The sequence below is a fragment of the Macadamia integrifolia genome, chromosome 10 (genome assembly GCF_013358625.1).
Source record: "Macadamia integrifolia cultivar HAES 741 chromosome 10, SCU_Mint_v3, whole genome shotgun sequence".
Taxonomy (NCBI): domain Eukaryota; kingdom Viridiplantae; phylum Streptophyta; class Magnoliopsida; order Proteales; family Proteaceae; genus Macadamia; species Macadamia integrifolia.
Genome location: NC_056566.1, coordinates 27251692 through 27374479, shown reverse-complemented (window position 1 = coordinate 27374479; position 122788 = coordinate 27251692). Strand labels below are relative to the sequence as shown.

Genomic DNA, 122788 nt, shown 5'->3' with positions numbered 1-122788 from the left:
ACCCCCCCCCCCCAAAAAAAAAAAAATGCTTAAACAAGATTTAACCTTTTGTGAATATTAGTCCTTGGCTATAGTCTTCAACAAGTTACAAGAAGTGAACAATAACATTCTCACCTTCCATGAAACACAGCTAGGAAAGTTGAAATCTGGCTTTTGTTTTCTTTGACCATTAGAATGTTCTGAAAACCAAACTGCTTACCCTTCCATGAAGATGTTGAAACCTAGAAAGCATTTTCCTTTGTTAGTGAATCCTCTGCATTTTCTCTACCAAATTAGAGCCTATGTGGGAGAGAGGAGGAAAGGAAGAGAGGAGGAGAGAGGGGGGGAGGGAGATCTCATGCATAAGCTACATACTACACAACCACTGCAATAGTTTAAGTTGGAAGTTCGACCCTAGGCAACCTCGAAATTTTTGGAATTCCCATACCAATGAAACAGTTTTAAGGTGCATATATAATTTCCTCCTCCTAGATTTGGTGGAACTGTCAATGGAAGAAATAAGTAACCTCAAAAGTGGAGAGGTCCCCACTCCCCACTTCACAACTCACAAGAAGGAACCCTTTTTTGAAAACACTCACTATTTCCGTGTTACTGGTCAAGTAAGATCGACACAGAAAAAGAGACGGTGGGGACCTTAGTGGCGCAAAGAGAGATAGAAAAGTGAAGGACCCGAATGGATAAAGAGAGAAAAAGGGGGAAAAAAAAGTCCGACAGAGATGATAGCGCCTTAGAAACCGATACATCTGATTCATGTACACTACTTGGAGTTTACAAACCCGAAATCGCCTTTGATTTTGATCTGAATCAGATTGGATCGGCCTTGAAATCAGCATATTTCAGGTATATAGGATAGGCTCCGATCTGATCCACTTCTTAAAACCCTGATACTAGTGCTACCTATTTCTCTACTACTGTCCTTTATTTCTCTTTCAATTACCACAACCATTAGTGCATTAGAAAAAAAAAACATTGGGTGCTCAACCAGGCATCCGAGGGTTGGGAGGACCTAAAATCACGCATCCGTGTGTTAAGAGTGTGTGTTCGGATTGTCTCAGCCATTGAATGTCTGATTAGGTACCCAATGTATTGGGCAGGAGCCAAACCCAGAATGGAATCGATTCGTCTCACTGTTTGATAAGGTTATCTAACTCACACCTACAAAGACATTGGGTTTACAAGTGAAGAGAAAAGAAGATGAATAAAATTTTGGGAGAGTGTTTCATTTAGAGGAGATTGGTATGTCAATAGGGATAAAAGTGAAAGTGTAAGGGAGAAAGAACGAGTGTGCTTGGGATTTTAATTGTGTGAAAATTTTTAATCCAAAAATTTATTTAGTAAAATGAAAGGGTCAAAGCAAACATCCTAATAAGATGTTTTGTTTTCCTACACAAACAATGACGAAAGATTTCCTTAACAGGCACCTAGATTTGTCATGTGGCATATTAAATGAGATTAAAATTTTGTGAACAAATAAATCCCAAGATTTCATATTTACAATTTAAATTACATATGCTAGATTAATTCAAGTCTGCCAACTGTAAAATGATGTACTGAAAGATATGAGACTGTCAAGAGAATAACAAGAGATTGGGGTGACGGACGTACATGGAAATGCATGTGGTATCTAATGGGATGATAAATGATTGGATTTAATGCTCAATTCAATTTGATGTCTTTTCCTATTTCCTACATATCCAGTTGTCATATTTAACACATCAATCTTCTATCTTCTATGTGGCATAACTAGCTGTATTATTTAAGGAGATTCTTTTCTCAATCGTTCATAGAAAAACTTTTTGCAAGAAAAATAAGGTGAAAGGTTTTATACATGGCTATGCATGATGCATGACCATGAACACAGTGTCAGATAGGAGTGACGGCGGTGCACTATAGACTCTCATCCCCTATCCAACAGTTGTGCAAGATTACCATCATACACAGTTGTGTACAAAACCTTTTGTCAATATATATTGAATTTAGTTTACTACTTGTGCCCACTCCAACTCTAAACATATTAATGCTTATGCAATGTTTAGTTGGAGTTAAAATGTTTTAAGCCAAAACAAAGTTAAAATATATATATATATATATATATTTATATATATTTATGTATAATATTATAACCTACCAAAATATTGTAATAGAAAATGGGGCAAGAGATTGCTACATAGTTGCGTGATCCCTACACCAATGTAGGGGCTAATGAGAGCGCACACAAGGGCATCAACATAAATGGAATTTTTAATTTTATGGGGAGTAGGGGTAATTTTGTGTGTAATGTTTGGGCATAGGAGCCACAAGAAACTTTCAATTTGACGTCAAATATTTTTTTAGATAATAGGGTAACTGCTATCAATATTGCCATTACTATTCTAGGGAAAAGAAAGCTATCTGATCGAATGGGCCCTTTACCCAGACACAAGACAGTGCGAAATTATTGTCCTGCCCCTTGTAAAATCACAAAAAACTCATCCTTGTTGATGCCCATGCACTAGTGTAGGGATACAGGACCACGTAGCAATCTCTTACCGTACTATTATATTCGTGATATTTTCATCCCGTAATATTTATTAAAAATAAATAAATGCTCATAAGACCCTTGGACCCAGACACAAATGGCGGAAAAATGACACCCCACCCTGTGTAATCCAAAAATCCCACCTCTATTGATACCCAATTACGCTCACTCATTGATCCCCACGTTAATGTCGAGGATGCACAACCAGAGAGCATTCTTTTCCCCAGTTATTTTACAAACTAAGAGTACCAGTGAATTTGTGGATACTTTCAATCAAATTGGTGTTAATAGTGTGAATTTCATGAATACCATGATGTTCATAGATTATAGTTCTACTCGAATTTCTCCACTCCTTTCTTCAAGGTGGATGTTTGAGTTTGTGTATTCAAGTAAAGAGAATATTGTCTAACTTGTTTCACTTTTTTGTTTAATTAAAACCCTCCACAAATGCCTACATTGCTTTCTCTTCACTAGGAAATCTTCCCATTCAATCTTTATATTCCATGCCTACCTCTTACGCGCTCCCAGTGACCAAACCCCAAATCCATTCTTGGCAGGAAAAAAATCTCTCTCTCTCTCTCTCTCTCTCTCTCTCTCTTCAATTGCTTTTACGCATCAGTCTCCGTTTGTTCTCCTCCCCCTTCTGCTGCGTTCTTTACTCACAAATGGGCTCCTCCGCTTGTCATTGTTAATTCTCTCGTATTATTGAGATCTCTCATCTCTGATCCTATGGAAAAGATAGGATACGAAGTGGGTTCTCTCGCTTTGAACGTTTTAGTAGAAACCATCAGTTTCTTCGCCAAAGCATTCTCATTCCTATCGTCTCTAGCTTCTGATCCTTTGTTCTCCACCATCGTCGCTCTATACAGCCTAATCCTCCTCTACCTCCCTCGAATTTTCGTCGACCTCGTCTTCTCACCTGTCTTGATCTCAACTGCAGTTCTGTTATCGAGCCTACTACGATTAGGAGCTATTCAGAGTGTTGAAGAACAGATCAAAAAGAAGCCAACGGAAAAGGAAGAAATCGAAATCGAAATCGAATTGCTGCCAGTCGAGGTTCACAAAGTGGTCAAATACGAAACAGGAACAGAAACAGAGGAAGAAGCCATTACCGAAGCTTGTTTCAGTCCAAGTCTGAAACCCTTCTTCTCCGCCTTTAATTCATTCGTGGAATGGAACGTGGGGGCGCCATTAGAAGTCATCTACGAAGAGTATGAAGGAGAAGAAGAAGAGAAAGAGGAAAGCTGTCAAATGGGCATCGACAGAATCCCGTCCTTGTCGCTTTACTACCCAGAATCTGAGTCGGATAGCTCGTCGGACGGCGATTTTCCGGCAATCGGGAAGTGGGATTCGCGGGAAAGTATGTGTTTCAGATGGGACGAAGAGGACAGGGAGGGATTGATCGAGATACCGTTGGATGGTAAGAGAAACTCCTCCTCTGTTCTCCAAGTGGAAGAAGAGAACCTGATAGAAATTGACATTTCTCTTGCGCCATTCGGAGAGCTCCAGCGAGGAACTGACTTTTCCGGCGAGAATCAGAATTCAGATTCAGTTTAATAAGCTTTGTTGGAAACTGTGATGGAATCATGGAGAGAAGAAGAGTGGATTGTGGGATTTTTTGGGGTTTGGCTTACCATTGTAGTACATCGAAGTTGATGTACATTAATTAATTAAAAAACTTTGAATCTTTACTAGTTGTAGTAAATTCATCCCTTCTTCTCTTCTTCTTCTTCTTCTTCTTCTTCTTCCTGAAAAGACTCATTCACTGATTCGATCTTTTACTACCGTACTAGGGCCACAGGTCTGATATTCTCGCCCATAGTCAGGATCAGTGGATCAGCATTGGGAAGAGAGGTAGTTTGTGTGTGTAAGAGAGGGAAGAGGGGAAGACTCAGACTACATACGAAGTACCAGTATGGAAGAAGGAGAAAGCATCTTGGGGGTATGTTAGTAATAATGCAGACACTTGCCCCTACATACCAGATGGGGTGTGTGTGTGAGAGAGAGAGAGAGAGAGAGAGAGAAAGAGAGAGGGAGCTACAATGCTACCATTGAACTTTGCCTCAACAAAGTTGATGTTAACTAGGGAGGGAGGCGAGGGACGGCAGACCCAAGTGAACTCATGGACTTTGCTGTTCCAGCTTCGGATTGAGTGGTTGAGAGTTTGAGACAGAGAAATTTGTTCGGGGCTTGGCTTGGGGTTGGGGCTGGGCTTAATGATGGAGGCAATATTTCCACCAAATTTTCTATTCTACAGGATTACAAGCATATGTTTGGTTGCAAGGAAAATTTAAGGGGAAGGAAAACGAAATTTTCATACTTAAAAATGAAGTTTTATAATGATTATTCATGTGATCCCATGTGATTGTAGAAACATATTAGGTTCACGTATGACAATGTTCTCGTATGTCCTTGGTCCGTGGATATGAAATCTATTAAATGGAGAGAGAGAGAGAGAGAGAGAGAGAGAATAGATTCCATATTCACGGACCAGGGATGTACAAGAACATTCTTGTACGTGAACCTAATCCGCACTCTATGATTATATAAACTATTTTATTTTTTTAATCATATTTAGTAATGATACATTTTACATGTAATTTTTATTTTAAATATTATAGCAAATGGTTTTGGAAGGAAAGTAAAGTGAAATTTAATAATCAATTATGAAATGATTTGAAGTCAATGATATAGTTACATGGGGTGATTAATGATTACAAACATTTCTTTTGTAAGTGTGAAAATTTCCCTCCCCTTTCCTTTAATTCCCCTTGGAACCAAGCCTACAACTTTGTTTGGTTGCAAGAGAAAGGTAAATTTTTTATGTAAAATGAAATTTTTTTAAGGGAAAAATAATATTGGGTGTTTGGCTATTTCAGAAGTATATTTTACATGGAAAATAAATTTCACTTTTAGGAAAATATTTTCCTTTTTATTTCCCAACTAAAAAAAAAAAAAAACAAAACAAAAACAAAAACAAAAACAAAAAACAAAAACAAAAACAAAAACAAAAAACAAAAAACAAAAAACAAAAAACAAAAAACAAAAAACAAAAAAAGAAAACACAAAACGTTCTCCTCTCTGCTCGAAGCATAAGTGCAGCATTAGTTGTCTCTCTGCTCAAAAGCTCAAAGGCAGGATCCTATTTAGATTCTCTCTGCTAGAAAACTTTGATGATCGATCAATCGGCAACTAAGCTTAGAAAAACCCTAGATGATATCGTATCAGTCAAAATAAAACAACATTTGGGGTGGGGTGGGGGAATTTCACTTGTAGAGAAAAATCCATTCTACAATGTGAGAAAATAACAACAATGGTGGTGTGCCCAACTCCAAAAATCCCTACATGTTGGTCGATATACAACAACAGCTTGGGAAGGGAGGAATCACTTGCAGAGAAAAGTGACAAAACTGCTTACAAAGATTTCTAGTCAGGGGTTTCAAAAGATGTCCTCCTTCCACTAGAGCTATTGCAAAAGCTTTCTTGGTTGTTCACATAGGAGTGACAGATTTGAAATGTTCCTTCGATTGAGTGAAGAAGGAAATAAACTACATTTTTTTTTTTTTTCGGAAAGCAAGGAAACTAGTGCAAACCAAGCACCGATGCACTTGAGAAGAGTTGATCAACCCTCAATCTGGTACTCCATTGAGCACTAAAAAACCGCCAGGTCAAGGCCCAAGAGTGCAACTAGATTGGTCAACAATTCAATTTATTGAAACTCTACTTGTTCTTCGTGTAGGCTGGGAAGCTTTGCCACTATCCTTATTTAAACTCAATTTATTGTTAACTTATTTAATACAATGCCTTACGTAATTGACCATTTTTTTCTCTCCCGAACTCTGATCGACGTGATTCTTTCACTGATGTAAAGCATATCATGATATCACTTCAACTCAGGTTTAATGCATGTGCCCAGAAATTGATCTACAAAGTGATGCATCTTCAGAAAATGTGTCTAAAGTGATGATTCCCAACTCCAACTAAATATGTGATAATCTGGGAGTATGTTGGTTATGTTGACAACAATGAATAACATCATAGCCAAACCACATTACTCAATAGCACTTTGGACATAGTTTTTTGGTATGTTGTGAATTTAGAATTGATGTTGGATGATATGTCTTGGAACTTAAATTGGGTAATGGAAATATTAATGCATTAATGTTGGATAAAAATAGTTGTTTTTAGTATTAAATGCAAGTATTCATGCAATAATTGCCCAATTTATTTGAGTAATGTTGCCTTTTTTTCTTTCTTTCTTTTTTTCTTTTTTTCGGGTACTATTTTTCTGAAATATGAACGTTTAAAATTCGTACCCTCTGTTTTTTCGTTTTTTTCCATATCCATTTTTTTACTGCTTGTTTTACCGTATTGTTTGTGTTTTTTTTTTTCACCATTTAAAACATGTGTCGTCCAGCGGATGTCCGCTTCCTTTTTTTTTCATTCCTGTTTTTGCTAGATATGGTAGGATCCACACTGATACTCTCTCTCCTATTCTAACCATGTTCGCTACATTTGGACCACATATGAATGATACAATTTTTCAACCCCTCCTTAATGCCTGGATTAGGGTTGCAACAGGGTTGGGTTCGGCCAAAATTTCTTGAAAATCCCAACCCAACCCTGAGTTCCATTAGCTCGGCCATAACTTAGGGCTAGAAAAAAAAAAAAAACCCAACTCTGATCCAACCTTAGGGCCGAGACGAGCTACAATGATTAGCCCTGATTATGGGGAGGCAAATATATGTACTATAAACCTGCCTTTGGTTGAAAATAATCTTGCCTTCTGTTCCTGCAATAGAAATTGAGGATCATTATTCCTTTGGGTCCACTTGAATCTTATATTTTTTAGTATTTGGGTATGATAAGAGGTCTTAAAGAAATCATATCTCTTTGATTTGAAGAGAGCGAGTGATAAGCTAAAATCACTGTACTGCTTCGCATATGACATCTAAGTTGACCTCGATATCACAAAGCCATCATCTTTGCCCCATTCTTAAGTTCTCACAGCAAAACTCTTTTTCACTTTGTTATTGTCGAGAATCTGTATGAGGCTGAGCGCCAATCCTGCACAAGCACAGAAGGCAGTGGCCTGGAGGTAGCTCCAGGATTAGTTCTCTGAAGCCCAAGTTAGAGACTAGCAGAACAATGTTTTCACAGGAGTAATGGTGTGAGCATATTGACTTACCCGTTCTATCTTTTAGGGTTCCTTCTTATAGGATTACCTCTTTCGAGTCATACTTGAAAGAAAATAAATGTGTAACGATTCATGAAGATCGATAAGCATGCACGAAAAATACTACAAAACAAGTTTTAGGCATACCTGAATCCATGGTTGAAGAATAAGAACTCCTCAATGTCTTATTGTATGCTCCTCGTACAACACGATCAATGTTGGTCTAGTCTACTCTCTTTCCCTTTTTGCTTTTGGTCGTTAGCTTCACTTAATGGGTCAGTGATAACTATATATAGGGGTGAGGGTAGGGACCAACCCTGTAATAAAATTAGGGTTTCCTCCCCATTAAGGAAACAATACCTTAGGTCCACACATAGTAATAAATATTTCATACTATTAAGGTGTGCTAATAGAATCCAATATCTTCATAGAGATCACTTACCAATAATATTGGATTCTTTCTGCTTACTCCATCTTTAGTCAACACCACTAAATCGGTTTTGAAAACAAATCTTTGACTATGCTAGCCCACCTAATAGGAAATCTTATAATCTCCCACTTGGGCAGCATATGTCACAAGTTTTAGATTTAAAAATTTATTTAAAACGACTCTCTGGTTTAGATAAACTGAATGTGGCCACAAACAAAACACTGTCGAATACAGTGCACCTTAAACCAAATGCCTTGGTCCGAATGAAAATTATAAACACCCAACCGTATTGATCATCACATTTGAAGCGATATGAGACCACACATGTCAAAGTGCTCATAACATCACCGACTTGGGCTAAACAGTATGAAAATAACATGCAATAGTGACCATCATGTCTATTTTCAAATTGATCCTGGCTCAAAAACCAAATGAGCCCTATGAGACAGATACCGAAGGTCTCATTAATTATAAGCGTCTCCCAAACGCTCAAGCTTCAATCAAAAAAGCTCATTGGGACTGGGTCTGGATGTCCCACAACACTAGGACTAGACCTCAATCAAACGAGGTTTTGCTAGCGACTGGATGTGTGTATTGACTGGAACCTCATATACCGAATGAGGTAAATACACCACATATAACCTCAATTTTCTGTATGAGGCAAATAAATAAGTGTATACATATAAACAAATGCCTATGATAAAATACATGTATATTATCGAGAACAATAATGATGTTTCATAAATATAATAATGCTGAACTCAGATGCAACTGAATATATGAGCAAAGCTCCCACAAATAAAATACATCAAAAGAACTAACAAGTCCTATATTAGTGACATGCACTTGAAAGACTTTTGGAGTTAAGCCCTCAGTAAGATGATATGCAATCATATTTTCTGTAGTAATCTGTTCCATTGTAATCTGTGACTCTTGAACTTTCTCTCTGACAAAAAATTACTTAATGTCAATGTGTTTAGAGTTTGAAGTACTTTTACGGTTATGAGAGAAACAAACCGCAACAGAGTTATCACAGAACATCATCAATGGTTTAGATATAGAGTCAATAATTTGTAATAATATAGTTCTACAGAAATTTATGATTCATGAGCTTACTCCCACTGATCTTTAGATAAACCTATTCGATTCCTCCCATTTTCATAAAGAACCTTAGTTTGAACATAATTAACAACCACTGGCTTATGAGGCTCATCAATTCAAGATTAAAATTTATTATCATAATAGCCAGAGAAATATTAAAGGATTAGTTCCATTCCTTAAAATTAGAACCATTCAAATTTTTTTAACAGAAAATAGCTGAGAAGTCAAAGCTGACAAATATAATCATGCATATTTATCAAAATATATAATATACAAGAACAGAAGGCATATTAAACTTCCCAACAATATAATTAAATCTGACTAATTGGGTTGTTAATCAGATTTATCCCAGTATTATTTTCAATAACTGTAGGAAAACAGAAAGTAGAGAAAGATCCGACGTCATCAGGGTCACACCTGTGGTGGCAAGATCGCCCAACACGTAGTAGAATCTTTCACATGTAAGGTAAGACGCTCAAAACAACCACTTTGAAGATTCCGTCACCTGTGGTGGCAAGACAAGAACCTCTAAAGCTATGAACCCCAAAATGTCACCCTCACACTATCAAACGAAACCGACCAAATAAAGACTCACCTATGGTGGCAAGAGCACATCATTCGTCATATGGTCTCCTTGACTGCAACCCATCCTGAATAGTCACTAGTAATTTCACAATCTCAGTAACTAGTCCACTAAGTAGAAGCATAATCACTGAAATTATGAAAACATATAGACTTGGATTGCTACCAAATGCCCGTGGGTTTAGATTTTGGATGCAAAAAATAAGATGAGCTATTTCAGTATTTAATTGATAAAATATTCAACATAAACCCACAAAAGCAACCCATTAAAAACCCTAATAGTCAATATGGTAATACCATAATTTAACAGCTATCAAAGTGAGTACATTCTTAGTATGACAGTTTTGTACTTCCAGCCATTACCATAAATAAATAAAAATCTAAATATGGTATTTTCTATAATGACAACATGCTAAATATGAAAGTTCATAATATTTATTCATGATAACAAAAAACACATGAAATATGTTACTTTATCCATAATTCATTAGATATACAAAGTTGTAGACAAATATGAACTTTCAACCCAAATGACTTTAATATCCAACACAAATATTAGCTCATAAACTTTAATGTCAATCATAATAAAGCTCCATTATTTCTTTAAGTCAAAAGAAAATTATTTAGCTAATAGGGCACATGAACCGGATAACTTATAGGCTAAAAACAACAATAAGTCTTTAATAAATAAAGGTAATGTTGGCTTAGATCCATGATAAGTATAAACAAATTCATAGGCTTTATACCAATAAGCCGCTAAAAATTCAATGAGTTCATTTAAATCATTCAAATATAATATATCTGTTTTCTCTCGATGAATTTTCAATAAAATTGAACTTTATCATAAGTACAAATATGACATATAAATTCGAAGAAATATTACTTAAACAATGCACTTGTGATATTTTGAACCATAAATGGGTGTCAAAACTCATAATTATGTGTCTCGTGACGAAACCTGATGTCACGGCTGATAAATATAATATCGAAGAAAATATCAAAATACCCCAGATTGACTTAAAATTCATGAAACGACAAATGTAGTATAAATAATAAAACATGTATAATACATCTATCATCCTCAATAGGATAATAATTTATTCTCCCACTAATATAAGAGAGTGAAAACCAAATGACCCATTAAAAATATCAATTATATGAGTCAAAATCAGTTCATAGTATAACTGAACCTAACTGTTGGCTTAAACAAACATGGTCAAAATAGTCAACAACATAAATAGATTACAGAAATCATTTTAATAAACTAAAATAAAATGATTTTTGATTTCACTTGCATAAACTGTTTATGGTCTATCCAATTAGTAGACTTCAAAACTGGTTTTCATTGAAACTATGCTGAAAATAGTTAATAAATCATCAACATGTAGAAGCAACGTAGGATGATCTTGTGTCATAACATCTCAAATGTGAGTATAGGTATCATCATTAATATTAATCTTTAAGATGTCAATTCTAGCCACAAGAATCTTTAAAAAATTGATTTAAATAGACCACACTAATAACAAAGTTTAACTTGGTGAGATTCATGTGCATTCACTGTAATGACTATATCACTCAAGAGTAATAGATGAAACTGTATCCTTATCCTTTAAGACAGGAATACACTGGTCGTCTCATTTTTTTGTATTAATTGTGAAAAGAGCAATAACTTTTAAGATCCCCTTACCTTTGGGATCAGAGTCCGTAAGTTACTGTCATTTTCTTTAACTTTGGTGACATCATCTTTAGGGAAATGTCACCTACTATGCTGCCCTAGGGAAAACCATGAAAGAACAAGATATGTCACTTTGGTGGAATCCACATCACCCTTTCATGGTTCCCTAGAGATGCATTTTGCAGCTAAACATGTGTGAAAACTTACACCCAACTTAACTCCAATATATTTATTCATCATAGAGTATTCTAAATATGACATGCAAACATAAAAGGCCATTAATTTTCTGCTTATGTCATTCATAAATGACATTTTTTTTTTAATATCATAGTAATGATAAACCAGTGCAAAAACATGCATAAACAGAAACACGATTCTAAAGCCACTATAGAATAAATACAAATGTCGGATATCTGAATTTACCAACTTGATTGGTTTAGTGAAGGCACAATTTTGGTTGAACCGATTCATCTTGATTTTGGGTTGGTTTAAGATTTAATCACTTTAAGGGGTCTTGATCAAGACATTGGATTTTATTATTATTATTATTTTACCTATGACACAATACCAATGCCAAGTCTCAAACGATCAAGTGTAGGATCGGTCTCAACCAATGTTGATTCGGATCATTGGATCAAATCAAACAATGCTTGAACATACCTGTTCAATATTATAGTGCTCTACAATCTAATTTGGTTTACCAAACCGGATTTTATTTGGTTCAATTCAGCCTATTTCAAATTAGGCCCATAAGCTTCAACCCATTATACTTAAATAAACATGGACAACCCAAAACAAACTTTCAAAACACCCATAGGCTCAGCCCATTTAACCTTAAAAAATAAAAATTAAATAAAAATAAATATTATCCTCCATTGCCTTAAATGTTAACCCTTCTTATGCATCCCACCGGATAATAAGTCAAAAAAGAAAAAAATTCACATCAATTTTACAAACAAGATAATGCTTGCCCCATTATAACCATGTCTATGTGTCATCTCATACTAAATGCTATAGTTAAAAGGAGTCACAAAATACTTGATACTTGGAATTGGGATTGGGACGGATAGGTTAAAAGAGGATAATAACCAGCTACAAACAGTCATATGATACAAAACCATATTCAATTAGGGTCGATATTGATCCCACCTAATCCAATTCGGATAAGATAGAAATACCCTTAACTTTAATTATTATTATTATTATTTTAACCCTTTATCTGTACCAAGTCTACCGACCCATTGATATACCAATTCGATTCTTCAAACCGAAGAAACATGAAATTTAGATTTTTCATAATCATCCATGGAAAGAGAAAAAAAAAACTTTTTGTATTTTTTTTTATTGAAGAATCATAAACTTTGTACTATTTTTTCCTCAAAAAGAGTAACAATCAGTAAAAGGAAACTTTTTTTTTTTAACAACCATACCGTACTTAATTTTGACTTTTTGCATTTTTTTTTTGGTATGGTTCTCCAAAAGAGAAATCAAGGGATTTTTTTATTTTTATTTTTTTAAATAAAAAAAAAAAACAAAACCAATGCGTACGGATCATTGTAATGATCATACACTGCTTTTGTATGGTTTTTTTTTTTTTCAAATTTAACTTTATAAGTTTTCGTCCTTTAGTAATATATATAATATATTACTTTTCTCGTTTCTTCAAAACAAAACGACTCGAGGAGAAGAAATTGATTTTTTATTACTGGTGGTACAGCCAATCGATTTTTCATGAACGAGGCTCTGATACCATTGAAAGAAAATAATGTGTAACGATTCATGAAGATCGATAAGCATGCACGAAAAATACTACAAAACAAGTTTTAGGTATACCTGAATCCATGGTTGAAGAATAAGAATTCCTCAATGTTTTATTGTATGCTCCTCGTACAACACGATCAATGTTGGTTTGGTCTACCCTCTTTCCCTTTTTGCTTTTGGTCATTAACTTCACTTAATGGGTCAGTGATAACTATATATAGGGGTGAGGATAGGGACCAACCCTGCAATAAAATTAGGGTTTCCTCCCCATTAAGGAAACAATACCTTAGGTCAACACATAGTAATAAATCTTACAATACTGGGATACGTCGTCCTATCTTCATGGGGAATATTCCCTATTCAAATATCTCCTCCTCCTCACGTAGTTAGAGTCCTTGTGTGCCTCTTTCAGTTGAGGGGGACGCAAGTCTCCTCCTTCTGATCTCCAGAGTCATGGTCGTAGTGGATATCTCTCGGTTGGGCACCACGTGTTCCTCCCTTGGATGCCATGTGTTCTTGCTTCACTGGGTGACTAATTTGAGCATATCACACTTCTATCATACTAACTTGAAGGATAAATTTGTGTGACCTTCTTTTCCTTTTCTGGAGGCTCCTCTATACTTGAGAGTTGAATCTAAAACTTGTTGCACTGTCAGGGTTATGTCTTCAATTCTGAACTCAATGGGTTGTTTATATATCACCTCATTGTTCCTGTTAGAGTGTGTATGTCTCGTTCAATCTTCAAAGAGGCCACAATAAAATCTCCTAGATTTGGGAGTAAAACAGAGTACCACTATAAATTTTGGAGAAATTAATTATAGAATTAGAGGCTCAGTTCAACCTTAATTAGGGACCAAAGAAGCTTACTATAAGGGAAATCAAATCCATAAAATTCTAGGGGAATTTGCTGGACTAAACACAAGTAATTTCAAAAATAAGTTTTCTCAAACCTACCTATAAACATAGTCAAAATCAAGGTTTATATAAAATTAGGGTTGGGCTGGGCCAAGCTCAGGCCGAGGCATCAACCCCAAGCGGCCCGACCCTAACTAGGGCCAGAGATTTCCAACCCTAACCTGCCCTCAGGGCCAAAAATTTTAGCCCAGGCCCAGTTTAGGCTCATGGCGTGCCAGGGCCAACAAGGCTAAACTTGCACCCCTAAGCCTAGATGATCTCCGAAGTTCATAGATTGGCCAACAGGGCCAAGACTAAGTAGCTTAAGTTATAATGTCGTACGACCTGAACATACTTTTCATCCAATAAAAAAGGAGAATTTTTTTTTAACTAGTGGCTGAATGATGGGTCGGTCCAGATGTGACACCCATCACTCCCCCACCTCTCCCCCCTATCGTACATTGTCGATAGGCCACGGTGAATGGGCCTCAAGTAAACTCAGTCCTAAGAAAAAAGTGTCATTAACACATCTCATTACCTTCTAATGATGTATAGCCCAATCATTCAAACTCATAGGAAATAGAAAATGCCAAGGCTACGTTTGGTTTTAAGGGGAACTAAAGGGAAGGAAGTGAAATTTTCATATTTAAAAAAAGAAATGTATGCAATCATTACAATATGCAACTATATCATTAACTTCAAATCATTCTATTTTTTGTTCTAAAATTTTGTATTTCTTTGCATCTAAAACTTGTTGCTATAATATGTAAAATGTATCATTATTAATTAAACATGGTTAAAAATATTAAGTAGTTTATACAATCACATCAAATCCCATAGGATAATGATTACAAATATATATATATATTTTTTAAATATGAAAATTTCACTGCATTTCCCTTTAAATTCCCTTCCAACCAAATGGAGCCTAAGAGCAACACAAATGGCTAGGAACTTGCTCGAAATCTTGGTTGACCTTCCATACTATCATTGGTGCATTCCACAAGTACGAAAATGAAAACTTTTCTTCTTTAATCATATCCTTTTCTTTCATTGTTAAGTAACACATAATTGTAAGAGGTTCTTTCTTTCTTCTTTTGGGGGTGGGTGATTAAGCATTTGGCAACAGAGGAAGGTTCAGGAGCCTAAAAAGTTTTGGGTGTTCTCCTTGGTTGAAGCTCTCTTTCATTAGTCCTACATCTTCCTTCTATCCATTGTTGTCAGTCGTGAGGAGTTTGTATTAAGATTGTTGGTTTCTTCTCTTGGTCATCCTGTTGGATATTGTGTTCATCAAACGCAGTTCATTTGTAATTTGAACCGGTTCCGTTTAATAAAGTGTTATTGATTTATTACATGAATTATGAATTAGCAATATATCCATTAATAGTTTTATAAATGGAAGTCACAACTAGGGTTTGGGTTGGGCACCCTTATCATAAATAGTTGTCACATGTTGTACTAGTAGACATAGAGATGTCAGTGTACTTATGTGAGCACACATATGTGTGTGTGTTGGCAAATAATCTTTTTGTGTCATATTACCTCATGTGTTACCACCGAAAGTGTTTATGAGAATTGACACGTCACCTTACCTTTAACCTGAGATAGTTTATTTATTATGTACATTGACACTGTGGTGTTTGCACACACACTTTGATGTATCAATGACCAAAGTCCAAAATGGACCTAGGTCGGTATATTGGGTGTGAGCAAAAATATACATAAGTGAAAAACTAATCAACAGGGTTTTCACTACCTATTTAGGGGAATATCAAGAGAAAGAGCGTTTATGCACAATCGTATTGAATTAGAGCTCTGTATCATTTAAGAAATGATTTTATATTTTTAATGATGATTAAAAATGATTAAATACGATTTATGTGCACGCACGCTCCTATACAGACGTACTATGGAATGGGGTCATGGTGGTATTAATGTACATACCCTATATTCCATAATGATGATGTTAGTAGTTGTGGGGGTATAACCGTAATTTAGTTATGGTGGATATTTAATTAATATCAATTAATTAAATTAAAAATGGATAAATAATTATTATGCAGTTAATGAGTTATTTAATTATTTGCATTATCCCTCTTAGATTCTGCTTCTTCCCTTCCTTAGCAAGCAAGTATTTGAGTCATATTGGATAAACTAAGTTTATGGAAAGAAGAGAGATTTAAAAGATGAATTAAAGTTTTTTTAAGTTTCTTAATTGAATTTTTTTATTATAATAATAAAGAAATTAAAGTTTTAGGAAACTTAAACTAGTCGAAGTTTTAGGAAACTTAAATTATTTAAGTTTCTTAATTAAATTTCTTTATTATAATATAATGCCCCATATTATAGAAAAGGGAGGAGAGTAAAATGGGATTCCAACTTTTGGGATCCCATTCTCCTCCTCTTTTGGCTCTCTCTCTCCACTTTTTTTTTATCTTTCTTCTTCTCTTCTCTTCACTTCACACCAGTGTTGAACTCTAATTCTTGCACAAGGAAGAAAAGTAAATTTGAAGTTGCACTATTAAAGGAAAAAGGAAGGGCTATTAGATAGTCAATTGAAACTTATGAAGTTTTGAAAGCTCCATAAACTGCACCGACTGCACACATGGGATTCAAAACTTGGATTGCTGGTCTAAGGAAGAACTATTATCTGGAGGAGGAACTTCGCTTATGATTCTTTGTAAGTATTGTTCTCATTATTTCAAAATAATTATCATACTTGTTTGGTTTTAATGATATGGAGAACGACCCGAATCGATCTGAAATTCCGCTGTGCTATCAGGTTGGGTTGAAAAAATCTTGTTTTCAACAATTGGTAGCAGAACCCGTTCTCCTATTTGTTGAAATCATCGTTTCATCATGGTTGAATGGATATTACTTAGCATATTGGAATGGTGCGTGGATGCATCGATCGGAATGTGAAAACTTTATTCAAAATTGGGTTTTTGAAACCCTTATTGAAAATAGGGTTTAGAACTCATATTTTTCAATTTTGATTTTTAAGTTTTTTTTTTCATAATTTTTATTTTCTATTAAAAAAAATTAGTGGGGGTGTGCGCGCAGGCCCATGAGGATGCCAGCGCCCCTCACCAGGGTGCTTTTGCCCCTCATCTGTGTTCCGCGGCCCCTCCTTGCACGTGTCAATGCACAGGCCGCCCCTCCACCTAGTTGGGTTGGGTTTTGGATTGATTTTTAAGTATTGCATGGTGGTGGGTTCCATTTGTGGGACCGAGTTATTATTTTATTTTTATTTATTTATTTTATGAATATGAATCATATTGTCACCACCATATTGTCAATATATAATTGTTATATATTTTTTGGGCACTTAGATGATGGATTTGATCCATGGTTTGTTTTTTCAAAAGATATTTTGAAAAATAATATATTTTATGTCATTGGTTGACATAGATTGTGCTAATATGCAAGTATTAATAAAATATTATTGTTTGCATGTTTAATGTTTTTTGACATAGTTTATCCATATTCCATGTTCCAATTAAGTGTTTATGTATGTATTTATTCAATTATGTAAACTGGTGATTGTAGGATCGAAAAAATTATATATAGGTGGCATGGTTACATCTGACGTGTTTTTATGAATGTGTTGTGGAAATAGATGTGATGCTTCTTCTGCTCTCTCTCTTCTTCTTTATCTTTTTGAAACATGTACTCCACTCCCATGGGCAACCTAAGATGGTAGTTTGGTTTCTTATCGGAGGTTTCTGTTTGATGAAAGAAAGATGTATAGTTTTTTCCTAGGTTTATCAATATAATTTTAGAGGAGATTAGATTTCCTTGAACGTGTTGATGGTTATCAACGCATCATGATCAAAGAAGAAGATGGAGAAAAGAGATGCAAAAAGAAGATAGCGTGGGGCTAATGGCTACTTCCTTAGCATAGTTGATGTGCCCACAGGCACATTGGGGTTTATTGGGTTAATTAAAGAATTAACTAAGCCATCACATAATCACTTTAATATTTTTATGTTGCTATCCGTGGTTGTTTCCTTATATGTTTGTTTTACCCTCTATTGTAAAAGCATGTATGATATAGATTGATCCAGGTTAGTGGATATATCCATGACCTTCCATTGAGGTGCGTGTAAGATAATATGAGATGTGAGTATGTTAAGATGCCAACAAGACAATGGCATGATTGTATCACATAGTGTATTGCACTCATTTCCTCTTGGTTAGGTTAAGAAGATGGACAGTAGGGGTGTACCACGACAGTGGGTATGTGCATGACTTGAGTGTATCACATAGTGTATTGCACTCTCTAACTGATGCAATGGGTATGTGCATGACTTGAGTGTATGCCAGCCAACAGATGATAGGCATGACATTCAAGGGATCAAATAAATTGGAGGCATTGGAGGCGGATATATTAGTTTACTAGATCAAGTCATGAGTAATTAACATCGACAGAAAAAATTATTCATGAATTAATTTGATTTTTCAATTCACAATCTAAAGTCAAGGGGGAGGCTTGAATGTGAACATTACCATTATGTTGTTGCTCAAGTTGTCAGTGAAAATAATGGTAATTAATTCATATAATGCTATTTTTATGCATTGTAGATAATTAACAATGGCTGCAATTAACTCCAGACTACTTTCACTCATAAATGAGATCAAACTAACTAGTCCAAACTATGCGGATTGGTACTACAATATTAAGTTACTCTTTAGGGCAGAATCACTCTATTCAGTGCTTAATGAAGTTGCCCCTCCTAATCCTGATAATCATTCCACCGAGGATGAGGTGTATTATTATGATGATTTTCAGGTCAAGGATTCTAAGGCATCCATGTACATTATAAACTCAGTGGATAAGTCCATCAGGGATTCTATTAAGGAAGTTCGAACTGTTGCTACTAAGATAGACAAGCTTACTGAAATGTTCAATAAGCAGTTTATTCACTCGCACCATGACTTGGTGGATGTGATCGACAGCCTAAAGCATGCTGAAGGAAGTTCAGTAACGGATCATGTGATGAAACTATCAAATCTATTGGATAGGCTTGATGCTTTAGGAACACAGTTCAACCTCTTGTACCAGACTAGCATAGTACTACACTCTCTACTTCCCTACTATAATTAGTCAACAAGATTTGCCACTTACTGAATTGGAAAATGCCCTTGTGGAGGCAAAAAAGACATGTGTTGTCAAGAAAGATGTGAACACCAAGGCCTCTTCCAAGAAGAAATGGAAGAAAGGCAAAAATGGCAAGAAGAATTACAATTCCAAGCCCAAGGGAGGAGTTAAAAAGAAGGAAAACCAGGTCGATGATACTTGCCTTCGAGTGTCATAAAAAATACCACTGGAAGAGGAACTATCGTGTATACCTAGCTAAGCTGAAAAACAAGAAGCCAAATGAGAAGAAAGAGGACGCTCTTAAAGAAGGTACATTTGATGTTAAGGTTCTTTACGAATCAGTCCTTACTATTGAATCCACCAATTCATAGTTGGTGGATACTGGTTCTACTATTCATGTTTACAATGTGTTGCAGGGGTTTAAAGAAACAAGAAAATTAGAAAAAGAATGAGGTGAGATTGCAAATGGGCACTGGAGCTGAAACCGTGGCGAAAGCTATGGGGTATTTATATTTACAATTTGATTCTAGTATTTTAGTTTTAAAGGATTGTTACTATGTACCCTCTTTTAAGAGGAAGATTTTATTAGTATCTAAACTTGTTTTGGATGGATATAATTTCTCCTTTAGTACTAGTTTAACTATTCGTTTTAATAATAGTTTTGTGGCATCTGGTTATTTACAAAGAAGTTTGTATTTTTTAGTTACCCTAGTAAAATGAATGTTGTTGCAAATACTGATTTGAAATGGAAATCAGCTCCAATGAACCAAACATATCTGTGGCACTTAAGATTAGGTCACATCAATTTAGACCGAATCAATAAGCTAGTAAAGGATGGGCCGCTAGAAAGTTTAGAAGTTCAACCTTTACCTACCTATGAGTTATGCCTACATGGTAAGATGACCAAGACACCCTTTCCTAATAAAGGAAGAAGGGCCACAAATTTGTTAAAACTAATAGACACTGACGTGTGTGGGCCAATAAATATTCAGGCTAGGTATGGTTTTGAATATTTCATCACCTTCACTGATGATCATTCAAGATAAGGTTATATCTACCTAATGCAGAAGAAATCGAAAGCCTTTGAAAAGTTCAAAGAGTTCCAAGTAGAAGTCGAAAGATAGATAAGCGCATTAAGTCGCTACGATTAGATCGTGGTGGAGAATATCTATCAGATGAGTTTAAGAACTACCTAGTGATTGAGGGGATTATTAGCCAGTTAACAAGCCCAGGAACACCACAACAAAATGGTGTATTCGAGCGACGCAACCGGACCCTATTGGATATGGTTCGGACAATGCTCAGTTATAATGAGTTGCCTTTATCCTTTTGGGGATATGCTCTAGAAATGACAATCTACATCTTAAATAGGGTTCCTAGTAAGTCTGTAAGTAAGATACCATTTGAGATATAGAAAGGGCACAAGCCCAGTGTCCAACACTTTAAAGTGTGGGGTTACATCGCACACGTGCAAAAGCAGCTGACAGACAAACTAGAATCCAGAACTTTAAGATGCCATTTTCTAGGATATCCTAACGGCACGATAGGGTATTATTTCTTCGACCCAGTTGAGCAGAAGGTCATTGTTAGCAAGCATGCTACATTTCTTGAGGAGGAATTCATATATAAGAAGACTGAACCTGTAGTGATTTATGAGTTATCAGATAACTCTAAACCTTCACTCCCAGAAGTGAGACCAATAACCCCAAACACTGAAAATTATGTGTCGATAGGGCCTCGACGTAGTGGGAGAACTCCTAAACCTGCCACTAGATTCACTCTCGTTACAGAGAAGTCAAAAACTGCGAAAGTGTTCCACACGGTGGGGAGTTGAATCGGATGATGATCCGGTGACATACTCAGAGGCACTAAAGGATGTGGATGCACCCAAGTGGCTTGAAGCTATGCGCTTTAAAATAGACTCGATGGATTCCAACAAAGTTTGGACTCTTGTTGTTCCTCCTCCGGGCATTAAGCCCATTTGTTGTAAATGGATCTTCAAGAGGAAGAGAAGCACATATGGAAAAGTTGAGCATTTCAAAGACAAACTAGTTGCAAAAGGCTATACTCAACAAGAGGGTATAGACTATGATGAGACCTTTTCACTAGTAGCAATGATGAAATCCATATGGATTGTACTTAGCATTGCAGCTCACTTTGATTATGAGATCTAGCAGATGGATGTTCAGACTGCTTTTTTGAACGGATTTCTTGATGCAGAAATCTATATGAAACAGCCAGAGGGTTTCTCCTCTCAAGAAGAGGAAGGCAAAGTGTGCAAGTTGTAGAGGTCCATATATGGATTGAAGCAGGCTTCCAGAAGCTGGAACATCTGATTCGATCAGGAAATCAAATCGTTTGGTTTTGAACAGAATATGGATTAACCATGCTTATATAAAAGAATCAGTGGGAGTGCAATATGCTTTTTGGTACTGGACGTTGATGACATCCTACTCATTGGGAATGATGTGGGTTTTCTTTTATCAGTAAAACAGTGGTTGTCCTCCATGTTTTCTATGAAAGATTTGGGTGATGCCAGCTACATTCTAGGGATCAAGCTAAAGCGAGATCGCCAGAGATGAATGTTAGGACTATCACAATTCAACTACATAGACAAAGTCTTGGCAAGATTTAACATGGAGAATTCCAAGAAAGGAAATGTTCCTTTCCGGCATGGAGTTCATCTTTCCAAATCTCAATGGCCTTCAATACCAGAGGACATTGAAGAGATGAAGAGGATTCTCAATGCTTCAGCTATAAGGAGCCTAATGTATGCTATGTTGTGTACAAGGCTAGATATTTGCTGTGCAGCAGGGATGGTGAGTCATTACCAGTCAAACCGAAGAAAGCAGCCTTGGGATGCTATGAAAGGTTTCCTTAAGTATTTAAGAAGGACTAAGGATTACTTCCTGGTTTATGGGTGTGATCAGTTATTAGTCGTTGGATATACAGATTTTGATTTCCAAACTGATAAGGATAATAGAAAGTCTACATCTGGTATAGTGTTTATGCTAGGTGGAGGTACTATTGTTTGGAGGAGTGCAAAATAAAAATCTACAGCCAATTCCACCACTGAAGTCGAATACCTTGTAGCTTGTGAAGCAGCTAAGGAAGGGGTATGGCTAAAGAAATTACTGAGTGATATTGGAGTTGTACCTCAGCATGTCAGAGACCCTATTACACTGTTATGTGACAATAGAGGGGCAATCACAAAGGCAAAGGAGCCACGGGCTCACCAGAGGAACAAGTACGTACAGAGGAAGTATAATCTCATCAGAGAGATCATACAACAGTGTGACATGCTTATCTCCAAAGTTGACACATCTGACAATGTGCCGGATTCTATGACCAAAGGATTAACTCATAACGTGTTTGAGAAGCACGTGGAAAATATGGGCTTGAGACTCATGGGTGATTGGCTTTGATGTACAAGTGGGAGATTTTTGGATATTGTGTCCATCAAACCCAGTTCATTTGTAATTTGAATCGGTTCGGTTTAATAAAGTGTTAGTGGTTTATTAAATGAATTATAAATGAGGAATGTGTCCATTAATAGGTTTACAAATGGAAGTCACAACTAGGGTTTGGGTTGGGCACCCTTATCATAAATGATTGTCACATGTTGTACTACTAAATATAGAAATGTCAGTGTATTTATGTGAGAATATATATGTTTTTGTGTTGGTAAACAATCTTTTTGTGTCATATTACCTCATATATTACCATCGGAAGTGTTTATGGGAATTAACACGTCACCTTACCTTTAACCTGAAATAGTTTATTTACTATATACATTGACACTACGGTGTTTGCACACATACTTTAATGTATCAATGACCAAAGTCCAAATGGACATAGGTAGGTATATTGGATGTGAGAAAAAATATACATAAGTGAAAAACTAATCAACAGGGTTTCCACTACCCGTTTAGGGAAACATCAAGAGAAAGAGCGTTTATGCATAATCGTATTGAATCAGAGCTCTGTATCATTGAAGAAATGATTTTATATTTCTAATGGTGATTAGAAATGATTAAATATGATTTACGTGCACACACACTCCTATACGGACATCTACTATGGAATGGGGTCATGGTGGTATTGATATACATGCCCTATATTCTATAATGATGATATTAGTAGTTATAGGGTTATGACCGTAATTTAGTCATGGTGGATATTTAATTAATATCGATTAATTAAATTAGAAATGGATAAATAATTACTGTATAGTTAATGAGTTATTTAATTATTTACATTATCCCTCTTAGATTCTGCTTTTTCCCTTTCTTAGCAAGTAAGTATTTGAGTCATATTGGATAAACCAAGTTTATGGAAAAAAGAGAGATTTAAAAGGAGAATTAAAGTTTTAGGAAACTTAAAAGAGTTTAAGTTTCTTAATTTAATTTCTTTATTATAAGGAAAAATTTCCGTGCCACCCCCTAGAGAATGCCACTATTATAAGAACACCCCCTCTGTTTCACCAAATTATACTCAGACCCCCTACCGTTAGTCACTGTTAAGTGAAGAATTAAAATGACCGTTATACCCTATTCATTAAAACTCATGCCTTAACCCAATTCCTCTTCACCCCTACCTATACTCACCTTCACCGGAGATGACAATGAGATGCCTCCGATTAGGGGTGTCAATATCTAAATCGGACCGGTTAAATCGGACCGGACCGAACCGATTAAGCCCGATCCAAACCGAACCGGTGGCTTATTGGGCCGGTTTCAATTTGTATATTAAATTGAATCCAGTCTCGGTTCGGTTTAGGTTAGCCCGTTGGGCCACCGAAAACGTCAAAAATATGCACTGAAATCAGAACTGATCCAAACCGACCCGAGCCCACCGTTTAACCCTTAATACAAAAGTACAAATTCGACATTTTAACTTCAACCTTTCAAAACCCTAATTTTTCAAAAGAATGAAAATTTGAAAACCTAGGTTAGTGACGCTGTGACGGAGTGAGCAGCAGCGGCCAGCGGGCAGTGGACCAGCGGTTATGGCCATGGGCCCTAGCGCCAGAGTTGGTGAACGTAATAGCTCCGACGGTGACAAGCGATGTGTACAGTTATGGGGTGTTTGTGCTGGAGGTGGCGTGCGGGCGGAGACCCATTGAAACGTCGTCTGATGATGAGCCGCTACTGATCGATTGTCCGATTGGGTGAAAGTAAAACCGTGAAAGAGCTTTATGCGAAACAGCGAAAGGGAGGCTCATCGAAGCCCCTGACTCGAGGATTGCAGGGGAGTACAAGGTGGAAGACACGGAGGCGGTGCTTAAGATTGGGTTGGCTTGCTGCCATCCTGACCCTGACGGCCTGACCGCAGGCCTAAACTTGAAGACTTGAAGTTGCAGCAGTAAAGTTCGAAGCCTGCTGGTTGCCAATCGTCCCTCGACAGGTAAATTTCGAAGCCGTGAGATCTGAATTGGAATTCATCAAATTTGTACTTTCCAGTATCAAGTGACGAGGCGCAAAGATTATTACATGAAGAGTTATTGCAGTTTCAAGGAGTTTCATAATAAGCAAAAATCATTTTCTTAAAACTTGATCCAGAACCTAGGATGTTGGCAACTAGCAGATATCTCTTTTGAACCAGGTTGGATTTTCCATTTGTTTTTCTTTTACTATGGCCCGTTCTATTTCATTTCTTTGGGAACCTGTGTGGAGATGGTAGGTAAGGATTTTTACTGTTAAAGCTGCTATCCACTCGTGATTAGACTCTATCATGTTAATAGTTTTCTTCCATTCTTACTTGATTCAAGAAACATTATTCACTAGAGAGATTTCCTTCTTTTTTTGGTTGGTTTGCTATGTTTTCATGAATAGAATACTACTGAGTGCTGACCTGTAGTGGAACTTGGTTTATAAAAGAACCTTGAGGAGAAGTTCTTTGTAGATTGGAGACTGAATTTTAGGGTAGAAGTACAAATGGAAGTAGTGCTGTTAGATGTTTACTGAAAGCAAAGAAAAGTAATCTTCTGTATTACTGATTGATTGAAATGAGGGGATTGAAGGACTGAATTGATCAGTATTACTTTGTTTTCCCCCTTAATATCATAATATAGAACTTTCCAATTCAGTTTGGTGCATATAAACACTAAAGGTCTATGTCAAGATTTTGATATAACAACATGTAAGTTATATTTAAGCTTGCATTTAGATCCATTTTAGGAAAAAATTAAAAAAAAAATATATATATATATATATATGGTATTTCATAAATTAAAAAAGATGATACAAAATTTTCCTGATAATTTTTTGATCCATCCATGCAACATTCCTAAGAGATGTGGTAATTATTTTTGTATATTGTATAAATTATTTGCAAAGATGCGTCAGACATTTTCACTTGACTATTTTACCCTTCATTTTTATTTAAATTACATCACTCCTTCATTATTGCACGGTTTGCACATCGACAGCGACGACAACTAAAGCTGTAAAGCTTGTGTTTTAATTGATAACTAATGTTTCCCTCCTCTAACAGCCGATTTGAGACCCCTGCAACCTTCAAGTTCTCTCTCTACAAATTTCAGCTCTTTCTCTGGTACTCCAGCCTCCAGGACCTCAGGTATATCCTCTTTTGATTCAAGCTTCTCATAATCTCATCTTTTTTTGGCCCTTTTGTGAATAAAATATCTGAGACTCTGAGTTGTTAACATATAAATCTGAAGTTAGCTGTAAATGGTGATATAATAGAACTGAAATGGGGTATCCGAGTATGCTTGTGAGGAGTTGGGTTGCATACTTGCATTAGTTGGATTTTAAAGATGTTTATCATTCAATTAAACCATTCTAAATTTTCAATCTATTTGGTTGATCAAGTATTAAAACAAGATTCAAATTTCAGTCAATTTTATCCTTCCATATTTTATTTTTGAATCTTAATCTGTTTTTTCAACTTCTTCAAATATGAGATTTTGAATCAAATTTCAGCATGCAATAGTGTATTATATAGGGCTAATTTAAAGAGGTCATTTTTGAATTTGTAATGCTTGGTATTCTTATTTTATTAACATGTTATATGTTTTCTTATTAATTATAGAAATGTCCATCAATATAGAAGATGAGCCCGATTGTGGGTCAGATGCTGATGTTATGTCTAATGATGGACCATATATTCCTAGAATTCCATCAACAGAACCTTCAAGTGTCGTAACACTTGAAACAAATGCAACTACCAAAAGGAAAAGAAGGAGTGTAGTTTGGGATGAGTTCACAATCATTGATGGGAAGGGTTTTGATGATGGGAAGAACCGAGCTGAATGCAAAAGATGTAAGCAAGTTTATAAGGCTGATAGTAATATTAATGGAACTAGAAGCTTTAGGAGACATATTCTACATTGCCCAAAAAGGGAAAAAAAAGGAAACACAAGCACCCAAATGATTTTGGGTGTAAATGATGGGAAAGTGATGTTAAGAGACCAAAAAGTTGACCAAGATTTTGTGCGGGACAAAATTACGAAGCTTATTGTGAGACATGAGTTACCTTTAGTTTTTCTTGAGTATGAGGAGTTCAGAGAGTTAATTACATACCTTTTTTCGGGCTATACCCATATTGCTTGAAACACACAAATGTCGGATATTTTGAGGTTATACAATTTGGAGTCCATTAGAATCAGGAATTTACTTAATTCATTTTCTGGGAGGATTTCTTTGACAAGTGATTTATGGACATCTATCACTAATGATGGATACATTGCTTTGACTGCCCATTACATTGATAAGGATTGGGTGTTGCATAAGAAGTTGTTGAAGTTTTGCATCATGCCACCTCCACACACTGGCATCCATATTTGTGAAATGGTTTCAAAAATCTTGTCTGACTGGGGTATTGATCGAAAATTGTTTTCAATTACTTTAGATAATGCCACAGCTAATTTATGTTTTGTTGACCTGCTAAAGAAAAATTTGAATTTGAAGAATGCTCTTTTATGTAGAGGATTACACTTTCATAATAGGTGTTGTGCACATATTCTCAATCTTATTGTACAAGATGGACTGAAACACATAGATGACTCTACGGTGTTGGTGCGATCTAGTATAGCCTATGTGAAAGGATCACATGCAAGAAAAGTAAAATTCTTAGAAATTTGTAAGCAATTGAGATTACAAAGTAGTAAGGGCTTACGTGTTGATGTCTCCACAAGGTGGAACTCAACATATCTCATGCTTGATTCTGCATTATTTTATTGTAAAGCATTTGAGAACCTTGGACTAGTGGATGACAACTTTAAAACTTGTCCTAGTTCTGAACAATGGTTGAAGATTGAGAGATTAACGAGTTATTTGTATCTCTTCTATGCAATTACTGTTTTCCTTTCTGGTTCCAAGTATCCCACAGCAAATTTATATTTTGAAAATGTTTGGGAGATTCACAAAAGTTTATTAGAAGAGGTATCACGTGGGCTCAACTTTATGAAGCCAATGGCAGTGGAAATGAAGAAAAAATTTGACAAATATTGGAGTGAATATAGTCCAATTTTGGCCATTGCTTTGGTGTTTGATCCTCGATATAAACTTAGTTTTGTGACTTGGGCATTTTCTAAGCTTTGCAATCTGGACTTAAATGCATCTACAATGTGCCACAATGTGAGGAATTCTTTATATCAATTGTTTGATGAGTACAAGAGTATGCAACCAAGTGACTATGATGTTCCTACACTTACCCATCGTCCTGGGAGATCTAGAACAAGATTTGTAAGTAAATTTACATTCTGATAGTAATTTTGATTTATTTTTTAATACAAGTTTTCAACATTCATTGCTAATCTTATTAATGATTCATATTTCGGCTATTTCTCAATTTTCATAGGAATTTATGGTATCCGAGCTTGCTAAGATGGATAATGGAAATAAATCTCAATCGGATATATATCTAGATGAACCCAAGGTCCCATTCAATGATAATGAATATGATGAGTATGATGTGTTGGCATTCTGGAAAGCAAATGGGTCAAGGTATCCTGATGTGGCTCTAATGGCTCGTGATGTCTTGGCTATACCAGTTTCCACAGTTGCTTCAGAGTCGGCTTTTAGCGCAGGGGGCCGTGTTATTGATAACTATCAGAGCAAACTCCTACCTACCAATGCTGAAGCATTAATATGCCTTCAGGATTGGATGTTTGATATAGACTTTAGAGGTAATTTTTCATTTAGTATATTTTTCATTTTTAATTGTCTTAATTAGTTAATTAGTGTCTTATTTTACTTTGTATGTAGCTGAGCCTTTTGATGATCCCACTGATGTGGATAATGCACTTGGAAATATACTGGAACTATTGCACATTGAAAAGGAGAGAGGTGCAGTAGCTAGTTCTTCAGCTGGTCCTACTCCTAGAGAAGGATAAGCTTAATGTGCCTGCAACAAGAGAAAGACCTTCCTAGGTACCTGCAAATTCTAACATCTCTGATTTGGTTGCTGGTTGTTATTGCTTTTTGCATGCTGTGGTAGTTGCACAACCACATGGGTTATCCAAATTTATATCTTCAAGGGGTTCATTCTGTTACATATATTCATTAGTTGAACATTGGTTAGTGCTTTAGGTATTATAATGCCTCTATTGCTTGTTATTTTCTGTATGGTCCAACTGTAGATGATTTGATAAGGTTTGTCTTTGGATATACCTGTGAATAAATGACAACAGTGTTGTGGGAGCCATTGGAAAGATATTTATTGCAGGTTTGTCTTTGGAACGATAGCCTTTTTGCTTTACAGTCTAAGGGATCTCATGGTGGTCCTTCTGACTTTTTTCTTAATATTTCTACATAATATCTTCACTTGTTGATGTGCAATTGTTTGTTCATTTTTTTCTCAGTCGTATCTTTTACTGCAGCACTTGGTTTCGTTTTTCATGGAGGGAAGTGAGTCTTCTCAATTTTAAAGCATCTGCAATTGATCTAGATTTCTTTTAACATAGTTGTCAAGGTGTGCCTTAGCGGCTTGTTGGTGTCATTTTTGTTTTTCACCTCTCCACCGCCTTGGGTCATCTAGCCACCTTGACAACTATGCTTTCCATGTATGTGCTTTGTTTAGTTTAAAAGCTTTGGATCTACTGGAGTTATTGTCATATATTTTGTTCTACTTGGAGATTATTTTTCATCTTTTAGGCCTTATAATATTTTCAATGACAATTAATTTGTATATATTGTAAGAAAGAAAAATCAGTAGTTGCTGCTGTTCTTGTTGAGAAAACTTTTCCCTGTATTAGTGTTCTACTGTATGCTTGAATTTTATTTTTCACTCGTGGGGTTTGAAATATAGTTTTCATTTATATTGCTAATGAGAAAACACTAATTCTTTCTGCTTTCAGGTGTTGAGAAAGCTTGTGGATGATGCATCAAAGTTTTTGAATGACAAAATCACCAAAGCTGTGGTAACAGTGCCATCATACTTCAATGATTCCCAAAGTTGTGGTAAAGAAATTTGTCAATGTACTATCATCTCTAGCAGAGGTATGGAAGCCATCAAACCCAGACTCAGAGGACATCTATGGCATCCACTTGCAGTATCAAGGCACTAGCATCAATGCCAAGAGAAGAAGAATGGCGCACGGTTTCATTAGTTTCAAAATTCCAAGTTTCTTTAGAAATTCTAGTCTTAGTGAGAATTCTATTCCTAGTATAGTGTGGAATTCTGTTTGAATTTTGCTTTCAGTTTCTTTCCACTTTAAACTATTTTTACCTGTCTTCGTCCAAGCTGTATAAGGTCTCTATAGATACAATCTTGTTTTGAATTGGTTTTCTTTATCTCATCAAGTCCTAGTTAATTAACAATCTCCAAACATAATAATATAATGAGGAATTTTTAACTAGTTTTAAGTTAAATATATTGGTTGTTTTTCATTTTTCAAATATTCGTTGAATTGCCTAAATGCTTCAGCAGGTCAGCAGTTGGTTGTTTCCTAATGGCTCCATACCGGTTTAAAAAACCAATCCAAATCAAAATGAACCTAATAAATCCAAACCGGTACCAACCTGAACCCAAACCGCACCGAAACCGACACCGGACCGAAACCGATAAATCCTTAATGGGTCGGTTTCGATCAGTTCTAAAGTCACACCGAAACCAGTGGAACCGGACCGAAACTGCACCAACCCGGACTGTTGACATCCCTACCTCCGATCATCCTTCAGATTCTTTTCGCTGAAAAATTTGAAGAACCCAATACTAATCGGTGGTATATGAATTCGGTTGGTATATGAATTGGAGTTTGGGAGGAATTTTCCAATTACCCACCTCACGGGGAGAGTAGAGATACATAAACTATTCACAGTGGGGATAAGGTAGATCGATATTGGTGGTTTTTGCTCAAATCTTCATCTGGGTTTAATGCCCTAAGACCTGCAAGTATGAGTGTTCCTGCTACTCCTCATCCGTTCTGTGCACCACCATTCGCTGTAAGTGGTGAACCAGAAGCCCAACCTGCTTCTGGTGTTTTTTTTTTCTTTTTTTTCAGAAAAAAAATCTTCAAATGCCATTAGAGACATGAACTAACCCACTCTTTCAAAATATTCCGCAACAAAGAAACACAATAATCTCAACAAAATCTGGTTCAGAGACTCGTTGAGTTCTCAACTGATTAATTTAGGAATTACAAAAATAGTATCTTCCATTCTCTTGCAAGACCTACAAACTCTAATTAGACCCAGAAAGAGGACAGATTGCAACACCTTAAAAACCTAGCTTGGTGCGGCCCCAGTGCCTGCGTTTCGCATTGTACCTGGTGTTATCGGTCCTCATGCGGATCCAATGAGGGAGCTTGTTTTGCCTCATCTTCTTCGCGAGCTTCTTCTTGATTTTCAAGATTTTATGCGACGGCATCTTGAGTTCTGATTCAGAGCTCGGGGATGAGGGTAAGGAGATCAGAACAAAAGCGAGAAAACCCTCTCTGGTGTTCTGAGTTTTGATTCAGCACTGGTGTTGATTGGCCACCATTCAAGAAATCCAGAAACTCTGAAGATATCCCCTCGAATTCTTTCTCAAACCCACCTGCAAATCCAAGGATGCCGCCTCTGCCAGCCTTAAACCCTCCTCTTACTAAAGGCACAAGCAGGATGTTCTTCAAGACCCGTCCTTCCACAAAATTTATTGCTGGGACCTGTCCTTATGGAGACAACTGCAATTTCGTTCATCGGCCTGATGATATGAGGAAGCCTACACTGAACTGGCAAGAAATCCTTGGTGCCAGAACCCGTGAGGAAGAAAGAGCCGCTGGACTTTGGGATGAAGATCAAAGAACAATTACTAGGCTCAAGCTCTGCAAGAAGTACTCTATTGGGGAGGAATGATCCTGGGAGGTTTAGGGAAAATCTGCAATCAGCATTGGGGTTACAGAGACCTCTCCTGGGAGTAATGGAAGTGGGTTTGATCATCAACAAGAATTTGTAAGCCCATCACCGAAGAATGAGGAACAGCGGAAGGAAGAAGCAGAGTGGTTTTGGGTATTTTAGGTATTTTAAATTTAATAAGGGTATTTTGGCATTTAAAATAAAATATAGTAGTTGACATCAACATATAAGGTATATTCCTTAACAATAATTAATGGTAGGGGGTCTGAGTATAATATGGTGAAATGAAAGGGGTGTTCTAATAATAGTGGCATTCTCTAGGGGGTGGCGCAATAAATTTTTCTTATTATAATAATAAAGAAATTAAAGTTTTAGGAAACTTAAAAAAGTTTAAGCTTCTTAATTAAATTTATTTATTATAATATAATGCCCCACATCATATAAAAGGGAGGAGAGTAAAATGGGATCCCAACTTTTGGCTCTCTCACTCTCCACTTCTCTATCTTTCTTCTCTTCTCTTCACATCGGTGTTGAACTCTAATTTCTACACAATGAAGAAAAGTAAGTTAAAAGTTGCACTATTGAAGAAAAGAGAAGGGCTATTAGATAGTCAATTGAAACTTGTCAAGTTTCAAAAGCTCCATAAACTGCACCGGCTGCACACTTGGGATTCAAAACTTGGATTGCTGGTCTAAGGAAGAACCATTATTTGGAGGAGGAGCTTCGCTTGCGACTCTTTGTAAGTATTGTTCTCATTATTTCAAATTAGTTATCATACTTGTTTGGTTTTAATGATATGGAGAATGACTCGAATCAATCCAAAATTCCACTGTGCATGTCGGGTTGAGCTGGAAAAGTCTTGTTTCCAACACATCCACCTTCTTTTGGCTTGATTTAGCTTTCTCCTCCTCCACTGCTGTCTCTCCACTGCCCTTCTGTCGTGCTTGCTTCTTAATTCCAAACAAGGTTATTGTGTTACAAACAGATGACTTTGAACATGCTTTATATAGACCGTTTCGTTTTGAAGCATTTTGGATATCAAAGCCCTCTTTTGAATCTGTGGTGGCTTCTTCATGGAATTATGGAACATTGGGATCTCCTTCTTTCTATTTTCTCAAATGCCCCTTAGCAGACACTTAAATCAGTGGAACCAGCATTTTATTGGAAATCTCCATAACAGAATAGCTCAAGCACATTATTCTTTGTCATTGCCATTATTTGACACTGTTTCCTTTACTGAGAGGGATGAGCATTGGGTTACTCAAGTAAATTATCAGAAAACACTCAAGAGAAGCATCAATCAAAAAGAAAAATTATGGGAACAAAATTCCCGTCTTAGCTGGCTTAAGGATGGTGATGCTAACACAAAATTTTTCCACATTTGTACCGTTAAACGGAAAGCTTAAAACTGTCTCCTTCCTCAATCACAACGGGCTTCAGTTCTTTTCCCGATCTGAGATTGCTTATGCATTTCAACAAAATTTTTTTTAGAGGTTTATCAATAGTCAGAGGTGGTTATTAATGATTCGTCATTTGATCCTATTCAGGGTCATGTCTCTTACTTTTTTTTGGTAAAAGACTTTTATTAATGAAGAAAGATACAACCAGAGCAATCAGCATACAGGAGATTAGAAAGAAAAGCTGGTGGAGAAAACATAACAGTTAAGACCTGTTGAGAGCTTGTAGCCTTGGAAGCAAGAGTCTGCCACGCTGTTCACCTCCCGAAAGCAGCATTTAAACCTGATGTATTGGTAATTCGAAATAAGTGGGAGACGGTCCTCCAGAATTAGATAAATCCTCCACGGGCAGTTCAGGTCCAGGCCTTTGAGGGAATTGATAACCAGAAGATTGTCGCTCTCTATTATAATGGCCGGAGCATTCAGATTGGCAGCCACCCTGAGAGCATATCTAATAGCCAGAGCTTCCGCAGTGACAGCATGATTGACTCCCACACCACCAAAGAAACAACATATGAAAACATTGTTGTGGTCCTGGAAAATTCCTCAGACCCCAGCCAGACCTGGGTTCCTTTGCTTGCACCATCCATGTTAAATTTCAGGCAGCCATCGGGAGGGGATGTCCAAGATAGTGAACGTGGAGGACGAACCAGCTTCACATTGAAATGGGAGGACACTTCCTTGGCATTTCTGATTGCCTTGAGAAGAACCTGATAGGTATTAAATGCATTGTTCCTGAAAATGAGATCCCAATAGCCAACCCATATATTCCAGAGAATGGAGCAAAAGAGGGCAGTTTGCAGGCTAGTCGTGGAGGAAGGTCTGAAATTGGATAAGATCCTAATTATCAATTCCTGAATGGTGTGGATGTGAGATTGATTCCCAACCTCGTAAGAGACCATTTCTGGGCAGTGACAGTGCATGTGGTGAAAAGATGGTTTGCATCTTGGAAATGTTGGGCGCAGAGAGAGCAAATTGGGTCTTGGGACATCCCTCGTTGGTTGAGGAGGTCAGGCAGTGAAAGTCTATTGTGCAAGGTCTTCCAAAGAAGATGTTGAGTTCTAGGCTCGGAAGGGGAATGCTAGATCTTCAACCAAATTTTGGAAAGAGGTGGAGAAAATCCACCAACTTCAATGATATATATCGATGCCACTATGAAGGTTCTAGTCGCAGTAGCTGCCCAAATCAACTTGTCTGGCCGAGGTTGAAGCGGTATGGGAATAGACATAATGGAAGTAGCAACATCCTTAGGCCGCCACTGCATAATAACTTCTTGCCTCCACGAACGATGAGTCAATGAGCATATCCACCAATGTAGGAGCATTAGGGAGAATGGGAAATGGGGTTGCAGATGGTGGGAAATTTGGGATCCAGTAATCAGTCCATGGGTTAATTGATTCACCATTCCCCAGCTGTATAAATGTCCCCTTTCTCAGAAGATCTCTGGTCGAACATATAGATTTCCAGCCCCAAGATGCAGTTGCTGGACAACTGGCATCCATGAATGACGAATTGGGAAAGTACTTCTTCTTCATCAGGCGAGCCCAAAGAGTTGTCGGTTGCGATAACAATTCCCATCCTTTCTTTGCCAGTAGCGCTTTGTTCATGCTGCCCGTTCTCTTAATGTTAAGACCTCCAAACCTCTTAGGTCTGCAAATCTCCGACCAGGCCACTGTTGGAATGTGAGACGAGGTACCATTCGACCAGTAGAAATCTTTGTAGGTCTTATCCAGCATTTTATGCACTTAGACTGGAAGATTGAAGCATGACAGTGTAAATGGGCATTGCCAATAATGTAGACTGAATTAGAATAGTTTTCCCGGCCGGGCAGAAGACTTGGGCTTTCCAGTGTTGAAGGTGCTGCGAGACGCACTGGACCAAATCATCACATTGAGATTTTTGGAATCTGTCTGCAAACAGAGGAATTCCAAGATATTTCTCCAGTGAATTGGGGGGTGAAATTTAAAAGAACTCCCTTATATGTCTTTTGGTATATGAAGAAACGTTAGGACTGAACTGTGCTCGGGTCTTTTGAATATTGATGCTCTGACCGGAAACCCTGCAGTAGGTGTTGATGATATCATTCAACTGCCTAACCTCAGATATGCATGCTTTGCCAAAAAAAATTAAGTCATCCATAAACGCCATGGGACAAGCGTTCACCTCCCCTGCATAATTGAATCCCATTCAACCGCTTGGAGTTGAGGGCTAAAGTAAGGTGGGATGATGGTAGCTCTGCACACAAAACAAACAGGTAAGGGGAGAGCAGATCTCCCTGCCATAGTTCTCTGGAAGGCCTGAAAGGTGAGAGTTGAGCTCCGTTGAGTAGAATGCAAAGTTGGGTACTCTCGACATAGAACATTACCTTCTTGACCCAATCAGGAACAAAGCCATAGCTTAATAGAGTTTTGCAAAGGAATGTCCATTCCACCTTATCATACGCCTTGCTCATATCTACTTTTAGTGAGAATAAACCGTTCCGACCTCTGTGGGTGTTCTTAATTTTTTGCACTATTTCATTTGTAATGAGGACATTGTCTTGTATGCATCTTCCTTTGATGAAGCCATTTTGATGAAACAATACGACTTTATGAAGAATGGGCCACAGTCTGCTCACTATGATCTTTGAGATTATCTTGTATGTGAAATTACACAAGCTGATCAGGCGGTAGTCACCAACAGACAGTGGCTGTGATACTTTGGGGATGAGAGCAATATTTGTGGGGTTCAAATTTCTGGAGAAGGTACCAGACCTGAAAAATTCCATAATGCATGCAGTAACTTTCTCCCGAATAATTGGCCATGTTTGTGGAAGAAATATCCCGAAAATCCATCAGGACCTGGTGCTTTATGTGGCAGCATAGCGTGAACAGTATCTGTGATTTCCTGTGCAGTAACAGGTTTTGTGAGATGGATGTTATCTGCATCAGAAACACGATTCTGGATAGGTTCAAAATACTCTTCATCAGGAGGAGGATTAGTGGAAGTGAATAAGCTTTTGTAGCTTCTAATCAAGGCTTCACCCACTGAGGCTTCATCAGAGAGAGTAATGCCATCCTTGATGATCGATTTAATCTCATTTCTAGCTCTTCTTTTCATCGTTAGTAAATGGATCACCTTTAGTGAGCCACTCTACCCTTGATTTCTGCTGCCAAAGGACTTCTTCTTGGTAGTATAAACGCCGGAGAGTGGAAGACATTTCCAGTTCTTGATCAAACCATCGCTGCTCTCTAAGAGAAGGATCAACCTATTGGAGATTGTTGAGTGCATTATTGGTGTGTTCAATCTTGTGAAATATATTTCCCACAATGCTTTTATTCCAGATTTTTAGATTTGTTGCCAAAGCACTCAGTTTAGCACAATATCGGAATGAAGGGGAACCATTCCGACCATTTGCAGACCAGGACGAGAAGACTTGATCCATGAATGATGGTTCCATGAGCCATAGTGCATCAAACCGAAAGGGTCGATGTCTTCGAACTCTTGATTGCTCAGTATAAAGAACGAGGGCCCTATGATCAAATGTAGCCATCAATTCCAATTGGACCTGAGCATTAGGATGCAGCTCGAGCCACAGATCATTTATCAGAAAACGATCAAGCTTTCTTCAATACGTTGATCCCCTCTTTGTCTATTAGTCCAAGTGAATTGATATCCTCTCAAACCAATTTCATCAAGGCAATCTCTGTTCAATAAATCATTCATTGGCCTAAGTTGCCGCTGTTGAATTGGTCTACCACCAAGCTTATTAGCCTCATGAATATAAGCATCCCAATCACCGGAAATCACCTATGGTTTTGTAATAAAAGCAGCCAAATTCATAAGGGAAGCGAGATGGGAGTTTCTAATATGTTTTTTCCAACTAATGTAAACAAACATCATGTTCCAGCATTCATTGATATCATGAAGATACACCTCAGCGTGGATACACCAGTTTGTTTGCCATAAAACATTCACATGAACAGAAAATCACAACAAAGCAACAGAAGACGAACATACAAAATGATTGAAAGACATTGCCCAACAAAAGGACTGCAACCGTGACTCAGAGGACTTAGTTTCTGCTAGAAAACACAGAAGCGATCTGGTTTTACTGATAAGGAGCCGTAGCTCTCTTCTTGTCGAGGGGGAAACAATCCCTCAACAGTTGAACGCAAGGGTCGTCATGGCTTCCCTGGTGACTACAGCCAGCCAGTCACCTCAGCCTCAACAAAGACCTCTTTGCAGGCCGAATTTTGTGCAACCCAACCGCAAAGGCAAACATGGGCTGGTATCCTCGAGAATGATCACCCTTCTCTATAGAATAACCTAAAAAAGGCCAATACTAGATTAACCTTTCGTTAAGATGCAAAGTGGCTCACTGAGGCAGCCTAGTCTGACTTTTATTATTATTATACTTCTCTCTGTCTATCATATGAATTCCAACAAATGGCACTTCCAAGCTCTTGCATTGGCTAATAATAGAGAACTCCATCAATAAAATATTCTATCATAACTTTTACCATAGTAAGGCAATCGCATGCATTGGCTGGTCAGGAAGAAAAATGATGAAGAAACTGCCCAAAGTAATTACATCGAATACCAAGAGAAAGAGAGCCAGTGCTCAAACCGTCGCCGGCCGGAATGGAGAACGAAGATGCAGAACCGAGATGGACCAAATTGGCTGCTGATAGAGTTGAACGTTGTGAGAAAGCGCCGAAAAACCAGGAGAATGAGGGATATCCCAATGAGAAGAAAGCCATCATCATTCACAATACGATCTCCTCACGACTGTGAAGAACACTGAAGGAAGATGAAGGGTTGTTGAAAGGAAGCTACAGCCAACGAAGACTCATTCCTCTAAACAGAACAACGCAGAACCAGCTGTTACTAGTGCCAAATTCACAATCCAAAACCGACTCTCACCCACAGTTGCCGTAGAACAGTGTTGTCCTCCCTTTCCCTGACCTTCTTCTCTTCTTTCCTCTTTCCTTTCTTCTTCTTGGTTTCCTTGTCCTCTTTCTCTGGTTCTATTTCTAGACGGTACTTGAAGGTTCAGTTGTTGATATTAATCCCTGGTAATGGTTTTCAGATTGGGTGGAGATTGGTAGGAAACATCCGTGCAATAGAAACGATTGACCCCTTCATATTCTCGAATCGATCTTTTCAAATCATTCTTAACGGATCGATCGATCATCGAAGGGAAGGTTAAATCGTCGATAAACTTGAAGTGCCGATTCAAGACATAGAATTGGGGGATGCCTTCTGTGAAATCCCCGGATAAAAATCGTCTGCAATTCTATCCTTATGCAATATCCCTTGAGGGTAACACATGGACAAAGTGGTTTGAAATTCAACTCCAAAGGAGTGAATTGAAGTTGGATCAATATAGGATTAATCTGAGCCGTTCAAACCACTTTATCCATGTATCATCATCTGAAGAGAGTATTGCACGGGTAAGGAATTACAGACGATTTTTATCCCCTGGTCGAGGCAATCATTCAGGATCCTTTTACTATAAGATATGGCATACTGTATCTCTGGTGATGTTATTGAGTTATATTGGGATATTGAAGCAGTTCAAAGCTTTTTTGCGTCTGGCCATTTTGTTAGAGGACTAAACCAATCATATATCACCCTTATTCCAGAAGTTTCTCATCCCTCTTTTGTGACATATTTTCATCCAATTAGCCTTTGTAATTTTATCTACAAGGTCATATCCAAAATTCTTGTGAATAGGCTTCGTTCTTTAATGCATAAATTTATATCTCCAAATCAGAATGGATTTATCAAAGGGCGCTTTATTCAGGATAATACTGTTATTAGTCATGTCTTGCGTTGAATCTACCAAACTTTCTGTCCTTCTCAATGGATTTCTTCTTGAAATTTTTTTTCCCTTACAAGATAATCCACGATCGTCCTATTTATTTCTTCTTAGTGCTGAGCTACTTTTTTCCGATTTGGCTTTGGCACTCCACAACAAGAAAATTCATGGTATCCCTCCAACAAAGAGGAATTGAAGCAATCACTTACATGGAATTTGCTACTAAATCCCAAGAATTGTGCTCTATTATTGAAAAATAATGTCATTTCTCTGGATAAGCATTAAATAGTTATAAGACCAATGCAAAATTTGATGCTGTCGTAAACGGATCAAAATAAATCCTAACTAAACTATGAGATAGTGGTAAGAAAGGGGTCGAACCCACAAGGAACTAAAAGGCTAAATCTACTAAGATTGAGGTGAATGTTGGGGATTGAAACAAACCTGGTCTCGATTGCCTTTACCGGCACCTTTCTGATCCCTCCTTGTCTAGTGACTCTGTTAATTTTGTGTTTCGGGCTCTTCTCGGTGATCACCCAACTTTGAAAATCAAATTTGTAAAATCCAAAATTCAAATTAAAACTAAGTGAGCTAATTAACAAGAACAAGAATTAATGAGAAGTAGCTACCCTCAGGTCTCGAATCCATTTTGGTATTATTTCCAATTTCTAGTTCATACTTCAGTTCATTGAAACTACAAGTTCCAATGCAACCACAAAAACACAATCTCTGGCTACCCTAAGCATAACCTATCCTATCAAGCACTATCGTGTATTGCTTTTGCTTAACATGTTAATAGTTTAATTGGTTAAATGCTATCATTAGTGTATTGCCAAAAATCAACATAAAATCCCATTGCTTGAATAAAATAACTAAATCACATAGACAATTATTCTAAACTAATTTAACCATTAAAAATCATCCACAATAGGAGGGGTCTTTAACATCAAACAATCCAGTTTGAATTCTAACTAGAAATTAAATAACAATAACTCAAAATTTCATTTAAATATTAAGATAGAGAGGGGACATAATCACTCATGGTACTAATGAATGAAGGGCAGCAATGATGATGATGGTGATGAACCCTTGGTACCATGGTAATCCTCTCTGTACAATGCTGTCTAGGAAAATCCGTCCACAAGAAGGTGCAATTCAAGAAGAAAGGAGAGTTGGGAGAGAAATCATCTAAGGAAGAGATAATTGGGAGAGAGAAATCAGCTAGATTAGGACACAAGAGAGAGATGGATCGTAGTAGAGAGAGAGAGCTAGTGATCGTATGAGATTAGGGAGATGTATGGATGCGTGAGAGATGCGAGAAAAAATAGGGACAGGAGATGTGGGAAAGAGATAGTAAAATAGGGATAAAATATAGGGGAATCCTAGAAGAGAGATATGGAATGGAGAGATGGGTTCCGTGGAGGGGAAAGAATTATGCATGGGAGAAAAGAGAGGGAGAAATTAGAGAAAGAGATGAGAAAAAATATGGGGAGATGTTTTAGGTAAAGTGGGAGAGGGAGAAAGAATAGGGAGAGAGAGTATGTGCGAGTGAGATGGGAGAGAAAAGAGAAATTGTAAGAGGGAGAGATTCGGTGGGAGATGGGCTGTAGAAGAAGGGAATTTTAGGACAAGAAAAGAATCCTAACCTAATTTGGACAAGGAGGAAGAGAGGGGCATGTGAAAGAGGGAAAGAAGGAGAAACCGTCGGGTTTCAATATCTTCTCAATTTCCCTTTTTTTTTTTTATCTTCTTCTCTTGGAAATTCCAACTCTGCCCTTGATCCTTTGCCCTTAATTCTAGACTGAACCATCTCCATCCATTTAGCATCAAACCTGTGCACATCACTTGAAAACCCTGTAATCAAAGATCATCACAATATGTGGTCAAATTAATCATGAAACATAATTAAAATTAACAATTGAATAGCAATTTCATGAATAATTACAACCTGATTACATTCCCCAACTTGCACTTTTGCTCGTTCTCGAGTAAAAGACAATAAAAACTACTTTGCTTATCATGCCATTAGCTTAATGTAACTACTCATAAACAAGTAAGAGTATCATCAACGGATCAATAACAAGGATTCTAAGTATACCAACAATTCAACACAAAGTTAAACAAAGAACATCCTCGTCGACTCCATCCAACTTTTACTCTTACATTCAACCATCGTAGCTAAGTCATAAGGTCTGAGTGCTATAAAAGCCATCACTTTTGCCATGCAACTATGATCATGCTCTCTTTTTTTTTTTTTTTTTCACAATTACTCAGATCCGTGTAATGTCTTGACCTATTAAGCTTTCTAAATGAGCTATATAGCAAGCTTTCGGTCAATTGTTCTCAAACCAGATGACTTTAAAGAACTAGGTTTAGAACATCCCTTGAACTTACTTACTCAACCCAAATAGGCTACAAGCCAAGACTAGATCAAAGTTTTCAAATTTTGCTTAAACTATCTAATTTTTTTACGCGAAACTTCATGTTTGTGACACAGAGGCCCGGTTACTCAGAAAGAAGTCTTTTTTTTTTTTTTTTTATACATTCCACCTGTTTGATGCGAATTTCAATGCTTGTGGCAAAGAAACCCAGTTACTAAGGAGGAAGTCATAATACATGATTTAAACATTTTCAACAGATAAGACTTGCATAGTCAAGGATCATCATAAACATTCACTAAAATAACAATTTCAGATTCAAAGCAAAAATTTGACCAACATGGAAGAGATAATGTTCTAAGTTTAATAAACTGTTAAATACATCAACACACTTAAAAATCACATGCTATAACTCTTGACAAAGACCTTAAAAGCTCTAGAGTAGAAAATTTAAGTAGAAATATGCAATCAATACCAGAGTTTAAGTTCAAATTGTTCATTCAATAAAAAATTTTCCCTTACTCCCCAACTTAAATGACATTGTCTCCAATGGAAGGTGAAAGAATAACACAAAATAAAGCAAGGGGAACAAAGCAAAGGGAACAAAGCAAAGGGAAGGAGTAACACAACCTGATGGAGGGAATTGTTACTGCTATCATCTGCATGGCTATGCTCCACTACTAAATCCGCTAAGTTTACCGTCTTCAGCCAGACAAACAGTGGAACTCAAAAGAAATCGTAAACTGGATCAATCAAATCAATAGACTCAACGACCTGGCCATCAGTAATACCATCCACATAAGGCTTAAGGCGTTGCCTATTAACTTGAAAAGTGTGCGTCTTTTTAGGATCTTGAATTGTAATAGCACCATGAGAAAACACTTTAGTGACCATAAAGGGATCATCCCATTGAAAGCAACGAAGAGCACTAAACAGCCCCATGTAAGTGGCCCGAGTTGTGCCTAATAAGAATCGAACTTAGGAGGTCCGAGTTTACGGCTCATGCCAAGTTTGTTGCTCACCGATTGTGCTACCCCCTTGGCTTATAAGACCAATGCTCAATTCAGTCCTAATATATCAGTTTTTACCAAGCGCTTTATTTTTCAAAGCTTCTAGATCAGCTTATCTCTTCAGTTGGATTACTATCTTGGTATCACCTTTATTGGGAAGAGGATTAACAAGCTATACTGTCAAAATCTACTTGATCGGATGAATTCCAAACTTTCTCATTAGAAGTCCAAATTCTCGAGCGCAGCGGGAAAGACCACTCTTATTCAATCCACTCTTTCATCCATGCCACTCTATTACATGTCTTGCTTCAGTCTTCCTTTTTCAGTTCACAAATAGCTTGATGCTATTGGTCATAAATTCTGTTAGGCTAATGGGATAGTTCACATTTTTCTATCATCAGAGAAAAACTATTGGTAACTCAAGGTGATCGGAGGGCTCAATGTTAAATTTTCCTCACCCATTAATTCTGCTTTGTTAGCCAAGAAATCCTAGACTCTCCTTCAACCCCCAACATCCATATGGAGCCTCAGTGGGTCATGGGCTCCCCATTTCTATCTCTGTTCCTGAAGATGTTATAATATGTAAGCACACAGCTAATGGTAATTTTTCAGTCTCTTCAGCTTATCGGCTTGCTCTTTTAGGTTTTGGTATCCCTAATAATCCTATATGGCTAATGAGGATATTGCTCTTATTCCAAATTAGTTTGGAAGTCATCGGGATTCAATTTCTCTGATCATATTTGGGAATCTATTCAAATTTGGATCTCTCATATACTTGGGCTTACAGATCTCTATATCTGCTAAGTGGAGATTAGCATTGATGGCAAGTATTCTTTGGCATCTATGGATTTCATATAATGACACAGCATTGAGGTCACATCTTAAGAGCACCATTTATATTGTCTCTCAAAGTCATTATTTTGAGAAGGAATACAGCACCATTGTCACTGAACAATCTCGGTTTAAAGAAACTCATCAATGTTGATGGATTCCACCCTCTTAATATACCATTAAGATAAACGTGTATGGTCTAGGTCTTGGTTCTCCAGGTCCTGTAGGTATCGGCAGGGTTTTCGAGATCACAATGGACTTTTTATGGCTGGATTTTCTGAGTTTATGGAATCTACTTATGCTTATGTGGCCGAAGCATTAGTTGTTCGGAAAGCTATTGTTATCACAATTTGTAAGGGCTTCAAAGATATTATCTTTGAATGTGATCACCTCTAGATCTTGTTTCTTTACCCGCATTGTAAATTCTGTTTCTTCTAATTATGTTCCATTAAAAAAAAAAGTATTAGGGACATATATATATATATATATATATAATTAAAAAGTTCAAGGACTACCAATGGTTTTCCCTCCAGTATGGTTAAAAACTAAGATTTACATGCTGAAGGCCAGTCCCTAGAGAACACAGCAAGCAGAAGCATTCTACTTATCATCTTCAATAAAGACCGACGAAGAAGGGAGAAGAAAAGAAAGTTTCTAACAATCTGCTTTTCAACTAGCGTTGGAGAAAAGCTAAAACTTTTATGTTGCAAAATAAAAAGGTTGCTACCAATTATTTACAATCATAAATGAGAAGATCAAATGGCAGGGAGAAGAAATTACACTTTCAACTCGCATGCCACATCATATTGTGCAACAACAAACACAACTTTATATCCCAACTTAATGGGGTCGGCTACATGGATCTGTGCAAAAATTAGGACAAATGTAAGTAAAAGGAAAGAAGCCCAACACCAGAACGTCAGGAAAAACTCAGCTAAATGAGTTCGGTTACATGGATCATTGCTCTCCTATCGGCTCTATTTAAGGTCATACTTGGACAAGACCTAGACCATGCATGTCATTTCTCACTACTTCTATGGTCATTTTAGGCCTGGCCCTAGCATATTGTGCATGCCTAAAAGTTCAATGACTGGCTCCTCAAAAAGTAATCACACATAAATTGAGACGGTAACGAGTAAACCCTCAAGAACAAACTAAACCTAACTCAGTGGTGATCATCTCCTCAAAGCACCATAATTTCGTGTCACCTGAAATTACAGAACCAAGAGCAATCAGTCCAAAAACTAATTTGGATAAAATGAAACGCCTCAAAGCTGATGAATGAAAACATTATGCCATGATTTGACAAGAATGCCAAGTCTGAATATAGTAATACTGGGAGACTAGACCGAATTTAAGGATAAGATGACATTTAATTAACAGTGCTGATTGTTTGCTTCTTTCTGGAAAAAGAAAGGTTCAATGATGTCCGATGCTTAAGGCTTCCGGAAAGATGCATGAAACTCAGCTGGTATATAATGACAATCCTGTTGGGTTTAACGGTAGAATGCTATAGGAATGGCAACTTGTGAAAGCAATACTATTCAAGCAGATGCCAAAAAGATGAGGGACCTCAGACGAAGGGCTTCTATTTGACAAAATAATTTATTTTAGGTCTTCACAAATTGGCAGGAAACAAAATAGATGGTTATAGATGATGCTGCAAAGAAAATCATTTACCCGTGGTTGATCCTTCTTTATCTTGCTTCCCCTGTCATTGTCATCATCATCATCATCATCATCATCCTGGTTCATGAGAAACTTCTGAATGGAAGAATTATCTGATTTCCTTCCTCGCTTGGAGGACGATGAGCGCCCCCTGCCCCTGCCCCTTGGGGCAGCTCTTTTCCGTCCTCTACCAACGAGATTTTCTTCATTCTCCTTTTTTAGGGAGGGGAAGAAAGAAGGTACTGAGTTAGTAGTCACATATAGAGATAAAAGACGCTTGACAAATATCAGAAAGCAGTACAAAGGGCCAAGAATTACAAGCTTTATAAGAGAAAGCTAACGGTCACATTAGTATACATGAGAACAATTGTGGTAGTAACATCAGGATCACATGGTTAAGGAAGCTAGATACGTACCGAACTTCCCTCCACAACATCTATTTCATGTCCCTCCAGTTCATCATTTGAAGCAGAATCCACATCCTCTTCTTCCTCCACAATACTGCGAACTGCAGCAGATGTGGAAATCGAAGCAGATCTGCAAAAGAAAATAATTCTTAAGAGCTTCACAGACAAGCATGTTTTATCTAATCATATTTATAACCAAAGGGTATTTGTTCATGGGAATGCAATTATAAAACATTGTATGTTAAGGTGTTGTTACACCTCTTTTTCTTTTTGGTAAATAGTTCTCGTCTTTTTACTACAGGAAAATATCACAGATATTTGTTTGGGCCCCAAGCTGACCTCTCAGAATGGCGGATTCTCATAGCATCAAGAGTTGTTTGCTTTAAGTTACTAGTGCCCCTGCCCCTACCCCTACCCCTGCCTCTTGTACTTCTGCTTTTACCAAGTTCTGAAGCATCTTGAGACGACCTGGAAGCTTGAGATTGTTTTCTGCCTCTGGCAGTAGGCTTTGAGCTTGAGGGCATTTGGGTGGTGTCTTCATCATCACTAAATGAAACTTGACTTCCACCTCTGGTTTTACTTCTATCTCTGCCATCCTATACAAGTTGAAAGGTCAAATACATGCTTATGTGCTCAACAAACAAATCAGAAGTATGATTTAGTTCCGAGCTCATAAATTCACCTGTACGGACTGCGAAATGGATGAGAACTGGCTCGTAGACCTTTCCTTTACACGTTCCTGGAATATGACAACGAAAAGAAGGGAGAATAGGTGACCATCAATGGAGTCGGACACTTCCTACATGAAATTTAACAAACAGAATATCTACTTGCCTGCATGCACTTCTCAACTTTAACGACCAAATCTTCCTCTTCAAATTTAAGGGTATCTGATTCTTGACAAATTTTGTTCTAGGGAAGTGCAAAACAAGCTAACGGTCAGCTTTTTTCTTTTTCTTTTTTAATTTGGGGGAGTGGGAAGGGATGGGGAAGTGAGAAGGGTAAGACAAGAAAAAGAAAAATTATACTTAAGGCATATGCAACATTTTCAGAGACATGAGTATAAGGAAAATTACACGTGTTTCTTCAAGATTATACTGCAAGCAAGAGTAGAAAGCCATCTTGTCATCCTTGTTAACAAAATCATGTAAAGCAACATCCAAGTCATTAACTGGCAGTATCTCCATTTTCTGGAAGGGGGGAAAAAAATTCAGTGAGTCCCAGAACAGAAGATAAATAAAGGTCTAATACACTCATGTAATAGAAGGTCCTCCATTGCTATTCCGTTAAGCTTCTACAAATCTAAGCCAAGTTACGAAAAGAGCCAAACATTCAACGGTCATGGGATCTGAAGATTTCTTTCATCTTGACTTTGCCAACCTTGGAAAGTAAACAGAAAGCTATACAATCAGCGAAGTCCTACACATTGTCTTGAAGCTAAGACGTACACTGCACCAATTCAATACTTATCACCATAGTTATCAAGGCATTTCCTAAGCGTCGCCTATGCCAGGATAAGCAAGGTTTCAACTGACAAAGTGACAGTACACGGGGGGAATTTACAAATGGATGACTCAATATGATTTGATGTAACCAATTAAGGAGATATATCATAATATCTTTATTTTTGCCACTGTCACACTTTTTAGGTCAGATACGCAGTCTGCTCACCAACTTGATACCTCCCAGTATAAAATTAACATACACATGCTTAGAGACAATACAGATTTTTTCAGAGATCTGAATGCAAAATTTCTAGATTATTGAATAAAAAGAGGAAAACATACCATTTGAAAAATCATAATAAACCATGGTTTTATAAGTTTTAACAACAAGAGTATCAGGATAAGGAACTAATAGGAAGGTTAAAAATTGTTGATTACCAAATTACTTTCAGCAACCAGAGCCTCTATATTTTGTTGATTCAGTTCTTCTGGGCGAAGTCGCTCAGAATCCTCAATCTTCGCTGTAGTCCACAAAGAAAATAAAGTTATCTCAAAAACATATTAAATAGAAAAATTAACCCCTCCCCCAAGTAAAAAGGGGGGGATGGAGCATACAACAATAGAAGACCCAAGAACATCTCAATGAGAAGACTTTCAATCCAACATCTACCTATAGGTAGGCCCATCAGAGTGTCCCATACGGTGTGGAGCAACAAAGGCTATGGACCTTCTATTGGGGTGCAGTTTTCTTTTCTGTTTGATTTCCTAGAAAATCAAAATGACTTGCCTGGTTTGCCTTCTGTGCAGCAGTACTAGAAAGTAGAAACCTAAGATTCCACTATGTTTCTTGAGGAAGAGTCTGATTGCCTCCACTAGCTCCTATTTTATGTTAGATAAGTTTCTGCCCTGATGTAATTTAAAATCAGTAGTGAAGTCCTTCTTTGCTTGCAGTAAAGTTTATAGTATTATCAAAGTGGATATGGAACGCAAATGGTTCCAGAAAGTGTTTGCACCTACATAAGGTTTGAGTTTCCATTGTTGGAATCAAAATCAAGGATAAAAACAAAGTTGGAATTATAGATATCAACCTTGGAATCAAAACATTTTATAATAAGTAGAACAAAAAACAGACTATATTGTATGTAAAGCTAGTAACAATAGGACTGAAAGTAAGGTGGCGAAAATTGATGATAGGAAGATACCGCAAAGTGAAAATATTAGGTACCTAGGTTCAATCATAAAATAAAGGAGAAATAGAGGATGATGCTGCACAAAGAACTAAAATAGGGTGGATGAAGTGGCAGGGTGCGTCCAGAGTGTTTTGTGATCGACGAATTCTTTAAAACTTGGAGGAAAATTTTATAATGCAGTTAGACGACAAGCAATTATGTATGGGCACAAGTATTGGACAGTGAAGAAAAAACATATAAACAAACTTAGCTCAAATGAGGATGTTGAGATGGATTAGTAGTAGAAAAGAAAAGATAAAATAAGGAATGAACTAATTAAAGCCAATTTAGGGGTAGCTCCAATACAAGATAGAAAGTCGTTCAAGGTGGCATGAGTAGTAGAAAAGAAAAGATAAAATAGGAAATGAACTAATTAATAGCTAATTTAGGGATAGCTCCAATACAAGATAAAAAGTTGTTCAAGGTGGCATGTACATGTGCAACAAACGCTTTTGAATGCTATGTAGCCGAATAGCATCCGACCCCATTTAGTTGGGTTAAGGCTGACTTGAGATGAGCATCCAACATGGATGTTGTACATCATGTTTCCACTTGTAGGGGTTTCTTCCTCGTAATTCCTCAGCTAAACAACTATTAGATGCTGGTTCCTACTACAAGATAAATGTGTGCTCTTTAGTTCCTTTTCAGCTTGTAGTCATATTAAAGTGAAGAATTACCCATACTCAAATCAAATCCATAATGATAGACAGGCTGTTTCCACTTGTTCAACCCTCCCCTCCTCTGTCTAATCCTCCATGGACAATGCAGGACTGGCCCTGCATGTCCAATCATGAGAAACAAAGTAGCAATTTAAGGGCATCTTTGAAAATACACATGTAACAATGACAGTTCATTCTGAAATCCTGCTACATCGTAAAGCCCAAGTCCATATCAAGAATGGACTCTTTATGTTTTCTATAGAAGCCTTTGTAATGTTTTCATGTAATATACTGACATGCATATCAAGGTCCATTCTATAAAGAGTCTTATTTATCATTTGAAAACATCTAATCCTCATTTCCCAGCAATCAATCTCTTCCAATTCTTCTTTTCCAGTGGGTTCCAACAGTGACACAGCCTTTGACTTACATCCATGCCCAATGGCAGTCCCAAGTGAAATTTAGCAAACCAATAGTCACCTAAGACCCTCTGCCAAATCATCAAAACCTCCAATTCCAGCACTTGAAGCACCTGCCCTTTATGAAAATGAACTTTTATCTTGAAATCACTAAAAAACATCCACAAATATATCACAGCATCCATTAAAGAAATTGACAAGCCCCGCAGAAATTCGAAGTGTCATCAGAGAACTGGGGTATGATGCAATTGGATTTTTCTGCTTACCTAGAATAATTCCAGCATACCTTCCCTATCCCTACCAAATGTCAAAAATCAATGCCTCTGTTAAAATAATGAACAGAGAAGGAATAAAAGAGCACCCTGCCTTTAATGCCTTGACTTCATTAAATTACCAGAAGGGTCCTATAAATATTAAATCCATCCACTTTTTTTTAAGCACGTGCAATTTTCATAATTTTGTAAAGATTTAAGATGCTTCTGATGAACTACATTACTGATAAAAAAAAAATGATGATAAATATGTATCCAAACACAGAATAGCCCTTGACCTTCCTTTTATTTTGGTGCAAGGGGAATGGCTGTGTTTCTGCTTTGAGATCAGACTAGGGGTGGGGTGTTCTAGTTTCTGGTAGTGGATTTACTGTTTGACACTCCACTAGCAACTATTGGGTTGAGTTTATTTCTTGTGTGTTTCAGTTCTTACTTTTAGAGTTTTTGTTTCTTATGGAGAAGGGAGGTAAGGATGTGACCCTTGCACAGCATTTTTTTTCTGGGCCTTTTAAGTTCTTCTAAAGCCTCCAGGTCTACCTTTATTTGTCCTCAATTCATTTGAGTATTAATTACTGATCAAAATAGAACAAGGGAAAGAAAATTGCTTAAAAAGAACAACCCAGCGCACAATGCTCCCGCTACTGCAGGGTCAGGGGGGGGGCAAATGTATGCAGCCTTACCCCCTACTTTGCAGAAGAGGCTGTTTCCAAGTTTTGAACCTGTGACCAACATGTATGCTTGCAGATACAAAATCTTTTCAAGGTCCAAATTTGCCATAAGATTGACAGAATCTCATTTTCCAGTAGACCCAGAATATCAATGAGTAGAAGAGCTTTCGAATTTAGCATCTATTACCCATCCACCATACATATGTTGAAATTTGTAACATTAACTTTCTCAGAATATGGTACCCCATGTTAGAATAAGGCTTGTAATATAAACATTAAAAGGAAATAAACACAGCAATGGCCAACACATGGATTTTTTTTTTATATTATCTTTGGCCAACCTACTTCCTCCAATGGTGAATTGGTGATTCTACAAGTAATGGATACATTAAGATATTAAAGCCCACAAATAAAAAATGACAAAGAATCTAAGAGATAGCAACCATATCTCTTACATACTAAGTTACTAACCTTAGTCAAGTAATGCCCTGTGTTACCTTTCTGTGACCTTTACAATTTACAAAATCATAATAGAACTCAAGAGCCAACACAAGCTCCATATGCTAGGAATGCAGGTGCTTATTAGCACGTAAACAAAATCCCAACAGAATTTTTTTAATTACCTCCATGAGATTGATGCCTTTTGCTAGCCTTTGAGAAAATAAGAATGTCCTGTGGATTTGCAACCTACAGAATCCAACAAAATCTATTAAACACCATAAGAGAAGCAACTTTGCTTTCCATCTATTATGAAGAAACATAAAATGGAAGTACCTTCCCCACATACTTTTGTCCAAACCTTTGAGGATTTATTGTCATAAACCCAGAGTAATGTACCTATCAGATTGAACAAAGGAGCTGGTTACAGCAAACTTCATGGGGAAGTAAAGAAATACAAATTGTATACTACACTGTTTTTTCCATTGCAGGAACATCAAAGCAGTGAGGCACACCAATGAAGTCAAAAGACTCAAAACTGAGATGGAAGGAGTGAAGCACTTTTAACCCCAAACACAAGTATAGAGAAAGTTTCATTATGAGATCACCAGATATCAACTGATCATAGTCCACAAAGGCTTCATTAATTGATACAGACATTTCACATGCATCAAGCAAAACAAGAATTTTAAGGAATTTTAAAGGATTGAACAAATTTTTTTTTTTTCCCAGAACACATGGTAAGGCGCAAATCCCTTGCCGCCTCCAACCTCCCCTCTGAATTTTTCAGTTTTTATCAAACAAAGCAAGTGACAAAATATGCATATATCTAATTCATGCATTTGAACAAGTTCAGAAGATTTGTGAGCCCATGATTTCCCCAAATTTCACTTACCACAGTGAATTCAATTACTTTGACTCTCCCCGGAGGGGGTGAAAGCCATCTATTTCTCAAAATTTAATTCCTCGTTCAGTCTACTCCATAAATCAGGCTTCCTGGTAGCATTTAATCAAAACACTATAATAAAGCATTTCAAGACAAAATTGATGTAAATTCTGTACCAAGAATTCACTTGCATTACTTTCATCACTCATTACCACCAAGGAATCTTCACATAAATGATTCCAGGTATTGCAAGTGATGGAAGTATGAAAATTGCATCCATATGAATATCTTGCATGCCAGTCATTCTATGGAGGCCAAAGGTAGCTTAGTACAGTACCGCAAAAACAAACCCAAAAGGTTTGTCTGGGACGGAATCCGTTGGATGCAGCTCCTGAAATCTACATTCAGAGAGAATAGCATAGGATATAGAATTCCTTTAACCAATGACTGACTTTAGTTAAGTCCAAGTGGGTACTCTTATCCATCGAATGCAGGTCTCAGAACTTTTATGCTCAAAGAGAAGTGAGAATTGATGTAAGGCTAGGTAGGAACTACCCAACCCCAGTTAGGATCCCACCAATTCAAACCTAAAATCAGATTTAGAACCAATGTTCAAACCTGGCTGAAATAGGATGAATCCTGTGGTTGACTGTAGGAGTCTCTGATGGAGCTAAAATTTTGATCGATTGCTCCTCTCCTGGTGCTAAACAATCCCTTAAATTTTGGGCCCGATTGGTTGGCCAAACATGGAGATCTGAAATTTGGTTCCCAATCAGGAAACTAATGTAGACCCTCACGAACAGTTGATAGGAACTTCAGTTGGACACCAAACTCTGATCGAATGAATCCCCTTGGGTGCTCTATAAACCCCCAAAAGGGTTTCAGATTTGGATTATAAGTGAGGAGATCTTGGCAGAATCGATCAGCACTCAAACCCTGACCCTCTTGGAATCAATTTTGGTATCTTGCTGTTCTTCAATCGCCAACTGATGGGGCAGTTGGAACTTAAAATAAGCTTGGAGTAACCACTCAAACACTCTCTCACAGCAAACAAATAAAAAGGAAAAGAAAGAGAATTGATGGAGGGGTCGAGAAGGGGAGAGAAGAATTAGTGAATGGGCATCTCACCCCTCTGGTTTAGACATCTCACACAACTGCTTCCTATGACACAACAGCATAAGCCATATTTTATTTTTTTTAAAACCCAAATCTGTCTTTCATTATAATTTATGGGCTTTAAACAGCCTTACATTGCTTGGACACAAAGAAATAACAGAAAAGGAAACTAATGGACTGATTCTAACTTCCTAAACTGACTTAAGAAATAAACTTCTAAATACTTTGCCTTATATATAAAAAAGGAAGCTACTAACTTACTTGACCACTAAGCTAACCAAATAGGAAACAAAGTACTAATTAAATAAAAAAGGAAACAAATCTTCATGCTGCTGAAATCAATGGACAGCTTGAGGACTTCTAGAAACGCTGCTGATATCTTCAATTAATTGCTTAGCTGGCCAGGTCTAGAGTTTTCACTTGAAGACAAAACTGCAGGGGTTACTGTTCACGTGAACAGTGTTTTCTGGTTTTGGTGCTGGATGGTCCAACATTGGACTTGGCTCGAGGGAGCCAACAGCCCCTTCCTTGTGCAAGCTTGATCTACATCAAGAATGACATAAAAGCCTCTAACCAAAGCCAACTTAAATTAATGCCTAAAGGATCACATGGAAATCCAAGTGTGTGCATAAACAGTTAAGAAAGAATGTTTGCTGATACATCTACAAAATCACATGGAATCAACCACATACTTGAGCCACATAGAGGACTGACATGACATATCCAATCATTGGATACATAGGTTTGTCTTTGGAATGGAACATTTCAAATTTCATGACACATCTCACCAGTATGACATGCTATGTATTGGGACTCTGATGTAGAGTAGCAGATTTAAGTTTCATCGTAAAGATCAAGATCCAAGAAAAGGGATCTGAGATGGATCCAAATGTAAACTGAATCTGAGATGAAAAGGTGGCATGTTTCTCAGATCTAAAAGGAGGCTTGGACCTAAAAAAAGGTCAAATAAAAAGTGCCTAGCAGCAGCAGCATCATAAGTTTTATCATTTCTTTTGGGGGCTGTTTTCAGATGGTCATAACTTATTGTTTTGAGTGATTTTGTTTCTGTTGGAAATGTTATTACTTATAAGTTACCTATCCAATGAGACCAATATCTTGTGATTCTAGGTTGTGTTGTAACTTGTAAGAGTTATGACAAATTTATTGAGGGATGTTAATCTGTACCAGGATTCCTTTTTTTACCTTCATGTGTAGTTAGTTGAAGGGTTTTAGTAACGCTAATTTTCATCTTTTCAATTATCAATAGATTTTAAAAATTGGCACAGGACAAAAGATGAAGAGGATTTAAAAATGAACACACTCAATAGAAACAAAATTAAGATGATTTTAGGTAAAGAAAGGGCTACAAAACATAAGGATCTCTATAACAAGTTAGGCACAAAGGAAGGGTAAAAATTTATCAATAAACTAGCCAATCTGAGGGAAAGGAACTTAGGAAGAGTTCAAGGCGACTCAAGGAGGTGGAGGCCTCAGCGCTTAGGTGACGAGGCACCCACCTAGGTAACGCCTAGGCAACCAAGGGCACCCAAGTGTTAATTTTTATCTCCCCTCTTTTCCAACACTATTTAGTATGCAACATAGAACTTATATTATCAAAAATCAACATTAAGTCAACAAAAATCAAAATTAAGCCACATCTTGTCATCAAAAAAACAACAATAAGTCACAACTAGTCATCAAAACATTTAGAGAAATGTTCTTGTTCTCTCATAATTTTGATATATCAAATGATTTTATTTTTACACGAGACTTTTTGTATTAGGTAGAGTATAAAACCAACTTTCCAACATATCTAAGGATGTATGCATTCTTAAATGACATTAACGCCTTTTAGTTTGCATTCTCATTCTAAATTCTTAGAATGAGGAAAGGAAAGGGCCTTGTTCTGGAATGCGACAAAAGGCCATTCCAGGTTCTCGTTCCAATAAAATCACACATTCGAGTAAAACAGTATTTAATGATTTGAAGCCCCAATATGTGTTCCTCATCTTCACTAGTCTATCTCGCCCCGTCTCTGAGGACCGATTCGTGAGAGAGCAGTGTCCAGCTCCGATGAAGTAGCAATGCAACGGGATCACTAGTTCTGTAGGGTGATGTGAGGATCACCAGCTCTGGGAGAGCTGCGTCGCCAGTACAAACGCAGAACCAGTTGCAACAGAGAGATCAATAGATCTGTAACAAATGATAAAATGGGAGACGCCCAATAGATTCTCCCCCCCCCCCCGCGCCCGTCTACTTGTGTTTTAAGTTGTTGCTTTGCTTTGGTTTTTGATTCCCTGAGTTTGAGGAATGGATGTTAGGGTTTTAAAGGCACTAAATTTACGGAAAGGGAGAAGTTTCAAGGGTTTCAAGATTTTGATGTTGTGGGACTGCGAGGACTTGAGTTTCCAAGAGTTGAGAATTAAGCAGGAGTCCCCCCCCCCTTAGGTTTAAAGGTTGGACTCTTGAGGTTTTGGCTATTGAATTTTTCTTCTTTCTCCGTCTTTTTCCATTGGAGGAGCTTCTGCTGTCTCTTTCCCGCTTTTCTTATAAGGTGTTTATTTCCTATGTAGGGTGTATGTAGGTATGCGTGTGCCCAGTGGAGTTGTGGCAGCTTCTTTGGTTCTTCTCCAGTCAACGTTTCCCTTTAACTTGGGCCTGAGGATGCTTACTCTGGCCAAGCCCCTCTCCACTTTTTCTTCCCAAAATTTAAAGAAAAAATAATAAAGTGATTGAGCCATTTTGTCTTCTCCTATATGTCTAATATGCAAGTTCCTTCGGTGATTTATTGTTAATTTTCAATCTTCGGTATAACCCATGAGATGTTTGATGAAATGGTCCAGCACTTTGAAATAAAGAACACATTTTATCCAAAACAATGTTCGCATTCTCAATTAAGAATGTGTTCTAGGTTTTGAGAATGGAAATGTGCATTCTCAGAATGGGAATGCATACCAAATACAGCCCAAAATTGCTTAAATCCGAGTTGTATTGACAAAATTATGCTCCAAATAAACTTATTTTAAGGTGAACGAATGTTGTTAAAATTGCATGAATTAAAATAAAGTTACAGACATCAAAACAAAAGATTATTCCACCACACTTTTGGTTTTTAGCAATGTTTTACCATGATAAGATATATAGAATTTTCATATTTGAAAAAACCCCAGCAATTGAAAGTTAAAAATTTCCCCTACAACCTAAAATCCAGCTTTTGTTTTTCAACTTGGAGATTGACTTTTTATCCTTTTAGAATTTGATTTTGACTTTTTATCCTTTTAGAATTTGATTTTTAAACTATTTTTATTAGATTCAAATAGAGGGAGTTTGCCTATTTATGAATAATATTTCAAGTAAATGGTATAAACGCTATTTGGCACAAATAAGTGCCAAACTTGATTCGATACCATTTTGAGGCGCCTTGCACTAAGGCGAAAGTTGCCTAGACCCCAAGAAAACTGCCTGGACACCTAGGCGACACCTTGACAAGTATGATTTCAACCATATTATATGTATTAAAATTTGAGGATTGTAATATTTTAATAAACGATGAGGAGATTAACTAGAGGTGGACTAACTATTTCTACAATTTACTAAATGAAAATAATACAAGTAATATTATTTTAGAAGTTTATAATAACCATCAATAAACTACAAATTATAGATATATATATATATATATATATAGAAGATTAGGGCAAATGAAGTAAAAGAAATCTTTAAAAATATGAAAATAAGTAAAGCAAAAGGTTCAAATGGTATCCCAATAGAAGTTTGGAAGAGTGTAGGAATTTGTAGATTATCGTGGCTCACTAGGTTATTTAATAAGATTTAGAGCACAAGGAAAATGTCTAAAGAATGGAGAAGCAACATTGTGGCACTGATTTATAAAATAAAGGTGATATACAAAGCTGTAATAACAGAGGAATTCAGTTCATGTGTCATTCTATGAAATCATGGGAGAAAGTAATTGAAGCTCCACCTGAGATAAGAAACTAATATTTCAGAGAACAAATTTGGTTTTATGCCAAGGAGATCAACCACGGACATTATTTATATTTTCTTAGAAGACTAATAGAAAGATTTAGAACATATAAGAAAGATCTTCCTATAATCTTTATGATGCAGCTCGGCGATGGAATTAGTTGCTATCTTTGACTTGATTTTTATTTACTTCCTTTATTGGTTAGAGATTAGATTAACAGTCTTTTATTTAGATTTGATTTTTATTTTAGTTGCTATCTAGGTTTAGTTTCCATTTTTAATTAGCTTCCAAAATTATGTCATTATTTTTTCTTTATATAGCCCTGTAATGGAGAAGAACTCAGTTTTTTAAGATTTGAATGAAACTGAAATTATATTTTGGATGAAATTATGGCTGCCGTGGGCTGCTTATCTCTCGTTCTCCTTCTTTGAAGTTCTCTTCTCTGATTCTCTTTTTCCTCTTTTCCATTCTTACTTCCCATTATTTCTTCTTCTTCTTCTTCTTCTTCTTCGTCATTTTCTGGTTTTTTCCCTCCCAGCCCCTGTTCTGGGCAACAGTAGCAGGTTCAGAAGAAAGCTTCGCTGAAGCTAACATCCAGTGGATTGACTCTGATACTTGGGTCGAAGGTTGCTACCCTGAAGGTAACCCTAACCCCAGAGAATCACCTACAAAGTCTATCGGTGCAGTGGGTTACGAGACTGAGTTCACGATTGATTTCAGTTCTAACGCCTGATACAACTTTCAGAATCTGTTTGCTTTGATTCTTTAGATCTCTAGCCCATCTATTGGTGGAATTTGATACAGTTAGGGAATACCAGGTTCCCCTAAGTTTCTCGTGCAATTTGGGGTCTCGGTTGAGGTGCTCGATCGATTTGAGAAGCTCCGTTATTGCTGGCTTCAAGTTTATTTCGTGGAGTCTAAAGGTTGAAGAAGGCAAGAGTTTTGAAATTATAAGTAAGGACAGAATACTTTAATTATAGAAAACCCCCCTTTCCTAAAAATTATGTTCTAATATTCCCCAATTCTATTGTAATTCAGAATAAGCCCTTATATTAAAGTTTTTAGTTCTAGAACTACCAAGCTGCCATATAATCATTTCTAAGGCTCAGCTTGTTTCTGAAATTACAAGAATACCCTTTAACCATTGTACTTGAGTTTAATTACAGTTTTGCCATCTAGTTGAAGCCCTATTTACAATTTTTCCATTCAATTTTTTAGGTTGAGTTATTGTGGGCCCTAAACGATCCGACTCCCTCAGATCTGCATCAAGTGGTATCAGAGCAAATTTCCTGTCTTCTCTAACCATGACAGGTCACATCACCAATGCTGAGTTGCACAAATTATATCGTTAGTTAGCCCAAAACCAACAGAATACTGATGCTAGGCTAGAGAGGACTGAAGCCAAGTTTGATAAGTTTATGGAAGAGATGATTGCCTTTATGAAGAGGTCCGACAAGCGAGCTGAAGAAGGATCCTCTACATTACCTCCTCAGCTCAACACTTTACAGATTAAAGATACACCTCAGAGGCAGCAACTTGATCCAGTTGTTCCCCAGGATGTTACTCGACAATTTTTTGACAGAGATTATGGCATCAAAGTTGAGGTTCCTGAGTTCAGTGGTGAAAAGGGACCTGAGGAATTTCTTGACTGGCTTACCAAAGTGGAGAGAATTTTTGCATATAAATCTCTTCCAGACGTGAAGAAGTGTGAACTCATTATCACCAAGTTTATTGGGTATGCATGTTCCTGGTGGGATGATGTACTACATGCAAGGTTTGTTAGAAGACTTGGACCCGTTATCAATTGGGAGGTCATGAAGCAAATCTTGACTAAAAAATTTGTTCCTCTCAATTATGAAAAGGTAATGTTCCATAAATTACTTAACTTGCAACAAGGGAACAAAGATGTGGATTCATACACCCTCGAATTCCACAAACTGTCTTCAAGGTGTCGACTTCAGGAAACAAACCAGCAACGGGTGATGCGATATATCAGTGGGTTAAGTACTGCGATTCGACTTGAGTTGGCTAACACTAATCTCAGGTCTATTGATGTGGCAATAGCTCATGCCAAGACAGCTGAAGAGAAGTCCATTTATTGGAAGGGTATGCTCAAGACTTCTTGAGTTTATAGACCTCCACCACGTATGGAGGAAAAGAAGCCTTAAGCTCGCAGAATTGAAGAAAAAAGGTCAGAGTTCAACAAGGATAGTGTTGGGGTGAAGAATATCATATGCCATAGTTGTGGCAAGAAAGATCACTATTCCAACAAGTGTCCCAACAGGACTCGTTCTGTGAACGTAGCAGAGAAGCAGCCAACAGAGAAGAGTGAAGATGAATCTCATTTATATCCTTATCCCCTCGAGGACGATGATATTGCCGATGATGAAGATGAGGATGTAGAAGCTCATTCAGCTAGCCTTTCATCTTTTTCGAATAGACAAGTTGATAAGGCTCCTCTCTTCAGACAGAAGGGTACTTTCCTGCACGGCTCCGACTATACTGATGTTCATGCAGTTGTTGATACTGGGGCAGAAGCAAATTTTATATCTGCTGAATTTGTTCGAGCACACAACCTTCCACAGAAGCAGCTTTTCAAGAAGATTCACATGCGAGGTTTTGGACCCACAACTCGAGAAGAGGCCACTACAGTTGTTCGAGTACACTTACAGTTTGGGCTACAGTACCATGTGACTTGCTTGGTCACCCCATTGGCACATTACAACATTCTTCTAGGGCGACCTTGATAGGGACATGCAGGCATTCTCTATGATGGCGCACGGAACACCATCAAGGTGAAGCAAGCAGGTTGTATGTACTTAATGAGGCCACATGCATTATTACACATGCCACGTCGTCAACTGAATCCTGCTCCAATGATACATCAACCTATTCTCCCTCCTCTTAGGGTTATGTCCCCAGCTTCTGTTTCGAGATACGTGCCACCTCATCAGCGAGCAACTTACAAGGGTATCTTGGGAGCACAACCTAACTCGACGGAGTCAAGTTCTTTTAAGACCGGGAGAGTTGATGCAGCTCGGCGATGTAATTAGTTGCTATCTTTGACTTGATTTTTATTTACTTTCTTTATTAGTTAGAGATTAGATTAACAGTCTTTTATTTAGATTTGATTTTTATTTTAGTTACAATCTAAGTTTAGTTTCCATTTTTAATTAGCTTCCAAAATTATGTCATTATTTTTTCTTTAAATAGCCCTGTAATGGAGAAGAACTCAGTTTTTTTAGATTTGAATGAAACTGAAATTATATTTTGGATGAAATTATGACTGCCGTGGGCTGCTAATCTCTTGTTCTCCTTCCTTGAAGTTCTCTTCTCTGATTCTCTTTTTCCTCTTTTCCATTCTTACTTCCCATTATTTCTTCTTCTTCTTCGTTATTTTCTGGTTTTTTCCCTCCCAGCCCCTGTTCTGGGCAACAGTAGTAGGTTCAGAAGAAAGCTTCGCTAAAGCTAACGTCCAATGGATTGACTCTAATACTTGGGTCGAAGGCTGCTACCCTGAAGGCAACCCTAACCCTAGAGAATCACCTCCAAAGTCTATTGGTACAGTGGGTTACGAGACTGAGTTCACGATTGATTTCAGTTCTAACGCCTGATACAACTTTCAGAATCTGTTTGCTTTGATTCTTTAGATCTCTAGTCCATCTATTGGTGGAATTTGATACAATTAGGGAAAACCAGGTTCCCCTAAGTTTCTTGTGCAATTTGGGGGCTCGGTTGAGGTGCTCGATCGATTTGAGAAGTTCCGTCACTGCTGGCTTCAAGTTTATTTTGTGGAGTCTAAAGGTTGAAGAAGGCAAGAGTTTTGAAATTATAAGTAAGGACAGACTACTTTAATTACAGAAAACCCCCCTTTCCTCAAAATTATGTTCTAATATTCCCCAATTCTATTGTAATTCAGAATAAGCCCTTATATTAAAGTTTTTAGTTCTAGAACTACCAAGTTGCCATATAATCATTTCTAAGGCCCAGCTTGTTTCTGAAATTACAAGAATACCCTTTAACCATTGTACTTGAGTTTAATTACAGTTTTGCCATCTAGTTGAAGCCCTATTTACAATTCTGCCATTCAATTTTTTGGGTTGAGTTATTTGGTCATTATTGTGGGCCCTAAGCGATCCGACTCCCTCGGATCTGCATCACTTTATTGATTTAGAAAAATCTTATGATAGAGTTCGTAAAGAGTTAATTTGACAAGTTTGTTTTAGAGAAGAAAAATGTTGCAAGTAAATACGGGGACATAATTAAAGATACATATCATGATGCCTAGCGTAAGAAATGTGAGGGGACAAGGTAGTGAATTCCCAATTGTTGAATTACACCAAGGTCCAACTCTAATCTCATATTTGTTTGCACTGATCATGGATGATTTCACTAGAGACATTCAAGATCAGATCTCTTGGTGTATGCATTTTGCAAACGAGATTTTTTGGTGGATGGAACAAATGACGGGATAAATTTAAAGTTGAATTTATGAAAATCAACCTTGGAATCAAAAGGTTTTAAGATAAGTAGAACAAAAACAAAACATATGATTTGTAACTTTAGTAACAATAGGACTAAGAGTGGAGTGGTGAAAATTAATGATTGGGAGTTGCCATCAAGTGATAACATTAGATACTTAGGTTCAATCAAGAATAAAGAAGGAGAAATAGAGGATGATATTATACAGATAATAGGGTGGATGAAATGGAAGGGTGCATCTGAAGTGTTGTGTGATTGACTTATACCTTCAGAACTCAAAAGGAAAATTTTATACAACAGTTGTATGACCAGCATGTTATATAACCTATGAAAAGAATCCACTCTCCCATTAAGGATAGAAGGGATAATTGGACAGGAATCTGCCAGCAGTGGTTTTGGAATCCACCAAAACCTGTGAAGAGAATCCACTCTCCCACTAAGGATTCCACCTTATCTTTCACTTGGAATTCACCAAGCACACTAATGAATCCACAACAGCAAAGCTTCAAAAAACTTAACTAGCATATTAGTTCAAATAATCAATGGGGAGTCATTGGCCTTTACATCTATTTACAATGCATGCTACTCCAAATATGATAGCATAAAGACTCAATCACAGATTACTTATCCAAAAGAAAATAATAAAATATTGCAACCTATTTTACTTAAAGACCGTGATGCGGATCCGGGTTCCAAGAACAGGAATCGGATCGCTTAGGGCCCACAATAAAGTAGTAAACTCAAAATATAAAGAGTAATGGCAGTTCTGTAATTAAACTGAAGCTCAAGGGAGGTGGCAATTAAGTAATTACAAGAAACTTAGAAAGGAGTGGCAGACTTGTAAATAAATGGGATGTTAAAAGGGTAAAAGGAGGTTAAAGTAACTGATGGGATATGAAGGGGATTAAGAATTATTGTGAAGGGATAAATTAGGAAGCAAAATTAAGGCAAAGGTTAGAGGGTAAAAAAAGAAGAAAAGTAGGGGTATTTTGGAAACACAAAGGACAAAAGAGACTAATGATAAAAGGAAAGCACCTTTTAGAGATAAGAAGCCCACGATTCTGATTTTAGGGGTTGTCTTCAACCTCTAGACAGCCAAGGGGACTCATTGAACACCAAAACAAAAAAGAAAAAGAAGAAAATCGACTTCAGCCCTGAGAACCTCTTTCAACAGCTCTTAATCTCCAGATCTGCTGTCGCCTAAGCCTGCTGGACCATTCCAAACTAGTATAGCTCAAGGGTTCAAGCAATACTTAGAATAAAGAGTTCTGAAACCTGGAAGCAGCGGTAGTTGCATGTGGAGGAACTACCCAGTTCAGGCATCAAGTGAACCCAGATTTAAGGGGTAATTTTCCCTCTTTCAGCCCTCTTGAATCCCTCCTTCAAATAGATTCAAAAGCCTTCCAATAAGAGGAAAGGAATTTCTGAAACCAGATCAAACGGACAGCAAAGTTGCAGGCTCCTTCAGAGGGTTGGATCTCACCACATACGTGAGATGTAGATGCCCAACTTTCCAGGTTAAGTCGCCTTTAGGTAAGGATTATACGTACCAAATTTCAGCCACAAAACTTGAGGATTGAGGGAGCTCGATTCAACTGTGGACTGCTGCAAGTATCGCACTAAGAGAGAAAGGAACACTAATATAGAATGATAGATTGGAGGAAGAGAAGAATATCAGAGAAGGGAAAAGAGAAACCAGAAGAGTGAGATGGGTAGAGAATATTAGAGAAGGGGGAGAAGGAAACCATCCATGGCAGCCAACGATTCCAACCAAAACATACTTCTTCAAATTCATTCAATTCTTTTAAAAAAAAAAAAAGAGTTTTCAGTAGTGTATTATAAGGCTATAAAAAGGAAAATCAAAGCATAAATTGGTAATTAAGTAAAAATGGAAACTAGCCTATATAGCAACTAAAATAAAAATCAAATCTAAATAAAAGACTACCAATCTAATCTCTAACCAATAAAGAAAAGTAAATAAAAACCCCAAATCAAAGAGATCCCTTCCAAAATCATCGCCCAACTGCATCAGACCGACCCTAGAAATAGAGAAAAGGTAAAGATAAGTTGGATTCCAGCATCATGCCTATTCCACGTAGAGATAAGATAATATAAAAATACAAAGTAAAATAGAAAACCACTACTACGTAATCCGGTATTCCTAACTCCAACCTATATTTTAGGCCCATTAAAGTGGCCTATTACAACAAAAACTCCTTTGACAGTTTGACCAAAGGACTAGCACATGTAGCCCAGCCCAAGGCTTTCCACTAAATAAGCCCACTTTTCCTAATCTATCTACATCAAGAGGTTCCCATGTAAAAGGTGCAAGGATACCTATGGGGATGTCCTTGCTTTGTTATTTTGGTCAGTTGGTCCTTTAATTAGAGAATATTGATCATTTGAACTGTTTAGCCCATTGCTTGCTGCTGTTTCATTATTCACAGATCATACACTGAATTCTATTTCTTATTGAAATTGAGAGGTCAATTGAACCCTGGACCTGCTCAGTTGAAATCTATATATATAAATCGGCCCTGCATGAGAATTTTTCCAAAAGAAAGTACTTTCAAAACAAAGAATAACATGTGCCACTTACTACATTCAATACAACTGAAGCCATAAAAAATTAAAAGCCATTAGATTTCACTATAGACACCTAAATCAAAGCTAAAAGAGTGTACTATTATTACCTTTATTCGGACTAATGGAAGCTTTACCGCTGATCCACTGACAACCTTTCTGCTTGATTTTTCAATCAAATTTCCAACCTAAAGCAACAAGATCTTATTAAGATATAAATAGATAAATGTGGCCACCACAAAATATTTAAGTAAAGAAACTAAAAACAAGGATCTCCAAAGTTCAGAAATTTAATCTTTAATAAATGTAGCAGGAAATTTTACCACTTTGTCTAAATGTTCAAGAATGGACGTTTGATCATTGGGATCAATGCCCTCCTCATCCTTTAGTACAACCTACACAATGGCAATGAACACTGTAAGAGACATCCGTTTAGTAAAAGATCATAGCATGCCACTAGCTTAGATACCTCAGCATATTCGAAAGGTCTCACTGACTTCAACGGAATCTTAGATGGACGGTATTGATTACCCTATAGAAGGAAAGCACCAATAAGAAAGAATCAATCCCTTTTCTTTTTTCTTTTTTCTTTTTTTTTTTTTTTTTTTTTTTTTTTTTGGGGGGGGGTGGGGGGGGGGTGGGGGGGTGCTGATAATGCTGCCATAAAATGAAATGCAAAATAGGAATTTACACAAAGAAAAACCTTAATTTCTAAGAGAAGGACATGCTTTGGCTTTGCTTCCCCAACAATTAGAGAAGTTGCAACAGAAGATCCCGGTTGAGTTATATGGAAGCCCATCCCTGGAACTTCCTGTGGAAATTAGAAACTATGTTTAGCAAGATACTGAAAGAGAGATTAATTTAAGGAGAAAAATGTACACAGACAGCACCTGAGGGTCAACCAGGCACTCATGCTCATGCCCCCATACTATGAAGTCCAGGAACCGTGGCAAGAAGTGCTCATTTATTGCATTTTTAGGGTTTGACTTTACCCTACAGATCATGAAAATGGAGTAGTGAACATAGTAAGCAGCTGAAAGTCTATGCATAAAGTATCTCAAGTCGTAACATTTCCACAAAATTCTCTTCATTTCATGTGTTATAGAACAATCTCTTGAACAGTATCTTACCTGTTTTGATGGAGAACCAGAATGTTGAACCAATCTGACACTGGACACCCTTCTTTTGATTCAGGTCGCATCCATTGTACAGCATGTGGTGTCTGAGGCATCATGTGGTAAATCCAACAAATATTTTTTAGAAAAATTATCAGAAAAAATCTCTCCACAGAGATGATAAGATTTGTACAAAGTCTTGAAGTGGGAAGTACCTGAAACATTCTATTGAGCCTTTCATCTCTGATGTTACCTAAGCCATATAGAGCTACAGCTGTTGAACCCTGAAATTCGGCCAGGAAAGAATTTGAAGTCAATCTGTAATAATTAAAGAAGCAAAGACATACTTCCAGTAATGACGTCAATAAGAATTTAGGCAACTCTGTAACTAACTTAGTGCACACTCCCAACAGTAAAAGCTCACTGTGACTAACCTTCCTGACAAGAATAGGATGGAGGGTGATCTGACCGACACCAGATCCTCCAAGAATCATTTTCCCAAAATAATTCACAAGATTGCACGCAGAGAGGATATCAATCGCAGAAAGGTTGTCCTGACACCATCACACAAAATATAATGTTTCTGGTAATAAAAAAGGGCCACGAAATGCAGCCTTTAATGGTCAATGTTCAACATAGATCCCTCAATAGCTTAACAGCATTTAAGGATCAAGACAAACAGTATAATAATCTACTAAAGAAATTAGTCATTGATAGATATTTTGAAACTAAAATGGCCACTAATGCATCAGGTTTCCAGCCAAATAAAGAGAGTTCTAGATTTCTAATTAGTGTCCTGATCATGGTCATTGTAGAAACTGAAATATTTCAGTGATCTCAAGCATAGTTTTAAAAAAATGGACCCGAAAAGATGGTCGGACCAGCTTAGACTGGAATTGGCCTTTTTTTTCAGTCTGGTTTAAAGGCCCTAAATTGCCATAATACAGGAAATACTGGAAGAAAAGGGGTGGGGGGTCTGGAACTGGCTTCTTTTCAGCTTGAACTCCAGTTTGAAAGACTATGATTCTAATTTCTTTTCGGGGGGATGGAGAGGGCACCAAACTAATTTCAACTCAAGTAAGTCAATATAAGGCATGCCAAACACTGTCTTTTCCAGTATTCTATAGAATGAGCAATGTGAACTATCTGCTTCAAAAAGACAGTTTAGAAACAAGTCAAAAATAAAGAATTATATTATGTAATCTTTGGTGATTATAACCAAAACCACGTTGATTTTATATCACCTCAATAGATTTCAACCGTTCCCCAAAAAAAATGTAGATTTCAACTAAAACCACCAGAACATTTTTCCCCCAAGTTTTGCCAGGGGCCTAAACTGAAACATTCGATGATTTCAACCAAAATTAGTCAATGTTCAATACCATGTTTCAGCTGCTACAAGAAATGAAATTCACATTTTTAAGGACTGCTTTGGTGATTTTATGTTTTGATAAAGCAGCACAAGGAACCAAATTTTCAAAAATAGGTTGATTTCGCGACTGGGAAATCATGTGAAAAAACATTGAAATCATCAAGTTTTCCTCTTTTATTGCATAGATCAACTCACAATCTTATACAATTGTGTAGATGCATTAAACATATGTATTATTAGATGCATATAATATATGTATTATTGATGCAATTGTCATTTGTTTGTGACTTTTCAATACTAGAAAGAGAGAGAGAGAGAGAGAGGTAATTTGGCTCTTTCCTGCTATTGTTATGAGAAACCCCTAAAAAGTTGCTTAATCCCTTCAAATTCCATCAAATCATTGTTTGGCTTGAAGTAATTGCTTGAATCCAGAGCAAAATAATAAATGTTGACCCCAAAAAACAGGGAAAGAAAAAAAACATACTGGTTTTCCCCCCAGTTGCTATTTGGTGAAATAGCATCACTTTGATCATTTTGAGTGATTTTGACAGGAAAAAAACAAAAGGCCAGACAACAACAAACCACAAACTCAGCCTTATCCCAACTTAATGGGGTCGGCTACATGGATCCATACTCACAAAGTAGGGGGAAAAAGAAGGCCAAACAGAAAAGGGGGATTTTAGAGATGAAAATATGAAAGATGAGCTTCAAACTTCAATTAAAATTTTGTAGCTGGCATAATTATATATTTTGCTGAAAATTTCATACCTCAAGCATATTGAAAACACTGATCAGTATAACAAGCTTTCTGTTTTCCAAATTATAGCTTCCATCAGACAATGAATGGAAGGATGAAAATTTCATTCTCAAAGGGTCTCAATTAATTTCCTCAAGAATAAGTTTGTAAGTTATGATAATCAAACCAATTTATGGGAAGAGACAATCCAGAATTGCTGGTAAAGTCTTTGCAGGTTAGTAGCTAAGAGCCTAAGACTTCAGATAAAACCCCATCCTCAGCCTTCCCTGGATGGATATCGGCGTTCTGTCTTCCCTGTAGAAGGCTTCCTGGCCAGCCTATTTCCACTTTTCCATCCATACTGTCTCCACTTATGGATCCTACCCAAATCCCTACTGATGCAGATAAGATGGGGGATCTGCTGGTGGTGGGTTCGGATCAATGGAAGAGGGAGAAGAAAGAAGAGAACAGAAAGTTCAATCGTGGGGAAGGGAAAGAGGAGATAGAGCATGCAACTCACTTCTCAAAAACAAAGTAACTTTATTCCATAATTCCAAATCCTAAGTTGACCTTAGGCCTACATGGCTTTAAAACTCAAAAATAAAAGAAAGATATCAATGGGTTGAAGTGGCAGTATCCTAAATTGAATAAAATAATAAGAAAAAGACTAAAAAAAACTTCTCCATGCATGGACAGCAACAGGAGTATAATGTGGTTATGATTTAGATATAAAAACAGCATCAAACAGGATCAATAACAGAGTGAAAACTTTCCAGAATCAAGAGAAAACTCATTAAACAAGATCAACAAATCAGATCACCAATATAAACCTCTTTTATTGGGGGAACCAATGCTGAAAATCTCAACCATATCCAATTGTCAGATATGCTGATGTGGACTATTCCTAGGGGACTAGGATAGGTTAAAACCAGTCAAACTAGGAAATGAATGAACGACCAGAATACAGATTTCATATGCCCAACAGAAACTCAACGGATTCCATTGAATTCAGGTATAACAGATCAGTATGTATCAGATATAGAATGGACTTCAAAACAGAAATAATCGAATCCTACTTGGAGTAGGACTATGGTATTTACGCAGCAGATTCAGAAACAGATATTAAAATAATTATTAGAACACTATCAACAAAGGTTTTCTGAAATCAGAATCAAAATCAAAACTGTAAAGCATGAATTCCAGAAATCCTATTGTGGAAAGAAAAGCCTCTATTGCAGGAACAGATTTGAACTTGATTGCAGGTTATATAATAACAGATTACTAAGGGCCCGTTTGATAACGTTTCAAGAAACGCGTTTCTGCCATTTCTGTTTCCAGAAACAGTAGAAACGGAGCAAAAAGCGCTTGATAAAACTGTTTCGTTTCACTTATTTTTAGAAATAGAAATAAAAATTTTTACTTATTTATGGTTCAAGAAACGACCGAGGCGAAACAAATTCAACTTGTTTCGCCGTTTCTGGAAACGACTTGTGGCAATTCTTTCACTGGTTACCATCGACTTCTAAAAACATGACTTATCAAACACCTTCAATTCTGTTTCTGTTTCTAGAAATGGAAATTTATGTTTCTGTCGTTTCTGGGCCCTAAGTTAATAACCTTCAACATAGATCAAAGAATAGAGGAAGAGTACTTGGGCTTCCCACCGCAAGGTATGGATTGGATTCACTACCAATCACACCTTAAATCACCACAAGGAAGAGCATTCTAAATCACCACAGAACCAAAGGCAAAAGCCAAACATTATTCATCAAAATTCATGTGCAATGCTAGACCCATAGTTGTCAAGGCGTCGCCTAGGCGTCCAAGCGTTTTTTTAGGGCCAGGGCGAGGGACGCCATTGCTAAAGTATAAAAGGCGGTCGCCTTTGGTATCAAGGCGTCCAAAAGGCGTCGCCTTTGTCGCCTTGGACGACTTGTTATGAAAGGCGACCGCCTTGGTTTTTTTTTTTTTTTTTTTTTTTCACTTAATTATTTGTTTTTTATATTCTAATTCTTAATTTTTCATTTGATGAAGTACAGGTTTTTAAATGGTGTGAGATGCATGGAATCATTTTACTCCTCAAGTGAACAACAAAAAAAAAAGGTTTGGTGGTGGGGGGAAATATAACATGAAAGGTTTTTTTTAAAACCCTCCATGTTTCTCTGGTTCTCTCTACCGGCCGGTGAACTCTCTGCGACTCTGCCATTACAAATTTACAATCGTATGATCGTATCGGAGAACTTTGGATTCAACCGACCGATTGTATACAACTCTGCGACTCTCTCTTCAACTTCCTCTGCCATTACAAAGAAAAAGGTATGTTTGTAATTTTTTTTTCCCTCCCTGCTACTTCGTCTTCGAGCTACGATTTTTTTTTCCCTCTTCTTCCTCTGCTTCTTCTTCGCCTACGATTCTTTTTTTTTTCTTTTTTCCCTCTTCTTCCTCTGCTTCTTCTTCGTCTACGTCTTTTTTTTTCTTTTTTTTCTTCTTCTTCTTCTTCTTCTGGTTCTTCTTCGTCTACGTCTTTTTTTTTTCTTCTTCTTCTTTCTTCCTCTGCTTCTTCTTCTACGAATCTTTTTTTCTTCTTCTTCTTCCTCTGCATCTTCTTTGTCTACGGAATTTTTTTTTCTTCTTCTTCCTCTGCTTCTTCTTCGACTACGTCTTTTTTTTTTCTTCTTCTTCTTCTTCTTCTTCTTCTTCCTCTGGTTCTTCTTCGTCTGCAGTTGTTTTTTTTTTTTTCCTCTTCTTCCTTTGCTTCTTCTTCGTCTATGGCTGGGTTTTTTTTTTTTTCCTCTCTTCTTCCTCTGCTTCTTCTTCGTCTGCATCTGGTTTTTTTTTCCCCTCTGATGTTCTCAAATGCTGTAATCTGTACAGAAAAAATACAGATTACTTTTGATTTATGTGATAACCATGCTTTTTCTGTACAAAACATTTTCCCCTGCAAGTATACATAGACTGTAATCTGTAATTCTGTATTATGAATTTATGATTGCATGATTATTATTGTTGTGCATTAGTGCATTAGTGCATTAGTGCATTAGTGAATTAGTTATTATTTTTTAGATTGTAAAGTGCATTGTAGAGTGATATGCTTTTTCTTATTTTTTGTTACTTAGTTTCTCTTGTTGTTGTTCCTTATGTTTGTGTAGTGCTGTAGTTTATTCAAATAGATATGGCTACTAGTGGTAGTGGCGGGCCATCTGCTAGCACTGGCGCATCAACATATGATCCAAGCAAAGATCCAACTAGGAAGGCCAAATCAAAAGACCCCGGGTGGAAGTATGGATATTGGCCAGATCTTAATGATAAGAACTTAGTGCGATGTACACTTTGTGGAAAAGATGCCAAAGGAGGAATCAAAAGGCTTAAGCAACATTTAATTGGTGGGTATGGAGATATATCAAAGTGCCCAAAGACAACTGCAGCAATCGCTAGAGAGATGCATGAAGCTATCATGCGAAATCAGAAGAGGAAGCCTGATGTATTTGATGAGGATTATTCTGTTGGTCATCAGGAGGGAGATGATTTGCCTGAAGAGATAGAAAGTGGAGGGCAACTCCAGTCTGGTGTACCAAGGCCCCCAACTATAGACTCCTCAATAAAGAACCTTGTACCAAGTTCTGGGACATCTTCCAAAAGGAATAAAGCTAATGTTATTACACAAGTGGCAGTAAAGGGTCCGATAGATTCTTATCTTAGACGGACTCCTGAAGAAATAGTTGGTGAGAGGAGGTCTAAAGGTTCTACCCAGACAACAATACAAAGCAGCTTAAGATCAAATGCAGACAGAAAGAAAACTAATGCATATGTTGCAAAATGGTTTTATGAAGCTGGCATCCCATTCAATACTGTCAAGTTAAGGAGCTTTGAGGAGATGGTTGAAGCCATTGCACAGTTTGGGTCAGGATATAAGCCCCCTTCTTACCATGAGTTGAGAGTGCCCTTGCTACAGGATGAAAAAGCTCAGATTGACTGTATCAAGAAGAAATATGAAGATTATTGGAAAAGGCACGGGTGCACTCTTATGTCTGATGGGTGGACTGACAAGAGAGGTAGACACTTGATTAATTTCCTTGTCAATTGTCCATTGGGGACTTATTTTATGGGCTCTGTAGATGTATCTAGTGAGTCTCAATATGCAGCCATGTTATTTCAGCTGCTTGATAGTAAAATTGAAGAAATTGGGGAGGATAATGTGGTACAAGTAGTTACAGACAATGCAGCTAATTATGTTGCAGCTGGTAGAATGTTGATGGAAAAACGGAGTAAGCTTTATTGGACTCCTTGTGCAGCTCATTGTTTGGACCTCATGTTAGAGGACATTGGCAAGTTGAAAGCTTATAAAACAACAATAGAGAGGGCAAAAACAATGACAAGTTTTATCTACAGACATTACAAACTTGTTGATGCTTTGAGGAAAAAGACAAATGGAATAGATCTGGTGAGGTCTGGAGTTACAAGATTTGCTACCTCATTCTTGACACTACAAAGTTTGTACAAGAACAAGGATGCCTTGAAGCAATTATTTGTATCTGATGATTGGAATAGTTCTAAGTTGTCCAAGACAGAGGCAGGTAAGAAAGTACTTGAGACAATACTTGCACAAACATTCTGGAACAGTGTACTAGATTGCTTAAGAGCATCCCAACCAATTTTAGTTGTCTTGAGGTTAGTAGATGGTGATGAGAGGCCTGCATTGCCTGAAGTTTATTTGGCAATGGAAATAGCAAAAAAAAAGATAAAAGTAAATTTTGCCAACAAAGAACGGTCATGGAAGAAGGTGTTAGCAATTATTGATGATCGTTGGGAGGTCCAAATGGATCGACCTTTATATGCTGCTGCCTTTTACCTAAATGCTAGCAAATATTTTGACTACATCAATGATGAGAGACTCCCTTTTGAAGAATCATGTAAAATACAAGATGCATTCATGTCAGTTATTGAAAGAATGGTGCCCGACTTAACTGTGCAAGACAAGATCATACGTGAGTCTCAATTGTACAGAAAATGTGAAGGTAGCTTTTCAAGGAGTTTGGCTTTTAAACAACGGATAGCCGGTGAAGGAGCATTGGATCCTAGTAAGTACTAAGTATTTTTTTTTTTTAATTTTAATAAGTATTTAACAATATGTGTATCTAATTTTTTCCTTATATATAGTCTCTTGGTGGCAAACACATGGATCTTCGGCCCCTACGCTTCAACAATATGCAATACGCATATTAGGCCTTTGTTGCTCCGCTTCCGGTTGTGAACGCAATTGGAGCACATTTGATTTTGTACGTATGATCTTGTATATTAGTTTGTAATTATACTTTTTACATCTATTTCTTGACTTAAATAAAGAGTATTTATGGATTCAGATTCACACCAAGAAGAGGAATAGACTAGAACATCAGCGCTTGAATGATCTAGTCTATATCCAATATAATCGTCGGCTTCATTCAAGGTTCCAAGAAAGAAGGGAAAATGGCAGCAATTATGATCCATTAATTCTTGATGAAATGAATTGGAGTAGTGAATGGATAACAGGGGATTAAGAAGATGGAGATTTAGTCCATCCTGGAGACGACCTCACATGGGGAGATGTTGATAGAGCAGTTGGTGCATCTACATCAGTGGGGGGTCGTAATTTACCTAGGAGGGCTCAAGGATCAACAAGTGCAGCCAATATTTGCTACACACGTCGTGGTAGGGGAAGGGCCACTATTGAGGAATCGTCAGATGATGAAGTTGAAGAAGAGGTCCACGATGTGGTGCGTGATGATGAAGATATTGAAGAAGACTTTGGTGATGGGTCAATTGATTCTATGAATCAACAACAACAGGAGGGGGAAGAATTAGATGTTGATTTGTTAGCTTGATTATGGTTAAACAAGAACAAAGTTTAGCTTGATGGTTTATTTTGTTGTTTTAAAATTTATACTTTAAAGCTTACTAAAGTTTAGCATTTTGGTTTATTTTTATGTTTCTCAATTTCCATTAGGTGTTTTAATTCTCCCCAGGTAGGATTGGAACCCATAGCCTATCACCTATCATGAGTCATGACTCATATATTAAGGAACAAGGTTTCTCTTGTTGCTTAGTGTTTTAGTATCACTAACTTATATGTATTGATTGACAGGGGGTTAAACATTAAAATATCATGGTTCATGGACTCATGGTCTATGATGGACTTTGTGGATCTCGTTTTGGGCATCATAGAGGTAAGTATATCTAACTACATACTTAAATAGTTAAATATTATATTATTTATAATATTTCATTAAAAAAAAAATATGTTGTTATGCACTTATGCCTTTTGTTTTATTTATAGCTTTTTTTTTATGAATAATTTTTTTATTTTTTGTTGTGTTTTCTCATGTTAGAAAATATATCACTTTGCAATTTGCATTGATATGAATTTCATGTTGAATGTTGATTCTTGTCTCTTAATGTTGCTTAAAGTGTGTACTTTTTTCCCTTGATTTTGCTTAAAGTCATGCTTCTTATATTTTGATATAACTTAAAGGCTTGATTTTTTACAACCAATTTAAAATTAAGTATATCATTGTTATACAGTTATACTAGATATTATAGATATATTAAAAAAATAGTAACGTCTTTTTTGGCGCCGTATTCGCCGTAAGGCGGGCGCCTTCTCGCCTAAGCGCTTAGACAGCCCTCCAGCGCCTTGGTTCGCCTTGGCGCCGCGACAACTATGGGTAGGCCCCAATGGGAGCCGCAGATGACAGGCTATTAGCTTAGTGGTAAAGCAACCCCTAATAATTGCATCCTTGTGCCCCGGAATGTGAAGGCTCACAGCCATATGGATATGGTGGGATACTTCTATTGGCGTTCGAAACACATCACATTATGGGAGGCCAACAGGGTTACCTTTCATAGTTAACAAATTATCCACTTATTTGATGGGATGGTTACGACATTTTCTATCGTTGAACTCTTCACAACTTATCAATGGATACAATCCTGTTGGTATGATTAGTTGATCGATCTAGGCAGGAATGTTACTAGTTGGACATCTTCAAGTATATTATTAGGTAAGAGGTGACAATGCCTTTTCATACCTTCACCTCTTCACCACAATTCTCTTTCTACAGGTAAGTGGTGCATAGAGGGTGCACAGCTGGAAGCTTTGAGCATATTTACTATCAAGTATCAACAACCAAGGTCTTACATATTCAAAATTGCTTCTAAAGTAAAAGCAATCACAAGATTGTGTTTAATGGGTTTTCAATGCCAAAATACCATTTTTCAATGATAAAGAGGCCCTGGTGTGGAGAGGTACTTCTGGAGTGTTGTGCAATCGACGTATTCCTCTCAAGCTTAAAGGAAAGTTCTACAGGACTATCGTAAGGCCTGCTATGTTGCATGGAGCGGAATGTTGGGTAGTCAAGAAGCATAACACAGATAAGATGAGTGTAGCAAAGATGCGGATGTTGAGACGAATGTGCAACAAAACTAGGAGAGATAGATGTCCTCCGGTGATTTTGCATCCGCTTGTCTTCTTCATGACTTCTATGATGATCCACATCCCTGTTTCGAACCTACCTCGGGATTCTCTTGTTGGATGGTGACTTGTCGTGAGGAATAATAGAGTAAGAGCTTAGTTTGGAGTGGCCCTAATGCAAGAGTAGATTATAACTAACTAACTCCGCAGTTTATAACCCCAAACAATACAAATAGGAGCAAGAAACAAATAAATAATACCATCAAATAAACCCCCAAGGATACAATACCCATATAGGAGCAAAACCAGTCTAAAACCTAACCCGATAGGAAAGAGAAAGACCTTCTATAGAGCTGGAGAGAGAAAGGTGCGGCCAAGTCTGTGAGAGTCTGATTGAGCTGCACTTTTGGGTGTAGATAGTCCCTAAGGAGGGTACAAAAACCCCCATATATGAAGGGCTTCTGACGGCTGGTCATGGAGTTATGCACTTTCTTGATTTTTAGACCTAGGAGAGAGAATGTGAAAAATTCTGTAGAAACAACAACTTGTCTTCTTCAGATAACCTTCAAGAGAGGATCAATCGATCTTCTTAGAGTATAGAACCAATGATGCAGATACGGCTGCCCTTTCTTGGTTGGACCAGCATGACCGGCTTTGGAAGCCAAGAGCCAAGAAGAACCGGTCCAGCCCAGGGTTTTGGTCCAACAAGGGTTGGAAATAAAATTAGTAGTTTACTTAGTATTTTATTTCATGCTTTTATTTTCCAGACTTGAACATAGGAGTAGGATTTATTTCCTTGCTTTGGTTTCCTTTTTATAGTTGTTTCCTAGTTTAGGCTACTTTCCATTTCAGTTAAGTTTCTAATTTCATGTTCTTATTTTCCTATATATTGGTTGTAATCGATTGAAGATTTAGAGAGCAATTTGATTATTGAATGAATGTGTGAGTGTGATCCTCCTTTTCCCTTCTCTACTCTGATTTCCCCTCCCTTCCCTAAAGGTTCTCCATCAACCAATCCTCCAAAGGATTTGCAGATCATATCTCAAACTTGGGCAGCAATGAAGGTTGATTGGCTTCAAGAATAAGAACTCTTTGGCTGACTGATTCTGATTTTGTATGCTTTAACAAGTCTGAGCTTCTAAGAATAATAAATAGAAAATAAAAATAGAAAAAGAAGAATCGATGGAGGATTGAAAAGGGTGAAAGAGAATAAAGGAATGGGTATCTCACCCCTCAGGTTTTAGGTATCACATCCCTCAAAGGTTTAGGCATCTCACCTCTCAATAATAGTTTTTTAGCTAAAGAGTAATCACTCAATAATTCATTCATTCAAATCTGGAATTATAAGTACATAGGCTCCTCTATTTATAGAGGGCAAAATAACAATCAAACTACTACTAGGAGCTAGTTTCCTAATAGGACTAAACACTCCTACTACAACTAAGAGCTAGTTTCCCAATAGGATTAGACACTCCTACTACAACTAGGAATTCAAAATAGGACTAGGACTTGACTTTATGACTCCAACATGGAATAAGACTAACTAACTAATAGTCCATATAGGACTTTATAACCGACCAATGGCCTAATGGGCCGTTATTGAATTAAATAGCAACTAACTAGACTAATTAATTAAACCCCATTTTTCTACCTTCTACCCATATTTTAGGCCCATTAAAGTGGTCCATTTCAAAGAAAACCTATGGGATCAAAAACCCAACACATATATAACACAACCCAAGGCTTATTTGCAATAAAATAAGCCCAAGTGACTTATCTACATCATGCCCCAATTCAAGACAAGCTCCATGTTCAGAGAAGGCCTTGAGATGCTCCAGTACGGAGTAGTGATCAGATCCAGTGGGAAGGACATAGAAGAGCTAGGGACAGGCCTAAAATGGCCATTGATGAGTTGGTAAGAATTAAGGAAAGACATGCAGAAGCTAGGTCTTGACAGTAGTATGACATCAAGCAAAGCTGTTTGAAGGGCAAAGATCCATGTTGTCGATTGCATTTAGGTGGGATGACCTGGTGGTGTTACATTGCCTTGTTTCACTTCTTTTCTTTATCTTTTCCCCTTTTGCCTCTTCTTTCTTTTATCTTTTTCTTTGACAGATCCATGTAGCTGACCCCATTCAGTTGGGAAAATGCTGAGTTGTTTTGTTTTGTTTTTAAAGAGGCCCTGGTGTGAGAATCCCAAAATCTGACAGTGGATGTGGTCATGCTTGCATTTCATAGGAAAATGAATGACTGAGAAAGTTCCTCTACTTTCCCTATCTTTCCTCATTTGAATTGAGGTAAATATGACCATTGGTGGCGGGAATAAAATTTTGTTAGTCTGATTCATGAACTCTAAGTAAGATCAAGTCATACTTTGGTCCTGATATGAAAATCATCTAAAATATCATTTTAACCAATTTCAACTGAAATCACCAAACATTTACAGTAAAAGAAAAAAAAACTGAAAGCAGGAATACATCAGATAAACGAGGAAATGAAACAAAAGATACAGCAAGAAATACAACAAAGATACAATTAGAACCCAGAAATGGGGTGCAACATAAAGCTGAACCTTCAAGGCCCAACTATTACCAACTCATCTCCAGATGCATTACTGAAAATGGAACCACCCATTGATAAATTACTCTTTTAAATGGTAACAGGTATATATAAACTCATTATTGGTGTTGATAATCAATAAAGCATAACAAATACTACTTATTAGTACAGATGCAATAGCTAAAATAGTAAAATGGACTGTTAGTTATAACAATGTTATCGTCATAATAACATAGTTTAGTAATCGAGAGAGTAAAAAACTGCAGCGAGCCTACCTGCTATTGATAACATCAATCTCATGAAGTGTGACGGAGTGCACGACCTCCTTCCTCTTCTGCAACTCCCCATCAGGGCACTGCACGAACTTAGTCTGTGGACCCATGGCATCGTAATCCCTGGACCTAGCAAATGATCTGCCAAGCTTTGTAATCTTCCCAGAAGCCTTATCAATAACAATGACATCTCCACTCTGAACTTTCTCCTTACCCAGAGCCTCAATCATCTTTGCTCCAAGATCGTACACGGTCTCCATCTCCGTCGTCTTCAGGGTCAACTTGCCAGTCTTCGAAGCAGCACCAGAAACAGCGGGGCGATCAATCTGGATTTCAACGACCTCTCCTTCGATGACCTCGGTCTCCTCCTTGATCCGTACGCCTATAGCTTTACGGAAGGCCTGCATTAGGGCTTCGGTCTTGGACATCTCGAGGGAGAATAGCTCGCTGCCAGCCAACATAGCAAAGGGGGTTTCTTGGCCAAGGGACTTTGCCATGCCCATGGCAATGGCAGTCTTTCCGGTGCCGGGCTGCCCGGCAAGGAGGACAGCTCGACCGGCGATTTTTCCTTCTTTGATCATCTGGAGGATCACACCCGCGGCCTTGCGTGCGGGGGCTTGTCCAACCATGCCCTCCGACACGGCCCTTGGCTCTAGGGCTGAGTCCAACCCTAGTCCGCGAATGTGAGAATGTGCACCTATCCGCTCTATTCGAGTAAGGTCTTTGCTCTCTGATAGCTTTAGCTCCGCCATGGATGTTGCCTCTACTTCGTGCTTCTGTGATGAACTAGCTAGAACTAGAAGATGGACAATTCTCTGGAGCGGCAGTAGTTTTGCTGTTTTGTATTGGTCCAACCAAGGGTTAGGGTTTGGTTTGAACTTGCTTTATTCAATCGATCCAAATCAAAACTTTAATTATCATTATTATTATTACTATGGCAAAAAAACGTCGCGGAACGTACGTGTAAACAATGTTTTCAAAACGTTTTTCATAGATAACCGTGGATTTAACCACAAATGATCGGAATCATTGAAACGTTTTTCTCTCCTTTTATCGAACACGGCCTGTGACGGTGACAGCAAGTCATCCCTAATTCTTCTCTCTCTTTCTCTTTCTCTCTCTCTCTCTCTCTCTCTAAAGCTCTCCTCTCTGTGTGAATCTACGCCCCCTCATATTTCGACCAAACCTCTCTTTCTCTCCTCTTGTGTATAGATTTCTGATTGTCCCTGAAAACTTTTGATATGGAAGTTCTGATCTCGTAGTTAAGAGATTGTAAGATTGTGAATCTTCAAATCCTCTCTCAAACAGGTTAGGAGGAATTATTAGGGCGAAGAAACTGATCTGATTCTTGGGAATGTCTGAATCTGAAAGGGAACATGGCAGATTAAGTCTTGCAAGGGAGCCAACTCCGAAACCTCATCTCGACAAGATCCAACTTCATTGACTAGATCCAATTTGTTAAGAACGAGCGTGAGGAATCCCAACCAACTCAGCCTCGACCAAAAACCTGGTGAGTGAGAATGCCTCAAGCTTCGGCTGCTCCATTGAGAAAAGCACCAACGAATGATCAACATCAGCGACTGGAGGATCGAGGATTTCCGAACTTCTATAGTAAACATTTTCGATCATCCCTATAAGGTCCACCCAATCGATGGACCCTACTAACACCTTATCCCCAACCAAAACCTTCCTCTTGATCCTTTTTGAAAAGACCCCTAACCACGCATAGCAATTCAACTCCAACGGCCGGTTCCTCAGGTTCGCTAGCATTTTCAAGAGTTGGACCGGCTGACTCGACGATAACTCTCGTGAAATTGGCATGGGCAGCAGCAACATTCCGATGGCCTGGTTCGGCATGAGAACAGGCGATTCTCCAAAGAAAGAAGAGGAGATAGAGATGATAATTCCCTTACACTACCCTTTGCTCTGAGGAGGTTCTTGCGGGGCGGCTGCTTCCTGTAACTATTAGGGTTTTGTCGAGCTGCAATGGAGACGAAACCGAAATGGGAAGTACGAGAAGCGACATAGCAGAGGAGGAAATTGCTGCAACTGGGAAGAGCCGTGCGATTATGAAGGATGGTAACGGAAGAAATAGACATGAGTGTATCGATAGAGATGGAACTAAATTGATAGGTGCAAGGCTATACATCCTCACTGCTCCTATGTTCTATCTTTTGTTTCCATGGATTGCTTTGACCCAATTTGTGTGAATTGGCATGTGTAAACTGGCATTGTGTTGAGAAAATAAAAAAATTAGCGAGATGGAGACGGATCGTGTACATAAATGAGGCTAGTTCTGGAGAGAAACCATTGATGGAGAGAAAAAAAAAAAAGAAGGTTGCAGAGAGGGAGAGACCAACTATCATTATCTTACTCTTTCTGATTATTTGGAAGAGAAAAAGTTGGGGCTGTTACGTACCAAGTGAGGCCGTCCCTCACTCATTCTGTGACCATCACATAAAGATAAGAATGACATGATCTTTCCACCCTAAAAATTGGAACCGGTTACAATATAGAAAATTATTTGACAGGTTACATTAATTATTATTAAATGGACGGTTTTTATTTAAAGAAAATGAAAATAAGATTGCAATACATACGTACTGCTACCACTCGCCCATTATTATTATTTTATTATTATTATATTTTTTTATTGCATAAGTCGACAGAGGAGATGGTCAATCTGTCTTTCTTACCATAGACAAGGTTTGCTGAGCTAGAGAATTGGTAATAGTGTTCGTCACCCTAGGGATACATAGAAAGGAGGTCACTTCCGAAGCCTCTCTAAAAGTTAAGCTTGCTAATGAACCCGAACCGATGTCCCTTATATTCATCAAGGATGCATGATTGATTCCATAAATGTAAATAATAACTAAGATCAATTTGAGAAGGCTCATGAATGGTACTATGATCCCATTATATTAATTAAAATATGAAAAATTATATATAATCATCACAAATAAAATAGACTTTTATACATCATAAGCAATTACAATTTGTAGACACAATAGAGATCTTCAATTTTTTGACAAGAAATATAGGTGACTCTATAGATGAGACAGCATTATCAATTAACAAGACATGTGAAGTAGGTAAAAAACTATAAAACTAAGAGTTGTTGTGAGTGAAGGTTGTATTCAACTTATTCATTTATGATTTAGGGCCAATTTTGGATTAAGATAAACATGGTATAATGGCTTGCCATACATTGCAATTTCTAAAAAAAAAAAATTGATTAACTCATATTTTACATTATAATTTTCCCTTGATTGTTTGAAATATTAATTGGATGAGGAAGTCCACAAACATTAGGTACTCAACTCTCTTCAATCAAACACATAGTTGGGATTGTATTTTGATGAGTCACTAAAACCAAATGGTCGATTTCTTATAATTACAAGCTTGTAAGAAATAATGATTTGGAATGAACATTTATGTACAAATATGACGTATTTTACAATGGTTACACGTTACATGAATTATGCAGGTCCAACGCATGATACACACATTATATGGTTAGACTGTCAACATGTAAAAAGTTTTCTATAATGGCCTTTTGCATCGAAGGACAATGTAAATATATATATATATATATTTCTTTTTCAAGTTTAAATAATTTATATATATATATATATATCCTTTATCCTAATTATTTCCTTGCATGGTGGAGAATCGAAGTTAATAATAACAATCCACCAAAAAATTAATCTATTATACTATACTGGTTTTCTTTATACTGGGAAAAGGTTTTAATTTTATGGTAAAATACATTACTCTTGCTTTTTTTGTTGATTACAACGTCACATTTTATAGCATGAATCATGACATTTTAATTGCATTTGGTACCGTTTATTTTCAATGATCTGTGATTAATACAAACTACATTCGTTATTGATTAACTACTTTGTGATCCTTTTATATCATTCATTTCCTTTAAATATTTTTTCTCTCCATTGTACAATAGGTCTCATTCTCATGACCATTTTATTTATGGCAAATACTCACTTATTGGTTAAACATAAAATTCATTATAAAATAATAAGATGCAAGGATCAAAAGGTTACTTTTGAGAGCAATCAATTTTGGGAAATATATACCAATGTTAAACATAGTCTAGACTAACCCAAAGGGATAGTGTAGTTGGTGAGCGACAAACTTGATACGACCCGTAAACTTGGACATCCTAAGTTTAAGTCCCACTAGGTACATCTTAGATCACTCACACGGGGTGTTTAGTGCTCTTCACTAGCATTAAACCCACCATCACAAACAAACCAATTGCGATGAACTTTATTTTACCTACCCGTCAATATGGTGCTAATATTGTTAACAAAAAAAAATGGTGCTAATAAAAAAGATTCCATTAGACACACCTGCTCTGTACATCATTCTTATTTATTTATTTATTTATTTGATGAAATGCTGTGTACATCATTCATATGCCCTTCTAAACATAGATTTAGTGGTCACAAACTCCAATCGGCCAAAAAACAGTGCGCAGTTTCATGTGCTTAATTTGCAGAGTAGCCACGAGAGTCACAAGACGTCGGACGCAAAGAGGATATACTAAAATGATACCGACCATAAAAATCAATGGATCCAATTATTTGACCGACATAACGACGAGATCTAAACCATTAGTTCAATTTTACCCTTACAAAGATCTCCAACTTGAATGACCGTTAAAATTGTTCTTACCCAAGCGTGAAAGAACTCTTTCACATTAGCCCTAATTCTAATTTAATATGATAAATCAAATCTATTTTTGGACGGTTGGATTGTGAGATTGACGATTTTTTACTTCTCAGACTTACTTTGAGAAAATAGGATATTTTTCTGGAGAAATATAAATATGGAATAAGGGGAGAGAGAAACAAAAGATGAGAAAAAGCGCGCTTTGACGAAGCAGGTTTGGTATGTTCTAATTTGTTCCAGAGGACGACGAAGCAGGTTTGATATGTTCTAATTTGTTCCAGAGGACGGAAGGCGGAAGCCCTGAAACAGGAAGGCGGAAGCCCTGAAACAGAGAAGTCTCAAACGTGAAGTTTTGAAGCTTTTCTTTCTTCCCTTGCACTGTCAGATGGATTTGCATGTACAAGTTATTTTCAATGAATTTGTTTCCGATCTAACTATTTCGTCGGCTATAGATTTCTACTTCACAGATTCCGCCTTTCATAGTAATTCAATTCAAGATTTTCGGTATTGGTTCTAACGAAAACAACGAAGATGGGTAAACGTAAGTATTTTTCATTCCATTTTATTTTCCTGTTCTTAAGAACAAATTCTGCTTATATTGTTGTTTGATTCTTTTTTTGTTTTGATCCGTGCGGATTACGTGATAATGTGGTTAATTTTGTTAAAGTTGGGGCGAAACATTATTACAAAAGAAAGTGCGTAGATTTGACGTTTAGCTGAAACGTTATTACAAAGAAAGTAGGTAGATTTGGTGTATTCTTTATTTAATTTGAACCAAAGAATCACCTTTTGGGAGTTTGCCTGGTTTGGTTTGGCGTTAGATGAATATTTTCATTTGTGTTCGGGTAATTTTCCAATTTGTGCATGTCTTTTAAAATATGAATTTCGTCTATGCAGGTAGTAGTCGTCGTAAGAATGCATCGATGTTAGATAGTGATGATGATGATACTCTTAGTTCGTCATCAACGGTCATGTCAGACCGGACGGTTCCGGACGTAGAAGAGTCGCAAGGAAAAGTGCAAGGTGGTGGCACCAAATTATTAGATGAATATGTGGATGCGTTATTTGAAAAGAGGTATTTTTTATTTACTCCGCAGGCCATGAACCGAATCATTTATTCCTGATGTTATAAAACGTGGCTCTGCTTTCTTGTGAATTATGTTTGCTGCAAGCAATGAGCTTGGTATATTCTATATGGCAAAGCCTTTGTGGTGGATGACCATACCCAATTGCCTTTATTGTTTAGTATTTATTATATCTCAGTAGTGTAACTAGCTCCTTAAGCTGAACTTGAATGCCAAATTTGGTTTTAACTTTTGATAAGGGGATCCACAAGAGAGAAGGCTTTGTCAGCGATTGTTGATGCTTTTACCAACAAGCTGCAATATCAATTTGTGGAGAAAAAGTAAGTACTCTGGACTTCATGTTGAATTTTGGCCGCTCCTAAATACACATCTCAGCTTTAACTTAGCTTTACTATTCTGGTTTCATATAACTTATTTAAGATTTACATATGCATAAGCATATCCACGCATAATCACGTGTATGTGTGCACTAGCTCGCACACATGTTTTTACTCTGATAATTCTGGTGATGTGATGGTTTCTTGCAGCTGTGTTACTCTTCTTCATCCTTGCCTCAATTCCATAAAAAGGGGATCAAGCAAAGAGAAATCTCTAGCTTCACGTGCCATTGGTCAGTTTTAACCCTTCTATGTAGCCCATCTATTTCATCACGTTCTTTGTAGAATTCTCATTTGGAATTTGGTTTGTAGGATTGCTGGCTTTGACTGTCGGTTGCGAGAACAATGCAGCTGAAATTTTGGAAGAATCAATTCCTCCTCTTTCTCAAGCTCTAAAATCTGGTTTAGAATCAACTCTGTCATCCGTACGTATGATATTGAAAGTAAACTGATTCATTCTAGGGATTAAGTCCAATGCATAGCTTTTTTTTTTTTTTTTTTTTTTTTTTTTAATTAATGTGGATTCATTGATGTAGGTATTTGAATGTTTGGCTATTGTCACTTTTGTTGGTGGAAATGATCCAGATGTGACTGAAAGATCCATGCAAATTATGTGGCAAATAATTCATCCCAAGTCAGGTCCTAACGTATGTATAAATTTCCTATGTTTGGTACAGATATAAGGCATTCCCTCTGTATTATTATTTAGTGATACTGAATGTACTAGTTTTCACTAGTAGCATTCTAAACCTTGACATTCTTTGCACAATGAAACGCTTATTTTATTTTGTTTCACACATCAGGTGAGTGCAAGTAAAATTGCACCTGCTGTATTAACAGCTGCAATATCTTCTTGGTCGTTTCTTCTTACGACTGTGAGTGAATGTAAAATAAATTCAAAAAGTTGGCAAGAGTAAGTTTGAATTTGAGCTCAGATTTCCCTTATTTTCTTGTTCAACATGAACCTTTGAGATGAAACACTCATGGTTTTGCAATTGATGCAGCTCAATTTCTTACTTTTCGAATCTTCTAGACAAAGATGATCGATCTATCCGCATTGCGGCTGGTGAAGCAATAGCTCTTATTTTTGAGATAGGACAATTAGATAAGTTATCTGGTGAAGACAGACATTCTAGTGATAGTCCAGTTCATGAAGGAAATAATTCCCAAGAAAGATATGCTTATATACAAGGATTGAAGGGGAAAATCCTAAGTCAAGTGAGAAACCTTTCTGTTGAGGCAGGTGGTAAAGGTTCAACTAATAAGAAAGATCTTGGCAGCCAGAGGAACTTGTTTCGGGATGTTGTTGAATTTTTGGAGGTATTGCTCTATTCTCAAATTAAATATTTAAAGGTGAACCTTGACCAGTATAATGAAATTAAGCCAAAATGAATGCCAGGATGGTTATTGTCCACAAACCTCAATAAAGATTGGTGGAGATATACTATACACATCAACATGGTCACAATTGATACAGGTAATGCTTCTGCAGTCTGCAATTCCTCCTAGGCTGTAAGTTCTGGACTCTTTTTTAAGCTCTCCGTTTCTGTTTTGACAGTTGAACTTTTTGAAGCGTTTCCTGGGAGGTGGATTTCCCAAGCACATGCAGGTGAATGTTCAGCAGCACCCCTTTGGGTTTTAGTTTTTTCCTGAATATAAACTGTTGCAATCTTTCATTTGTTATCTGATATGTAGCTTTTCAAATGAATTCATTGTTTTAAACAGGAAAACGAACTGCTTCACGATGTCTTTGAGTTCACTCCAAAGAAAAGACAAGCTTCAGGCGGTGAACAGCTTCTGACCAGTGGTCAAAAGGTGGATTTTCTACATATTACAATTATTTGCTTCTATTTTTTTCCCTTTGTTGTTTTCTGTCATGATTTAATCTCCAATTTAACTTCTTGCTGTATCCAGGCTAAGATTTTCTTGTCTGATATTCATGACTTTGATACTTATGTAACAAAGATGCTTTATTACTTAAAATTCTTTGGTGTCTGAGACCCTGTGTCTGTGCCGAACAATGAGACCCTTTTTCTATATATGCTTGTATAATTTTCTGGAGATCCACTTCAGATACTGACACCCATGTCACTGTGATTGTTTCTTAGATTATTACATTGGTTGAACTTGGGATTTGCTTGCCAGTTTTCATGATGTGTTTGGTCTATGCCAGCATATGCGTAGTTCAGTGAGGAGTTAACGACAATCAGATTTTTCTCAATGTCTGGTAGTAGGTGAATCAAACCCAATACTTAGACAGTGACTTACACGGCTTAACTTAATATGGACCCATGTAAGTAAATTATTGATTGATTTGATAATAAAGTTAAAAGGTATGCTAGGTAAACTGGCTTATTGCTGTTTCCAGGCAATAGCAGACCATTATTAGCAGGGTTTATGTAAAATGTCTGGCTACTGCGACGTTTGGGTCTTTGGAATGTTGCCTGGGTGGGTGATTTTGACCCCTAGGGAAAATTTTTGACGGATCACCCAAAATTGGCGTACAATTTTTTTTTAACAAATTTGCAGACATTTAAGAGTTTTCTTGACATCGATTATTCTATTCATTATAAGTGATTGGTGGGATGAAAAACTCTGGGCACTCAGTACTTTGTGATAAAGGCATTATTACCTGGCAGTATCTGTGCTTCTCAGGTGCATGTGAAGCAATTTATGGATGACGAATACTTTGTAATTGAACTAAGAAAATAAAATGAATGAAACTTAGAGGAAGTGAGGCTTTGATATTTTCCATAAATCTAGCTAAGAATGTTAAAAAGAAAATAAAAATAACAACTGAGCTGTGTTTTCTCTCTTATAAACTGAAGGATAGAATAATGAAAATATTAAATTCTACGTATGCATTCTTTCTATTGGAGCTTTTGGAAGTGAGTATATGATCGGTTTTCATTACTTATCCCAACTATTTGTAGAAAATATACCATTCACGCCGTATTGTTTGCAAAGATCTTTTGTGGGCCCCATGTGGATAGGTGACGTGAGAAAGATGGAAGTAGACAAGACCTTTGAGTTTCTAATTATCTAGTTGCTTTTTTATTAGTTTCTATTTCCTTGTAATGTTGCTTAGTTAATTGGAGAAGTTGTGAGGAATGACATGCATAGTCTTGGATAGAGCCTATAGGAAGACAAGGATCCATGTAGTCGATTCCATTTAGTTGAGATTCTCCTGACTTGCTGGGCTGTGCCTCTTTCCTTTTACTTTCATCTCTTCATTTCCCCCTGTTTTGTTTGGACCTCACTGTTCCCTACTTTGTTTTTCATGGATTCATGTAACCGACCCTATTAAGTTGGGATAAGGCTGAGTTGGTTGTACTGCCTAGTTAATAGCTAGCCTAAGTACGTAGGACTTTCTATTTCCATTGTCTAGTTTCTTTTTAAAAACTTTCTTGGCAGTCAAGTTACTCCCCCACTAAAGGAGCCTCTATTCTTGTTGTAAGTGTAACGCGGTTCCATTAACCTTGGCATAGTATTGTCCTCCTTGGCCCATTGGCCTTGAGGCTTTAAAACATGTTGTACCATGTTAAGGATGTTTGAGGTTATCAACTAGCCCAACAACGTCCTCTTAGGCGATGTGGGACTAAAGTTTATACACCCTCACCGATCTTCCAAACCCCCTGGTTTTACTTTCTGATCTGTGACTAACTGCCGTTGAAAAACCTATCATAAAAAATTATTTACCATTCAAAAGTTCAAAATTCTGGTTGAGCTACAATCAATTCATTGGATACAATCCCTTGTTACCTTCTTGCTCGTCTTATGTGTTAATTTTTATTTGGTGTGATGCTGCTTGATGCAGTTTCTAGGCACCAGTAGCAATGCCAGGAGAAGAAAAAGAAGGATATGAACTAAGCATCCCACCTAGTCCTCGATTGGAGTCCCACCTAGGGAAACTAGGAATTTTGAAGTTCCTGAGACCATAAGCCATTCTTCTTCTCTTGGCATTGCTACTGGTGCCCATCACTGCTAGCCAATCTTTGGTATTTGAATGATGTCCTAGTTTCCTTGTGGCTTCTTTTACTTGGTATATTTATAATTTGGTGAGTGATTGCCAGACTAGTGTCACAGATCAGCACACATTATAGAATATGTTGTTAACTTCTGTTTTATCAACCGTATTGTCTTGTTCTTGTTTCATTTTCTTTGATGTATTTATAATTTGTGTTGTATACTTTTTTTGAACTGGATTTGGTTGTTGAATGGTGAAGACAGGTTTTCAACCTCAGCCTAGTGTATTAAAAAACCCATGGGCTTTCCCATTTTAACAATATTTTTATCATGTGATTGCCCCCCCCCCCCTTTTTTTATGAATATTTCATTCCCTTTTGCCTTTCTCCTTGATATTTTTTTATCAGCTGTCCAGAAAAGCCATGATACATCTTCCCATTGTAAAACATGAAGCTAGTTTTCAGGTACATATACAAAGCTCCTTAAAGGCCGTGCTTCCAGTTGTGTCTTTAACTAATGTGCATTAATGTCATGTTTTTCTGGGCTTTGGTGTAATTCTAGTTCTTTCTTGTAGCCTTGGATGCTGCTCCATCTTTTGTCCCCTACTGAGGATTGTATTCTTTCCATTCTTTCTCTTTTCTAGCAAAGTTTAAATTCATTTTCGTCCCGCCCAACCAAAAAGCAAAGAAAGATGTAAGATGGATGAATCTCAGTTTCAGCAGACCAGCAGAGTATTAAACTAAATGCATCTTTTTCAGTGATTTGGAGTCAGGTGTTCTTGGGCAGGTCCATGTTGGGACTGATTTAAATTACCTCAGGGCGGGCATGTTGAAAAATTTAACATATACGGTGGTCCTAGTCATGGTGCATGTTGAAATAACCTAGAGGGTGGGCGGTTGATTAGGTTGTACTGGTGAAATTTAAAAAATTCTTCGCTCTAAATCTCCAAGTATGTGATTGCAAATAATATGCGGAATATAAAGATAAACATAATCACAAATGACAGAGATTTATAGTGGTTCGGCTGAACTTGAGTCTAGTCCCACTCCCTATAAGTACCCCTTACAAGTGGAACTTGTAAGGTATTCCACTAGCTCTTGTATGGTAGCTGGGGAGGAAACACCTTCACAACTCTTTTTACAGGATAAGAGGATCTTTTACAAATCCCTTTTACAGGTTGAGAGGGACCTTACAAATCTCTTAAGGATAAGAGAATCCTACACACTAGCCTAATTATAGTCTAGACAATGTGTAAACAAACGTTCAAAGTGGAATAGAGAGTTTTGAGTATTACCTTGTGTGGTGCGTGAAATGCAAGTATGCAACAATAAATGAGAATGTAGCTAATGCACCTTGATGTCTTCCAAAGGGTATGCTGAGTAGTGTGGAAGACTTGAATAGATCACTTGAGTTCTTCTTTGAAGATGAGCACAAAGAACAAAACACGAACTCAAGCAATAATCACATTTTTCACTTTTATCTCTTTGAGTATAAAGCTCAAGAGAGAATTAATTATGTTTTTAATGATCCATGAGTGAGGTATTTATATGGGTGATTAAGGGTCTTAATTTTGGTAAGGAAATAATTAAGATTGAACAAAAATTGTCTTAACGAGTTAACGGACACTTTTTAGCTCTACCGGTAGGATCATATATCCTTTGGGGCAATAGATCCGGTTGGATTTGATAAACTAGCTGTTGGAAATGTCCATAGGCCATCTGGTAGGGTGCTGGCAGGGTCCGGTTGGCTACTGTTGGCCAAAGCCTGATGAGTCCTATGTGAACAGAACTTTACCGGTAGTTATCAGCAGCCTCCTGGATTATGGCCTAGCTGAATTCCTTTACTAAAAGAGTCGTTACATCCTCATATGGATTCGGATTGACCCGATCCAAGTTGCAGTACAAAGTGTTTTATGATTCAATCATTATGAATGACTAAAATACCCTTAAGTGAGTACCTTGCTGTTAACTCATCAATAGGGGTGTGACTTGGCATAACTAACACACTATAGGTCTAAAGGCTTAGTCAATGAGCACCACCTAGAGTCATACTAAGTTACTTTATAATGCATGTATACAAAATGTAATGTGGTGTAGCATATGCAATGTGTGTTATTACATAAGACTCTACACATTAGGTCTTCAACTTGACTTCTTGTGGATTGTCTTTAGCATATTCACACCATCTTGTACATTTGATATCTTCGAGTCCTTGATGCTTGAGGTTTCCATGATCTTCAAAATATTTTGTCTTGACACTTGAGGTCTTGAGGCCTAGCATCATGAGGACTTTGATACATGTGTCATATTGAGAACTTGCCTTCACAGATAACTTGGTAGATATTTATTAGTATTTCCATTTGTTTGTTGTTATTAAAACCAATATGGTAGTTAGTACTCTGGAGGTGAGTGGGTATCCCCACCACCTGTATCAGTTATTTCATTGAGTGTGTTTATGTGGTTACATTGATTCCCTTCTTTTTCTTTTGAGTGGGAAGTTTTATGTGTTCCTTGATATTCAACTTATTTCACAGTGCAGTTCTAGTATAGATTAATTCCTTTTGTTTCTTCTTTTTATACCCCATAACCTTTTTGCTACTAATGCGTAGCTTCATACAAAAGTTTGCCTGTCTCTGCTATTTTTTGGGTCCCTCAAGCAAATTTTTGGCACTGTCCACTTGCTGTTAATTTCTTGATTTTTGTATGGAAGAATGGGTACTTCACTACAGATTGCGATCATGGTTGGTAAGTGCCACCTGATTCCGATTTGGATTGTGTTGGATCCCGAATTCATTGCGACCTAGTGTGATGCGGATCCGGGTTCCAAGAGATTGAAATCGGATCGCTTAGGGCCTTAAGCATAGAACCTTCGCTCCAGATTTCACGAAGAACTGGCAAGGGCCGTAGAGATCAGTTCAGATTCGGTTGCAGGTATTGCTCAGTTCAGATCTGTAAGTTGCAGGAGTCGCTAGAAACAGGATAGCACATCGGCAGCAACAAGAAGTAGGGAAGAAAAGAGGGAAGAAAAAAATCAGAGAGGAGAAGAAGAGAAGATTTCAGAGATAGACAGGGAGGGGAATAGTATCCACGACAGCCATGGTTCTCACATAAAATTCTCAACCAAGATTAATTCTTCAAAAACTAAAACTGAAATTTTAGATTGTATTACATGACTACTTAAAGGAAAACTCAAAGCATCACAATGGTAACTAATTAAAAATGGAAACTAGCTTAGATAGAAACTGAAATAAAAATCAAATCTAAATAAAAGATTGCCAATCTAATTTCTAACCAATAAAGGAAAGTAAATAAAAAAAAATCCCAAATCAAAGAGATCCCTTCCATTGCCCAACTGCATCATAGTGTCTGCGGGTTGAAGTTGGGAAACAGCCTCTCGGCGAAGCGGGGTAAGGGTGCATACATTATGATCCTCACCAGACCCACAGTGGTGGGAACCTTGTGCACTGGTTATGCCCTTTTTTTTTTTGTTTGAATCCCGAATTCACTAACAGTCTTTACTCTGTGGGGTTTTGGATCCTTGAAATTGTTATTAGTGCAGGTGAAGATGCTGTCAAGACTTGGTGGGGGTAGGTAAGATGAATCTTAGGTTCAAATTGTATACCCCTTACAGTAGGAACTCAAGCAAACCCTAAAACAGAATTTAGGTCCTCAGTAGGGTCAAAGTCAACCTTAACCGACAAAGGTCAGATTTTGTGTTCACTAGTGTTTGAACAAGTAAACCCCAAAGTACAATGTTTTAAGGGTCACATTCAAAATAATAATCAAACTAGTTTTTATGTTCAAGAACAAAACCCAAATTTTGGGAGAATTATTGCAGCCACTGATCAGCAGGCCTGATCTGCATGAAATCCTGGTTGAAGGACCTCCTTGAATGGCCCAAAGTATTGGAGAAATCTGATGACAGATTCTCCAGTACAGCAAATCTCTTTTTCAGTAAACAAAGGCTAAAAAACAGAGCAGCTGCCAGGTTTAATGGGGAGAGTTCTGCTGCGTATTCAATCCTCAATATTATAGCACTAATACAGAAACTTGAGAAGATGATCTTCTTCCACCAGACTCAGTTTTAAACAGTTTTTCACTAGCTTGAATTAGAACAGATATGCTTTATTCACTCTGCCATTGGTATACAAAAGGGAGAAGGGGTGGGGCCCGGCGGGGGACCTGTTAATGCTTGCACATCCTCTCCATTAATTCCCAAACCCAAATCGAAAGGAGGGGGTAGGGGGAAATACATCCCTGCGCCAGATTTGCACAATTATACAGAGAGAAGACTGGGAGCTGAGCTTATATTGCTCTCGCTGCTGCTTCTTGTCTCTGTGGTGTTGACGATGAGGGAGAGGAATGGCTGAGCTCTCCTCTTTATTTTGATAGCATTTTGTTTTTTGGCCCAAAATACTATTTTATCCCTGAATCGCGCACATGCTCAATGAACAAGATTCTTACACTTGGTCTGATTCATTGGAACCAAAGAACTGAACCAGATTACCAAATGGGATTCTATTCTTGAATCCTTTCAAAGAAACCAAAATCCCTTAGAATTTATTCTCTGGAAGGCGCTCCCAAACAAGGCCCATGACTCTTTAATTTTCTTTTACTGGCTTCTCTTCTTTTATGAACCATCAATTTTTCTGTTAGTCCTATTAAATATGTGTTCTCCTTCCCCTTATTTAAGTAGCCTTCAAAATGATGGCACTAATATTTGCGTGTTTTACCCTGTTTGCAGAGGTTGTTCAAGTCACCAAATTCTGTCGTCAACAAGGCCAGGACTCAATTTCTGAACAAGCAGCGTATGTTATCTCAGGTAATTATGGTAATAAGTTCTGATAAACCAGTAGTATGAGGAATGCTTAATCATTGTTTTTTATGATTCTTAGCTGCTTGAGATCAATGATCTTAATTATCCAGTTAATGGGTTAGTGCAGATAGATCGTACGAGAATTAGGCTAGAAGGGTTCCAGACTCTACCCATTCTAAAGTTGGACATGTTGTCAACATAATCTATCAGTGATATAAAGTTATGGCCAATTTGATGTCACCATGTGAACTGAACATAACCGAACAGGAACTGTTGAAAACTCGGGGGCAGGGAGTGGGGGAAGTGCAAACATGGTTGCCCTTGTGGTTGTCATGGCCGTCAAATTTGACAGCCTATCAGGGTGCCTCATATATATCCAATAATCAGTCTCTGGCTGAAGTGGCAGGCATGATGGAAATTTTTTTGATTTATAGATTGTGTGGGGACCTTAACCCAGGTGGCAAAGAATCAGTAGTTATGTTATAGAGTTCAGTTTATTGTGGTATTTCCATCTTACTAATCCATGCCAAATTCTTTGATAATTTTGTGTGCAGGATAGGAATGCTGGGCACTTTGCATTTTGTCCCGGGAGTGAGGGGGCTTAAAATGCAGTTGGTTCGAACAATGGGCTATGATTGTCTCCAGGAACTGTAAATTGCATTATTATACACCATATGATTCCCCTTTTGGTGATTGTATTAGATGAGTTTAGAGAACAAAAGGTAAGCATTCATTATATTGATATTTATGGGCGTTAGATATTGTCCAATGTGGAAAGATCGATGAAGAGGACAAATATTTTCCAGTTTTGTTTGGAAATAGTTGCAGTCTTTTTGGCTATTTGCTGATTGAAGCATGTCCTTTTCAATCTTTTGATGCATTCTTACTGCAAATTTGAAGTGGGCTTTATAATTTTTGGAGCTAAGACATCTTAAGAGCACTCGTCACCTGGAATTGCAGGGTGGGCAATTTTGAACTCATATGTACTTACCAGTTTGTGAGTCTTCTCTTGATGGATCACAATGTCATCAAGAGATGAACATTTAGATATTGTTTACGGTTTCAAGGTGCTATGTTTCAGTCTAGGGCATGGATTGGAGGAGAGGAGGTTTGTAAGAAAGGAAGAGGCCACAATTTGTTCATTGCTTCACCAAGTCTGCAGATTAGGCTAGATTGAAAATTCCATGCAGTTTGGATCAAAGGTCTCCCCATTTTGTCCACGTATGAATATGCAACAAGTAGTATATAGTATCCCCTACTTCTTGTCAAAAAAAGTGAAGGGGTTAAATTAAGTTATATGTTCTAAATACAGTGAGGAACATTCTTATACAAAGGGATCAACATGGCTTTCTATTTTTAATTTATCAAAACGTTCTTGTGGCTCTCATTTGAGTTATTTTATTTATTTTTTATTTTTAATAGGGAAAAGAACGCTCCTTGGTCGCAAGGCCTAGGTGTCTAAAAAGATCCAATCCTTGTTGATGCCGATGTGTGCCCCTCATTATCCCACACAGCGCATCAGGGAGCACTTGCGGTCTTCATGATAGACAAGCAGGCAAAATTGAGCAAAGGGAAAAAATTTCCCTCCATGCCATTGCACTATTTGCCCTCTCACATGTGTTTTTATTTATTAATTATTTTTTTCTCTCTTAGTTTCATGTGGGTTCTATATGGGTGATACCATTTTTCATACTATTCAGTGCACAAGGCTCTCGCATGTGAGGATGCCGGGGGTTTGGTCAAAGATTCAAAACTTGAAAATAGTTTCATTTGCCCCTCCCAGACATTGTAGTAGCGGAAGCCTTATGCACTGAGTTGTTCATTTTTATTAATGTGACATGAGATATTCCTCTCACATACTCTCCCTTTAGTAAATTATGCTTTAATACTTCTTTTCTTTAAATTGAGCTGCAAATGGTGGACACTGGCTTAGCCCACTGGTTGCATCCTGGGTTCAGTTTCCAGGGCCAAGGAATTCTTCTTAGTTTCGAGTCCCACCCCACACAAAGGAGTCCGGATCAAGTCCTCATACGAGAACTTGAGTTTCGATTCTTGTACAACTAAGAGTTGGACATATGTAATCTACTTTTTATCTCTCTTAATTTGTTGACTACCTATTTTTTCCTATTTTCTCTCTTATTATCTTTTTTCACACTCCCTCTCTCTCCTCACGGTTTATCATAAATTTTTTTTTTCATTTTTCATTTTAATTATAATTTAACATTCGTTTATTATGAATCCTACAAAATAGATTTATTTTAATCCTACAAAATAGCTATTATTAATCCAAAACCAATAAAAATTAAGGGATACTTTTTGCCCACCCTCTTATCTCTATTTTTTTTTAAGTTTATTCTCTCTCTCTCTCTCTCTCTCTCTCTCTCTCTCTCTCTTTATTTTAATTAATATTTTATTTTAGAACTCACTTAAAACTGGTCTACACCATACCAATACAAAACAATCAAATCAAAAAAATCAAAAAAGAAGAAATTTTTATTCATCCATAGAGGACGGTTCACCGACCATCTAGGGCTTACAAATCCCTATAGGGTTTTAGTACTGATCCAATTGATCGATATCAGATTGGATTGAATCAATATCTTATTGGATCAATATTGATATTGTATCACATCAAGAGAGAGAGAGAGAGAGAGAGAGAGAGAGAGAGAGAGAGCATTTTCTATATGTATTGACGGAATCAATTAATTAAAATAAGAAAAAAAAATAGAAAATATATATATATATATATAAAGAGAAATAATGTATAACATTTAAGTTGAGTAGAGAGATAAGAGACATTTAAGTAGGAAGAGAGAGATAGAAGTGATAACAACTTTGTAGGTAATTTCAGTAGTAATTTTTAGTGGATTACAAGTGTCAGCAAAAGGAACGTACGAGAACCCAAGACCAGGTACTCGTACGAGGACCTGATCCATGCTCCACACAAAGCACTGGTTGCCATTGGACCCCCACCTTGGGAAAGGCCTAAGGCAACAGAACAATGAGATGATGATAAGATAGAGGAAGAAAATGAAGGCTATAATGAAGAATGAGGACACTGGAAGAACGTTGTCTATTGATGTTGCTTGCCCCTGCATTGTGTTGAAGTGTTACTTGCAATGTCACAGTACAAAGCAAGGATTTAAATCATGTTATCGGGATCGGTATCTGTTCCAGCCGATAGTAATATTGATATTGATGTTGATATGAATCATTCAATATAGGTCATATTGGATGGCTTTGTCCTAATTTTTGAAAGGAAAACAAATAAGAAGATGAAACTTTATGGACTATTTTACCCTCAATATGGATAAATACACTGCATTGATATTAGTATTAGGTACCAGCAATACTGATACGTAAGGACCAATAAAATACTGATAACTTGAACCATGGTTGTAAATGGTTTCATGTGACAGATAACTATGCATTTTTTTATGCACTTATCACAATGGCAAAATATTAACTCAAAACAAATAGGAAAAACTGTTCAAAGTTCGATTGAAAATTTCATTAAAATTACAAAAAGAAAAAAAAGAAAAAAAAAAGGACAGGGATGCCTAAAAACAAAATAATAATAATAACTTCTTTGTAATTTGAATTGCTTCTTCTACTTATTATTAATTTTTTTTTATATGAAATTTTATAAATGAAACGATGACAATATCCTCTCACATGGAACAAGCATGTGGCAGTTCTTGAAGTGCTATACTTCACTTGCCATGGTGAGGTCTAATTTTTACAAGAGAGAGGATCCTCTGACCACCAAACGGAATAAGAGCGGCGCATCGATGAGGTGTGATAAAATTGTATCGCACATAAGAACAAAGTAAGATCATTTCATGTGAAAAAGAGAGGTGGACAATGAAATAATGGCAGACCCTATCTTATCGGCTTAGAAAACATTTTTCCATTTAACTATTAGGGAAAAGAATGCTATGATGTGGACCCTATGCCCAAAAATAAGAGGGTGCAAAATTATCACCCTACCCTTATAAAATAAACAAACTCTATCATTTTGTTGATGTCCCTTCACACGTTTTTATTGACCCCACCCTCACACTAATGCGAACATTACCAGGAAGTGATCTCTTACCCTGACGATTAATCACGAAATGGAGTTAAATATGGAAGGGAGCCACCATTGACACCATTGTTGTTGAGTTGGAACCCTAAATTTGGAAGGCCGCTAACCCCATAGGTTGGACAGTCCATCCTAAGCTGGGTCCCCAGCAGCCACCCTTCAAGTGACAACTAACAGGTGTTTTTTTGGGTACATGACAGTTAAACAAGTTTCAGAATTAGAAAGTAATCCACAGTATTTCGGATTTTTAAACATAGATGATAAGAATCAATAACAATAATTATTATTCTAAGAGTCCAATCAAATCGTTAAATCACTTTGGGTCTAAGTGATGGAAAACTTTGGTCTCATCCAACGGTCACATTTTCTTGAAATGTTCCAATACTATGATACATGATTTGGCAGATGACTATCGAACGGCATATAACGAAGGGCGTACATGAAAGGGACAAAATCGTTGCGCATGTTATCATGAACAGAGAGTTACAATCTGGTTAGTTCGGTACGGCGGTTTAGGAAGCCTGTGGTGGACAGATCGATCTCATCGTGAATGTATTCAGAAACCCAGACGCGGTTCGTTCCAATTCTTCGTCTTCGGAAGCGGAAAAATAGGATAGTAGATAGAGATAGAGAGATAGAGAGAGAGAGAGAGAGAGAGGGATGTTATCCGTAGTGTTGGGATTCTGTAACAAAAGCCCAGTCGACCGCATAACCCAATGGCGATCTTTAAAACTGCTTCCGGCCTCATTCCAGCCCCATTTCTTTTCTTTCTGCAAGAGAGAGGGAGAAAGATAGAGCTGGAGAGAAGAAGGGTTAGCTGGTAATCGAGGCCGGGTTGCAGTTTTAGATAAATTGGTCCGTTCCATGGCGAGGATTCTTTGATCGTGGAAGGATCGGAAGGGAGTGATTCTCATACTGCTTCGTTCGGGATTTCTCGGATTTCAATAAGGTAATCCTGATCTTTCTATTGAATTTTATATTCTACAGGACTTTCTTTTGCCCTTCAATGAATGGATTCACATGGGGTTGTTGTTATAATTTTCATAATGAATCGGAATTTTGCATTGGCTACCACGAAATTTGCTACTCAAAAATTGATAGAACAATAATTACAATGTACAGAGAATTGATGAAGAAATTTGTGGCTCCAGCCCTCTTTTTCTTTTAAATAAATTTTAACGAGCAGGATTGCTAAGTATAAAAATTCTTGAATTATGGTAACTGATGCTTATCTGTCATTTAAGCTCAGAAGATTTTATCTGGTAACAAAATTCATGTACATGCCCTCCTTCATCATTTTTCTTGAGAGACCCTGTGATGGTCTTAGGGGGCAGGTGGTAAGCTACTCTCTGTATTTGGTCCTCAAACTGCACTTTTTCATCCTTGGGGAAGTCATATATGCACTTCAGAAAGACCATGCTCCTGATTTTAAATGTAGAAATCACACATACAGAAAGGATATAATTATTGAACCAATTAACTCTCTATTTTAACCTTAATAATGCATCTGCTCAGAGAGAGAGAGAGAGAGAGAGAGAGAGGGAGGCCTGGGGATTGCTTTCTTCTCTGCTGTAAATGAAGAGACTAAAATAGAGGAAGTAATGCCATGTAGCAACCTGTGTTTGGGCTTTAACTTAGAAGCATAGCAGAGGATGCGTAGAAGCATTTGATTTCAGGTACCAACTAAGTTAGCTTGAGCCAGACTGGTTGGACAGGCTGTTCACTTTTCAAGATAGCCTATGCATTTATTAATGAATGTATGTGATCTGTATTCTGAGTGATAAAGTACCCCAGTGGGCTATTGAAATAAGGATGCTAAAATTAGGAATCCAGAAATATTTTAAAAAATAAAATGAATCCAAACATCTTTCTAAAGCTTCAGCGTTTCTTACAACCTTCAATGTGGAAGACTTCTATTTGCATGTCCTTTCTTTGGAGGAGTGTGGATCCAGACTAAACTGGGCAAGTAATAGTGGCCGAGTATTTCACCAGTTTGTGGGAGATGCACTCTAGTCAATAGAGAGAATATTTGAGAAGGGTAATAGGGTAATCAGAAAATTATTATTATTATTATTATTATTTATAGTATCATCATCATCATCAGTATTGTAACATGTGCAGGAGCTTAGACGGGGTGACAGGGATGAACTGTGAAGTGTCTCCTCAAGCTGACAAGAAGACTTACCCGGAGGCACCTCCATTTCCTATTTTCATGACTTCTGGTTATCATGAAAATACATTAGTTGTAAATGGAGTACCATTAAGGGGATACACATGCGTACCAGAGACAACTCAAGATTTGTGGAAACGTCTCTACAGTGATGGTTATAGAGCAGATGTTTCTATCCTGACCGATAACGGTGGTGTCATTAATGCACATGCTAGCATTCTTGTGAGTTCCTCTTCTTCCTATTGTAAAATAATTAGCTTTTTTTTATGCTCTCTGACTAGAAATGACTAATTATTTTGAAGCCCTTCAAGTCAGGGATCCTTCTCTTTGTCTCTTTTTCAATGGAATCAGAAGAAAAATGATTGTGGGTTGTTGGTAGTCTAGAATATTTCTCAGCTTATCAATCTATATTTACAAGAAAATCTTATTTTGCACTTGCAGCATTTACCAGTAAGTGCCAACCCCCTTGATCACCCCCTTCCAGGAAGCAAACAAACTTTTGAAATTGCCTATCCTTAGAATTCCCTCACAATTATTAAACTTCCTCTACCATTTTCATGCACTTCTACAAGGAAAGATTTCCCATAACAATCCATTCTGTTTCTGATCTATTTTGTGAATTGCCTAAAGGGTTTTTTGAAGGGCTTTGGAATGTGATTTATGAAGTGCCCTATGTTCAGTTCAGGAGAGCATTTAGAGAGTTGGTAGATATTTTCAATGATGCTTTTATTTCCAAAAACAGTTGAGAAGAAAATAGAAAAGAAAAAGGATTTAAACAGAGATGTTGGATTCACATCAGAACCTGTTTAATTGCTTCATGCAAATTCACTTTTCAATGCTATACTGCAAGGATGGCATATTAGGTATCTTGCCACTATATTGTACTCCTTGTTCCATTAGCTTTCAAGATTTGCATATGAAATGAAAGATGATCTTCCCAAACAAGGGTTGTCCGACTCAGACATTTTTCCATACTAGTTTGCCTTAAATCTTTGACTGATTGTTCGTGTTATCTTTATGTAGTTTCAGATGAGACTTGGATTTAGGTGTCCCCTTTATTGTTTTACTTCTATATGTCCCTCGCACAGAGTAAAGCTTATCAATGATCTCTCGTTGAAAGATCTGTAGACTATCTATCATCTGCCGTTGGATGATGCAACATGGTGTCCATTGGTTGGACTGCTTGTGTCTAGTATGATAAGCATAATTAACACTGGCCTTCATGCTTGTTAAACGTGTTGGATTTGGGATATAAGCTCTATTCTTTAAGAGTTAAGTACAAGACTTATATCAACCAAATGGGATGTGTACCAACAGGGCATGGCTTCTCCTGTGATGAAGAGCATGTTGAAGCGCTCAAGAGGTCGTGGTCGTCGGCGATTAATCACCATTCAGGGTGTCCCGCATCAGGCAGTCCAAGTATTCCTTCGATTTTTGTACTCTTCCTGGTAAATCTCTGGTTGTTTCTTCTTGCAGTTTCCTTCTCATATAGATCATATGAGCAGGCATCTAAAAGCTGAAGCACTTTATCTTGGTCTGTGTATTTTAGCTTACCACTGGCTGAATAAGACTCGCATAGACCAAATGAATTAGAGGCTAGGAATTGAAGCATTTTATTTGTAGTTTATGGAGTGTGAATACTTTATGATTCCATCCAATTTTACCAGTCTTATATAGATTGGACTTGACATTCCTCAATTTGAACACTGCTTTTGGTCTTGAGTTTCTGATCTGACAGTGTTGGTGCTTCCTATCACCGGTTTAAACTTCTTTCGTTGCAAGCCAAACTACTCTGACATGTTCTAGGAATTTCTGTTGTTACTGTAATGGTACTGGCATCAACAATAATTATAATTAGGGTGATAATAAAATGTAGCAGCAATATTGCTTATAACTAATACTGCTTATTTTTCCACCTCCCCAATGCCAAGAAAAAAGAAGCATGTTTGTTGTTTATTACCAATTCAGCAGTACTAAACTTTATGGTAATATGTTTGGCTTGTAGCTATGAACAAGAAGAGATGACCAAATATGGCTTGCACTTGTTGGTGTTGTCACATGTGTTTGTGGTTCCCCAGTTGAAGAGAGAGTGTGGGCAGCAACTAGAGCAGAATTTGCTCACTGTGGAGAATGTGGTTGACATCTTCCAGCTTTCACTTCTCTGTGATGCACCTCGACTCAGCCTCTTTTGTCACCGTCTGATCCTAAAGAGTTTCAAGAATGTTTCTGCAACTGAAGGATGGAGAGTGATGAAGCAAAGCCACCCAAAGCTTGAGAAGGAACTGTTAGAGTCAGTGGTCGAAGCTGATTCGGTGAGAGATTTCTTCTGATGAAGGGTTGTGATAAGAAATGTTCAATTTTTTGTGCTCTTGCTATATCCCCCTGTAGCATTCTTTTACTGTAGTTTCTAAACCTTCTGATTTTCTTTCAGAGGAAACAAGAAACGGAAAAAAAGCTGCAAGAGAGGAAGATGTACATGCAATTATATGAGGCAATGGAAGCCCTTGTTCATATATGCAAAGATGGATGTCGGACTATTGGTCCCCATGACAAGGTTTTGAAAGGGGACCAAGCGCCTTGTAGTTTTGCAGCATGCAAGAGGCTAGAATTGCTCATTCGTCACTTTGCAGGCTGCAAGATGCGGGTCCCTGGTGGCTGCGTCCATTGCAAGAGAGTGTGGCAGCTCCTGGAACTACATTCACATCTTTGTGCTAAACCCGATGTGTGTAGGGTTCCATTGTGCAGGTTCATCTCATCCCATATCTTCCTTCCTTCCCTCCCCTTTCCCTTTCCCTTTCCCTTTCCCTTCCTTTCTTTCTCCATGAACCACTACTCTTTCCTATGGTATGGTGGAATGATCTGTCTCAATCTTACAGTAACAAAGAAAAGATTTTTCGTTATTCAGAGAAAAAGAAGAAAAAAGAGATGGTTTCACCACCTGGTTGATCCCAGGTTTATAGTTGGATGTTACACTGTAGAATTTGCCTTGTTGTTTATTGCACAGCTAATATAAACTAGCTTAAGACTCTAAAGGAAGACACTGCCATTGCAGGAATTTTAAGGGGAGATTGCAAAAACAGAACAAGAAGGAAAATATGAAGTGGGAAATATTGGTGGAAAAGATCTTGAGTTCAAAGAGCATTGCTGGAGCCCCATATTTTTCATCGGCAAATACTGTCTGTGCTTGAGAAGGAGGTTGGTTTCTCCTTATACAAGATCCTGTTGTAAATTGGGTTCACTGCCTATACTCTCTGAAATACATTGGTGAGAACAACGATATCTCTTTGTATTGTAAAGTAATGAAGCAGCAGAGAATTCACTTCCAAAATTTGGCTCCAACGCCCTTTGAATTTTAAAACTTTTAATGGCAGATGAGAAAAAGTGGGATAAAAAGGCTGATGAACTATAAAATCCCAGACGGTGATGGGGATCTCAAAATTTGAATATGGCATAAGGGGATGGCTGCTTCCTTTCTCTTGAAGAGTGGAAATTGGAACCCACCGTATTCTCCATAACCCCACCCCCTTTTCAGTGGAATTAGTTCAGCATTTCATGGGCATCAAGATCTCTTGGGCACAAACGTTCTAAACTCATAAGCATGTGATCTTTTTTCCAGATAAAGAAATATGTATGATGGATGTTCCAAAAGGAAATACAAATCCAAATGTTCCGTAAACCTAAATTCTTTCTTACAAGTTGGGATCCCCACGCCTGTACCTGGAATCTTTTCCACCATACCCTTACTGTCATGAGGCAGTTTGTCTATGATACGAATTCAGTGTCATTTAGTTATGGCTAAAGTTTCAGACCAATCCGACATCGATGCTTCAAGGTGGAAAAGATTTCAGTTGCAGGCACAACATCCCCTTGCATCTGATCAATACTATAGAAGGCAGCAGGGACCTAAAACTAGTAAATCTTTCTGTCAAACAGGGTGGGGGTGTAAGGGGAGGTGGGATTGGGGGGGGAGGGGGGAATGTTTCGAGTGCTAAAATGGAAAATCTGCAAGGAAACACTGAGCCTCTTCCCTAAAGCCTATGGCCTGGTGGACTCAAGCTGTGACAAACAGAGGGGCACCCAATGGCATGAAACATTTGTCTTGAGTCTTGACATTGGCACCTCCAAAGAGGGAGATAATACTCCCAGTTTGTGGGTTTGTCCAGATGCCAACCAGTGTTCATTCTTTTCCTTTACTTTTTGGCAATGCTTGCCGCTCAGATTATATCTGAAACAGAACAATAGTAGAGCCCTAAAATGCTAGTATGCAACTTCTACTGCAGAAGACCTAAAAACCTGGTCAATTTGAAGTGACTATGTTGAGGGGGATTCTTATTGCTTGGTGGTCCTGATTAGCTGAACCTGTCACAGTTGAAGTGACGGCAGTGGACGGTATAATAATCATCCTTTAGGTCAGATCCCAATTAGTTTTATTGTATTCACTTCACATGATTGTAGATTGCATCATTTCTAGCCTATTGTAAAAGTGAAGATACTGGGGGGACAACACAATGCAAGAAATACGGTTAGGAAGGTTGCATTTAGGATCTTTATCTTCCAAATTCATGATTTAAATAAATAAGTTGATTCACTTTAGAGAGCCTGGTTACTAGCAACTGGATTTGAGATTTAGGACTAAAAATCTTGTAGAAATGGAGTCCAATGCTCCTAGTTTATCAGGCTTTGATAGTTTCTTTCCAGCCTTATGAAGCATTGGGAGAACTGGAAGCATCAATAAAGTTGTTGCCAGGAAGTGTCTAGCTTCCAGATTCTAAACCCAGAAAGAGTAAAGCTCTAAAAGAAATTTCACTAATATCATTAGCAAGGCAAGGTTCTTAGGTTTTGCTTTCCTAGTTTCATTACCTCGCTTTTCTAGAAGTAATTTGAGTCGGGGATACCCAATGAAACTCGCCAAACAATCTTAGATTGGATCAATATGTTACTGACAGATTCTGGAGTAAGGAAAGAGGTTCATGTAACTCAATATGAAGAAAGGCAATGGGTCTGGGTTCTGTGTCAAGCTCTTAACAGGGCTGTGGCGGTTAGTTGCATCCTCTTATCCTTCCTGCATAATCAGCCCAAAAAGCTTGATTTAAGTAAAATGGTTTCGTGGAGACACTCACCTAACAAGGAAAAGAACTCCATTCTGTTCACAGATTGAGAAAATTACCTCCCATGTTCAATACCTACGTTGCTTGCGGTGATCACTGTTCACATCCTGAAACACTTGATTAGGAGCTGAGGACTGGAATCTAGAAGCAAGATCCAAACTCACATTTGCTTGCTTGTCTCATTAATGTATGGGGGGATTCTAATTGGGTTCTCCCCTAATCCTCTGGTTTGTTGCCACTAGCTGTTGGGTTTTCTAGATCTAGCAGTTGCTGCCTCCTGTTTCATACTTGACACAATTTTGAGACAAAAAAGCTAAAAATGCAAGAATGATGGAAAAACTTAAGCTTATTCTTCGAGTCATAGTACTGTTGCCATTCAAGAATAAAAAAATAAAGCAAAACAAATGCAGATGCTTTAAAATGAATGTCTTGGGGATACGACGCGGGCTAAAATCCCACCTTGGCATAAACAGAAGTCGAAGAACTGTTGCTGAGACGTAGCCTGAAGAGCCCAAGGACTAACAATCTCTTATTAACTCAGAAAGACATCACCAAAATGTGTAGGCAGCAGTTACTAATTATGAATTAATATCAAAAGAGATTACCCTAAAAGAGAATTTTGTTTCCTTACAGAAGTTTGGGTCAAAAGATTACAGTATTGGAAGATTATTTGAACTATGAAAAATTTGGAGTATGATGTGTGGATCGATATATTACAGAACCATTCACCTACAATGTATGATTTATTCTTCTCAGATGTTCCCCATGAACTTGAGGTTTGAGGTATCAAAAACCTTGAGGTGTTTTTATTGCTCATGACCTTTCCAACCTTCACTTCTTATCAGCACCTTTGCATTTCTCAATTCCTTTTCTTTACTCTTTCTGGAAGCAATCCTTTTGAGTTGAGAGTCTATATCTTCCATCTGGAAAGGTGATCTCAAACAGTTCAAATTCCCATCAGAGCTATTCCTTTGGATTCCCCAGAAAACAAATGCCCATGGTCTTTGGTACAGTGGAATATCACTTAATTGCATAACTTCTGATGAAATTCAAGTGCAACAACTCCATGCTAGAATTATTCTCATATGAACTTCCAACCTGTCTTCTATTGAATCTTGCATATCTGTGGATGGATCTAATAGAATCCGCCATCATTCACTCCTGCATCTTAGCTCTGTCTAGCATACCCAACCCAATATCAAGAGAAAATCCCTGAAAATTATAAAGAACTCAAAAGAATCATATCCTCCTCCACTGCATCTCCATGAAAATATGGAGGACTCTTTCTTTTATGGGGAAGCCAAAAGTAGATTGATCAAAGAAAATAATAGCTAGCTCCTAATAACATATAATAGGTGTGGACCATTAGCTATTAAACAATGGCTGGATTCCAAAGAAATAGAGGTGCACCATCTCCACATAATCTTATGGAGATAAGCTTTCGTCATCTGAACTTCCATGCTCCTGTCTTGCATTAAATCTGTTAAGGACTGGCAATGAAACATTTGCAGACATTCGGAAGGATCTGGAAGAACCCACAATTGTTCTTTCATGTATTTTCCCCACTTCCTTGCATACCTGATCCAACACTGAGAGGAAATCTCTTACAATTACAAAGATTCTGAAAGGATGGGCCTCCTCCTTTGCTGCATCTCCATGAAAATATTCTGTGACCTCTTTTACAAGGCATAGAGATTTTCTTTCATCAGCCTTGACCCTAAGGATCTCCTCTTCAGCATCATTAAGAAACCACGTCATGGCCTCAAAGAACTTTCCCTGTGTATTTGACTTCTCGTATTGTAGAACCAACCTGACTTTATCGAGCCCCATTTCAAGTTTTGATAAATAACTGCTTAAAACATCTGAGTCCATTCCTGCCGCTTTTTTGACATTCTCAAGTTCTCTTCCCAGTCCGGCGACGACCTGCAATCCTTGCTTCTTGAAATCCTCCGCCACTTTTGGATGTGTTTTGTCAGGAAGATTCTCAAGTGGAGGATCAGAATCTGTACCCTCAGATCTAATAATCTCTTGGACCACAAAATGGAGCAAAGTTGTCTTCCCATCAGTTCCTTTGACATCTACTAGTTTTAAGAGTGAATCGAGCTTGAAAGCTCTTGCATCACCACGGTTGGTGCCAACATTCATTCTGTTCCCCGTTCTGAGTACAGCTTGTAGGAGTTTGAGGAATAGCCGACTATTCTTCAACTCTTCACATGCTGCCTGGAAAATGTAACAGATAATGAGATGATTTCATGAGAGAGATATCAAGGGACATTTAGTCATATGTCAAATTTCAGCTGAAACCACTGAAATATTAAGTCTTGACAGGGAAAATCAAGTTATTTTTGGCTCTCTCTCTGGTTAGAAGTAAAGTGAAGTGAAGGGAAATGAAATATAAGAAAAAGAAATTAGAAACATTTCTAATCATTACAAACAATGACTCTGTAACAAACTCGGACATGAAATATCATTTTTCACTTTTCAGCCAAATTATTTGGATTTAAATAGGAAAATATGATAAGGCTAAAGAATCTACTTGAAAAATTTTAATTACCATATTTGTTCAGAACTTAAGTTAGACAATCATGGTTGCAAAAGTTCCCATTTTCTTTTTCTTTTTTAATGAACTTCACGTCCCTTCATGTAGCTTTACGAGTAACCAGATGGAGCCTCAGTGGTTTTGGCCAAAATTGACTCAAGTCGTATAAAAGAAAACAATTATTTCAAAAAGTGCACATGTAAACACCAAATATCTCAGTTACATCAATTTCTTCTTGCACATTTTCCATAGTTTGAATACAGCTAGACACATGCAACTGTGTAAGGCATATATGGGGCTGTGTAACACAATGCACCTCATTATCGAGAAAATTGTAGCTTGCAGAAACAGATTGAAAGTTTTCATCAATGTTACCTCTAGTGTTTCATAAGACTTCCTCAGGTATTTCACCTCTGTCTCAAAATTGGCCCTGTATAACATTGCATCAACTCTTTTAAAGGCAAATGGTATATCAAGCACTGCCTTCAGAAATCGCTCTGCAGAGCCTAGTTTTGATATGTCACCACTATAGTCTCTTAGCTTTAGTTCTTCTTCTTTGGTCGGAGCCATCTTCACCAGAGATTCCAAAAGCTCAGCACCCAAAGCTTCAGGATTACCTGTCACATGCAGTGCATGTCAGGGAAAATAGAGGATCCCTTGTTAAATGGCAACATGTGAAGGCAAAAATAGTAACATAGCATTTGTTCAGTTTATTCACTTTTAACAATGTTCTTGTTACTTTTCAAACTGAATCAGCTATTTAAATTATCAAGGTTGCAAATAATGTTGTTTGCAAAAGCTGTCATGTTGCAATGCACCAATCCATATTAGCTGATTGCTGATATCAACTGCCATTGGCATTTACCACCAACATACTACAACAATTCTTGTAAATTGACATTAACCATATCTTCTATATTGTAATGACCACCAGTGGAAGGCAGCTTGATTTAATCATTAAGCAACCAAGGCCTCAGAAATGACAACGAACATCTAAGCCCCTGACATACAAAAAGCAGACTGAGCTGGAATGAGAGAACATTAATTTGACAATGAGGTAGTTTGATCGCATATAACGTGCTCGTTTCCTTGCTTTGCGTAGCTGAACTTGTCTTTTTCTGCCAATACTATCTATCAATTCACACTTCAACAGTGCAAACTTTAAAAGGCTGCAGTCTAGTTAGATCGAATAGGCACACAAATCACTAATAAATTTTTTAAGTGCTGGTGTACAAATATGGATTAGTTTCACACATTAATCTCTCAGGCAGGTTGAGGTTTTTCCCTGCATAGAGGTAGAACCTAATCAAATGGAAAAGGTATTTTGAGCATTTTGGGCTGCACTGAGCAAAATGCTTCATCATCCAGTATGAAAATTCTGTCATGTGGCAATTTCAAAGATTGATCTCATTCAATCGTGAACAGGACTGGAGGTAAAGGGGAAACATAGTCTACAACCTCGCTTCAATCTTCCATATGATTCTAGCTTTCTTAGTTCAACCTCCGTTAAATCTTAAATACGAGAAATCTCTCCAATATCATGATTAGTCTTACAAATCTAGTGAGCCTTGTGAATTGGGAACTAGTGTCAATCATCTTGGTGGACCTGGCCAGTAAAATGCTAGCTTGCAAGTTTGGCAGGCTGACAAGTCAACTGTTCAAGTTGTGCAGCAGGACTTGGCCTGGTTGCATCATTGCGACCACCTGGTTCCTCGTCGATGGCAATAGAGGGCAATGGGGCTTGTTATTCAGTTAGAAAGTACATTAAATTGTCAATTTTCACAAGATCTGCACACTTTAATCAAATTAATATTTTTAAGTTCTACCTCAAGTTCAAACAAATCACCAAGAACTGGTAAAGAAAAATGTCTTTTTTCCCCTGTTCCACACCGCCTGACATTTCCTTTTGTGATAAAAATAGAATGAAACAATTGCGAAAGAACACAAAAAAGCTTACCATCTAGAAGTGCTTCGGACACTTCATCTCGTGTTACGTTTAATGCTCTTAAAAGTATAGCAATGTTCTGTGACTTCTTAGGGTCCAGTACTCTGTTCTCTCGTTCCACGGGAGGGAGAACTGATTTTCTGGTTGCTTCTTTATGAATCGTATTCGTATTATTGCATCCAAAAAGACTCTCTATCATATCCTCATTTAAGCTGCAAACCAGTGAAAAGATTTTCAAGAACAGATATAGTGTGGTCATCTAATCAATTTTAGTTTAGTTTTGCTTACTGAAATGAGCTTGATTTCAGCTGATCCCACACCATGGCTCGATCTGAAGTTGCCCGTACTTTATCCCAATGCAAGGGCTTCAACTTGGGCTTGTTGGATCCATCCGTATCGCCTCCTCCCCCATTGAGTCGCTCGGAAGAACTGCCACTAAACTGAGTGATCTCTGCAATTGATGCCGGTTTCTCGATCGATGTGGTGGTGACCTTTGGGCTAGATATCTGAGGTTGGGGTTTCGGCGATGGACGAACCGGCGTCACCTGGGCATATATTTCTGAAGGCAGTATTTTCACTGACATTGCTGGGGGTGGTGGAGGTGGGACCGGAGTCTTAGATGCTTGTGGGGATGGATCATTTATTGCCGGAGAATGAATCAAATTTGGTGACAGGGAAAGGGGTGATGGAACTTTCCTAATGCCCTTGAGAGGTGATGGTGTTTTGGGCTGATTATTTTGAGCTCGTAGCTGTTGTGATGGTGGTGGTGGTGGTGGCGGCGGTGGAGGAGGGGGAGGGGGAGGAGGAGGAGGAGGAGGCGGCGGTGGTGGTGGCATTGATATTGATGACGCAATGGGACGCTTCAGGTCGGGAGAAGAAGAAATAGAAAGACGCGATTTGGGAGAAGACCTTCGAGAGTGAGGCGTAGAAGTAGAAGAAGTAGAACTAGTACCAAAGCTTGGACTTTTGGTAGCAGAGCTCACATGGGAACTGATCTTTGGCCAAACCTGACGCGGGGCAGTTACCCAAGGGCTCTCAGTAATACTACCATGGCCATTCCCAGCCGTTGAACCCTGAGGTGTGTAGTAGAATGTTTCCTCGTCAGACGACATGGCTGGAGGAGGAGGAGGAGGAGGAGGAGTAGGGGGAGACGTTCTGAGTGTTGGAGCCCTGCTCAGTGGCGGTAAGGGCCGAAGTTCAGGGCTCGGACGGTGAAGCTCTGACATTCGGATGGGGCTGAGCTTCTGGTAAGGGGAATCAACTACCCCATTTGCCTCCTCGCCAGCGCCTGCGCTGCCCCCTCTTCGATCCGAAGGCTCCATTGTTCCCAGATAGAGCAAGTCAGAGTTAGGCCCTGTTGGTTCCTGCGAGAATCGCTGAGAGTTGTTCTCACCACCACCACCACCAACGAGCTTCTGAGATTCAGGTGGGTGTCTCATCCGGTGTCGGTACAAGAAGAAGGCAAATGCTGAGAGCATACCCATTGTCACAATCCCCACGGAGATTGCAATTGCGACTTTCTTGGTCGGGCTACTGGGCTGAGCCGCCGTCGCTGGAGCTACCGAGGAAGAGACATTGGCAGAAGGAGCTGGAGGAGTAGTCTGGGTTTGTAAGGGGCTTTGCCCTGTTCCTGTGGGGACTTCAGGGAAGAACGGCTCGTCTGGGCCTGGGAAAACCGGACTTGGCGGAGGGGTCTCATCCACCGGTGGAGGTGGTGTCGTATCCACTGGAAACAACGGCTGATGCAGAATTCTCCGGTTACCATCACCATCAACAGGACTGTAGATTCCTGGGTTTCCTCTTGATACATCAGAAGATAGGACCAATGACAATAGCATGATAAGAATGAGAAGAGGACCTCTCATGGTTCTCTGTTTTTGATTCAATCTATTCCTTCATTTATGATTCTAGATCTTCTTCTGCTCTTACTTTCAAGCACACAGTAAATGATCTCACCAAACAATCTTACTCTGTTCCTCTCTGGATTTGAGACTCTGAGGCTCTGAGTTGCAACCAAAATGATTTGCTACACTGTTGTGTGGAATGAAATGTTCACTGATGAGTGATAGAATCGGTGAGGAGTGAGGACGAAAGCTTCCTTCGGCGGTAAGATCTGGATGCTCCGCTGACGTCAGCAAGAAATGCATTTCGTTTTCCATTTCTATTTATGGTTTGATTGTGGTTTGTGACGTTACCGTATTTTTATTTAATTTTTTCTCTTTTGTGGGCCATGACTCAAATGGACAGGAATTATACGTGGCATTATGAGTCTGCTTTTATGGCCTTTTTTTCATTGGATGGGACCCACTTGGTCTTACTTTTGTTTTATTTCTCAGCTTATTTAGCGTGGAAGTCATCGATGGCGGTTTCAAAATGACCAAGTTGACCTCCCTCCGGATTCTCCGCTAAATTTCCTATAAATTAACTGTTTTGTTTGGCTATAGGAAGCAGACAACTTCCACTACTTCGTTAGAGCCGTTGGGAAAATTGTAGTGGAGGGGTAGTTTGGACAATTAACATAAAAGCTGTTTGGTTTACTTGGGGAAAAGCTAGAAAAAGCTCTATTTGTTGGAACTTGGAACGCAATTAACAGATCTAAGTCCGTTTGGGAAATAGATTTAGAATTGATTGGAGCTTCTCGTGGAAACCACATTTGAACATAATCAATCCAATTGTAATGACCGTTGATTTAATGGAAATATGGTTTTGATCAACATGATATTGACCGGGTCAACTATTTAGTTATTGGCATCGGTATCGATATTGGTCTCGACTGATACTGACACGATTTGAATACGCTATATTAATCTTGGTCGGTCAATATTACCCCTATTCTTCATAAAAAATTGGTTTTTTTTTTTTTTTTTTTGACAATTTGACTCTTTATACCAATATAATACCCAAATCTAGATGAGTCAGGTATCATGATCGGTCTCAACCGATATTGATATGATACAATTGATACAGTTGAATCAATACTAATACATAAAAAAACCATGAACCAGGTAGGGCCCAATTGGTAAAATTGAAAGGTCCAGATTATCTGAATCTACCATTTTGGATTCTAATCGAGCCAAATTCTAACTAATATGGATCATAATTTTAAAAATTAGATCAAATCAATTCCCCCCATTGGTAAGGTATAAGTGTAAAATGGTAAAATTAATTATTTAAGAAAAAAAGATTAAATCTTCAGATCGGTGTCAATTGTTACCATCTCAAGTTTTTGATCAATCCCTATATGGAAATTAGGATTAAGATTTATTAGAGTTAATGAATGACAATTCGTCCTCAAGTAATTATTTTTTATAAGAAATATAACGATATAATGAATATCAAATGATCGAGAGCATTTAGGGACACCCTGAGATTATTTCGGCCGCATCGCATCGTACTATTCGTTGCAGAGAATGTTTTTACTTCCACCCTATGAAATACAAAATGTCCTCTCAAAAATTGAACTTTTTGATTCCACATCGGACTGATAAGGATCGTTAGTGAAGAAACATATGGTAAAGCCGCGTGGCACCGACAGATCTCTCTCTCTCTTGTCAATAAAGAAAAAAAAAAAGTGTGTATTTGAAGACGGACATTGCACTTGGGGAAGAGGGCATTCGGTGCTTGCTTGTTGCTTTCGTTTTATAATGAAATCCTTATTTATTCTGTCCGTGGGAGAATGATCTTTTTCAGGATCTTAAATAATTTTTAACTTATTCTCACGTCAAGCATATATTGGGGATGAAATCATGGAATTATTATGAGAATGAGAGGCACTTTTCCCATACTACACGTCTCCATAACCTAGGTTTTAAATACCGGAATCTGGATTTCACCAAAAAAAAAAATACTGGAACCTGGATCCAATATGTCATGTGTGTAGATTTCAATCCGAAATTTGTATGCCGAATTGATACGATCTAAGGGGATTGATTATGGAATCGGTCTGATCCAGCTATTCCTATGAAGAAAATGATAAAGAATCAATTTATACGATTTCAATTCAGCATATTCCGTATCAAAAACTGTGTTGGTGTTGATGTTGATGATAGAGATAGTTGAGTTTATTGATCTAATATGATGTAATCACATATATGTTCTATTCTAAATTTATTAAAAAAAGATATTAATTTTTTCCTTTTTTTTTTAGATTATTCCAAGGCTGAATAATGGGACGGTCTAAATCAGCGGATTCACTAATTCAATTCTCCATTCTTAAAACCATGTCCCACACATAAATTGATACACATAGAAACATGGCAGACACCAATAAAGCAATAACCATTTGTTCCCGCTTTTGGATTCTCTCTTTCTCTCTCCTCTTGTGGGGGATAATTTATTTTTTCAATTGTGATACTATTGCGGTCCTATTCATTAAAAGTTGGGTTACAGATGTTGACTATCTGGTTAAAGACGATTGCGCAAGAGTTTGGTACATCAATTTAATTCATGGCAGCGGAGTGATATACCAATAATTGTTTACCCTTAGTTGGGGTAGCTTTGACTTGAAGAACTGACTCCTAAAGAACAAGGTTGTGAGTTCAAACCTGTCATATTCAGGTGTGTGATGGTATATGTGTTGTAGTATTGGTCGTGACTGATGCCAGACCGATATAATTGAATGTGGAATCAATAGACAGCTAATTCATATACCATCACCATTACTGATACCGGGAACTAAATCCATGCCATAAACGACATTTCCTATTTCCAACCTGTTAAACCGCCCACACACCCAACTAAATCTTGATGTAAGTGATCATTTGGTCTCACTTTTATCTCTAATACGCAAGTGTTTATGGATTGCTCTCTGTCCAATACACAATTAGATGTGATTAGTCTTTCTCAAGAAGTAGATATGATTGATGATGCCCGAACCTTCTCTCTTTCAGTAATCAATGACACACCGATGCACCTGACCTACCACTCTTACCACTTCAGTGCCTCTCAAACTCTGCAGAGATTGGTGTTTTCAGAGTGAAAAAGACGCATTTTCATGAAATTGGAAGGGAACATACGTAGAAGATGGCAACCCTCTCTCTCTCTTTCTATTGTTGCCTCCCACCACCACTTTCTTCCTTCGGACCAAACGATCTCCCAAACCTTTGCAGACACTTGAAACCCCCCACCCAAGAGAAGAAAAGAAAGAGGGGGAGAAAATTGGAGCAATCGGGGGGAAAAGCGAGCAAAAGGAAAGAAAATATTTGGGCGATCAACTTTGTTTGCAGAGAGACCTTTTGAAACATCATCAGGCGATTCAGGTTATTCAGTGGGCCCAAGCTAACTCGGTAGCCAAGATTGGGCAAATGTGGGTCGACCAATAGTGTTGATTATCTATAAGCCTGGTTTTTTTAATCCAAATTTGAATCAACTTTCACTTTCTCTTTCTCTTTCTTGGATATTGATGATACTCATTTTCCTTTTTCTGAATGTCATTTATATCCTTCTAAAATGTGTAAGTATTTGTTGTAGGGTATAGACCATATATTTCCACGACCCACTTTTCAGGTCCTTTAGTTAGCACAATGAAATAAATGGGCCATTCAGAAAGCCCCTCTTGGAAGGCAGCACAAAGCGGCAAAGGTCATTTTGGCTTTTTGATACATAAACACACATAAAGCAAAAGAGAAAAATGCAATTAACTAGGGCAAAAGTTTCCATCCATCAACATGGTAAGAATTTCTTTTTATCTTTTTTGGTCAGATTCTATCGAGGGCCTGACCCATAGGCCATAGGCCACTAAGGGTTGGAGTACCAATACAAGGAAAGATAGCTAGGGAATGGGTGTGGAGGATGGGTGGAAATAATGCGATGTACCCTTCTGACAGGGTGAGGAGTCGAATAAGAGACTTCTTCATGGACTTAGGCACCATTTGCCAGCATTCCGTTTCTATTGTTTTTGTATTTTTTTGTTCTCAGAAATAAAAAACAACTTAAAAAACGTTTAATAAAGTTGTTCCGTTTAATCCGTTTCTAGAAACGTAAATCAAAATTTATGTATATTTATAATTCTATAAACAACTTTGATGAAACAAATTCTAGAAACGAATTTGAGAGAAAAAAAAAAATTGGTGTGCCTGATAAATCTTTCAACTATTTAAACCTAAAAAGAGACAACCGAATTCTCTCTCCCTTTTGGGCATCCAATAATATTATTGGGTTTTTTAGTGACATTATGTCTGCAAAAAATATTTCGAGAAACAGGTTTATCAAATACCAAAAAATCCATTTTTATTTCTGAAAAAGTGAAAAATTGTTTCTGTTGTTTCTATGTTGTTTCTGATGTTTCTAGACATAGAAACAACAGAAACGTTATCAAATAGTGCCTTAGGTTAGCACTCTCCTATACTAAAAACCACCACGAGGCCAAACGATGCTTCCTAGCAAAACTTTCTTCATCCATGTCTTGCTACTTTGATGAGACTCTTGGAATGGTCATCCAATTATCACATTGTGATCCATTATTTTATCTCATCTACTTTTTCTTATTGTTCAAAGTATGAAATGCCATAATATCATCCAACTTTTAGATTATTTTACACAAAAAAAAAAAAAAAAATTCCAACCTACAAAGTAGCCTACATTACTTGGGATGAAAGAAAAACTTGATCCAGTAATTAAGGGTTGAGGATTGCTACCTGGTCACATGACCCTTGTATTAGTTTTTTTTGTTAACAATGGGTATCCAGGCCTTGGGCCTGACTAGTTCCACGGGCCCATACTAACCCCACAACCACATGGATCGGGTCATACCAGAGTTGAATGAAAACCATTCAACTTTCACTAAAAACAGTAAAGAGCACTAAATACCCCTGTGTGAATGGTCCAAGGTGTGTTGGGAGTCGAACTCAGGACGTCTAAGCTTACGACTCATACCAAGTTTATGACCCTTGTATTAGTTTAGAGACCAATTAATTGAATCACACATGCATCCAACCAGGAGGTAGTATGGTAGTTCTTTCACTACCCCTATATATCCACGTAAGGGGTAGCAATTAGATAGCAAAATTTCCCCATTAATTAATAGTTATTATGAAAAAATTACAACACATCAAGGCAAGAAGGTGGTCTCTCTTCCCCTTCTCTTTTCTTGAGCAAATGTGTGTATTCATAAGCCTAGTCATAATACAATCCGTATTTCACCACTGCTGGTGACGATTAAGGTGGAAACCAAGTTGTAAGGTGTGGAGCCCGGGGCAGTGGGGCCCCTGCTTCATTCCATTGACCATCGAAAAGAAGTAGGAAATGAAAGAAAGAAAGAAAGATGCTTCAAAGTTGCTAAATTAACGACTACCCCATCGAGTGATTGGACACCAACAACCCCCTCTTTTGAATTTTTTTTGTCATATCACCACCACCGTACTGTGGTCCCCATTGTGTGGGGAGAGCTACAACGTTGGATCGCGATGGAATATACATCCGGACCCCCAAATTAGTCGGGGACAACAATCCAGATAGACACCATCATTCACTCCCCCGCCACTTTTTGTTTTCGTTTCACAGAATAAAAAGACTATTCCACCCTTATGAAATGTTTTTAAAAGGTGATTTTACTCTAAACATGAGGGTAGAACCGTCTGATATGGCCATATTAACGAATCTATATTGGTATCAGCCAAGACCAGTACCAATATTTTGTATGAATCTTTGAGAGGCCAAACTGTGGCAAACAATCTGATTCACAAATGAAACCTCCACCTGCTTCATTAAATTGAGCCGAATAATTATCTCTCACCAATAAAGAAGAGAGAATCTCTTCACTCATAGGTCATAATGTTAGCTGGGGCAGTAATAAATTGGTTGGGTTTGGTTAGTTTTGTTCACGCTCAATGATCTCCATCAACTTAAGACCCAGCAAAATTTTTACATATTTGTTTATATTCGGTAAGTTGATTATTAACCCATAATCTGACTCAAGGTAATCAAGTTTTAAATCAATTGTTTGACTCATTGGGTTATAGAGTGTCCTTAAATGGTCATAAATATGTTACAATTGAGCTATAAATGGTTGATTACCAGTTAATCATAATAACTGGTCGAGCATTTGTCGGATCACTACCTTGCAACTGGAACACTTGATTTATTAACAAGTTGGTGCTTGAACCTGACACATTTAGAAATTGAATGGGCCGATCTCAGGTTTTAATCGATGTGTTAGTTACGGACGGGTCTACCACTGCCCCCAAATTCTAATATAATTTATTTATTTTTTTTTTTATAAAAAATTCTAATATGGTTTAGTTTTGGAATGTCATACTCCATTTAACAATCTACACATGTTGAATTTAAATGTAAATTTTTATTTTTCTGGTCAACAATGTAAATTATTGAGAAAAAAACAAAAGGATATGAAAAAAACCAAAATAAAGAGGGTCTTATAACATAGGGTGTGGTCGGAGATTGAAATGCCAAATATATATTTATAGGCTTGGACCAAAGACCTTTACTGTAGGTTGGACGAGAATATCAAACAATTTGCAAGTAGAGAGTACTTCACAGAAATGAACAGAACAGCATTGTAGGCCCAGCCATGAGCCCATGTGATTTTGTAAATAAAAGACAACATTTTTGGGGTGTCCTTGTGGATGACACCTTAACAAACCGTTGGTAAAGAATAAAACAAAACCACACTTATTTTGTAGGGCATCCCTTTCCATTATTTCACTTCGTTGGGTCCATAGTTTGGGGATTTTGAAGAGAACTTAATTTATTTAAAATTGAATAGTTCCATTAAAATAAAAAAGGTAGAAGAACACTGCTCAATCACACAGTCCTTTCACAAACGAGGGCTAATGAGGAGGTGTTCACTGTTCAGGGGCATCAATAGGGGGTGAGATTTTCATATTTCATAGGGTATTGGGTTGTCATTTTGCCCCCCTTTCGTGTCTAGATGCAGGCATCATATGACTTGATATATAGAGATCATACCAGAGTGTCAACTGGTTGTTTCCGTTCATCATCGACTAGGTTCTACCCTACAAGGAGAGGCTCTAGTTGTTTGTTATGCATTGTCAATGGCTATTGAAGCTGGTTTTTTTTTAACCTGCATTACATGTTGATTGTGACGACAAGTAGTTGGTTGATTATGTTCTTGATCCTCACCAAACACCACCATTAGAGGTCATAGCAACTATTTCGGATGTACAAAGATTATCTATGTCCTTTGTTTCACTTTCTTTCCATTGTATTCCACAGGCTATGAATTGTGTTATAGATGCCCTGGTTAGGAAGACCCTGTCTCTCATGAGTATGACAGATTTGCCAAATTCCACTTGATGACTTCTTGATTTGTGTTTCAAGGAAACTATTGGTGGTACTCGTGTCTTATCAATAAAATCTCCATTTACCAAAAAAATGTTATAATTCTATCCTATCCACGGTTTTAAAACTTGGTATGGGACGGATTTACCCCTTTTTTAATTTTTAAAATAAATGTTTTTTAGACCATTTTACCAGCTTGTCTGTAGACCTGTGTTAGATTGATCAAAATTGGGGATCGATCTTGACCAATACTGATCCAATTACTAAAACTATGAATATCCACCTAGAACAAAATTTAAAAAATCTGTAAAATTTTTATTGATACGAATAACAAATGCTGGAATAGCTCAGTTGGTTAGAGCGTGTGGCTGTTAACCACAAGGTCGAAGGTTCAAGCCCTTCTTCTAGCGATTTGTAATTTTTGGCCCTTGTTCTACTCCACAAGGTCTTTTGCTACCATTCCCCCCACGCAAACTCAGTCTCAAGTCCTCACCTTTCTGTATTGGGGATGATGCCAGGTGTGGATCTAGGCATCCAGCCATGGATGGGTCCAATCACCAATGGAGTTGCATGTTTGAAGGAGTTGCTTTCACAAAGTTGGAGGGTAGCAGTAGTTGAGCCCATGTCTCACAGTCTCAAGTCTTCACCTTCCTCTCTTCACCACCACCTTGTCACACTCACACCTGTCAAACCTAAACCCCCAATCAAGAGTCTATTCGGAGATGATGCCAAGTGGATCCAGCCATGGATGGGTCCAATCACTAATGGGAGTCGTATGTTTGAAGGAGCTGCTTTCACAAAGTTGGAGAAGAGCAGTCGTTGAGCCCATGCCCCAACCACAAAACACTTAGATCCATGTAGAATCTGTATATTCTTCTGGGATAGTTTACTTTGTTGGTAGCTCTCATTTTCATATCTGTCATAGACACCTCATCTGACTACTCTTGTGGATATCTTGTTACTGGTGACCTTCCACCTGGACAGAAAGAACAGATCAGTTCCATGTTAACACTGTGTAGGAGTTGCCAGGGCTGGCTGTGTTTGGATGGTTCTGGTCCTAGAGATTTTATGTAAGAACTGGCCCAGCAAGCCCTGCAAAATGCCAACCCTAATTATGTAGCTCTGTTTGGTTAGGGGTGAGGTAAATTCGACAAACTTAGGCTGTGTTTAGTATGTATTCTTGGAATACATTCTGGGTCTAAAACTCATTTTGAAACCCGATTTTTCATACCAAAGACAACAATACTTTAATTTCACTTTAGAATGCATTCTAAACCCAAAATCAGTCGGCCCTTTAAGATCATCTGGACATAGTCACAGGCATCCTAAACGTTCAGTTGAGGGTGAAACCCACCCCAATACTGGGTAATGAATAGGTTCAAATATTCAGAATTGGATTAGTCAAATCGGCCACATATCAGAATTTGCTGCCAATCCAGGAAGCTTTCTAGGGTTCAGCCGGATTCTGGCTTATTCCCGACCTATACCAGTCGATTCTGCTTACTTCAACCTTGGCTGTGAACTCACGACCCTCTGTACACCAGACAACGTCCCACGGTTAACCTAGAAAGTCTGTCCTTTCAAACTTGCTCCTTTGGGATTGGCCCATGGCCAGCATCACCCATACAGCCCCCAGAAAGTTGTGTAGTTAGAACTTCAAAGTCAAATGATTGACAAAGATCAACCAAAGTGAAACAAGACTTTGCCCCACTTCAATTTCTCAACTGAAACATTAATAGGCTACAAAATTTTGGCTGCACAAACAAATGCCAGTGTGAACTGTGAAGGACTATACATCATATATCATAACGAATGCAGGCTATATCTGTTTGATAAAATCTGAAAAGGAGTATAACTATCTATGCGTCAGTTCCATTCATGTATTTTAGAAGCCACTTAACCCTGAGAAGTGCTTCTTTGTTGCTCTGTCCTTCCTATAATGATTGATACCACCTCCTCTTCTTCCTCTGCCCCTTGAGTGTGTCTTATTCCCTCTTCCTCCTGTATCAGGAGTATCTGACGGGTCTTCCGGCTGTTCATTAGCCTCCATCAGTGTTTTAACAGCCCCAAGGGGAAGGTTTCCACCACGGCCAAGGCCATGAATCAATTCTTTCTGGGCAAGATTTACTATTGCAGCTTCCTGAGCATCCCCAACTGCAATAGAACCAGAAACTTTGTAGCTGTAGTTCTTACCATCCTTGACATAAAACTGGGGCGTCTTCCGATTCCATTTAAAATCAGAAGCATTTAAGCCAGAGATTTCAGTTTCACCTCCTCGAGATTTCCCACGAGTTGTGCTGATCCTGTCTCCCAGTATCTCTGGCTCCTCAAATCCAGAATCCACAAGACTCAAACCCAAGTCATCAAATGAGTCATCATACTCATCTTCATACTCATTCTGTGGCTCATTCTGCGAGACAAGAAGTGCAGTCTTAGCTATTTGCTTTTCACTTCTCGAGTCCAAAGTGCTGGGGTCACGCAAATCATCCTTGGTCTTCCTGGTATACCGCCCTGTCAAAGACGAACCAGAATATGAGGATCCCCCACCATCCTTCACAGTAGCAACCACATCAGAATGAGGCAACATTGCAGGCTCTATTAGTGCCCCTTTGCCTTTATCTTTCCTACTCACTGATGCTGCAGATTTGTGTGGTGGACAAATTTCTAGGGAAATATCCAGGGACTGTAAATCTTCATGTAGAGTTCCATCCAGTATCCTCTGAATCACCTCTTCCGGATTCTGGTTATAGACATCGAGACATGCAGATAGGAATCCTTTACCATATTCAGGGAAGAGGTCCTTTATTTGACTGACCTTGGACTCCATAATTGCAGCATCTTCATCCATCTGCACCTTATTCGTCAGTAAAGGTGGTCCATTGGGCTCTGCAGTTACAACCTTAGAAGATGGCGGCATCAAAATATGACGTAAGTACCGAAATTGTTCATTATCCATGACAATCCATCCTGCAAATAAAAATAGATTATAAAATCAACTGCTTCACACTCTTGACAGAAAATTTTCAAAGATATAATTTGGTTTGTATTACATTTTCAGGCTTTACATGCTTGTCTTTTCCCCCCTCATCATGAGTACATCTTCGAAGATAAATCACTCAATACCAAATAATATATCAATGGAATAAGATGGAACGTTCAAGAAGTGAGGAAATGGCTCTTTATTTCACAATGTTCAGGGCACAGATTTAAATATATGTCCCATCTGTCAATATTCTACAAATTGGTTTGACTGCACAAAGTATCAATTTCAGATGCCTCACTTGGAAAAACTCTGACCTCTTGCCAGGCCTTGACAGATACAGCTATAAATGATATTAATTTAATTATTTCTGAACATTGTACTGCAGGAGTGTTCCTAGAACGTTCCAGAAATGTTTCCAAACTGGCCCACAGTATCCAGCTTAGACATTTCATGTTATGACACCTCATATCATCAATGTACTGCAAACACCTAATCTTTGCATATTGGGTCACCAGAATTAAGGTGCCGGAAACATCTAACCAGGTCAACGAAACTGAAATAAAAGCAATAGGGAACCAGGTTCCTTTAACTCCACTAGCATTGCCTTCAAACAATTTAAAACCTATTTCTAAGAAAATATTTGAAGATATATTACTCAAAAAGTATTTTAAATTCACATTAAAACTACAGGTTTAACAACACCCAGGCAGATGTTTTCAGACCAAGAAGCTACGCATCCAAATAAAAAGTTTCTTATTCTCTCAAAACAAAAAGGTTGGATGAATAGCATGTCAAGTGCTCTTCAACGTGTGTCCCTCAATGACCACCAAATCATCATAATTAATCCGATTAGTAATAATGTTTAATGTGCTGGAAGAGCTGAAAATCCAACCAATCTAAGAGCACTTACCACTATCACGTAGGCTATCAAGTCTGCTCAACATCTTGTAATTCTTTTCAACATTCTGAAGGAATGTTCCATTGCTCTGGTTCTCCCGACAATAATCTGAAATTTCCCCTTTGATATCCCCAAAAGTTTGAACCAAAATGTCTCCCCTTATTACTGGATCCTCAACATTGGCTGGAAACATCTTTGTGGAATCCAGAAATGGGAGGCTGCCTTGAAATACCTCGTCACTAAGATAGCAGGTGTCCAGTAATTGCCAACCAAATTTAACAAGTCCTGTTGACAACATCTTGAAACTAAGAGTAATATTGGAAAGCTTTTCTCCATCTGAGTTCTGAACCGTATCTGCTTGAGCTGTAAACATATGTCTGAAACCCTGTCCTAAAGATGGAAGCAGTGAATCGTGCAATCTTGAAAGGGTAGTGAGGAGTTCCCCGTTTCCATAACTGCATGGACTCAGTAAAACACCATTAGATTTTATTGTAAAACCTTTTTTTTTTCCTAGGAAACATGCGGATAATTATGGAATCGACCATGGAAACTATATTACAGTAATTATAAACTAAGAAAAGAATTTCAGCACAAACTTGATCCAAGGAAGTGGGTGACCATCCACCACACACTTAGGAGAACCACCACAGATCTCCTAGCTTAAAAGTGAATGCGGTTTGATAAAATCATTAACCCAACTTCCTCTGAACAATTTCTTAAAGTCCAGCAGAACAATCCAGGAAAATGGCATATATGTTTTATTATTTCATTCATCAGATTGGTTATTGCTCAGGATATTTTCATGATTGAACCGATTGAATGCTGCATCATCCCCCAAGTGTTCCTTGGATTCTATTTTCTGTTCAGAGAAGCTAGGCACTCTCTATAATAGTCAGATGTGGATTAACATCGAGATTTCAGCATGAAAATGTTACCTTGCCTCTACGGGACAAGAAAAGTACACAGCAGCAGGCTTGTAGGCACTAACAAATGCAGCAAGTGATGAAATTGCATCGTTTACAAAGTCTATCACCTGCACAGAAAAGACAAGTTCAAACTTCAAAGCCAAAGCAGCTAACCTGAAGTACAAGCATCCATTTACCCTAACCACAATAAGTATTGAGTAGGGCCAGCATGGATCTTTCGTTATTCCTAGACAAGAAGAATGACTTACCTCTAAAAAATCTGCATTAAGTCGACTGTCATCATGACTTCCGGAGGAAAACAAGACCTGTATATTATGCTCATGAGTCATCAGTTGTTTTTTTCCCCCCTGCTTGAATTCAAGGGTCTAAAGTAGCTAATCAATAATTTTTTTATAATAAAAGTTACAAATAAAATTAAAGTTGAATGGTCACAAATATTAAAAATCAGATACACTTGCCTCAACAAACCCAAAAGGCCAATAAATCTATAACATTTTTCGAGCTATTAAAAGGTAGTCACTCAACTCACTCCTACCCAGTTCAGAGTCTTCAGACTAAGCCTTACCCCAACTATTTGGTTCAGCTAAGAAAAATTTTCAGCTTTTTCAAATATTATACTTATTCCTACTATTTGGGTCCAGCTATATTTTTTCAGATATTTCAAAAATAATATGATGGGCTAATGTTTCTCTCAAGATCCATGAATGAAAGTCGGTGAAAAAACTCCTTAATGGATGAGGAAGTCGCAGTTCTGATTTGAAGATGACAGAAATGACCTCTAGTATCGCTAACAATTCGATGAAAAAGCTCGTCCACATTGGTAGCCTCCAATTTGAAGATACGATTGTTGCGCTCGCGCTAGATTTGATAGACCACTGCCGAGAAGCAGAAACTCTGAAGAGAGGAAACTGCAGAGTCCCCCTTAACATTCTGACAGAGCCAAGAAACTTCTTCGGACCATGAAGGCAAAGTATATCTCTGAAAACCACAAAGCCGCAACACCGATGCCAAATTTCCGAAGAGTATGGACATTTGAAAAATAGATGGTCAAGTATGGACATTTAACAAGTATTAGCCCCACGGTGCATGATTAGATAAAAGGGGAAGAAGGAGGCCTAAAGACAAGAAACTGTAGCAGTACCACAAAATGCTTCTTGAATCAAAT

General features: G+C 37.7%; 9 protein-coding genes, 1 long non-coding RNA gene and 1 other non-coding gene across 12 annotated transcripts in view; 5 read left to right on the top strand and 6 right to left on the bottom strand.

The window, feature by feature from the left end:
* The first annotated feature begins 2984 nt into the window (after positions 1 to 2984).
* On the top strand, positions 2985 to 4221 carry LOC122091986. The gene has a single exon (XM_042662262.1). It carries the CDS (start codon positions 3248 to 3250, stop codon positions 4073 to 4075), a length of 828 nt encoding a protein of 275 aa, XP_042518196.1. The 5' UTR covers positions 2985 to 3247; the 3' UTR covers positions 4076 to 4221.
* A 22600-nt stretch (positions 4222 to 26821) lies between these two features.
* On the top strand, positions 26822 to 28596 carry LOC122092344 (zinc finger BED domain-containing protein RICESLEEPER 4-like). Its single transcript, XM_042662660.1, has 4 exons — positions 26822 to 27643; positions 27797 to 27946; positions 28062 to 28389; positions 28469 to 28596. The coding sequence occupies exons 1-4, from the start codon at positions 26822 to 26824 to the stop codon at positions 28594 to 28596; spliced, it is 1428 nt and encodes a 475-aa protein (XP_042518594.1).
* Positions 28597 to 30760: 2164 nt separating this feature from the next.
* Positions 30761 to 31698, bottom strand: LOC122092003 (60S ribosomal protein L39-like). Its single transcript, XM_042662279.1, has one exon. It carries the CDS (start codon positions 31068 to 31070, stop codon positions 30921 to 30923), a length of 150 nt encoding a protein of 49 aa, XP_042518213.1. The 5' UTR covers positions 31071 to 31698; the 3' UTR covers positions 30761 to 30920.
* Positions 31699 to 33079: 1381 nt separating this feature from the next.
* LOC122090696 lies at positions 33080 to 38286 on the bottom strand. The gene is made up of 2 exons (XR_006143725.1): positions 37497 to 38286; positions 33080 to 36783 (listed from the first exon to the last, which is right to left on the bottom strand). It is a non-coding gene; the product is annotated as an uncharacterized LOC122090696 (long non-coding RNA).
* Positions 38287 to 43667: 5381 nt separating this feature from the next.
* On the bottom strand, positions 43668 to 66624 carry LOC122092343 (double-strand break repair protein MRE11-like). Its single transcript, XM_042662659.1, has 19 exons — positions 66529 to 66624; positions 64823 to 64942; positions 64604 to 64672; positions 64404 to 64495; positions 64164 to 64266; positions 63977 to 64084; positions 63743 to 63805; positions 63597 to 63668; positions 63384 to 63461; positions 50558 to 50620; positions 50407 to 50470; positions 46975 to 47057; positions 46168 to 46281; positions 45926 to 46003; positions 45774 to 45830; positions 45431 to 45687; positions 45101 to 45221; positions 44697 to 44897; positions 43668 to 44224 (listed from the first exon to the last, which is right to left on the bottom strand). The coding sequence occupies exons 1-19, from the start codon at positions 66622 to 66624 to the stop codon at positions 44192 to 44194; spliced, it is 1872 nt and encodes a 623-aa protein (XP_042518593.1). The 3' UTR covers positions 43668 to 44191.
* Positions 66625 to 76756: 10132 nt separating this feature from the next.
* On the bottom strand, positions 76757 to 78995 carry LOC122091011 (ruvB-like 2). The gene has a single exon (XM_042660813.1). The coding sequence runs from the start codon at positions 77524 to 77526 to the stop codon at positions 76774 to 76776; it is 753 nt and encodes a 250-aa protein (XP_042516747.1). The 5' UTR covers positions 77527 to 78995; the 3' UTR covers positions 76757 to 76773.
* A 2640-nt stretch (positions 78996 to 81635) lies between these two features.
* Positions 81636 to 92582, top strand: LOC122091600 (interferon-related developmental regulator 2-like). Of its 2 annotated transcripts, XM_042661618.1 has the most exons (14): positions 81636 to 82010; positions 82367 to 82544; positions 82794 to 82874; positions 83082 to 83164; positions 83244 to 83356; positions 83468 to 83578; positions 83735 to 83844; positions 83936 to 84251; positions 84331 to 84408; positions 84490 to 84540; positions 84657 to 84746; positions 87305 to 87361; positions 91641 to 91718; positions 92267 to 92582. In XM_042661618.1, the coding sequence occupies exons 1-14, from the start codon at positions 82001 to 82003 to the stop codon at positions 92315 to 92317; spliced, it is 1407 nt and encodes a 468-aa protein (XP_042517552.1). In that variant the 5' UTR covers positions 81636 to 82000; the 3' UTR covers positions 92318 to 92582. The 2 variants fall into 2 exon arrangements, with proteins under 2 accessions (XP_042517552.1, XP_042517553.1); XM_042661619.1 differs by lacking the exon at positions 87305 to 87361 and having other exon boundaries at positions 81637 to 82010.
* A 3757-nt stretch (positions 92583 to 96339) lies between these two features.
* LOC122092134 (BTB/POZ and TAZ domain-containing protein 4-like) lies at positions 96340 to 101535 on the top strand. Its single transcript, XM_042662458.1, has 6 exons — positions 96340 to 96745; positions 97918 to 98188; positions 99284 to 99414; positions 99972 to 100278; positions 100398 to 100711; positions 101019 to 101535. The coding sequence occupies exons 2-6, from the start codon at positions 97940 to 97942 to the stop codon at positions 101152 to 101154; spliced, it is 1137 nt and encodes a 378-aa protein (XP_042518392.1). The 5' UTR covers positions 96340 to 96745; positions 97918 to 97939; the 3' UTR covers positions 101155 to 101535.
* A 2146-nt stretch (positions 101536 to 103681) lies between these two features.
* Positions 103682 to 109770, bottom strand: LOC122091989 (formin-like protein 6). The gene is made up of 4 exons (XM_042662263.1): positions 107847 to 109770; positions 107571 to 107770; positions 105989 to 106230; positions 103682 to 105294 (listed from the first exon to the last, which is right to left on the bottom strand). The coding sequence occupies exons 1-4, from the start codon at positions 109421 to 109423 to the stop codon at positions 104500 to 104502; spliced, it is 2814 nt and encodes a 937-aa protein (XP_042518197.1). The 5' UTR covers positions 109424 to 109770; the 3' UTR covers positions 103682 to 104499.
* A 7382-nt stretch (positions 109771 to 117152) lies between these two features.
* Positions 117153 to 117226, top strand: TRNAN-GUU. The gene has a single exon. It is a non-coding gene; the product is annotated as a tRNA-Asn (tRNA).
* A 1260-nt stretch (positions 117227 to 118486) lies between these two features.
* LOC122091744 (activating signal cointegrator 1 complex subunit 2-like) overlaps positions 118487 to 122788 on the bottom strand; it is an 8001-nt gene continuing 3699 nt past the window's right edge. Inside the window, exons 6-9 of the mRNA XM_042661861.1 lie at positions 121872 to 121928; positions 121633 to 121730; positions 120710 to 121152; positions 118487 to 119783 (exon numbers count right to left, since the gene is read on the bottom strand). Of these exons, the coding sequence (XP_042517795.1) occupies positions 118702 to 119783; positions 120710 to 121152; positions 121633 to 121730; positions 121872 to 121928 (1680 nt within the window). The 3' untranslated portion in view covers positions 118487 to 118701. The remainder of the gene's footprint in view (positions 119784 to 120709; positions 121153 to 121632; positions 121731 to 121871; positions 121929 to 122788) is intronic.

Coding starts and splice junctions, on each gene's coding strand:
- LOC122092344 (XM_042662660.1), top strand. CDS start 26,822: ATGTCGGATATTTTGAGGTTATACAATTTGGAGTCCATTAGAATCAGG. Junction 27,644..27,796: donor ACAAAAGTTTATTAGAAGAG/GTATCACGTGGG, acceptor GCATTTTCTAAG/CTTTGCAATCTGGACTTAAA. Junction 27,947..28,061: donor GGAGATCTAGAACAAGATTT/GTAAGTAAATTT, acceptor CAATTTTCATAG/GAATTTATGGTATCCGAGCT.
- LOC122091986 (XM_042662262.1), top strand. CDS start 3,248: ATGGAAAAGATAGGATACGAAGTGGGTTCTCTCGCTTTGAACGTTTTA.
- LOC122091600 (XM_042661618.1), top strand. Junction 84,409..84,489: donor CATGGTCACAATTGATACAG/GTAATGCTTCTG, acceptor CTGTTTTGACAG/TTGAACTTTTTGAAGCGTTT. Junction 87,362..91,640: donor AACATGAAGCTAGTTTTCAG/GTACATATACAA, acceptor CCCTGTTTGCAG/AGGTTGTTCAAGTCACCAAA.
- LOC122091989 (XM_042662263.1), bottom strand. CDS start 109,423: ATGAGAGGTCCTCTTCTCATTCTTATCATGCTATTGTCATTGGTCCTA. Junction 106,231..107,570: donor GTCCGAAGCACTTCTAGATG/GTAAGCTTTTTT, acceptor TGCATGTGACAG/GTAATCCTGAAGCTTTGGGT. Junction 105,295..105,988: donor AGTCTTATGAAACACTAGAG/GTAACATTGATG, acceptor TACATTTTCCAG/GCAGCATGTGAAGAGTTGAA.
- LOC122091011 (XM_042660813.1), bottom strand. CDS start 77,526: ATGGCGGAGCTAAAGCTATCAGAGAGCAAAGACCTTACTCGAATAGAG.
- LOC122092003 (XM_042662279.1), bottom strand. CDS start 31,070: ATGCCGTCGCATAAAATCTTGAAAATCAAGAAGAAGCTCGCGAAGAAG.
- LOC122092134 (XM_042662458.1), top strand. CDS start 97,940: ATGAACTGTGAAGTGTCTCCTCAAGCTGACAAGAAGACTTACCCGGAG. Junction 100,279..100,397: donor CAGTGGTCGAAGCTGATTCG/GTGAGAGATTTC, acceptor ATTTTCTTTCAG/AGGAAACAAGAAACGGAAAA. Junction 100,712..101,018: donor TGTAGGGTTCCATTGTGCAG/GTTCATCTCATC, acceptor CTGCCATTGCAG/GAATTTTAAGGGGAGATTGC.
- LOC122092343 (XM_042662659.1), bottom strand. CDS start 66,624: ATGAAATTTTCATCCTTCCATTCATTGTCTGATGGAAGCTATAATTTG. Junction 63,462..63,596: donor TTGAACATTTAGACAAAGTG/GTAAAATTTCCT, acceptor TTGTTGCTTTAG/GTTGGAAATTTGATTGAAAA. Junction 44,225..44,696: donor TAAAGAAGGATCAACCACGG/GTAAATGATTTT, acceptor CTGTAATTTCAG/GTGACACGAAATTATGGTGC.